We start from the raw sequence: 140798 nt of genomic DNA on the forward strand, positions 1-140798 counted from the left end.
TCTGGCTGTTTTGTTTCATTTTGTTGTTTATTTGTGTGTTTTGTGGGGATTTTTGTGTTTGGTTGTTGGGTTTTTTTGTTACTTCCCAGTCTTTGCTCAGCTCTACAAGCACACTACGATGTGTCAGGAGGAATAACATATAGCTTGCAGTCCATCATCTGCATTCCCTTTGCATTAGGTGTAACACTGGCATGAAAATCAGAGCCCCTGCTCCAATTTTTCCAGCTGTCTGTGTCTCCCTGTGATCTTTTTGTACAAATTTTCTGGCAAGTCTATGAATGTGCACGCTTATATCCCTTTCTTGGGCATACATACACATTTTGCTATCTCAAAACATGGATAAAACTGAATAGAATAAAGCCTTTTTTTTTCAGTCATTTGGGTGTGTTTACTGATGTAGGCAAACATCAGTAAACAAAACGTACATATGATATAAAAAAATTACAATATCTTCTTCCTTTGTCCTCTTGCTCTCAGATTTCTGTGTAAGTTTGTTTTGTTTTCATTCAAAATGTATGAATAAAGCAATATCAGGATCTTTTCACTGCCATCTTCAGGCCTTATTTATACTTTTACAGCTTCAGAAATTGTTAACTTTTAGGCAATAAATGTCATCTTACTTCTGAGGTTACATTTGTTTTATTTCCCTCAGTAATATTATTGCTTTAAAGCTGTAATATGTTTTCTATTTTGGTATTTTCCTGTTGCCCCAAGGGACTGGAGCTATAACTAGGATTTGCATTGGCCACAGTGTTGTTCTTATTCTGCACATGGTTATGGGTAGGCAGGCAAGAGTGCCAGGGCTGAACATGATATTTTATTGGAACAGCTCGTGCCAAGATTTTGGGCTTGAACAATTTGGAGGAGACATGATGTCACTGTCTCCATCAAGTGAATTTGAACAAGAAAGTTGTACTGTATTTTGGGCATGTGTTTCAAAAGGGACAATTAAAATAATTTCTTCTAGGTTTCCTTCATTTTTTTTTGTATTTGCTCTCTGGTTTCACAGCCTTTGCACCGCATTGCTTGTGTCCTGGTGGTATTTCTGTTTCATTATTTTTCAAGCAGAATTTGATGACACTGATTTAGCAGTTTCTCACAGTTCACTGCTCCAGTTTTCATCAAATTATACTTGTAGTTATACTAGACACTTTCATCATCAATTTCCATATGCCTCAAAGACATGCAGGGACCAGTTTGCCAACACTGAACTCAAATACCAGACAATAACTGGAATACAGGATTTCTTTTCCTAGCATGTCTGAAACAAAGCGTGTAGAATCCTCCAGCTCTTAGCAAGTGTTTTCAGCCTGGATGCATTCAAAATCTAGACAATAACTGTTAGAATATTGATTTTTAAATGTCAAATCAAGGGATAAAAATGAACATTGACCAGACATGATACCTTCAACCATTCACTTCCAGAAACCTATCTCACATTAGAGCACTGCCTGTGAATTTAAGGTATGCTCTTCCCCCACAGAATGGGAGGATTCAGCAACATGAGCTGTATTTTCTGTAAAGCAGAGTTTGATAATGATGATAATTAACACACAGTACAGATTTTGGCTTCAGGCTCTTAGGTTTATGTGTACCTTCAGATCAGCAGTGTTACCGGGGACATTTAAAGTGACAAGGCTCCTGACAAAGTCTTTTCCTTCATTTAGGGAGTCTTGGTTGCTCAGATTGGAAAGATGTATCCTATCACGTAGGAACACCTGATATCTTTAAAGGCTTTCTGTTTCACTCATCCTACAATTTCCTATAAGGGCATCACAGTTTTGACCCAAAGGGAATCTGGATTCCATAAGCCAGAACTAGATGCAGGTTTGCTGGAGACCACGGTTCTTTATGTCTGCCAAAAGCATAAAGTTAATTATGCAAGGCATGAAGGTAAGCTCTATTTGTTTAGATGTCAAGGGGTTAACTCTGAGTAGCTGTTGAAAATAGTCATCATCATCATCAGATAAATTTGCCAGTAAATCTGTAGTCTTAAAAAAAACCCAAAAACCTTCAAGAGAGCACAGGAGTAATACTGTCTCCTCTGCACTACCATGTGGAATGCTTTACTTCCACTGAGAAATAAGATCTATTTCAGTTTTGCTATTTTCTTTCCATGTAGAATTTTGACTGATTTTGAGAATTTCATACATAACTTTCCATGCAATAGAGACCTGCTCTCAGGAATAGCGAGAAGAATTCTTCTCTGTCTGCAGGAATTTCAGTTTGCGGAGCTTGACATTTGAAAAATGCACTCAATGTGATAGAAAACCACTCCACCGAATCTTCTGTCTGAAGTCAGAAGGACATGGGTAGAGTTAGAGTGTAGACAGGAGGCCATCTGGTATCCCTGTGACTCCTCAGACTCATGGGGACACAGTTCAGGTTACATCCAGGGACAGGATCTGTGTGTGACCAGGCTCTGCCACCGGACGAGATAATCCGTGTGATGAAGAGGGAAGGGAGTTAAATAAGTTAAAGGTCAAGGAGAGGAGAGGTTTGTGATACAAAACCTTCTTCTGTAGTACTCATGCCTGTTTTCTGACAGACCATCAGGTTTTGGAATTGTTTGCTATAATGGGCTTTGAGTGCCTGAACTGCAGGTGAATTAAGCTGAAGGTTTTCTCATGCACTGGCTTTGACTCAACGCATTATAAACTAATTAAATGATAAAACAATCACTTGGGGGGAAAAAAACCATCCACTTTCTAAACAGGTAAATTGTTAAGCAATAAAGAGGTTGTTAAAACACCTCCCACGGTTGTGTATTCCCTGCCACAGCTCATTGTGACCCCCCAAAACCTTTCCTTGTAGCGTGCCCTGAGTCTGCAGCACCTGGGAGTTCCTACAATTAAATAAATCACCCATGTATGCTTCTTAATTCTGAAAAAAGAATGTTCAGTGGAATGTTCAGGGGAGAAAAAAAAAAAAATTGCTTTTCCAGGTACCTTGACTATCAGTTACACTGGGAGTTTTTAGGACAAACAATTCACCTCCAGCTGTTTTTTGGTTTTTTTTTTGCATCAGTTTATTTCTACAGAGGAAAATTCAAATCAAAAATTTAACTTAATTTCATTCATTTTAATTTAAAGGGGCAAGGCAGCAGACAAGCATTATCCTGTGACAAAATTCTGGCCCATCAAATATAAAAAGACTGCCCAGAGGGCAGCTAGTGATATTTCCTGCAGTAATCTTACCTGATGCTCTATCAGCAGAATCATGAAGTGCTCTTCTGTGTCTGCAGATTCTGACAGAAGGCTCAAATTTCACTTCCTTTTGGAAGTCATTGGCATTTTCCTCCAAAAGCTGGTGTGTTTCTATGGAAAGACTGTGGGTTCTTCCTGAAGATGTTGTGTTTGCTGGAGTATGGAGCAGGTTAGTTTATGGGCCCCTGTTTGTGAGGGGAAAAAAAATAAAAATTCATAATGGGACAGATGATGAAAATCCAAAGCCATGGAGTTTGGGGTTTTTTCAGCTTCTAGGATCCAATTACCTGCTAGTTCCAGTCTGCAATTTTGTTAAGAAGCTCTACGAGCTAAAAATCCCAATTTGCAAAATTGGAATCCTGTTGGTTTGGAAATTTTTTTCTTCTGTTTGTTTGTTGTTTATAAGTAATAATCTGTTTTTCTGTTGTTTTCATGTCCTTGGCCAACATGCACACCAAATGCTCTGTGACTTATGGCCTACAAGTGAGAGAAGAGAGCAGTGGAGAACTTTACCCAACTATATTCAACAAATTTGGAATGTTGTGGGGCTCAGTGGGGCATGAAGCCTAAACCAATGCAGTTTTCTACTGATGTCTTCTGTTCCCCAGTCAGGGAAGAATTTCTGCTTTAATGAGGGGAATGAGCCTCAGTTTTTGGCAGAACTGCACTGGTCTGTGCTGACATATGGTGAATTCAGTGACTTTTCTGAAGATTGCTACCAGTGGCCATCCAATGGATCAAACTCTACTTTCTTAAAATGTGAGGAAATTAAAATATGCATTCTCTAGTACTGCACCCTCATGTCCCAGTCTCTGCAGGCCTGAACTGAAATGTCTGCAGTGCAAATGAGAACCCTTGGTACCCTGGTCTTAAAATGGCAAAAAAAATCCAGGAAATTTAAAGAAACAACCCAAACCCCTCTGGTACTGTGTCCAAAGGAAAAGGCAGTGTAAAACACTGTCCTGACTCTGTGCCAGCCTTGGTCCTGCACTGCAGGCTGGGACACTCCAGTGTGCCAGCACAAACACTAGTGGCTCTGCTGTGGGCTGCTCTGGGGAACTGGTCTGCCTCAAAACCCTTTCTGCCCTCCTGGAATGAGCCTTTTTGAAAGCCAAATTTGTTCTTCATGTGTGGTTCGCACGTGTTTGAAAGGGTTTTTTTATTTTGGTTTGGTTTGAATTCCTTTCTGTGTAAAAGAGCTCTCAAAAAATCTGATTATTTAAGAAATAAGTGCTCAAAGGTGGACTTTAAATTATGCTTTCTTCTACTGCTTTACAGATACTTAGGAAAAAAATAAATCCTGAAGTAAAGAGCAAAATTAAGTAGGTGTCTGTGGTTCAGGGTGTCTGAACTACCCTGTGTGTGTCTCAGAGCTGTTAGCTCTGTCCTGCTTGGCAGAAACTGGAGGAAGTGATATGTATGAAATATATTAAAGATGACATAATAGATTGTGAAGAATGTGTGTGCTTTTCTGGATACTATAGTGTTTTAGAATTTTTAACATGCATCTCCTGAATCTGTACATTTGATGGTACTCACTTCGGATTTGTACAAGTGAAAAAACAAAATCCAGTGCCAACTCTGAAAATGACTAAAGTTTCCTGTATAACATACCCTTTCAATATCATTAATAGGAAGTATTCAGGCAAAGAAATGCTGTTTGTTCACTGTTTTGAACTTCACCCAGCTAATAAAATCAGTCCTGTGACACTCAAAATAAACATGTAATTTACTTTTTAGGTTTCTGAATTTATCTCTTGAAATCCTCTTGTCAAGTGTGTGTTAAAAAATACACGTTCCAGCTATAATATAGATATTTCATTTTTGTGTATCTGCATTTCGATGCTGCTCTTGTGAATTGGAGAAAAAAGGCAACAGGATTCAACTCCTTTCCTCAGAAAACCCTTTAATCAGTTTAATTAAAATGTTTTTTCCTTCTTTTAGCAGCTCAGGGGCCAGCAGTTTTCTAAGGTGAGTTTCTGAGGTTGAGAAGCATGCTGAAAACAAGTAGTTTGTAAAAGGGAAAAGTTCTGCTGTGTGCCCTTAACAGAAAATGTTTCAGGGTTTGTCAAGTCATGTATTAACAAAAATGTTCCTGATGGCTGTATTACAGCTTGCTGCTGTTGCTGAGCACATAATATTGTGAAAAAGGTGTGACTTTAGAAGCAGGTCCCACTCTGGATTCAGAGAAGCAAAACCCAAGTACCACGAACCTTGAGGCCACAGGGCTTGCTGTGTAATAAGGACTAGTGAGGCAGGTAAATTCTCATTTACCAGGGCTCTGAGACACCAGGAGATGCCTGACCTCTCACAGGTACCAGAGAGAAGATCTGTGAGCTTTCTAATTCCCAATCCAGTCACCTCCCCAGTCTTCTGCCCTGTTCTAGGAGCTCCTTTTTGCAGTGCTCCAGAAGAATGAAGACACAGCTACAGGAAAAGTCCTGCTGTGACTGTGGAGAAGGGATGCAGCAGGTTCAGGGTCAAACCTGCTCCCCATCACCTCTCCCTGCATGTGCTGTACTGAAGCTGGCACCAGGGAAGTTAAGCTGTTCTCTTTCTGCCCTCAGAAAGACTCCCACTCCAGAATTTCCCACTCCCTGTCCAGCCCCAGCAGAATTTGTGCAGCTGTGGATTGGATGAGGAGACTGACCCACACCAAACCAGAAGGTTTTTCCCTGGTGCTGGCTAATTTCCCAGGTGGGCTTCCCTGTTCTCACAAGAGGGCGAGTGCAGGGGCACAAGTGGGGGAAGTGGGCTGGAGGCTGGATTGCTGCTTTTACAGCTGTGTCAGACTAAAGTCAGCTAAAAATGTTTGTGCAGACTCTGTTCCAGGAAAAGTTTCCCTGGAAAAGTTGCTTTGATTGGGTTAGGAGGACGATTCATATGTGGGCCATTTTATCTGAAACGGGAATTTTCCTTTGGTGGTTCACAGTGCTCACTTCTATCAAAAGTGGTAACGACAAGAGTAAAAAAATCAGACTGAAATGGTAAGTTTGGAAAAAAAAAGTCTTATGCCATTTAATCTTTTTCAGGTTGATTTGTCTTAGTTTGCTGTGTTTCTAAACAGGACAGTCCATCCCAGTGGATTTCTGCCTGGCAATACACAGGACCCTTCTCATGGCTTTCAGCAACAAAGAAAAACCTGCCTACTTGCCATGCATATCTGAAGGTTGGCTGGACTCAAAATCACTTATTTAAAATATATAGGTTATATTAGAGGCTTACTATTAGAGGCCTGCTATTTATTTTCTGTCTGCTCGACTATTCAAAAATATTTGGCTTTTCTATCGTTCTTTCTCCTCATTGTCATATATTTTTGGAGGTCTCCCCTTTCCATTTGCTGTCTTGAAAGTAAAAGAACAAACACGTCTAATCTTTTCTTCCTTACTCTTGTGGACTCAATTGCTGTGGTTTTGGCGGGGGTGGGAGGTGTAAGAAAAAAGGGAAAAAAAAAATAATAATAAAAAAGGCAACAGCCACATTCCTGATTCTATTTTTCCATAGAGAAGCCCCAGTAACCCTGAGACAATGTTCGGCTTCCAAGGCGAGCCTTGGTGTTTCTGGTCGCTGAGGTGAGCTCACCTACAAAGGAGCAGGGCACCGCATTAACACCCAGCGGCGAAAGGTGCGGCGGAAGATGCGAAAACCCGTTTCGATAATTTTGGGTGTTTTAATTGTTGCTGTTGTCACTTATTTATTTTGTCACAGCTGCGGGCAGCGATGCGCGGTGCGGGGCCGTGTCTGGGCGGGCGAGCCGGGCGCTGACCCTTGGCGAGGAGGGGATCCCGGGGAGCGCCCGCCGTGACCCCGGCTCCAGCCGCCTCGGCGTGGGGAGGCTGCGCTCGGGAAATGCAGCAGCGATCGCTCCCTCCCTCCCTCCCTGCCCGGGGGGGTGAAGTGCGAGGCAGCGGGAGGAGCCGTGCGTGTGTGTGTGTGCGTGTGTGTGTGTGTGTGTGTGTGTGTGCGAGCAGCGCCGTGGCTGCCGTGTTTCCTGGTGCCTGCTCCCTGACCCCAGTGGCAGCCCCGATCACTGCACCGCGCCCGCCCTCGCCGCCGCCCCGCTCCCGCTCCCGCAGCCGGACCGGGAGCCGGAGCCGGAGCCGGAGCCGGAGCCGGAGCCGGAGCAGGAGCCGGAGCCAGGGCCGCCGCCGCCGGGCCCCGCCGCGGGGTCGGGCGCAGGCCCTGCCCCGGCCGCGCCCCCGCAGCCCCATGGAGCGGCCCCGCTGCCCGCGCTGAAGGCATCCCCGACCCGCCCGCAGCGGCAGCCGGCGGAGGGAAGGTGAGCGGCCCCGGGCCGGTGTCGGGAGCAGGGGGGCACGGCGGGGGCAGCGCCGCACAAAGCGGCGGGTAAGAGGTGCCGTGTCATGGGCGAGAGGGGAGGGGGGGGGCGGGCAGGAGCTCCGGCGGCGGCGGCGGCGCCGGGTCCAGCCCCCCGCAAACAATAATGAAGATAAACCCGGCCGCCCGCCGCCCCCGGCGTGACCGCCCGAGCCGGGTCGGGTCGGGTCGTGCCGTGTCGCTGCGGCCGCAGCGCCGCTTCCCCGCAGCCGAGGCGGCGATGTCGGCGGCGCTGGGCGGGGCTGGCCTGCCCCGCTCCCCAGGCCGTGCCCCCGCTGCCCTCCGCCGCTGCCCGGCCGGGCGCAGGGGCGGCGGGGGCCGGCGGTGCCGGGGCCGGCCCGGGGGCGGGTGCGGGGTGCGGGGTCGGGGCGGGGGGCGCGGCGGCGGGGCCGGGAGGGTAGGCCGGGGAGCTTTGTGCTGGCTGGGGCCAGCGGGCGGGCGCAGAGCCGAGCAGCCCGGCGGGCGCGGGGACGGGGCTGCCGGCGCCGAGGGACCCGGGGATGGGGGCGAGGCGCGGGGGGGGACACGCCGCAAAAGTAAGGAGGGAAAGGCGGGTTGGTTCGGCGTTCCCCGGCGGAGTTGCCCTTTCTCCGGCGGAGAAGCCGCTCTGAAACCGTGCTCCCGGAGGCCTCAGACACTTGGAACCTTCGGAGGGCTTGGGGGCGCGGTGCAGGGGTCGGCACCGCCGGAATAAAAGCAGCGGGCATCATCCCCCCCCCCGTCCCCCGGCCGGCCCCGCCGCGCTCGCCCGCGGCTGTGTGGAGTTGATCGCATCCCTCCCCCGAGCATCCTCTCCCCCCCACGGCCATTCCGGTCCGTGGCAACCGCGGGCACGGGGGCGACGTGAACTTTGTGCGGCGCGGCACGTACGGCGCAGACAGGGCAGCGATGCCCCCCGGTGCGGCGGGGCGGGGGCAGGGCAGGGCAGGGGGCGCGGGGCGGGGGCTGCGGCACACGCCGGGACGGGGCCGCGCCGGAGCCATTGGCCACCCGGAGCCATCAATCAGCGCAGGGCGAGCCCGGCGCCCCGCGGGGCCGCGGCCGGGGCGGCCCGGGAGCCGGCGGCGGGCGGAGGTGGGGAGCGGCCGGGAGCCCAGGTACCGGGGGTCGGCGGCGGGGTAAACGGGGCGGGGGAGTGTCGGGGTCCGGCTCCCCCCTCTCCCCGCCGGCTCCGCCGGGCTCGGTGGGTAGCTGGAGCCCGGAGTTGTCCGCAAACTGCAGCGCAGCATCTCGGGGACCGCGGGGCCGCTGGCGAATCCCCGCGGGGCCGGGAGCGCCCCGTGAGTCCGGGGGGCTCCGGGGGCCGAGGCGCGGCCGTGTGGGAGCGACAGCGCCGGGATAGGGCATGGATCCACCGGAGGTGTTGACACCGGGTTAACCCTTCTCAGCTCCTGCCTTTCAGCGATTGCTGCTACAGCCCGAGCCCGGTTAGAGGCAAATTTTTGAAATTCAGATGAGGAAGGCGTAAATATTTTATTTGGGGAAATGGGTTTTTCGCGTGCCCGTGTGAGCGGCTCTCCGTGCAGTGTAAGGATGCATTGGAAATTACTTACCTGTGCGGATTTCATGGCAGTTTTTGACAGGACGGCAGTGTACAGGTTTACAATTAGCTGCAGCTAAGTTTGGGTCAGCCCTGTTCGGAAAAAGTGCCGGCTTGTACCTGTAACACTGAGCTGATGTGTGCAATGGCACATCTCCTGTCTCGCTGCCGCTACAGATACACGCTGGAAAAGGATAACAGCCTCTATCTGGGAAAATGCAACATGCTGAAAAAATAGCATTTAGGTTTTTAATATAGGCACTCTTACTTAAAACTGCCTCGAAAGGCATGGAAAATATTACACTTTATTTTACTTGATGGGAAAATAATCCAACTTTTTTTTTTTAGTACTCATCTTCTGTGTGTAACCTTCAAGTAGTGCTCATAGTTGGAGAAAGAAGAATGGTAATGATTCAAAGAAGTCTTTTTTAATTTTTTTTTTTTTAATCTTGGGCCTAAGATGCATTTGTTTTAAAGTTTTGAGGTGTTCAGCTTCTTTCTTCTATTTTCTTCAGAGACATTCACAGTAAAGAAGGTAATAATTAGATACTTTTGATAGTTGAGGTGTAGTACTCTATGCAGTATTAAATGGAAATTAAGAGAATTGACACAGAAGCCAGCTTCAAATTATATATATATATTTTTTTTTTTACCCCAGTCTGGCATTTGTTGTTGAATTTCATTTTAAAAGGATACTTTGCTCAGCTTTGTCTCAATTTAAGTAGAGATTTATTTTTAAGATTTAAGATTAGAACAATGGGTAGCAATTGCATCTTATACACTTGCAGTCTCAGTGAGTCAACTTAAAAGTATTTAATGCAGCTATTTAAGTGTCCTCTTGTCATTTGTTTTATGCCAGTTAGTTGTAATTTCTTTCTGTAACATGGACTGTTACAAACATTGTAAAAAATGCCTATTATCTTTATGTATAATTCATTCTCATGAACAAATTAGATTTTTCTTCCATGAGTGAACTATAATATGAAATTTAATGTTCTGACCTTTCTTATGCTGGGTTGCTGAAAACAGGGTCATTTAGCTTTTCTGAAAGCCCAAGCATATTTTTGTTGTTGGTTTAATGCATTGTTTTATATTGTTGCTTTTAATTGCGGGGGAAAAAAAAATAACATTACACATGTAATTTTCACACAACTTCTTAATATATGCAGGCTCTAAAGTTCTTGCAGTATAAAAGAAAAACTCTTTTTTTTCTCTTTTTTTTTTTTTTTTCCCTGTGAGCTCTGATGGCCAGCATTCTCGTTAATGACAGTCATTTCTCTGGCAGGAAGATGTTTTCATTTGTATTTACTTTTCAGTACAGGGCAATTATGCTGCTCTGCCTTGTTGTGCACTTCTTGGTAGTTACTATCTCAAAAGAACTGCAGTGCCTGGAACAGGACTGCAGTTTGAAGCAGGTGTTGTGTTTTACTGTTATGCAAAATAACACTAAAATATAATTGTAAAGGAAATTCAGGAAACAGCTGCAAACTTGGCGGGGGCAACCACTACATTATGTGAGCAGTTGTTGCAGCATCTTAACATCGCATCTAGCACAGCAAAGATTTGTTTCAGCAACGCTCACCGTTGCTTATTTTTGCTGCTGAAGCCTTGTTCTCATGAGAGAGGTTCCACTAGGTCTGGCAGGAGAAGACCAGACTGTAACCACAGTTACAGTGCTGCACCATCTCTAGTGACAGCTTTTAAATTGGTGCTTTAGTTTTGGTTTCATCTTCTTTTTTATTTATTTATTTTTTTTAGTATACTTTTTTCCTTCCAATGCTAAAGAAGGATAGAATCCAGTTACTGGAAGGAAGGTTGCACAATGTCTTCAACCCAACTAACATATGGAAGCCTACATAGGCCTGAGGTGGTAAAATAGTAAAATAAATGGCCTATAGCAGGCCATCTGCCATTTGCAGAGCGTTTCCATCGTGCTTCATGCCAAACTGGAAATTAGTCTTTGTATTAAAAATATATTTTGAATACAAATCAAAGATTTCAGATGCCTGATGTTACACATGGCAAACACATTTCTATCTGGGAGCTAGAGAAGGCCAGGAACATTGCACTGGAAAAATATTGCATAGTTTGATGCTCAGGGTTCAAGTCATTCTCTTCTCTTTCCCATCTCTTTGTCTTCCCAGTAAGCACTGATTTAATTGTGTAAAGTGCACTGCAGGTAGGAGAAGTCCCCTCTTGCCTGTGGCAGCTAAAGGGAGGAATATCAGTGGCTTCTGAGTGCTGTGATTTTGTGTAAGTCCTTGCAGTTACCACAGCTGAGGATCTGCCTCTCTTTGAAAGAGTTGCTCATCTTGAAAGTATCCTTTGAGCAGCAGCTGATCAATTCTCACAGAGTCCCTCTGAAAGGAAGGCAGCTGAGGTATCCTCAGTTTATTGGCTGAAGAAATCGAACCTCAGGTTTTGTACAGGAAATTCATCTTTGGGAGGTTTCTGGCTATTGGGTTGTGCTAATATTGCAGTACACATCTAATGCAAAATACGTTTAAGAGCACTCTGAAGAAGCAAAAGACAGGGATGCATAGAAAGGGAAGAACCCTTTTCTTTCATCTCATGAAGAAATATTTATGTGTAAAATCGCATTTAAGTCAGATAAATCATTACTGTCTGGTAACAGTGAATCCAAACCAGTTTCAGTGCTAGCGAGCTGTAATATGGATATTTTATTAACATTGCTCACCTTTCTCTGGACACATAAATACTTTGATTCAAAGGTATTTGAGTGTACCTTTTGCTATGCAGTTTTAACATATTCTTTACATCAGTTGCTTGTAAGGCTCTCACTTCTAAAGCTACAGCAGCACCTTGAAAACAAGTGTGCATGTTTGTGGAAAGTCATTTGTCCTTCAGGAAGCTGGGTCGACTTGTGAGTTTTTGTGGTTGCAATAAACACAAGATGTTATTCAAAATAAAGGATATGAAACGGGGAGTATTCAACTGGAGCTTTCAACACAGATATTTTATTCCCCCTTCCCCCACTCCCTGAAGATAAAACCTTACTTTAAGCATTCATCCTTTGGATGTGTCTAATGATGATGAAGTTGGATGATGAGGTAATTAAAAGAAAAAAAAAAAAAAGAAAAGCGAATAGTAATGCGTAGAGAGGGGCGATGGGTACATCAAGAGTATAGAGAAAGATCTCAAATCTGAATGGAAATCAGGAAGAGCAGCCAGTGACAGGTCTGTGTGTGTTTACATCTCATGGCTTACAGCAGCGTGCGCTGCCTTTCTCTCCTGGCAGAGGTCACGGAGTTGATGCGGAGCTGCTGGGAATCGGGAGCTGCCCGGAGCACGATGCCCTACCCTGCCCCTGGCCTTGGGAAGCTGTGAGCTGCTCATGTCCATAAGGAGGAAGGATGGCTCATGGAATTCCGTCACAAGGCAAAGTTACCATAACTGTGGATGAGTACAGCTCCAACCCAACGCAGGCGTTCACGCACTACAACATCAACCAGAGCCGCTTCCAGCCTCCACACGTGCACATGTGAGTATTCCCCACCTGTGCCCGGGACCTTGACAGGGCCTCGGCAGCTGGGAAATGTGCTTATAAAAGGCGGAATGGTGAGGTTTCTCAGCCCGGTGTGTCTGAGGGCTGAGCCTGGAGGTGGCCGTGCCCCGGGCTCCGCGCCACCACCTCGGTGCAACTCTGTTCTCAAGCTTGTCACTTCACTCATCTCGCTTTAACTCGCCTGAGGGACCCGTTGCTTTAAGATTTAAGCTCCCTTCCCCCAGCGCTTACACTCGGCTGCGAAATAGGCCTAATTGGGACTAATTGTCCCCCCTGATCAGTGAATCCTTTGTCCTCCTGGTTGCGAGTGGAATGTGGAATGCGGCACACGTTCCACCCGCAACCTGCCGCACAAAGGAGTCGGGGGCTGCCCCGGAGCTCCTCCGAGGAGCTGCAGACACTCTGGGAAACAACAGCCCTGGCCCGAACCAACAAAGCCCTGGGAAGTGGAAAAGAAACCTGGAGGTTCCTTCCCTCACCTTGTTATTCCTGGGTGTTGTGGCACCCTGGGCACAATGGGCTGCTCGGCTTTGGAAGAGCTGAGTACCAGCTTCAACTCTGAATTTCCTTCCCATTGTTTAGTGGGGTTTGATCTTTATCAGTTATTTGTGTGAAGGTTCTTTTTCTTTTAGCATTAATGGACTGAAAAGCACGTGAAACTAAAACAAAGCCGACATCTCTTGACATCCTGCGAGGCATTGTTAGGCAGGATTTTGAACCATGTCACACTATTGAATTTGATAAGGATTTTGCATAATAAGGGGGGAAAGTTGTATGGTACTTCATTGCATTTTTGTTATGTAGAAGCCTGCCGGAAGAGTCACAATGTAGGAGTTCAGCACCTTCTAATAGGATTTCACGTGGTTACAATGTTCCTAAAGGCAACTTTAGGAAGGATGCTGAAGAGTGTTTGTTGTGCATTCACTTTTCAAGGTGAAAAACTTTCCATTAATTGCATTTGATTTATTACTACCAGGATGATGTAACTTTGATTTTAGAAACATTCACTTGATTCACTTTTCAGACTTTTAGTTGGCAAATTTCTGTTGGGTGTTTTGCACTCCAGCCTGTGCTTCTGACATTAAGTACAAATCTTATTTAGAGAATGAATTCAAAGCAAACAAAAGAAAATCAGAAAGCAGTTTTAAAGAACCCCTTCCTATTGACATTGACTTCAGTGGGAGCTGAATTTAGGACTAAGTGTGGTGTTCAGCACTGCATAACTTGTTCATGCTTTGTATAAAAAATCTCACAGACATGCAGGCACTCCTCTAAAGGATAGCGTATCTGTTAAATTATACTAACTTGATCTTGAAAGATACTTGTTTGGAAAAACTGTGTAGTTGAAATAAAAACTGAAACTTCAAAGTACGGTACAGTGACAGGATTTGAAATAATTTTTAACTTAAATACTGCAACTTTCTTAAAATCAGAAATTTGGGTTCAGCAGAGGGTGTGGCACATGGAAAGGAGATCAGAATTTTGAAAAATTGGAAATGAATTAGTCTCAGATTCACAGTGGAAGCAGAGACAGCAATGTTCAAGTGTAGGAGGTGAGTCCAGGCATAGGTCTGGATAGCAAATGACAGATTTTAGAAAACCTGTTAGAAATAAAAGTGGGACTCCTGCCAGGTGGGTAAGAGGGAGAGCAAGGAAATGAAGATTTGAGTGTGTTGAGGGTTTGTGTGATGTAAGAACAGTAGAATTGTTTCTGGGGAGGGGGGACTGGATTATGTGGTAGCTTCATATGGAGTCTTAATTTGACTTCCTAATGTATTGTAATGGGAGTTTTGTGTGCTTATCTGAAAGAGGTTGTCATCAAGTGAGAAATCTGAACAGAAAATTGGTAAAAGCAGTATTAACAAAAAAAAAAATCATGATCTTTTTACCCTCTTACATCTCTGTTAGTGCCACATTGATTTGATTTGGTTTTACAGTCTGCTTTTCTTTGTTGCTGTCTTTTAAAGTAATGCATGTGTGTGGTTTTTTGGTTTCTTTTTGTTTGTTTGGCTTTTTTTTTTTTTTTCCTCCCTAAGAGGGAGTTTGAAGAGGCTTTATTCTCTAGTGAAAAATTTATTTTAAAAATCGTGGGATGAAGAGAAATGAGTGAAGCAACATGGGAGTTTTGTGACGTGGATGTGAACAGCAGGGCAATCTATTGCTGCATGCCATAAATCAGTAGCTGGATGCAGCTTTAGGACAGTGCTCTTTGCTAAAGGAAATATTGTTTTTAGAAGTAATTTCTCTACAGATATGCATCTTCATGTGCAAAGGTGAGAGCTGGTTTCTTTACCTGCATTGAGTCATTTACAAGGTCCTGTATCCTTTGGGCCTAACTCTGATTTCACACAGAGTAACGAAGAGTCTGTGGAATATCACCAGCATAAATCTGGTCAGTAAGGCACTGCTGGCAATACTTTGCCTGTTCACATGTCCTGGGCTTTTCCTCACACTTTTATTTTGTGCCTTTCGTGTAGTTCAATCAGCTGGGATAGAGTTCTCTTACCTTTATATGTATTTTTATACCAGCACTCCTTATTCAATTTGTTTAAGCATATTGTCAGGTAAACAACAGTGTGTTTATTACAGCTGCCTTTGCTTGGGCTGGTAGCAACAGCAGTTTTGTCAGTATAACTTTGGAATCCGTTAGTCCAGCCATTTTATTTTATTTTATTTCATTTTTCTACTAATTAATGTTTAAACAGGTATTCTAAAGGCAATTTTTGCTGCACAGTTGTTTTGCATAAAGGGAAGTAATTTTAAATATTATTTTGTCATCTTCAAGTGATGCTCCCACCCACAGGTTTCATTAACTTTCTGACTGTTATAAAGTGTTTGTACTTGGATGCTTTGTCCAATTAATGTTTACTTTCAGTTAGTTTTAATTAACTGCATCATCTTAGTTCCCTGCTTTCAAGAGCAGCTGCAAAATAATAAATTAACAACTATAATATGCTTCCCTGTGCTTCATGTTGATTATTTTTCTTCTTAAAGCTTTCATACTTCAATTTTTTTTTGTCAAGAAATTGTGACTTAAGGAGGGAAGTGCCTCTTGCTCCTTAGGTGATTGTGTTAGAAGGTTGTTTTATTTTTGAGTTTATTTTTTAAACCAAACCAGCTTTAAAACCTGTTTAGACTTTAGAAATATTCTGTATGAGGCTGCTAGCAGCGGTACCAACAATACCAGTGAGCAGCAGTAGGATGCAGCCTGGGGACAAATTCAAATGAAAAACTACTTCCTTAGGTTTTAACCAGACAGAAAAATCCTCCTGCTCAGGGACAATGCCCCATTTACTTGCAGGGGAAAAAAAAAAAAAGAGAAAAGAGTGAAATAAACCTTGTGTAACTGTTATGGAAGATGCCCCGTTGGACAGGCCTGTCTGGTGAGGATGAGGAAGTTTTGTGAAGATAAAATAAATAAAATATAAATAAATAAGATAAAATAGCTGTAGCTGCTGAAGGCTGAGCCTTTTAGAGGAGTTCTTTAGGTTTTCTCTGGTCTCACCAGCATGGCTTGGTGGCTTCTTTTTAGGGTACTTTGAATGCATGTTAACACTTTGTTATGGTTTAAATTCATTAGTAGGGGAGTAAGAAAGCTGAAGGTTTCTGTGCCAGAGCAAAAGTCCTCTGAGTTTATTCATACCTGGAGATACATTTTTCAATCTGTAACTATATAATTTTACTGCATTTTCTGTACTAGAGCAATCCCCCTTGTGAATAATCTTATTTTAAAGCAAAGAGCATGAGCAGAGTTTTATATTGGTAGAAATATGTCTGGTTGAATAAAGTACGTAAATGTCTGTGTGTAAATGTATATATATAATAAAAATAATAAAATAAAACCACGTTTGATCACAGAAAAAAACCCCACCAAAACCTTTCAGCTGTGATGAAACCTTATATTGTTAGAACCCAGAGATCTTTTTAGACTACTAACCTTGACAGAGGGGATCTTGGTTTGTTTGTTTGGTTTTTTTTGGGGGGAAACCATCCTGCATTTAATGGGCTTTATAAAGTCCCATTTGAGATTTGTGGGAAATCATGCATTTGATTTTCAGTATTCTCGATTTTTGTTCCATGTAAGGTGTGTGATATTTAGCAGCAGGGGAAAAGAGTTGGCATTAGCAAAATATGAACTCATTTGACATTTACAGAAAAGTGGAGCTGGTACGCGTAATGTTATTGGTTGAGAGAATAAGAGATTCAGTCTTACACACAGCTGTACCTTGTGACTGGGCAGGCTCTTTCAGCTGGTACTGATGTGGCAGAATTGTTGCAATTTTGCTGGAAATTGTTGCTCTGGCCATTAATAATAATAAAAATTAAAATAATATTTTTTTATATATATATATATATACAAAAGCATGCTCAACTTATGACCATACAGGGTTCTTTCCACTACTTATTTTAACAGATAAACAAATAAATAAACAAATCATTGCTCTCTGAAACAATTAAGTGGCGTTTAAGCTCAGGTTGTGAAAACAGGAGCACTTTGAATGAGGGCACTTAAAACTCGAGTGTTACTCCCCAACACAGGGGTTTTGTCCTGGGGTCCTGGGCTCACAATCAGCTTACCTTGGTGCAGGTTTGGTTTCTTTTCCTTGCCTGGTTCCTCACTGATGTGCAGCAGTTCCCAGCCAGTGTGTGAAGGAAAACAAAACCTGTTTTTTCTTTTAGCCAGGAGCCTTTCAGCAGCTGCCCCAGGCTGCTGATCCCTCCAGGGATTCCCTGGAGGACACAGTGGAGGTGAGAGCCCTTGAACTGTCCCAAAATAAAGTCCCCCACTGCAGAAGAGGGCTGGGAACTGGTTGTGTTTTGTGCTCCTTCTGCCACAGGACAATGGAAGCCGTGTGGCAAAGATGCCAATTTTAATTGTCATTAAGAAAACTTTCTTGTTACTGGTGCCTGTGCATGTCTGTCTGTGTCTGTGTGAGTGAAGTTCTCTACCATCTTACTGATTTTACATTGTTCAAAGTAACTTGTGCAAAAAATGTAGGCAACATGTAAGTTCTAAACTTAAATTTTATGTGCAAAATGAAAATAACTTCTTAAAGGAGCTACGCTTATTTGGGATGCTGGAGTGTGGAGCACACTAAAAGTGTTCATACAGCGGTGATGTAAGGCTCAGGAATTACAGTTTTGTAATTAAAATTCAAATTTAGGCCCCTTGTATTGTATTTATACAGTGCAGCCATCATATGCTAAGCACTCTTGAAAAAACGATGAAATTTCTCACTTTGCTTTTTTTCATTGAAAAAAGGAATAATACCAATTTACCTTTAAAAAAAAAAATGGCCTGACATCCCTGGAAGGCTAATACTGTAAAAGTGCCAATATTGTTATTATTATTATTATAAATGTAGGTTTAAAATATTTTTTTTGTCACCACTGCCCTATTATTGCTGTCTTTCCACATTGCCCTGAGACAGAAGCCAGGTCTGGTTTCAATTGGTGATAAACCCTTTCCCTCTTGTGCTAGTGGGACCAGGCTGCCAGAGCAGTCTCTGTGCCTATCAAAACCAATCCATCAGTCCCTCAGTGTGAAGCATCAGCCTTCTGCAGCTCCCACGTGCTGTCTGGATGAGGAAAGCTGTGCCTGGAGGTTACTCCAGGGCTGCAAGGGGGGAAGATCCCTGCTAGAAGGAGAAGCTGAACCTGCTGCTCCCCAGCTGCTCCTTCCTGCCCCTGTGCCAGGAGCACTGGCAGAGCCTTTTGGAGACTGCTGGATGGGCTGTGACAGCGAAATAGTCCAGGTTAGAAACGTCCAGGTAGTGGGGTGGGGTTTTTGGTTTGGTTGGATGGGGCTTTTTTTGGTGTTTTTGGTTTCAGTTTTGGTTTTTTTTTTCCCTAAGGAGCTGCTTCCAGTGATCCCTGTGTCGGTGTAGCCTCAGCAGCAGAGGGTCACAGGGAGCTGGCACTGTGCTTATGGACCCACCAGTGGGCAGGGATAGAAGGAAGGGGATATTTGTTCACCTTTTGTGCAGAAGGAAGACTGATGAAGATTTTCATTGGTGTTTCATTGTGCTGGTTCATTTTCATTCAAAAATGCGCTGTTAAAACACCTCGTGGAGTCAGTCTGGCTGCTGTTGGTAAACCCTGAGAGGGAGAAAAGGAATGGATTTTGTGTTCATGTGTGTTGGTGTTCTTCTCTGCTGTGTTAATCATGCAGAGCAGCCTCCAGGTAACAAGCACTTTATCTTGTAAGGCCCCATCTCAGTAGCTGAGGACTACAAAAGGCAATTTTCATTCCCTGATCTGACTCTATATGCTGTAGTGTTAACTGTAGGGTTCATTTAGTGGTCAGTCAGACACAGCTGACTTGCACTTCCACCTTTATGTACAGCACACAAATGTGTTCTTTTGGGAGATGTGTGATGGGATCTGGCTTTCTGCAGCAGTGGCTCCTGCCACTGTCCCTTGTGCTGGGGAAGCTCTTTGCTGTGGGGTGGTTTGACAAAATAGATGGATATACATGTTGCAGTCAGGATGTTGTACTGTCACTGGAAGCTTGTTAATATCTTCTTTTAAAATATCAGGGCAGTAAGGATATTGCTGTGGAAGAAGCAGATTCTTGTTTTTATTTAGTGCTTGGAGAGTGAGATACAATCTGTCCTGTGAAACAACTTCTGGAGCTTAGATTTCCAAACAGAGGGTTAATAACTACATTTGCAGGCCCCACACTGGAGAATTTTTGGCTCATGGTTTTCTCCTAGTGGCAGGATGAGGCTGGTCTTCCCTGGCAGCAATGAGCCTGTTCCCTTTGCCTGTGACACAAGGATATTCCAAGGGAAGTGCTGCTGCTACCTATCACGCATCTTCCTCTTTTCTTCTTTCTTGCTAGATTTTTTTTTTTTTTTCGATAAATAAGCAAAAGGAAAACCCTCTAAACAACGTGAGTTTAGATGTCTATGTTATGTTAAATTATTATATGCAGCTTGCTTATGTTTGATGCAAGACTATTTCAGAAGTGATCAAGTGTTGGTCATGGACGTTGATTTTTTTTTGTGCTCACTGTCGGCACGGTAATTTTTTGAGTTTAAATTTCTGATCTTGAGCTCTCAGAGGTGGCTTAATTTTGGAGCCAGTTGCCTAACATTGTTATCTATGGGAAAAATCCAGAAATGGAGGGCTAGTGTGTCTCCCTCTCAAAGGAACACTGGAACAGTTTGAATTCTGTAATATGCCACGATGTAACCTGAGAAAATAAATGCTTTTAGGCACAGCAGAAGTACAGGACAGGGGCAGGGACTTTGAAATGTGCATTTCTGAACAGTGAGCTTGGAAAGTTCCTGCTGGGAAGGCACAGCCCAGCTTTACCTGAATTCCCTCAAGTGACAGGGAGGAGGGGGAGTGCCAGTGCTGGGTAGCAAGTCCCCCCAGTCTTGCATGGGATAATCATTCCCTTCGTAATTCACACCAGCTTTTCCCAAGTCCCCAGAGGCGATTTTCCAGCAAGTTGTGAGTTTTGGTCCTTGGAGCAATGACTTCTTGTTTCCAGTGGTTTGAATCATACTTGGCACTGGCAGCTGTGGTTTTTATGGACTCCCATCGAGGTTGTTCCTGCTTGCAGAAATGGTGGCTCTCAGGTCTTTCCTGCAATGTTCCTGCAGAACAGGCTGCCTGCATATGTGCATGCACCCATTTCATAGCAGGTATTTCAGAAGATACAGCTTGTTTGATGGGATGTGGGAATTCAAGTCTTACCCGTTTTCTTTCAGTTTTGATGTGGGCCATTAGGGTTGCAGTTTTTAGATGGTGTATTGTAGAGGGCAAGTTTTGTGTTGCTGTGTGGTTGTTTTTAATTAGGAGGAAGCTGTGACTGAATTGTGGATTTGTTTGGGCTGGATTATAAACTCCAGCCATTAATCTAGCACTGCCAGGTCCACCACAATATAAACCAATATATTAACAGCTAAAGATACTTTAAAAAAATCCAGCAAATTAAGATCATATAAAATAAAACAACGAACACGTGTGCATTTAAAACACTGAAGTCAAACCAATTCTGTCCTGTGGTAAATGAGACTAATCTTCATTTAATGGCTTTTATTTTGCTGCTTTTTTCAAACAAAAAGTTAGGGTTGGGTAATCTTGCACTCAGCAGCGTTCCTGGAGCAATACCAAGTGCTTGGAGCAGAAAACGTCAAGTCTGGATTCCAAACAATAAAGTTTAGGTACCTGGAGTTGCAGTAATTTTATTTATCTCCTGAAGAGTTGGCCATAAAGCTTGGTCATAACCTCGATAAAGCTGAGATTTCTCCCAGCACAGGAGCTGTCTGTATCCTGCAGGATCTGCTGCTGAGGTTTCCAGAGTGGGGCAGAGAGGATGGCTGGAGAGCAGGTCAGCTCATCATCCCCAAATGCAGTCATCCTCTTCATAACTGGTGAATTTTATTTCTGCTGCCAGCAGAGTTCACCTGTGTACTCTCCACTGAGAGAGAGATGCTTGCCCTTATTTTTTTAATGCCCTATTTTATAATGGGCATATTTTCTAAATTTAAATCATTATGTTGAGGGGAGCGACAAATAAAATCCCAGTTGTCTCCTGTTTTTACTGAAAGATTGTTTAAATTACTGTGCTGGTAGTGTCTTTCAAGGTTTGTTTTTGTCACAGGTTGTGGATTTCATATTCCCAGACCCTCTCCTCCCATGCTGGCTGACATTTGGGCTACAGAGATTCTGCTGGATGTTGAGAGGGGGAAAAAAACCAGCACCAGAGGCTTCCTTGCAGCAGAGTCTCCACTTACTGTACTGGGCATTAACTTATATCCAGCACATTAGACTTAAAAGCACAGAGCCATTAAGTGTAGCGCTCCCTTCCCAGGAGGGCAGCAGATGGAGAGAGGATGGGGGAGGGAAGGAGGAAGGAGTGTGATAGAGGAGCTCGATCTGATGTATTTGTAAGCCAGGAAAAACTTGCTATTTACCACATTTACAATTTCTCTGGGATAAGGAATTGAGTGTAGTGAGTGTGAGCATGAAGGTCAGCACATTACTCCTAAATGTTTGGCTATTGCATCAGTTTATGGGAAGGAAAAGGTGCTAGGCCAGTGTATCTCCTGTTCCTTTTATATAGGGAGCACAAAGAAAAAAGTCATTACTTTTTAATTACTCTAGGCTTCTTTGTTTCTTAAAGCACATTCACTTTTGGCCAGCAGTGAGCATGAACAATGGGTTATTTGCTTTCCTGTGGATGGTGAAGGAGTAGTTTTAGGGAAAATAATGTTCAGGATTAAAATTTCACGTCATCCAGCATATTTAATAAATAGGAGCCTTGTCCTATACTTGTGAAATGCAGTGATTAGTGACATCATTATTGCTTCCAGTGGGACAGGACCTGCCACTTAAAAATACCAGATTAAGTGGCTCCTTCAGTTTTAAGCAACCATTCTTTCAAGGACTTGTTTTCCCTCGTTGTTAGCAATGTACATATAAGATTATGATAATTGACAGATATTAAGGAAGAGGGAAATTTTGTCTTTGTGGTGTGTTTATTTTGTAAATTTAAAGTCATCCAGGCATTCACTTTTCCTCTTGGGGAAAAGCAGTGAATAAATTAAAATTAAATAAAGACACAATTATATATGAAAAAAATTGGTATATAACCCGGGTGTAATCTTTGAATTACTTGAAAAGTTTTTATATATAATTGTTTCATTTTGATTGTATCTCTCTTGACATTGGTTTAATTTTCCATCATCTTGGCTGTTAAATAGGGTTGTTTGCAAGGAGAATTCATTTTGTTCTGCTCTCAATACTATTCTGTGCCTTGAAAGTTTCCACTTATGTACCCTCTTTGGCTTTTTGAGGGAGAGTTATGATTCAGATTGTTAGGTGTTTTGGAGGTGATTTTGATTGTTTGTAATAAAGTTCTGAAGACAGAAATGCATAATGAGACTGCACAGATCAAATGCTGTAGCGGGAGCTTCGAGCACCCTCTGAGAATTAAAATGCTGATGGTAATGCTAGGGGTGGTATACGATTTTTTTTTTCCCCCACCCTTTTTTTATCTCTGCTGTGACCTTTGGTGGTGTTCTGCTCAGCTACTCTGCATGGCTGCTTTCTGAGAGTGCTGCTGCCTTAATGGAAGGATCACACACGCTGCTCCTCTCAGAACCTGACACATCATCTTGGCAGCAAAACACAGACCTTTAACGCGTGGAGTTTTCATTTGTTGTTGGTTACCCATGAGTTCTGTGCCTTTGAGAAGACAGGTTGGGTTAAAAATGTATGTGTGCAGAATGGAGACTTCATTTTCTTTGGCTTAGGATAGGGAAGGAAATCCCTGGTCTCAAGGAGTTAAAATGGTCTGTATTTAGGGGGGGTTTTGTTCTGCCTTCTGGCTCATTCATTTTAGATATCATTGTCACAGAGCATATTTTCCTGAAAAGAATCCTTGCAGCCAGTCTAAAGAAATATTAATTGAAGCTGAAAATTAATTTTGGATCACCTGGCTTCCTTGATAGTCTGTTCATACCATCATTTCACACAGTCACTGTTTTCAGTCAGTGTTCCTCGGAAGATGTCATTCTCAAGAACGAGAAAGACCTCTTGTGAATCATCTCATTCAGTGAAGAGTTAAAAGGTATGAACTGAAACCTGGATAGGCAGGAAGTTGGTCGAGTTTTTTTTATTAAGTAGTTCATATTAAATGGGGTCCTGCAGCAGATTTGGAATAAGACATGGAAATTTTCTGTACATCTGTCCATAAAGAGACCATTTTCTTCGGGTCCAGATACTTATACAATAAAATGCAGGAGGAATGTAGTGGAGATGACCAATACAGAATAAATGGAAGCTGAGAAATGTATAAATGATCTCAAATACCCAGAAACAGACAGAGATAAGATGTGTTGAGGTGTAGTTCTTAGCACACCTTGCACCTGCAGCCATATTTACTTTGTTACAATTTTGCTGCCTGCACATATGTGTTTAAAGACTTTCCTGCCCCTGGAAAGACAGATTCCCAGTGTTGGAATCTATCTTTCATGTTTCATTATTTTCCTAACAAAAAGGTTTTTTAGATTTTGAACTTCCAGACTAAATGCCTTGTGGTGGTTTGCACAGAATCATGGCCATGCCGACCAAGAGGTTGTTTATAGGAATTAAAGCAGAATTCTTTCTTGTATTTTGTTGATTTTTTGTGTTTTTTTTGGTTGGTTTTTTTTTTTAAAGGCACCAAACAGCTGTCGGTGGGGTAGAATTTCTATTTGTTTAGTGTGTTATTAGATAATGAGCTCTAAATGAAAAATCAAGCATCCTGCTATCTGTCCTCTGAGTCATCTAATCCTAAACAACATGCTGTGCATTCATACTGCATAGACAGGTATGTTCAAAGAATTCATGGATTTATTTTTTTCCCCCTGTTTTCTAAACATAAAAAGAATTTAAGAGTTAAAATGTTGATTCTTTAACGGTGTAACTGAAGTAATATTATATTTTGGCTACATGGGGAGGTGCTGGAGTGGCCAGCTTTCTGATTTTAGCACCTTCCCAAAAGCTGCAGAAGGAACATTTGAATGGAGCACGAAAAAGTTTCTTGAACTGCCTTAGTTTGCACTCAGTTTACTTGAATACTTTGACCTGAAGCAGTGATAATCAAAAATCCAGGTACATGGGTGGCTCTGTCTGGGAAAAGTATGGAAGAGAGAGTAAAACCTGGGCTGTCACAGGTGAGTGTAGTCTTAAAGCAGTGACTACACAGGGCACAGCAAAAACTTTTTCCTCTTTGCCTTACTTATGCTGCTGCCTGCGTTTTTGAAATCCACTGCACAGCCACACTTGTATTTTCTCTGGGGAGCCTTGGGACTGTAGTTTGGATGTGTCTTCTGCAATGTGTGATACGGCTGCCAATTGACCTGGCAGCTCAAATCAAGTTAGGAGGTCAACTGCACCAAGGGAAAAGGAGCCATATTCATTAACCCCCATGTATCTTTTGGTACTTAGTAAAGGTGGTGTGGGTAATTACAGAAAAGACTTGAAGCTCAATTGAGATGTTTTAGCTTGTGTTTTCCCCACTGTGAGAATCTGACTCGGCGATGGCACGGGGGGAGCACACCAGTCCACATGTACAATTTAAATAGGTCTGGATTTTACATCATAAATATGCACCGGATGCAGGGGAGAAAAACCAGCACGTTCTCTCAGGATGCTGTTGGGGCCAAGCAGAATCTCATTAGGGACAACTTCAAAGATCAGTTCCTCATGTCCATAAAAACAAGTGTAAATTATCTTCTGTGAGCCTGCTGTTAGCAGTTGCACTGTTACATTATGCATGTAGCCTAGACTGCACATGGCATCAACAAACTGCACTAGGTTTCATTAGGGTTTCATTTTTATGCCAGGCATGGCAACTTTGCTCTTTATTGTTGTGGTTTTGGCTAATACGGTATTTGACTTGAAAACTTGAAACTTTTTGCTGTTTTAGGTGTTACTAGTGACACAGTGTGTGAAAAGGACTTTTAAGGTTCTGCACTGCACTGTGTTTTTATAGAGGAATGTCACACAGACAATTCCCTGTATTGACAGCTTTACTTGCTGCTTTCTCCTTCTTCTGCTTCCTGCACTTGGTGAGAAGGTGGCTGATCCCCACCCTCTTGGAATAAAACTTGAAGGAGCTTTCAGTGCTGCTGCTCTGCAGCACGGGACTTAAGTGTTTGTGAAAATGATGAGGAGGGTAGAACTTCAATACTGTGTGCTTTCACTGGGCCACGTGCCCCATCATATACATCTGAAAGGCCAGTTTGTAGCTGTTGCTGGGGAAATGTTTTGAAATTGTGAAATTCAGCCCCTGTGCATGGAAGTTTTGTGGCAAGCTTCTATGGGATCAACACTTTTGACATTGATTTCACTGACCTTGCAGAAACAGTAAGGTGCCATGAAATATTCTCCAGAAATTAACTATATTGCTAAAAAGGATAAAATAATTTAAATTTTTCTCGTCCTGCGATATTTTTGGCTTTTTTGTATGGCTTAATCACTGATGAAAGAAAGCTTTCATTATCACACCTAGTCAAGGCTTGCCACCACCTTCAGATGTGATATTAAACTGCTGACTGGGCCAGCAATCTGATTTTCACAGCGCTTTCACAAAGACCTGAAACTTGGGGCTGCTTTAGGCTGCTCAGACTGAGCTCTGTTATAACATCCAGCACAGCTTGTGGCTGGTCCAAGCCACAGATGTTGAATTCCCAATGCCAAGAGGAGTGTGAAGCAGTGGTTTTATGTTGTGCTGCTTGTCTGGGGGTGGTGCTGCTGCCAGCTGGGGTAGCCCTCGCTGCTTTGCCCCGCGTGGCTGTAGTGTACGCACAGCGTAAGTGGGGATTCGGAGTAATCCCTGGAGTTTGATGCCCAGTTCAGCTCTCCAGCCCCGTTCACCATCTGTCCCTGCACAGTTGTACTGGCACAACAGCCTGAAGCAGGAGCTGGGCACAGCAAGAGGGGCCTGGGAGCTGCGGAGGTTGGTTTAGAGGTGGTTCTGGTGTTGCCCAAAGGTGAGGTTATTGATCTGTACAGATTGGAAATGACCCTGTGTTTAATGTGTGGCCAAGAGCAGTTTGTTTGCAAAGGTGCTTCACGAGACACAGCTCTGAAAGGGCTCATTTATGTCCTTTTGTGGTGTCAGATGGTTTAGAGTTCATTGTGTAGGTGAAGTGCAAGGGTCGAATGAACCCATGTAAGACTTTTGTGTGATTTCCCGAAGAGGCATGAAGAATTCCCCAACGTTGTTCAAGGTTACAAGAATGAGACAATTTCTACATCATGAAGGGCCTCAGTGGCACCTGTGGGGGGATCAGTGAGAATTTGAGTTTGTGCAGGGCCAGAGCAGTGCTTTTGAAGCGTGAAGAGTGTTGAGCTGCCAGCTGTGCCCTGGTGATGATGCAAGGCACAGGTTGGTGCAGGAATGCAGAAGTACCACCCCATTCTGCACTGTGGGGCAGTGTCTGTAGAAGCCCAGAAGGACCAGTGTGATTGTCTTGAGCAGCCACAGTCAGATGGCTGTGGAGCCAACCAAGGGCTGTTGGAATTGACAGCCAAGGACTGCTGGCAATAATGCATTGTGAGAAGGAGCGGTGTGTGGCTGGAGAACGGGACTGTGTGCAGGTAGGCAGCACTTTTCTGGGACAAATATCCTTGTTCTAGTTCCTGGAGATAAGCACAACACAAATGAGATTCAGAATGGGCATGGACTGTAGGAACACAGCTTCCAGGAACAAGACCACTGAACACCCCCAAATTTCTCCAGCCCATTTCCAGAAAGGTTTGCAAGAACAGACTGTGCATGGTAACTAATTAGCCTGGAAAGTGAAAAACCTGTCTCCAGGATGAAGAAATCAATATAAATCTATAATCTATATAATCTAGAAGAAGATACTCCCCCCAAAGCCTGGGAGTGTCCCACAGGGACTCAGGAGTTTGTCTGTGCTGAGACCTTGGTGGAGCTGTGGGCACGGTCCCACTGTGGGTGGAATGAATGGGGCCTTGGACAGGATCTGATGTCTTCCACCCCTGAAAACCTTAAATCTCAGTTTAGAACTTCTACCTGAGGTTCCCTGGAAGAAGGGGCTGAGCAGAGGCCAAATGTGCACTTCAGTGTAGCTGGTGTCCTTCTAATGTTGATCATGTTAACAGATCTGCCTAAGAATGACACAGATTGTGATGGTAAAGCTTAAAGTCTTGTTAGGAAGTAGCCTGGTGGAGGAAATGGATGGAGGCAAAAGTCTTGCTGCTTCCTAGGTTTAGGTTTTTTGTTTTGTTTCGTGTTTATTGGATTTTAAACTCTTATTAAAACATTGAAAAACTTAATTTCTCTAAGAAGCATCAAATTCTAGTGCAGAGTTGTCTGAATTTTAATGGAATTAAAAAATACCAGGTCCTTTGCTTTGGAAATGTTGCATGTGTTTTAAATCCTAATGACCTAAAAAGCCTCCTTTAATTTTTTTTAAAAGTTTTTAATTTTTAATTTTATTTTTTTTTTAATGTTTGCATGCAGCGAGAGCTTTGTTGATTTTTGGAAGCCCGCCTCCTATTTTCATTCTCTCAACTTGGATCTTAAAAGCCTTTAAACCCCCAACAGGGTTTTTATCTTGCTGAGGAGCGATCAGTTCCATCAGAAGTTCAAGACTGTGTTGGGAGGAAGCCTTCATTTAACATCATTGTTTAGGTCTGGCTCCTTGTCTGCCCATGGCAGACAGTGTTTGAACAGGCGATAAGATAAGAAGTGGCAGTGATAGCCACGCTGCAGGGTTACTGGAAGGGCATGAAACAGCCTGGCCAGAGGACTTCAGGATTCTGATTCTTGGGTATAAAGGGTGATTGAAATGTTCTTCTCGTGGGGTTGGCAGTTAATGTGGCATTCATGTCAGCGTGTCCCTCAGGAAAAAATGAAGTGGTTGTAGGAAAACAAAGGAAAAGCAGAGGCTGTGAAACCGGGCAGTGAATAATTTGGTTTTTTTGTGTATAGCATAGTCACCTGGTGCTTTTACTGTTAAAGTAACTACGTGAGACCGTGTGAGGATACAGTTTTGTTCAAGGAAGATAAAAAAAAACAAAAACAAAATAACAAAATAGCATGGATGGTAAGATAAGATACTGTGACTGGAAGGTGTGAAGAAGGTTGTGAAATACAGCCCCTTAGCTCAATTAAGACACTGCAGCCAGGGCTCTTATTATGTCAATATATTAAAAATATTTGCTTTACCTTTTTTTCTTCCTTCATTCATTTTGTTTGCTTTTAATTTGCCTGTTTAGAAGGCTGTTTCCCATCCAAACCTAGTACCATCTCTAACAGAAGGAGTCATCTGGAAGTCAAACATGCAGTGCAAGATCAAACTGTGTCTGCAGATAGAGAAAACTCTCGTTAAACCAAGGAGGTTCTTATTTTTGCCTTAATAGGAGAAAAACTACCCCAGTTAACACTTGGGGAATGGCTGTGTTGATCCAGTCTGTGGCTTCTGCAGAAAGGAGGCGACCGTGCCCCGGTGCTCCTGTTGCTGCTTCACTTGTGCTCGGACTCAGCTGCCCATCTGATGAGCTGGATCCACTTGTGGAGGGCCCACACAGCTTCCAGGACCAGTCCAAGTCAGCCACAGCCTTGGAGGGAGCAGGTGAAATGCAGAACAGGGGTCTAGGCCCAGGACTGCATGGCTGTTGTGTGGATTCTCCTTTCTGGGCTGTGGTGCCTGAAGTCTTGACTCACAGTGCTGGCTCCTGGCAGTGGTTGGAGCAGCTGCTCTGTGAATGGGGCTGGGAGGAGGTTTGGCTGAGCACATGCCTGCAAATGGGTGGGTGGGAGGATGTGATCAGCCTCCTGTCTATAGGCTCCAGATGTAGGTTCTGGGTTAGTGGGAGAGGAAGAAGGAATAGTGGCCTTTACCAGATCTGTGAATGGAATGGATGGTAAAGGCAGCTGCCTTGATAGGCTTCCTGATACATTATCTCCCTTGAGTCAGAGCTTGGTGAGACTCTCATAAAAGAATCACATGCTGAGAATGATCAGGGAAAATCCAGGACACAACAGGTCTTTGTGGTTAACACTTTAGTCTGTTTGCTTAGCAGTGTGAAAAGTGACAGCATAGTTTATGAGTTCAGCAGCACTTCCCATACTTGCTTCAAACTGAAAAAGTGGCTGTACATTGTATTAGCCTCAGATGCAGTGCTGACATCTCTTAAACCGGTGGCAGGTTGTACATAACACCCCAGGGCTGAATTCCCTCTGTTCCACACTGCACTTGGCCCTCCACATGTTCCCATCACGCTTGGACTGGAATTCCATTTTTGCCATCAGGCTGGGAACTGAAAAAGTGAAAAAGCCACGAGTCAGAGACCTTGTTCAATTCCTGCGAGGTTAGATTCCCTTCAGATAGCTGGCTTGCCCGAGCTGAGCACAGCAAGGCAAACCCCTGCTCGCTGATGTCTTGGGGCTGGTGGTGCATACACCTGGCAGGTTGCCTCAAAATGAGACACAGTTCAAAGGCAGGTCTGTAATTCAGGCTGTTCTCTGGGCCTGGTTACTTAGCAGAGGTCAAGGGCAGAGCAATTTACTGGATCATGTTTGGTGGGGGGTGTGTGCAGAGCACGGCTTGCAAGGACAGGTATCGTGACACGGTCAGTGCCAGTGATCTAAGTGATTTTGCTGTTTTGCAAAAAAATCTGCAGCTGTGCTTGTGAAGCTGAGTTGTATTTGCTGCTCTTGTGGTGACACTCTAAAGGGTATGCAGCTCTCAAGTCATAGTAACAGCAAAGTATTACTTTGGTGAGAAATGGTCTTTGGGGAGATCGTGATGTTTCAGACAAGAAAATGTCATTTGTGTGGGCGAGATGAGCACAGCTTTTTGGAACTGCATGGAATTCTCTTCATCAGTTGAAGGTGATCATTATTTAAAAGATCTATCATGTTGCTTGACAAGGAGGGGAGTAGATTCTTTTTACTGTAGGTAATAGCAGTGGAAAAAAGCAAGTGGTAGAGATGGTTTCTGAGGCAAACGTAGTCACTGGTGGAAAGCCTCTGAGCATGTCACCATCCATTTTCTACAGCAACATGCAGGCAAAGCCCTTCTTGAGGAAAGATTTAGAGCAGTTGATTTTCCAGAAGGTAGATAGACCAGAGTGTTTTAATTCTAGAAAGACATGGTTTTGGCCTTTAAGGAGGGTAGTTAGTCTCAAGTGTTCACAATCTGAAGAAGATGAAGGAGGTCAAGATTTCATAGGCTGGAGTAAACCAGTAGAGTAGAACTGGATGGAATAATGAATTGCAGAAGGGATTTCTGGAACAGACTGGAGTATCTTGCTGGTTTCGCCCTTAAGGGCTGCATTCATTATGAAACAGTCTCTAAGTCTGTTCTTGATTGCCAAAACGTTTGGAGGGAGGAAGGAGGGGAAAGGTTGCAGGAAATTAGTCACTTCAGTCAAAGAACTGAGAATCTTGACTGCTAATTTTGTATAATATAGGTGACTGTAACAGTATTGATGTGAGCAGAGTAGTTTCACTTAGCTCACATTCCTGTCCTATTATGGTCACTGTGAACTTTGACTTTATTGACTGCAGTGAGCTCTAGCACAAGCAGCCCTGGTGCTGTGCAACTGGAAATTTCCCTGGCAATGCCAGAATGCAGAAATGTAAAGAAAAATAGCAGCCCAGTGGATCCAGATGTAAAGAAAGAAACAGTTAAGACAGCTGTTCCCAGGCTTTAGCAATTGCATGTTTTTTGAAGTGTTTCTTTTTTTCTTTTTTGTCTCTTTAAACAACTTAATGAATTAGCTTGTTTCCTTAAAAACTACCCTAATAGTTTCTATTAATTAAAATTTATTGAATTTTAAATTTAAATTTTAATTACTTTTTAAATTTTAAATTAAAATTATTTTATTAATAAAATGTTCAATAGTGATTGTTTGCTGCAAACTCATTGTAGCATTTCTTCTTTTTTCCTTTGAACTTCCCCATAGCCTTGCAGAGCTGTGGAATTCTGTTGTAGTCTGTCTCTGGAAGGTGTCTTTTCCTGCTCCTTAATGGATAAAAGCAAAAGAATTAGGATTTCATTTACATGCTGAGAAATATGACTGTGGATGGGTAGGTGGGTGCAATTTTACATGTATTCTTAGTCAAAGCAGAAGTGGTTTTGATTGTTAAACTAAAAGCAACACACCCAAATTAGTATAGCTGAGTGCCCTGATATTCCATCTATTTATGTATTTTGGTTTTTTCAGTTTTTGGTTTTATTGATAATTTTCAGGAAGCTGAAAACACTGAATTTTCGTATCCTTTCTTATCCTTTCTTATCCTTTTCAGTACTAAGAGGAGTATGAAGATGAAAATCAATGCTGTGTATCCATATAGGGGAACTGATTCAAGGTAGTTCCTACAGAAAAAGGCTGTTCTGCAGCTGTTACTCGAAAATTCCTCTTGGTGTGGACAGTCATATTCTCTAGGAAAAGTGCTTAAGCTAAATCAGAAAACAGGCCTGTGCCTAATAAATAGATTCCTTGGGGAGCCATACAGGGAGAGCAATGGTACTCTTCCTTCACACTGCCTGACTTACTTCAGACTAACCTGTTTTCAAGCTTTGAGAAACCAGAAGATAAATAAAAGCTGAAAAACACTCTTGTATAAAAAATAGGCATGCAGTTTTGGGGTGGTTTTTTTGGTGATGTTTTGTTTTGTTGGGGGTGGAAGGGAAGACACCGGTTTGGGGTTTTTTTGTTAGTTTTGTTGTTTGGGTTTTTTTTTACGTCATGTCATGTGAGTTCTGAGGTATCTTTTGCTGATTTATGACAGATTTGGTGGAGTTAGTCTCTGTGTGTGTCTGTGCACCGCAGGCTGTGTGAGCTTAAAGGCTGCACAATTCAGTTTATGCCTTCCCAGCACCCACCACAACCAATGCATTTCATCCACCTTGGTTATTCCCATCTAAATGTGAAATGATGGTTTCTATTTGTTCTGCTGCAGATAGGATGTTTTGTGATTTCTGCATGTCTAATTGCACTGGCTGAAGTAATGAAATTCCCTCTTTTGTTTTGGAGCATAATCAGTGAGATTGCATTTGCATTGCTTATAAAATGAATCACGTAAGTGAAATTACATTGCCCACATCTCATTTTGTATCGTAAAATGTTATGTGGTGCAGCTTGTTTTCCTCCTTCCCAGGGCTTCTCATTGTGATGTTCTCTCTCTAAATTTCAAACTGCAACTATTTGCCTTTTGTACTTGACACAGAAATTACTTTCTGCAGTGTGCTCCCACATCTGTCGTGCCAACTAAAATTTCAGTAGCGCGCAACATACGGCTTTGGAAGCAGCGAGTTTTCAGAGCTTTCAAGGGCAGTATTGAAAACGATATTCTGTTGAATTTTAAGCATTATTCAGCAGGTCTGTACAATTAGGAACAATCTCCAAGTCATAGGCAGCGGTGTCTTACTACCATTCACAGATATAAGCTGTATATTGAGATGTTTCAGATCATTTGGCTTTGGAATTGTCTTGTAGAAAACACTGAAAGCAAAATGATTCTGTTGTTCTTCCCTTCTCCCCTGCCTTTGTTGCTGGCACAGAGGCAAAAGTAAATGTGTTTTTAAATTGAGTTGTCTAAAAGTATCCCTGAGGTAAATTTCTATCTTGACTATAATTCATTTTTGGATTTATTTGATTTTTGGGGATACATCTTCGGAAATAAACGGTTTAATGCAATAAGAATAATTGCTTACTGCAGAGGCCAGTAACAGTTCTGATAAATATGAATGTCCTAGATACTCCCACTGAGGACTTTTAAATCATTAATTTTTATTATAGAAGTATAAGCAAAACACAAATGTTCTTAGATAACCTGTAACACTGTGGTTGCCCACAAACACTCTGCCTATTAACTCCATTATTGATAAAACCTCCTGATCTTATATGCAGCTCTGCTTCTCGTAATATTTTATAAACCTGATGTGTGACAAATAAATGCCACAGTCAAGTTAAAGTGATGGTGCAATTAAAATAGTCAGTGTTGGTTTTTATCTGTGAGATATTTTGTATTTCTTATAAGAAGACAGTGGTCCTGAGTTCAGCAGCCTCTGCCATAAGAAAGTACTCATGGAAAATGAATGAGAACACCAAATAATATGTGAGATTTGAGAAAAAACAAAAAGGGGAGAAAAGAAATAAGAATGAATTGTGCATTTCCAAGGAGTATCTCCAGCTGGAGTCACCTTCCTGCAGCTTTCTGCCAGTGAAGATAGATTTTTTTTCTGCCCCACCTGCTACAGCTTTATCTCCCAAGCTTTTTCTCACTTGAACTAATGTTTGTATCTTGGAATATTGTGGAATGTATACTATTTGACCTGAGGTTTTCTTGTCATAAGTTATTTAATACTGGAGAGAGAAAAGGCGGAGAGAGCTATCTGGTAGAATCTTTTTAGCTGGGAATTTATTTGGCACAGTGTTTTACAAATAAAAGAACTGCTTACAGTATCTATGGTCCAGCCTCCTGCAGCCCCCTCCAGCCCAGCCACCAAGGAATTGCAGGGTTTTGTTGATTGAATCCAGCTCTGTCTGGGACTGGATTTCATGTTAGATGTGTGTTAGCTGTAATGAAGACAATTGCACTGGGAAGATAAGGGATAGAAAGATTAAAGTGCTAAATTCTCTCCAGCAGAATTTTAAGCCCAAAGTTGTCTCTGTGTCTCCAGCAAAGTTTCTGTGAGAAGTTAAAAGCATATCTTAAGAGCAGAAATTTGTTTTTTGGAAGTTAGGTGGGGTGTTTTGTTTTGTTGGGTTTTTTTTGTTTCCCCCTCTGCAACAAAGAAAATGATATAAGTATATATTTTTCTGTACACCCTGGGACTGATTCATATCTCTCACTAGTCTAGATCTAAAGTTCAAGTTGAGCTTAAGACAACTGGTGTCAATTTTTTTTTTTCAATGGAATTTCTAGGAGTACACAATTATTAGGCCAGCTGTGTGACTACAGAGCGTGAAAGCGTACCTAATTCCAATTAACCATTTGAACGTGGTGTACTGAGCTTTTTGTTAACCTGGATGCTACAACACCTGTATTTTGATGTTGGTAGAAGGCAGTCAATAATCTCCTCTCTATTCCTATTATACACTAGGACTTCAGGTGGAGAGCTAAATGGTGTCTGAATATTATCATCTTCGCTGTAGAAAGCTTCTTAAACCTTAGGAGGTAGAAAAATGAAAAGAAACCTTTGACAAGAGCTGAAATAGTTCATATACATGAGGCTGAGTGGTAGAGGACCTTTTAAGACAGCAGGGTTATTCTGAAGGGTTTTGTTTTGTAGGAACACAGTGTTAGATGCTCGTGGTTTGATGGGAAGCATTTTATGACCGATACCTTGGAGAAGTTTGTTCGAGCTCAGATGCAGGAGACAATACACATCCTAACAGAGACAGATTTTTGTACTGGCTCACATACACAAATTCATATTGCAGATAACATATGATGCCTGCCAATTTACTTCTTTCAAGTAGTATGTCATGCTGCATGGCTGCTAGGAAATTTCTTTTTCAGTTATATGTTCCAGTCTGTTTGTTCGCCGAGCTCCCACTAACATCAGTGACAATTTCCCAGGCATGCTGATGGCATTCTGTGCCTTTACTGACTCAAAAATGGGAACTGGTGGTGTTTGCCCAGCATGGATTGCCTCTCCTTTGAACTGGCTTTTTTTGACTCAGTTCCATCAGCCCTGTGGAAGTGAAACCGTGAGGGAGAGCAGCAGAGAGGCTGGTGATTAGCAGTCTGTTTAGGAGAGGGCTAGCCCTTTGCTTGCATGGAGATTGAATTGCATCTCATCCCTTGGAGAGGGTGATACCTGCAGGTCAGGAGGCAAAATGACTGAGAAGGCTGAGGGCAGAGTTTCTGACTTGCACTGGATACTTAAAAAAGAGCATTTGTATTTCTTGGGCTGAAAGGCAGCAAAATTTCAGGTAGCTGCTGTACCTTGGACCAAATATGTATTGGGGGGAGAAGAATCAGAACCAGCCTCAAGCAGTTCTTTGCAAACACTCTGGGCTTGATCCTCTGGGTATCTTAACATTATTTGTTTCTGAAACATGAAGATAGATTTTAGATTTAATAGCAAATTCCAAAGAGAATGAGTTCTCAAACTTTTATGCAACTTCAGGTCCACTTTCCCAGTTTCCCTATTACATAAGAGGTACTGTCTATTTGCTGAATTTATCATCTCCAAGAAAATACAATGAATTATGCTTATGTATTCTGTACATTTTATGACATTCCAGATTTGATTCTTAATATAAATGGGCATCAGAAATTGAACATATGCTGCAGTACATGCTTGCAAAATTCTGTTTTGACAGAAGCTTGTGATCTTTGTCTCTCTGATCAGAATTGTCCTAATTTCTGAGGAAGATGGCATGTCAGGTTAGAGCAAAACCAATTAAATGTAATCTGTCCTGGAGTTCTGCTTCTGCTTGTTTTGGGGTGCATTTTTTTCTACTGCATTTTGGAAAAACTGTTTTGCTGTTGAAGCAAGGGCTAAAGCCTTCTCTGTGGTTCTGTCCTAGAAATAAATCCAGCCCATTTTAGGATTCCTGCATTTGAAATGATTGGAGGGATGCCACACATTAATTTAGCCTCACTCCTGCTAAATATTTCAAAATGTGTATTTTTCAAACCTCCTTAAATTAAAATTGTACCTAAACTTGGGATGCCAGATTGTATTTTCTGGGTGTATTTCATGAGTTGGTGTTTGGATAGCTTATAACAGGGAAATAAAAACCTTTCAGTGCAGAGAGCTTATTGACTTACCCTCCTAGTAGGTGCAGTTTTGCCAGCAGATAAGTTCTATCAGGGTGGGAGAAAGACATAATTTACAGGAGTAGAAGAATAGGGGAAAAGTGCTTCTTAATGCATTTTAATTGAAACCATACCAGCCTAAGAATGGTTTACTATTTTATTTAAAAGAAACTCATTTCTGGGCCTTAGAGTGACGCTGATACTGAAATTGGTATTGAAACTTTTTTTCATTTCTGTTTTTCTTCTCTAACCATTGGAAAGCCACTGATAGCTAAATTTTAGAAGGTATTTTGTTGACTTCAAAGAATTTTTTTCTGCAAAGGGATGATTAATAGGATTTTCAAAAATGCTCAAGCAATTCAGTTTCTGAATTTCCATTAGTATCAAAAGCAGAGGTTAGGTACTTCAGAAAAGGCCAGCTGACTATTTGCTCCTCAAAGAACACCATGGAAAATCTGGATTTTAGCTCTTTCTGGTTCTATTACTGACCAGAATCTGGGATTAACAGAGTTTGGACTCTTAATTAGTTAGGGTTTAAATCGAGCTGAGAAGATACATTATTATAAATTCCTTATAAAGGAGAGTTTTCTTAAATTTGCCCCAAATGATGACAGTGGATAATATGGGTCTTTTCTGTTTAATCTCGTAAAGCTCACTGGAAGTAAAACAGCTCCAGAACCTGTAATAAAAAGATCCATCATTTCCCTGCAGCTATAATTGTTGGAAGCGTTAGCAGTAAGCTGCTGAGTGGTGCATTGAATTCTCCTGTGGGTTTGTAAATGTAATTTATTTTTTTTTTTTCCACATTGCACCAAGACACAATTAATGCCATTTCTGTAATAAATATCAGACCTCTGTTTTACAGTCTGCAGAACCCTCTAAGGCTTTGGTGGGTGACACATGTGGATGGAGGTTTCCAGAAGAGGTGGGGATTTCTGTTTGGAGTAGTCTGTTCTTAGATATGTGTGCTTGTGCAAATAAAATCTACCAGTGAGAGTGTTGAAAGGTATTTGCATCCCTTTGTTTTTAGCCAGAGAAGAAACCAGATGTTGGCTTGGTGTTAGAGCACACTGGAAGGCAGACTCAAGTTAACAAAAGCATTAATATGTATGATTTAAACAATTAATAGCTGACAGTGGCCAACCAAAGAAATACTAGATTTTGGCATTAATTTTGTTTATTGAGAGAAAATTAGTATTTGGCTTTGTGTCTTCAGCATGTGCTGTATCACAAAATCAACTCTGTGTATGGGCACGTAAATGTTTTTCTGATGGGGAAACGTAAATGCCATTGCATTTGTGTTCATGTTTTGAAGATTTGTAAATTGGGATATTCAATATTCTGTTTCAAAATGTGGACACACTTGCAGTTTGATGTAGTCCTTCTCGTCTGTGGTCTTAAAAACTCGGTTGAGAATTAGGAAGTTGACCTAATAGTCTTGAGGTTTGGTTGGTTTGTTTGTTTTAAATATGAAAAATTACACATATTTTGCTTTCCTTCCATTTCTTGGATGCTGCCAAGCATGCAGGTGCATTTCATGCTTTTTTTTCTTCAGCTGAGAGACTTATTGATAAATGTTAAGAAAATAAATTAAGCCACAGGTTTCATATGATTGCCCTGTTCCAGGACTTGGGACTGTCTCTAAGAGCAGTAACAAATATCACAACGTAACAAAGCTGTGAGACTTGGATACAGAAGCAAATACATTAAGCACTGTAGCAAGCAGTTTTCACAGAAAAATACATTTTTTCCTCCTGAATTTTCCATGCCAGAGGGAGGATGTGTAGAGACAGAGGTATGAAGTCAAAGAAATAAAAACCTGAAGATAGAGAAAATACATTGCTTTTGTTTTCCCATTTCAAAAAAATTGTCTTCCATTGTCTTAGCTGAGGAGAGGGAGCTAACAGCATTAAGAAACAAGCTTTTATAAGTGTTTTTGCAGAAAACACTTGGATTTTAATCCTGAAATAAACATACCAAGCTAACTGGCTCTTTGAAGAAGCATTTTGTTTGCAAATTTTGAAAATAAGAGTAGCAAGAAGAGTATGAAATTTTACAAGAGGAAGCTAAACTGTGAATAAATACAATGATGACTGTTCACGGGAAGTAGGAGTAGGATGCTTTTTAAAAGCTAGTTGTATAGATATATTTTAAATGTGGAGTAGTTGCTAGATAGGATGTCTCCAAGTGGCTCCCAAAACACAGAGTGAGTGCAACACCACACATGGATTTTATGTGGCACGCAGACTTAAAGTCTGTGCTTAAATGGATGTATAATGAATACTTATTTAGATGTCATAAAAAATAAACCCACAAATTCAGTCACAGATATACCCAGTGGGGTAATTACTGAGATGAAAAGCCAGCAGATGAAGTGACACAGTCTAGGAAGGACATGGGCCTGTATGCCATGGGACTATTCGTGCATCTGGAGAGCCTGGGAAGAGTAAAATGACGTGGTTTTCTGAGCTGCCTGCTGACTTGCTCACCTGTAGCAGTGCCAGCAGAACCATCTTGCAGAGTGGTGGGTTGTAAGCAGGAATAATGCTGATTTGAGTTGTGGGGAGTGGGGCTGGAGGAGGGATTTTCAGCATCTGTTAATGTTTTGTCCGGCGTAGGTGCTGCATTCATCTGAGTGATTTACTCCATGTTGGGGACTGGAAATTTTTCCTGGCTTCACGTTTAAGATTTTTATTCCATCTTCAAGGATGAATTGGTTTCTTGGGAATCCCTCTGTAAGAAGGGATTTGGAGTCTGCATATCTCAAAACCTGAGAGAGCAGGGCAGTGCACAGTCCATGGGGTTTGGCTCTCCAACCACAGGCATTCCCAGGGACTGGCTAACCCAGCCCAAAACCTTTATTTTCAGCATTTGAACTCACCCATGCAGAATTATCCTTTACAATCAAAACTGACTCCTTTCAGGAAAATGGTGCTTGTGTATTTTCTGAGTTGTTTTGAGGCAGGGTCCCAGAGTGGCTGTGCCTGCAGCTGTGTCTGTAGGAGGGCTGCACTGCCCTGCTTGTCTCAGAGGAGCTTTCCAACGCTGCTGATTTATAAGACATCATTATGACTAACTGGTGTAGGCTTGGGCTGAAATACACAGTTAAAATGTCTGTTCGTAGCAAGACATCCTAAATCAAGTCCTTTGCCCCTGTGCACGTGGAAGGCCCAAGGTGCTCCTCCTTTTGTGAGCTGCTGAATTCAGCCCCCACTACCTCGCTCTTCAAACCCCCTCAATATCTTCTGTGTTGCTCATGCTTGCTTATCTAATCTCTCACTTTTACATTTTAAATTTAAATTAAATTTAAATCACAGTGAAATCTGCTGTATGATGGGTGAGGACAGGGTACCAACCCCAGGATGGAGCAGCACTGGGCTGCTGTGTGCACAGCTGGCAGGGCAAGGGGCAGCACTCCCCCCCTGGCTGACACCGATCCAGTGCTTTGGAAGGGCTGTGGTAGCTGTGGGTTTGGGGAAGGGGCTGCTGAGTGATAACCTGAGCAAGCCAAATCAGAGCCTGGATAATGCTGTCCTTTCATGAGGAACTGCAAATTGGAGGTTCGTACCTGTGGGACTCTAAATGAGAACCGCTGGTGGTAAGGGCAGTTTAGTACAGCCAAGTATTTATCTGATAAACAAGGTTCTTCTAGAAGTGTATGAAGGTTACATTGTCCCTTCTGATTCCTGAACCCTTGTCATAAATGCATTAAATGTGACAGATCTTACATTACTGTCATGATCTCACAAAGCAGTCATTGCTCAACTGCCTTACGGGATTTCATTCTGGGTCCTGCATAAACTTTTTTAAAAACAGCCAAGTGCCTGATTTTCTAAGGTGCAACATATGTTGTTTTCTATTTCCTGATTACTGCATTAATCCTAATATATGAACATTTAAATTATCTCTTACTGCATCTTTCCACGAGCATGCTGTTCCAAACGCAGTAATCAAAATAATCTGTGAAGTGTTTCAGTCTGCCATGTCAAGAAGGCAGAAAAAAATAAAGTGTTGGTGGTGATGGAGAGTGTCAGGTTTAGCTAGTTGCACTGTGTTTGGAGCAAAGGTAAAGAATAAGTTGAATTTCTTAGGTGTGTGCTCTGATTCAGCGGGGTGGTGGTGGACAGGGCTGAAATAATTATTTTATTTACTTTTATTTTGATTTATTAATTTTAATTTATTAAATTTATTTTAAAAATAATTTATTTATGTTTATATATTTATATTATAATATATATTATATATTTATATAATATTTTTAAATAAATATTTATTATTTTATTTATTTACTAATTATTTTATCTGCTGTTGAACTGCAGTAAGGGTCGGATGCATAGCTGCCACAGAGGTTTTAGCAATGGCAGTGTGCAGCCCTGCTGGTTTGTGAGTAGATCAGAGCCCAGGAAGAAGGGGTGATGCTCACAGCCCAGAACCTGCTGCTGTGTCACCAGGAGCTGTGAATTGCCTTCAGAGCCCAATCCTCCTGGGATGCAGCGGGGAAGGAGACTCTCATATTGCTGTTTGCCATGCTGTAGCTGTGGATGAAAGGAGAACTTGAGCCTTTAGGACTGGCAATAGCACCACTTTTATTAAGTTTCTATTGAAGGACTATTTTGTGTAAGATAAATTGATGGACTGAACACAATAACCTTCAGTATCTCACTTTCAAATACTTAGTAGGCAAGCACTACTGAATAAGAGAAGAAAGCCAAGATGTAGAAAAAAAGGTTACTTGGCAACATCGTAGTGTTTGTAAAGAAGAGGAAGAAGGGTCAGGGGCTTAATGAATTTTGATTATAGAATTTTCTGTAAGTAAGCCATTGCATGAATAGAAAAATCCTAAACCAGATTTCCGTGTCATACTCTAATAGGGGTTGCCTCAAGCAGAACAGGGTTTGTTTGGCTGCAAACTGCAGAGAATAGCAAAAGCATAGCTGCTGTGTACAAACAAAATGGGACTCCCTGGGGCAGGCAGTGCTGGTCATAGCTCAAGCAGAGATATTCTGATCAAGTTATGTGGTGATGATGAAAGCTGGTGTTCATTTTTTTGTGTTGTCTGGAGTAAACATGCTTGGAAGTAGGGAAATGTTGATTGGGGGACTCCCATATTTTGGAAGGAAGACACCATGGTGAAAAAGCACTGTGTCTTCTGATTGCAGTTCTGCCCAGCTTGCCAGTGCAAATTCAATGGGTAAATTAAGTTTTCTCTGGAAAAATAACATTATTAGCTTCAGACCCTTGCTGAGGTAAAAAAAAAAAAAAAATAAAATCCATTGATTGTTGGAGTTTTGTCATGGGTTTCTGCAGTGGTAACCAGTTGCACGGCTCAGGTAATTGTACCTGGTCCTTTGGGTGGAACAGGAGGTACAATACCAAACCCCAAAAAGAGTTATCTACCAAATACTCTTCTCTCCAGTCCAGCTGGCAGTAGAATCTGTTTTTAAAGTAAGCATCATCTTGCAGAGCCTGAATTTTGCAAATTAATTCAGTGGCCCATGTCAATGAGGTATGGTGCTTTTATGGTAAATACAGCTTGATTGGAAAGGCCTAATTATGGTACCTAGGAAAACGCAGTCTGACAAATATCTCCCCCCTACTGCATCCCCCACTAATAGTTTAGCTGTGAATAGTCTAACAAATAGAATAAATAATTTAAAAATTCTAACAAAATTAAATTCTGACTCAGAATCTTGTCAGTAAATGCATTCACAGAGACAGTTTCCCACTGGAGACCAGGATATATCCCATATGGAGTCTGATTTCTGGAACCACTCTAAAACTCCCCAGAGCAGAGAACTGATTTGCACCCTGGAGGATGTTTATGGTCTTTCTCACCTATTCAGGGAGCTGAAGGCACTGGTAGAAGTTTTCACACTGTTCAGTGTGCAGTAAAAAAATGCTAATTTAGCTTTACAGTTCAGTAAACAAAAGTAATACTTCAAAAGTCAGTATTTTCTTAAGGTTTGTGCTTTATTTTCTATTACTGATCATACATCTCATTATAAGTGTGGAGATTTAGGACAAACAAATTCACAGTGATGTCTACTGGTTTTTCTTTTCAGTGTGGAGAGCAAAACTAGTAAAACCTGTTTAATTTTATTTTTACTTTCAGACACTGATTTTTGAATGCCTGATGTGCCAGTTTGTCCAAATAAGTCTTAGGAACAGCATTATTTTGGATGCTTTAAAGTAGCTGGAGCTTGGTTTCACTAGCCTGATAATTTGAGATGTAAGTGAACTATTATTCTGACATAACTCCTAAATACCTCAAAATTTCTAGCTGAAGCTAAGCTCTAACCATGATCAAAGTGGCACATCAATGGAATGAGTTGAAGTTTTGTGGAATTGGGATGGGATTTTCTGTGGCACTAATCCAGATGCTGTGCTATTCAAGTGTTGAGCAAATCAAATTATGGTAACTCTGCAGAGAAATCATTTCTATTCCAAAGTAGGCAATGGCTTGCCTTTTGTATTTAAGTGACTCTGTTACAAATTAGAGCTTCTAACCACTAAGTATGCATAAAGCATTTATCTTACCTAATATTTTTCTCTATTCTGCTTAAAAAAAAAGTCACCAAAAACCAAATGACCAGACTCCCATGATGGGTCACATGTAGTTGTTAAGATCAAATTATCGAATATAGCTTGCAAATAACCAATTGGACTAAATTTTTAGCATTGTTAGCTATAGGGGGGAAAAAAACCCCGTTTTATATGTATAATATAAATATATGTATATAATGCTATATATTATATGCATATGTATGTGTATATATTATATAAATATATGTATATAATATGTATATATAAAACAAAAATATCTGTAAATTTAAGTATAATAAAAAATATATGTTTTATAGCTTAGTGTGATAGCACATCAGTTCCTGGCTTTATAGATTCTGGGAAGACGAGCTCAGGATTTTGGATGAGTTTAGGAAGTTGTCACTAGGCTTGGTTCTGTAGTTTCCAGCCTTCACCAAACCACTCCTGAATGTACCTTATTGTGTGTAAACAAATACTCTGTGCTGGAATCTGGAATCTTGAACAAAATCAGCTGCTAAGCTCAGGTGAGGGTCTGCTCCTGGCCCACCTGTCAGACATGTTATTTCATGTACCTGTTCGTGTATAAGGCACAGGATGTAAAACATTCAAAGCCTCCTAAATCCATTTTTTCCAATGTTTAAATACACTTCAGTACCCGAAAGTGGCTGTATCTAGTGTATATTTTAATCTTCCTTTCCTTACCAGGTAAGTTCTTGAGCAGCAGCGTGGTCCCTGCTGGGTTTTTGGCAGTTTTTGTTGCAGAGCGTGGTGTCTGTCAGTGGATGCGTGGATGCTTTCGTCAAGAGAGATGTGTGCTGATATATGTGAAATAATGGATGTGAGGGTTTTAACCTTGTGACTGTTACGAGATCTTTGTGTCTGCTTTAGGGTCGACCCTATCCCATATGACACTCCAAAACCAGCGGGCCACACGCGCTTTGTCTGCGTCTCAGACACGCACTCCAGAACAGATGGCATCCAGATGCCTTATGGGGACATCCTTCTTCACACGGGCGATTTCACCGAGCTGGGACTGCCCTCAGAGGTCAAGAAGTTTAATGACTGGTTAGGTAAGGAATTACTGCGTTTTGGTGACCCCAATTAACCTCTCCTGTCCAAGTGTCACTCACTGCCTCCTAATTGAATTAGGGCACTCGAAAATCTCCCCCCACCCTTACTTCGCTTGTCCTCATGTGATGTGCTGTTTCTAGCCTCAGTATAATTCTGTTAATTAAGACAAATTTAGAGACTTTGCTGTATTTCTGTGTTACCTTGGGGAAAAGGTTCTGTCATTGCACAGCAAGAGCTCTGTAGCTCTCTGGGAGTGCTGAGGAGGTGGTGGTGGCACCTCATACAAAGAGTGCAGTGTCCCAATTTGGAGCGGTTTTGTATCCACAGCCAAAACTGCTGCTCGCTGTATTTTGGGTTTGCTATAACTTAAAGCAGTGCTGGAAGCTACAAGATATTACAAGCTACTTGGAAATGATGAAAGTCCTTCTTCCCACGATACAGTATGACAGAATCAGTAATACTGTTTGGAAGAGGAGAATTTTTTGGGGGGTGATATCCACGTGCTTGCCCTTTTGAGTTGGAGTACTGGCATTTTGACTTTGATCACAGGCAGTCAGCACCACTTTGGTAGAATACCTTTCATATTCTGCTGTGTTTGACAGCAGTGCCCTGGCAGCACATTGCTAGAATTGAGGGCAATTAAATAGCAACAGCAGCAGAAAACCAAAACAAAGGAGGGGAACTTGTGCAGGAGGCTCCTGTGGTAAATGGCAGCCTGGTTGTGCACTGCCAGGTCACCTCTCGCACTGGAAATACCCAGAGCTGAAGGTGACTTGAACAGCTGATTTTCAAACAACATTAGAAGGAGTTTACAGAATTGTGTAAAAAATATTTCAAAGCATGGCTTTGTCATCAGGTTTTACTGCACTCTCTCTTGCTTGCTGTGTGATGGCAGCATCTCTACGTGCCTTTAATAGAATCATTTTATTGCATTGGAGTTCCTTGGCTGACCCTTCAGGAGATATGTAAGAAACATTTGGATTTACAAAAGGAATTTTTAAATAGAAGGGCTTCTACATTGTCTGTCTTGTCATCCTTCTTTGCATTTTGTTCATACTCTTCTTTTTACCTGACCTCTTCTGATTTCCAAAACCCTATTTTAGTGAATGTTCTCCCTTCTGTTTTATTGCTGTGCACGTGGGAGTGGGGCTTTCTGGTCATATCACTGTAACTTAGCTTTATTGTTCTTATTTCTAGAAAGTGATACTAGATTTGATAGGCTCAAAACTATCCTTTTCCTGGGCATGTAATTGCAGCTCCAGAAGAGGATATTTGCCTTTTGGGGAAGCACAGATCTCCCTGAGTGCATTGCTAAGAGCAGTGTCTGGCCACCTGAGTTCCTCTTTGGCCCTTGGGTAATTTAAGAAATGCTGTTTCGATATGGCCAGGCCAGTGCTTGGCATTTGAAAACACTCAGTGCTGCAGAAAGCCAACCCAAATAATCTGCCAGGGTGCTTTCACCCTCCTCTGGGGAATCTTGCAGCACTGGCAGCCACTTGGCATTCCTTGTATCTAACAGGGGGTTTCAGGATGATATTTTAGCACACAGATCCTTGGCTTAGCGTTTCCAACAGAAGAATTACAACCCTTTGAATAGGTTGTGTTCCAGCCTCAATAATTTACCAGGGGACTTTCTTTGCATGTATGCATAGCTCTTGTAGAAGACAGTATAGTATTTATGTGAGAAAGCAGATTTTGCAGTCAGATTCACTGAAGCTGGAAGCTTTAACTGTGTGAGGGCCTGCTGGCTTTGGCCTCAGGCTTTCATATTTCAGATACACAGAATTTTATTTTTATTTTTTTTTTTACATTCATAGAGTCCACTTGCATTTTCTCATTTATATATATATTATATGTAAATTATGACAATAGCAGTTACTAGGTTCCTGGCACAGGGCAAGACAGTAAATTGATTCCCCTGTGGGAATGTTGGTGAATGCTTGCTTCAGTGCATCCTCACCAGGAATCAGACTAAAGTCAGGCATGTCCTTTTGCCACTTTTTTCAGACTCCTATCTGCAAAATGTGTTAATTGTGTTCTACCTGTTACTGTGTTATTATTTACTGTGTGTATTGTGAAGATTTCATTCCTTCAAGGATGTGAGGTGATGATGTGCAGTAGATAAAAAAAAATGCATTCCAGTGGCAGGCAGGAGCAAGCAGGGTTCCTTTTGCTTCCTCAGTAGTATCCTTTTTCACCATAGTTGGTAGGAACCTTATTCCAAAGCTACACACTGAGAACTGCCATCAAATATATGGTGGTCCTTATAGAAAAATGTTTTCTTGTCTTTCATGGGTCTGGTTTTCTCCACTGGCAATGGTGTTGTGTTGCTGCAATGAAGACAAGGCATCTGTATCATTTATGTCATGAGGGAGAGAAGCCAGATCAAAGCTGGTTTTTATTTTGCAGCTTATCTTACCTATTCTGTGGTTAAAAACAGGGGCGTGCCTCCATTGGAATTATATAATGGGATAACTAAAACACAATAACTGCCTGTAATTTTTCCTGGCAGTAAAGCCAAAGGGAGAGTTAAAAGGTGATTATTCTGAGCTCCTGCCTTGCTTGTAGCTCACTGGGCATTACATATACCAGAGTTACACAGGGCTGAGAGCACTGCTTAAAGCTCTGCAGTTTTATATTTTATTTTTTTTTTTAATATTTTTTATATTTTTTTGAGCCTCGCATCCCTTTGCAACAATTTGGGTCTTTCACCTTGGCATCTTGTCTGTCCATTTCATTAACACTCATCCTCTTCCTTGTCTCCACAGCCAAGCCATGGAACTTGTCTCTTTCCCACTCCACCAAGTTGTCAGCCCTTCCAGCAACTTTTGCTAGTTAAATGCTTTTTCCCTTTGGCTGTTACATTTTCATTATTGGTTTTGCATGGGAGTCATCTGGGCTTATACATTGAATAACCTCTGTGGTCACTTAGTGATTACATACACTGGCTGAGGTAATTTATTCACTTTGTTTTGGTGTGAACATGTCCCTTGGGTCTTGTAACTGCTGTAATCACTTGACCTTAGGGACTGTTAAATGGTTTAAACACAGTTATTTTAAATTTATAATTGTTTTCATTAAAAATCTCTTATACTAACTTAACTAATTTTGCAGTAAACACTGCATTATGTGCTGAGGAAGAACTGAGATGTTATTCTGTGCCAAATATATATTTTTACTGAATGTTTCAACTTACTGTTATTATCTCTGTTCATATTTTTCCCATCCATTTTCATTCAGTCATATACGTGAAATGAAATAGAAGAATATCTAATTATAGCTCTGTCTTCACAGTGCAATATTTCTTTTTCTGGGTGATGGGAAATGATTGAATAACTCATAAGAACTGAAGAGAAAGCAAAGATAAATTCAGGCAGATAGATCTTTAATGAGTTGATATGTTTATTTTGCTCAGTAACTATGGGCCTGATTGTGCATATCCTTACTTGTGTGAATAATTTGAATTCAGTCAAGAAATTTTTCTCAAATAGCCCATTTTGTATGTTTTTGTTTAGTGATTATATCATCACTAAACAAAACCTGTGTTCATTTTTTTGGTTCTGTTTTGTTTTTCCCCCCATGCAAGGTTTCTATTATAAAGAGTAATAATTACTGCACAATCTTGCAGTAGTAGACTGGATAAATTCAGTAGGTGACCTTACTTGTGGTTATTATCTGTGGGCTGAAAGTTGAATTTAGCTAGGTTTTTCCTGACTTGTTCTAGGATTTAGCAACTTGACTGTTTCATGTTTTTTAAGTCTTGCTTTAGTTCTCAATATTTATTTCTTTTAATTTCTTTGGGATAATGACTGTAAAAACTTTGTGAATGGTGTAGTGGCCAAATATGGGTTTGTACTGGAGCAAACATTTCTTTACCTGTAATATGTGCTTGCCTCTAGTGTAAACTCTGTTGCTACAGCTAAAAAAAAAAAAAAAAAATCAGCTTTTTATTTCTGTGCTGTAGTTCCTTGATCATTTTAGTTGAAGTGAGAATGATTATATAATTTTAATGCAGAGGTTTTCTTATTATGCTCTGCATATGTGGATGTGGTCCTCAGCAAAGTATTGTCAATTATTTTAAAGTTGATTTTTGTGTGACTATTAGTAATTGAAAATAGGAGAATCTCCTTGGAATTGCTGGTTGTTACGTGGAATAGACGACAAAATGTAAATGTGGTGTCGCTCTCAGAACTATGGACAGACACTTAGTTCCAGTCTACACTTCAATTTATGCATTAGGGCTGTGGAAATTTGAAATTATATTCAAAACTGTTAAGCCAGACACCTGCCAGAATGTGTTTGATATTGAAGATAGCGTAATTCAATTTGAAAAAAAAAAAATAAAGATGAACTGTACCAGAATAGTATAACAGTAAGATCAAGCTCTTTCCTTATCACTGTTTAAAAATGCAGGGTCACATTCCACTTCTATCCTTTCTCAATCTCTCTGGTCTGGTTTAGTTAGCTGGCTTCATCTCCTCTCCAGGCAAGGCTCATTTAGGGTTTAGAGTAAGTGTGTTCCTTTTACAAATGTACACTGAGAACAGTTTCAGTGTGATGGAGTGTTTGTTCTTGAGGGCTTTTGCTCCGTAAAAGTATATTTCTGATGTGAATTATTTTGGCATCAGACATCACACTCTTTTAGAAAAAAACCAAAAACCAGTAAGTTCTAAATTTCTCCAGCTTCAGAAGGGTATTAGCTCAAAGTATACTGGGGTAATTTAGAACCAGAAGGAAGCTTGTGAATATTTTAAAGTTAAATTATGGCAATAAAAACAAATCTCTTCCTTTTTTATAAATTGATTTATTTCTGATTTGTGTTTTTACCATCTGGAGCATATTTTGAACTCTATATTGCTCTACTTGTATAGCTAGAATGAATAATTGACTAAACATAAAATACCATTTTTGATGAACAAAACTCTGAGCACTTGAAAAAAAAAAAATTGCATTTATTGCAAGTGAAAGAAAATGCTGAGGTAGCTTTAATCCTGTGAGTATGTGTGAGTTTTGCACAGCTGTTCTGGGAGAGAGGGAAAAAGCTCCCTGGAAAATGTATTAGTCCAGTTTTGGAAACAAGTCTGTCTTCTGTGATGGCCCTGGTGAGAAGTTTCCTCAGGCTTCAGACACTGGGGTGGGATGGAAATATTTTGTTTAGAGGTTGAGCTGGTGCTGAGGACTTGTGGGTTTTTTACTGATTTTGTAAATTGATTTTAGTAAATTGATTTAGTTCTCGGGGTTATGTATCTCACTCTTGTCTTTTCCATAAAGTTTAAAAAAAACTACTTCCTGGTTTATTTAGGGTTTATTGCCATATTACTATTTAAGAATATTTCCTTTGCTTTTGTTCTAACTCAAACTGTGTTTAATGTCATGGTTAAATTCCCATTTGTACTTTCCAATTCCCATACCGCTTGCCTGAATTAATAATCGGTGCTCTGCTTTTATTTGCATATACCTTTTTATTATATATTATTGCTAATTTTTATCTTTGTTTTTTCTTCTCAGAGGAATACAGGAATAGTTTGAATGTTTCATTTTATTATATTTATAAAGTAATGGGAAAATACAACCACATGGAGTTTTGGTAATGGCTCAATAATTTTTCTTGATGTAGCAGTCTATAGTGCAGTGTGAAAACAAAAGTAGGAAAAGGTACAAAATTCTCCTTTTGTGCCATGGATATTATTGCTGCTTCTTCGTATTTATCCTCTGCTCTGGGTCAGATATTAGATGCTTTGTGGGAAACAGAACCCCAGAAGTGTAACTTAGAAGGTAAAATAGAAGCAGTTGGATGAAATGAATGTTGAGGTAGTAAAATTTCCACTGACTAAAATGGAATTTATGCCTGAGGACCAGTTGTAAGATCATTCATATCTGATCAGTTCTTTTTTGTTCTGCTTTGGTTATTCCTGGCAATTCTTCATAGAGAGCTTTCACAAAAATCTATTTGTGCTATCTCCTAATGGTCTGTAGAGAGGAGGGTTTTTAAACTGTGTTTGCTACTAAAGTATAAAATTCTCTTTACGAATTGCCATGGTCAGTCAAACCAAATATAAAGGTGTTATTTGACAGCCATTAGAAAACTTGGCTCAGGTAAAATGTGCTTTCAAAGAGAATAATGTTCTGGAGTGAGTGGCTCTTTGTAAGTTTAAACTAATATATTCATTTGGTAATTTTCAGTGAAAGAAAGGAGCCAGTGAACACTGCAAGGTATTGCACAATTCTTGAATGGATTTTCAATCACAATAATTGCTTGGTCATTTCTTAGATCTGCTTCCCTGGGCTGCTAACGTTGCCTTAGGAGGGGGGAGGGGATGATCAGGTTTCTTATAACAAGCCATAACCAAACCAAATTTATAAAAAACCCAAAATAATTCTTCCTTTCAATTCCCCCTTTCTCACAAATCCGCTTTGAAACAGAAAAGAGATTTATGGTTGTTGTATTGACCAGGCCTAATGCCACTGAAACAGAAACTTTTATTGACATTTTCATCAGATTCTCCCTCCTCTGTACTGCTGCCACAGCCAGATATTGTAATGAGAATGATTTCAGTGGAGAGCAGCCGAAGGATGAATTCTTTGTACACCATCAGTTTACTTCTTCACTTGCAAATTTAATGGTACATCAAAAATACAAAGTGCAAAAATACTTCTCTCCTGCATTTTCACACCATGAACTCCGTATTAACAATAGCTAATTAAAATAAGTCTTTCTGTTAGTAGAGCATCACGTTCCAGGCTGGAGAGAACAATGGTTTTGGGGTGGAGGAAGTTGCTTTGAGCAGAGAGGGGTTGGGGCTGAGGAGAAAGCACTGCAGATTTTAGTATAATGTGTAGTGTTCAAAGAAATTTTATTTCATCATAAAGATTAGCAGGCTGTGTAATTCAATTTAAAGCTGGTTGGCAGTGTTCTGTCTATTACAAAGCCTTTTTTTTTTTTTTATTGCTACTATTTTTTTATGTTGTATGTGACTACAAAACCTAATAGACAGCAGGAACGATCTTTGGGTTTTGTACTTCCCACCCGCCTTTCTCTTTTCCGTTCTGCATGTTAGGAAATATGTGAGATTACCTTAAACTGGGCTACAAAACAGTCTGTCAGTGAAATACCATCCTGGCTTGTATAAAATAATAATAATTTTTTTTTTTTGTGGCCCAGCAGCCACTGAAAGTGAAAACCTGCTAAAAAAAATGTTTGATCAAGTGGGTTGAATCAAGCTTAGAACTCAAATGTTAGCATTTATTCACACTGGTTGTGGATATTACTGCGCCATAGAAAAGCAACATGCAGCAATTTATGGTAATGCAAGACTGGCAGACCTTTATCTTACGGTAATTGCCTGTACTAGGGGGTTAATAAATGTTCCAAGAATTACTGACTTATTTTTTTTCTTAAAGAAAAACAGAGAGCTGATTATTGCTGGCTATAACCAGCCTGCGTAGATTGTTAATTAACCCGCTTCTTGCAGGGGGCTGAGGCTGAGTGTTTGGGCAAATCCTGTGTCTGAACGGTGTCTTGGCACAAAAGGACTGTGAAAGAAAGACCTGTGCAACTCCATGTCTCCCATCCACCCCTGCCAGGAGACCTTCAAACCTTAATTGCCTGTATTTAGAGAGTAGATTGTTTTTGGAGGGTGGGTGTTTATATTTGTGGGGTACCACTGGTGGGGAGGAAAAGGAGAAAAGAACCCCTTTTCCCAGAGCTAAAGGAACTTTTGTTTTCTCTGTCCTGGGCATGGCAGTGAATGATGGCACCTGCTCTGCAGCACAGGCAGCATCCTCAGCCCTGCTGTGGGTGTGCTGCCTCACCCTGTGACACCAGGCTGGGCTCAGCCTTGGGCTGGCTTGTGGTGGCCCTTCCACAGCTTTGGGAAGGGAGTTTCTCAGGGTTTGTGGTGGCTTTGAGGCTTAGGTCACTTCAGTGCCTCTGAGCTGTTCCAGGCTCTTTTCTCATCCCCAGCTGAGAGGTGACAGCCACCAAACCCTCTCTGGCTGCTGGTGGTGCCTTTAGTGGAGAAGGAGCAGAGCAGCATACCAGGGGACAGCAGTGTATGGACAGAGGCTGTGAAAAGCCAGCACAGGGGAGAGCAAAAGAACATCAAACCGGGGGTGGGATGGAGACTACAAAGAGCACAGGGATATAAAGTACTGGACTTGCTCTTTCCTACCTGCTTTTTCCAGAGCTTCGTCTCTTCTCTAGTTAATAAAATTAAGAAATGAGGGCTCAGGAACACTCTGCACTTTGAATTTCCTGTAATTTTAGTAAGTGAACCATAAAGACCTCAGAATTACGTGCATCTTTCCTAATGAACCAGATGCTTTCACATTACTGGGTATCAGAGTGCAGTAGCTCCTTTTCTCCTGAATGTTGCCATTACATTTTTTTGGTGTAACCAGCCAACACAAAGGGTTCTTAGTTTAAAACAGAGCTGCAAATGATAAAAAATTACCCACATGTCCTTACTTTTCCCCGAGCTGCTCTTTCCCATATGTTACTCTGAAGGCTCCCTGCTCCCTCAGCAGCACTTGGCATTTGCCTTTGCTACTGAGAGATGAGCAGAAAAGCTGTAAGGCAGACACAAAGTTTGCTGCATCTTTGTGCAGGAGATGTCTCCTGAGCTTGGAATTTGCTGCTCCTTCTCTCCTCTGTCCCTGCTACAAGTTTCAGTGGTCGCTGGGAGCAAAATAATGCAGCTGTAGCCATACTTGTGGTCCTGAGAGTAAAGGTCCTGAACTGATGTCCCCTCATAACCCCATGTGCAGTAATCCACAGTGCACAGAAATCCACTCCCCATTTGCTGTCTCCTTGCTGTAAATTACAGTCCTGTGCCATTAGCTGGAGCAGGAAAGGCAGGAGGGGATGCCCTGCTCTGCTGGGCACCCAGGCTGCAGGGGGACAGGGGAAGGAAGAGCCTCTGTCCTGGTGTTGGAAGGGGTCTGGCACTGGGCTGAGTTAGCAGAGTGTGTAGGGTTAGAGTGGAAGCAATACAGCTATTCATAAACAACTGCTTCCCCAAGACCAGCTGTCAAAACAATGATGTTTGCCTGTGAGGTGAGAGGGCAAAACCTTAGCAGAAAGGAGAATAAATAAGGAATAAATTGTTACCTTTGTCTTAAGTGACTGAAATAGCTGCTCTCTGAATACATTGTCCTCATGAGCGGCTCTGATGAACTGTAGTTGTCGTGTTATTCAGCAAAACTTAGTCTGCATATCATGGCTTATTACAGCAGGTTCCTCATCCCATTTTTTGTTTTAAAGGCTAGAAAAAGTGGGTAAGTCAAGAGAGACCCTACTCTGCAGAAGGCACACTAGGTGAAAAATTGCATGCTCCCACAATTAACCATAGCTTTCAATTACAGAGAAATATTTATTCGTGGAGCAGAATTCTCAGTGTCCTTCTCTGCATTGAAGTATCGATGCTGCATCATACAGATTTTCAAGCTTTTCACATTCATTTCAGTTTTCAGATTTTCCTTGGAAAATGTTGCTGTAAATTCAAATGCACAGTGATAAGTACAGTAAATCTCACACACATTCATTTAACTTGATTTAAAACCATTTCACTCCTAGGTTAGTGGCTTAACAATTATCCTTATTGAAGAGCAGAGATGGCAGCAGCAGAGGCCCTGTCTCCTTGTAACAGGGGCAGTAAAGATCAAGGGTTTTACCTGAATTCTGTCACAAATAAAGGCATGCATAAACTCTCTATTGCAGAATGGAGTTTACATTACATATACACTGTTTTTAATTTTTCTGGTTTTTCCTCCGTTTGGAAGGACAATTAGGAGGTATTTCAGCACCTAACTTTCTGCAATGAAATTCAGAGATTTGGAATTTTTAAAAAAAAACTTCAGCATGAATTTGAACGGTCTGTTGTGAGGTCCTGGGATGCTCTAACATAAATTACAACCAATAAACTCTGGTAATTTAAATTCTGCAAATCCAGTAGAAAAGAGGAGGTGGCAAGGAACAGTAGCAGGAGTGAGACAGAGAACTCAGAAATCAATGGTGCCAGTGTCTGTAGTTAACACTCTAAACCCTTCTCAGCCTTCAAGCTTCCTTCTCTCTCTCCTTTTAGTGTTTAGTGTTTGTCCCTGTGCTTAAACTCACAAGGAAGGGATCTGTATCCTCCTGCTCAGGGAATTCTGTATGGCCAGGAAAAAAAACCTGCATAAGAGGAATTCAGTTCCTTGTAATAACATGATGCAGCTGGAGTGATTTGGTTGTGTCTCTTAGTAGCTAAGAAACCTCTCTGTGAGCTGGGTTATTAAAAGGAATTTCCTTACAGGGCTCAGGAGATTCCTGGTATCCAAGTTCATCTTGAAAGACTATAATGGAATGTTTAGCTTTGTTTAGAATAATGAATTTAAACACGGGGTTCAGAAAATAATGCTGGAGGTTCCTGAAGACCTGCCTGGATATTGCAGTTGACTGTAATTTCTGTTTGAATTCTCTGTGCACTTTCTCTTTGTGTTCTTACCTCCATAAACAGCTCAGAAAAGGATCATGGAGGTGGTTCTGGAGCACAGTACTATCCATGCTGTCACTTGGATATTTGACTCTGGAAGTGGAGTTTAGCTCTCAAGCTTTCGATTTCTGCCCTTGCTACTTAGAAAAGGAAGAAACAATTCCCAACAAGCATCAGCATTGCCATGTGAAAATATGTTTAAAGCTACCTTTGAATATGAAACTTGCTTCTTATACTTTAATGTTTACAAATAAAAGCACAGGCCTTGATCACAGGGTAAAATCTCAAAAGCAGCTAATTGCTTTAGCACACTGGAGAATGTTACATTCTCAGAGTTATTAAAAAGCTGTCGTCCTGCTTTTAGGCAGTAGTTCATGCTTTTAAAGCCTTTGGGATATTTAAAAAACATTTTATCTTATTTCTTCTCTTTATTTTCCTTGTGATTATTCTTGCTAGGCCTGCTTTTATCTTTCCTCTTATCATTATGGATATTTAACCACATAACACTGGTACTGATAGTTGGTTAATTATGAACTCCAGTATGTTTTGTAGTTTACCTACAATAGACTCAAAGATCATAATTTTAAAGGGGGGATTTCAGTTCCAGGTATAAAATCAAGAAGTTATATAGAGTATAATGTATCATAGAAAGAAAACAGTTTTTAGAAACTTGTTGTTTGTGTATTTTGAGATTTTTTTCTTCATAAGAAATGCTCTGAACATCTTCCTGGGATGCAGAAAAAAGGAGATATTTGAAAGGATTTTTTTTAGAAGTACTGGCTCAGCTCTACCAGGCCACAGGACAGAGGAAGGTGATTTCCTACTGCTTCGTGCATTTGTAAGTCTCAGAGACTTTCTTCTAAAGATGAGAAAACAAATAATGGGAACTAGCTCAAAGATGTGGGAAACAGGAAAATGTTTTGGCAATCCTGTGTTTCCCTGGCTGGTGTATTTATTTGTTCATATTAAGATAGGTGGGTAGATACTGGGAGGATCCTGACAGGTGGGTGTGTTGGTCAGTCCTGCAGGCAGAAAAGGAAGTTCTGCTGCTTGTTTAAAGGTCTCTGTCAATAAGGTGGAAGAATTTGGGGCAGAATCTAGATCTGGGTCCTGCACTCATAATTCTCATATCCTTCACTGAGTAGTGAAGAATTGATATCAAACCCTGTTTATCTTTTAAATAAAGATTTCACTTCTGGAAAATCTTGTCCTTAGCTTTCTCTGGCCTTTTGCAGTGTGAAAATCCATGTACATTAAAATACCAAGACATTGTCTGTGTAAATTATGATTAGCTTAATTACTTTCTGTATAATTGTTTCTCAAGATGACCTCCTTTTTGGTGGCATTTATTAATTTATTTTAGGGGGGGAAAAAAAAAGACTTAATTGGAATTGCAGATTACAGAGATAAAGGGTATGTTATGGGAAATAGATAAAGGGTATGTTATGGGAAATAGGTCCAGATCTGTTTCTGTCAGGCAGTGGAAGTTGGTTTTTTATATTCTTAAGATTCATGGAGTAAAAATAATTTAGATTGATGCAGTATGTGTATGCACAAGGTAATATCAACAACCAATATATTATTTCAAAATCTGGTGAATTTCTTTATGGAGGATTAGGTTATATAGTGTGGGGGGCTCCAAAAAGAAAATAGAATTGTGTATTGATGCCTTTAGAAATATTATTTGAAGGCAATAAAATGTTCTCTGAAATTCCCTCCTGAGTGGAGAAAATGGAGTTTGTTTGCAGTAATTGCATTTTCTAGCATTTGCTTTCGCGCTTTCCAATATGAGTTAAGCCAATTGGAACCTGTGATTTTGTTTTGCTTATTGACAAAAGTACCATGTAAATTGATCTGTGATGCATTTATAGAGAATGCTTTGAAAATTTTGAAAGAGAGATGCCTTTCTCTTATTAGATTTAGATAGTATTAGGGTTCATTTTTATGTTTTAGCCTAATGTAATAGTAACTAAAAATGTTTCTTTTGAATTAAGTCTAAATTAAGTCCACGAAGGACATTTCTACTTAGCCCTACTGGCACTGTGATGGCAGATCTTAAGTTCCTACTCTCAGCCTTAGTATTTGAGTTTAAGGTGGCAGCCATTTGAAACCACATTATGTGCTGAAATTGGTCTGAAATTTGTCAGCCCTGCTACATTAAGATCTTGATTGCAAGAGGAAAATCTAAAGTTCTGTTGGACAAAACAGAATGTGTTTCTCTGTGTGTACAGTACACGTGCACTGCAGACCCTGAACTGCAGGGCGTTGATGCGTCTGTGTTACTCTAAATATTGGGGAATTCTGTTTAGGAAGTCAGCTCTGCCAGACTTTCTCACCTGAAAATCCCTTTAAATTTTCGAAGTGGGCACTGTTTCCCTTAAAGGATCCCTGAGAGGGGGCACACAGCACCAGCACAGACCTGGGAGTCCTCTAGGTATTTTGCTATGGGAAAGGGGAGGAACAGGAACTCCTATTAATGCGAGAAGCACTTGTGAAAATGAAAAGGGACAGACAAGGCTATTGTGATTTCCAGGTAGGGTGTCTCAGAATTTGCTAAAATTAAGGAGAAATTTAACAGCTGCCAGCTCCTTTGATTTTAAGTTACGCGGTTTTGTAATTTTTTTTTTTCTCTTGAAAGCTCTATCTTTTAGGTTGCATAATTAAAAGCCTGAAAAGAAAGCCTTTCCAGGGACTAGCAAGCAATCTGTGCTACTTGCGTTTCAGATTTCATGATTTTAAAGTCAATTTGGGGAGACTTTTTACACCTAAAGTTGGCAGTGCTGTGAGCTGCAAATCTGGAGGCTTTTCCTTTTTTTTTTAATTTTTGCTTTTGAGGTTAGACTGAACAAAAACTTCGGATTCTGTTTCAAAACAAAGACATGTCACATATTGATTGTTAAAACTTAAGTGCAGATTTTCATGTTTCAAAAATAACACAGGTGTTTCAATAACAGTAGCCCAGTGAAGTTCAAAACAAGCTGGAGAACAAAACCCAGGACAAGTTCTGTCAGAATAATGCTAAGGAAGCCGTGGAACACTGAAGGGAAACAAAAGCTTGTCGCTTATGTAGTGCTGCATTTTTCATTTCAGCAGACAGGAGGAAGATATTAATCACAAACACTTACATTAGAATAATGTTATGGTTGAGACATAAAAACATAAAAGCAAGGAATCGTTACCAGCGCCGGAGCGTGGTTATTAAACCAGACCTGTAGTTGAGAAGGTTTTGCGGTGTGCCCGGCCCTGTTGCAGGCCTCATGCTGCACATGGGGATCTTTCGGCCTGGTGTTGTGCAAAATTCACTACATTTACTCGAGGAAGAGAGGAAATAGTTGGTATTAGGCAGCGCTAATGCTGCAGCATCGGGCACCTGTGTGGCGGAGCCATGGTCCCTGGAAAGGGCCGCGTGTCCCGGAGCGGCGCCGCTCGGCCGCGTTCCAGGTGCTGAGGCGAGATTCACTTGGTGCTTCCTTGCTTTCGTGGGTTTATCGCTCAACCTCGGCGTTATTGTAACGTAGTTTTTTGTGTTTAATGTTTCTTAGACTTGGTTTTCCATTGCCAGCATGGAAGAAATCCTAATGCATGAGTTTCAGAGGAGAAGGTAGCAGACTCTGAACCTGCTGTGTGGCTCGATCCGCAAGTGTGAGTATTAACGCTAGAGCTGTCAGGCCTTGTGAAAATTAATGAAGCCTGACGGTTACAGAGGGAAAGGTCAGAGGCAGAGCTTGCACTTACCTAACATTTCTGTTTTGTTGTGTCTAACAGTGTTTTCAACAAAGGGGAGCTTTAATGTACAAGCTTTGGATTTATCACAGGAATTCAAGGGTCTCAGCCTTTGCTTCTCCCTGTGCTGTGGTCTGATGGTCTGATGTTTTCTCTGCATAAAGGCAAAACAGTTACATTTTCATTCATCCTCTCCTTGCTGTGCTGGCCATGTGTGTTTTGCCTTTGTTTTTTTCTTCTCCAAAACTGAGGGGAAAGAAAAAAAAAAAAAAAAAGAGAGGCATCTGAACTGATGGTGGAATACTTTTCATTGGGAAGTTTCCGAGAGATCTTGTACTTCAGTTCTTTGTACTGTTTTAGTAGCATGCTCTGGTTTTGTGCATGTTCTGTTTCTTATTTGCTGCTCATTTTGTTTTGTTTTAATTGTTTCATTGTGTAGATTTCTGCAGACACAGGGGGCTAAACTGCACAGAAGTACATGGGCTATGTTTTCAGCCAGCATGTTGGTTGATACCAGTTTGAGCTGTTCCATTGAGCACATTTATGAAGGCTGACTTGGTTAAAACAGCCAAAATATTTTCAGAGTTAGTTGGTCAGTCTCATCTTAGAAAAGATGTTTTTCTTAGCCACTTTTGGATCTGGTACCTGAAGTGGGTTGTTGGTGGGATAGGTCCAGCTTATCCTATGGAAGCTCGAGTCTGTGTAACTACTTATGCAGTCTAACTTACTGCTGCTGAAGGAGAAACAGCAGCCTTTGAGATATTCTGTCTTTGTTTTTAAAAAGCAGAAAGGAGCCTCTGTGTGTTGTGACTGTGCTATAAATGCTGGGAAGGGAGAGTGACCATGCCTTGTGGTTCTGAGGGCTTTCCATGAGAAACATTTCTAGGGAGAGTTGCAGAGCTGCTGACCAGTGGTGGGCTGTGCTGGTTGCTCTCAATAGCTGCAGCTCTGGGGACTGGAAGTCTTTAGGAGCAAACCAAAATCTGCTCCTTCCATGTTGTATCCCTGGAATTGTATGGGGTTGGTTATAGGGGGATGCTCCATGACCAGTTTTGCACTTTTGGGGCATATACAATATACCATAAATTTGAGATGATTCACTTGCAGACACATCTCTTGTACAGTTTTCCCTCTTTTAGAGGGGACTAAGATTTATACTTCAAGGCTTCTCAATTTCTCAGCATATGGCCAGAGGGTTTATGAGGCTATGAAGCAGGCATGAAAAAAAGCTTCATGTTTCATGGAAGTGTTGTGTGATTAGTTAATGCATGCGTATGCATATTCAGAGCTTCGCATCAGAAGCACTTGCATATCATTTATGTGTAAATACAGGTTTCTTCCACTATATAGACAGCTAGTATCACATTATTTCTTACTCCCCTACTTCCCTGTGAGGTTTGCAGGTAACAGTAGTCAAAAAATAATGTGATTTTCTATTTTTATAGGGACTCAGCAGTTAACATTCACTGCCAGGCACACTCCTTTTCATGTCTGGCAGTTCTACAGAACTTGGGTTGTGTGACTAAACTGCACTCATGAAGCATGCTATTAAAATGGGAATGGTTGTTCCCCAGATGAAGGCTTCCTAGGAGCCAAGTGCTTAAGGTGAACTTAAAGAAAGCCACTGAAACAACTACTTATGTAGGTTAAAAAACACCCACAACCCCCTGGCTCCCAAGCTTCCCCCCTTGTCCCATGTGGGAGATATATTTAAAGTCAGTCTGTTGTTCAGCTGGCACTTGGAGTGGTTTAAGTGGTTGCAGCCAGCAATTGAAGTGCTGCCTTAGCAGCATTCACAGACCCCCCCACTCCTTTTTTGCTACATCAGTTTTCACCTGGATCAGTGCCCTGATCCACTCTGCTCCACCAAATCCTTGCATTGGCAGGAAGGTGGCACAGGGGTAAAGATGAAACACTGGGGGAAAAAGGTAATTGGAGCTTGAGGGTTGACTTGTTTGACCGAAAGTCACAGAAATTGTCTGAGACTCCCAGATTAATGCATTTACTGTAAACAATTCCATTTTTACAAGTCATTCAGCAATAACCATTGTTGCCTTTATCTGAGCAAAAGCGGTGTTGACCTTTTGGCTTCCAGAACAGACCAACTTGTCTAATTGCAGTATTTTCTTGATCAGTGATTACATTGTGCCTTTGCTTGTACTGTTGAAAGCAGACGTTGAAAAACGTGTTAACCAAAATAATAGATATATTTTAAAGATACACAATATGCACACCCTGTGTGTCTGTGTGTATATATACACATAAATATGGGTTTCAAATACTCCAGTATAAGTGACTCTGCTTCACAGACTTAATGCCCTGGTAGTTCTTGGTAGTTGTAATTTTAGCCTTTTGATCTCACCTGTTAAGCATTTAAGTATTTAAAATAAACTCAGTTATTATGCTGGAAGTTAATAATTGGGGTTTCTGAAGTGCTTGGCCCAGCAAACAGATCACACTTTTTCTAGTGTGGAAAAGGATTCTTCTAATTGTTTTCCAGAATGATGTTACTGATGCATAATGGAAGATTTGATAGCTAGGAAATCAGACTAATAAAGGCCAAATGTAGATAACAAAAATTTAGTGAAGGAAAATGAGGATAAGCCTTTCAACCTGTGTATTGCACTGATGCAGACACACATAGATTAATCTGGTCAAGATGAAACCAAATTACCATGGAGTAGGAGATTTTTGAAGATGACTGTTTATGTTTCCATATTAAACATAAGGTCTACAGATTATAGACAAGGGGCAGGTCTGCCAAAAGAAAACACACCAAAATATTTCAGAAATTGTATCAGAGAGAGTGGATGTTGTGCAATGCCACGGGGCCTTTCGAGAAGGAAAAACCAGAACGTGATGAATAAATAGCTGATCTGATTGCAGGTAATTATTACTGTGATTAGTGCTAGATAGTCGTTCCTCAGGGAAGAGAGAAGAATTGAATGAGACCTCCTCTTGCTGCTGCCCTGGCTTCTGATGTGTTTGCCTTTTGAGGTCTGGAGATGCTCATGGCAAGCTCCAGGGCCAGCACCAGAGAACAAGAACCAAAAGGTGATGACCAGGGGGCCCTGGGTGGGGAGCAAGGCCAGGTCTTGGTGCCCTTCCTGTGGCAGATATTGCAGTAGGCACAAACACAGAGTGCAGGATTTCTGGTCTGGCTGCTGGAGGAGGGGGAGCCTGGCTTGGTGGCTGTCACACCCATGGCCAGCGCTGGTTCCTCCCCAGCTCCCAGGCACTGGGGTGCAGAACCACTGAGCCAGAGCTCAAGGGTGCATGCTGATAAACTTGGATCCCTTGGGGGGGGCTCTTCTCCAGGGTCTGTCTTGCCTCATTCCTTGAGGCAATTCCTTAATTCCTATTTATTCATCACATCCTGGTGTTGGTCCTTAGTTTTTGTTGGCGGGGCCGTGTCCTGGGCTCCCTGGCAGCAGTGGAGAGAGGCTGTTCCCTGCCAGTGCCTCCTCTCAAGAAATGAACAAGTGGGGCATCTCCTTACTCCTGAAAATACAAACAGCTGTCTTCACACCAATTGCAAAAAATACTGTCTGGGTTTCCCCTAGAGATGTCTATGTCAGGTTCCTATATAACATGTATAATGTTACTTTTATATATTTTAACAGTTGCTGATGTCACCATTAGTTTGCCTTTACACGTCCTGTGTGTCTTCAAAGTAAACCCTGATTTTTAAAATGTCAAGGTAAAAAAAAAACTGAGCAAAAATGCTCCAGGCTTAATTGGGAATAATATCAGCAAAACGTGCTGGTTCTCAAGTCTATCAAAATAAATGGAAGTGTGAGCCTTGGACACGTATCAAGTAAGATGAAGAGTTTTCTGTGTTAAAACAGGCAAATGTTGATAACTTAGCAGAAACCTGAATTTAAATTCTCCATCCTACTTCTCTGAGAATATTATCACACCTAGCTTGTTTTGGGGGATTGATGGTTATGACAAGTGTATCAAATTTCATGCTGGTGGTATCTTTTATGTTTCCTGCAAGAAGAAAAAATTGCAATTTTATCTTGTGGCCAGGAGTCACAGAGAGCGGGAATTGTAGGTACACACAGAGTTTTTAAATAAAAATGAATTGCAGAGCAGCATGCAGCAGAGATGGTGAAGGGGAGGAAAGTGGGAAAGGAGTGAGTCAAAAACTGTAGAGGAGCATTTATTGCATCTCCCCAACTTTTATCTAATGTAGCACCACAGACTTATGCATATGTACAAGCTGTAGTTTTTTCAGATGTGAGGTGTCTATGAAAAACATCGTCTGCTTGGTTTTTTCAAGGGATTTGTAGCTTTTTGATTTTCTTTCCAGAATTAACTAACTTTGCAGAGATGATGTTTGCACACATACTTTGTGTAATTCCTGTTCCTGTGCTGCAAATATTGAGAAGCAGAAAGTTTTGACTCGTTCCCCTGTAAGTCTTACGTAGGGGAAAAGTTAAGCTTGTTATATATAGTTACAGCTTTACTGTGAAACTTTAAAAAAGTTTCTTTAAAAAAGAGCCCAAACCCAAACAGATTCAAAAGTTAAAAGACAAGTTTTAAACAAGCAAAGCTGCTTCTGTTTAGAACTGTACTCACAAGAAATGTGTGACTTCTGATTCTGTCTTCCCTGGGACAGATGTTGCAAGTTCCAGAACTAGAAGACGAACCCACAGATTTCTACATACATTTTGCTGCCTCTATGAAAAAAACAAACTGCACAAAAATCCCCATAACAAACTCAACCATTTCTAAATAATTATTAGTAATAAACACCAAAATGAAGGATAAGGTATGAGACTAAGAAATCAGGCTTATTGTGAAGGCAGTGGCAGTTAGCTTTGATGCAATCTTACGTGTGATTTTTGGCAAGTCACAGTGGGACAGATTTTGTAAAAGGGCCGAACTTCTGTGAAGACACCACAGTATGGGACTGTATTTTTAAGGGAGCTCAGCACCCAGTATGTTTATTTGGAAGATCTGGCACTGATTGCTGGTACCAAGTGCTTGAAAATCTGTTCTGAACTCCAAAAATCTGGCTCCCTGAGCATGATCCATGCCTCCTTCCCAACAATGGTATTAGTTCCCCTGAACTGAAAGGAGAAAACATGTAATTCTTTACTTCTGACTCTGATGGTAAATGAATTAACCAGATTTTCCTTTTCCCTAGTTTGTCTTATTTGGCTGAATTTCATGATTGCTTCTACTTGTGTGCTTTTTGCAAGAAACAAGATACTGCCATAAACATAATAACAAAAATAATAATAATATAGAAGTACATTGCATACGAATTGAAGCTTTGGGGAATAGACTAGGTCTTGAATAAATGCCACTGGAATACAAATTAATCCAAATAATGCCATAATTTAGAAACCAGCAGTCTGCTTTGGTGCTCTCAGGGCGTAGCTGGCAGGCATCCTGCAGGCTCTGGTCTGCTGGGAGCCTCAGGTTCCTCACTGCAGGTCACTCCTGGCTCTGGATCAAGACCTGACTGTCACATCCAGGTGTAAAAACCAGCAGTGGGTGGTTTCATGCCACCTTTGGGAGCTGGTTTGTTTCCTGCCAGCTGGTTATTTGAGCTCTTGGCTGTGGCATCGCTCTGGGTGCTGTTCCTGTGTGTTCTGACGCCGTTCCACCGAGGAGGAGCAGCATCAGCGTCTCGTGCCCAGCGCGGGGATGCACACAGGACAAGGGTGTTCCACTCTGTCGCTGCTTATCGTGCTGGCATCGCTGGTGTGGGAGGAAATGTGCTAATTGAGTCCTCTTTTTTGTTATTTCAGGAAACCTACCATATGAATATAAAATAGTGATTGCTGGGAATCATGAACTGACATTTGATAAGGAATTCATGGCAGACCTTGTTAAACAAGATTACTACCGCTTTCCCTCTGTGTCCAAATTGAAACCAGAGGACTTTGACAATGTTCAGTCACTCCTGACAAATAGTATTTACTTACAAGATTCAGAGGTAACAGTTAAAGGATTCCGAATATATGGTGCCCCGTGGTAAGTCTCAATTTTAAACTTTCTTTGCTGTTTATTTCTTGAACCAAAGCAGGACTCATTCCTGTTGAATGTGCATGAAGCTGCTTTGTTGCATTGCCCTGCAGAACAGTATCAAACTTAGCTGTAACCATTCTGAAAAGTTGTATTTCCTTCTTTTTTTTTTTTTTTATCTTTTCTTTTTGGGTAGATAATCTCTATTTAGCCACGTGTGTGAAATAAGACAAAAGGAACTGTAACTATTTCTGTTCTGCCTGGTGAATGCACTTAAACTGTGGAGTCAATAGCGACTCTGTGCTTGTGGATTAACTGTGGTGGCATTTTGGGATGTATTAGGGAAACTCCATTCCATTCTATACTGTTGAGCTATTTATATCTGCTGTGCTAATAGATTATTGTGGTGGCATTTAACACCCACACAGCATAAGGGCACAAGGCAGCAGGTGCTTTAAGCCTTATTTTTGATCAGTTCTAGGCATTGTTTTCTTTTGCTTGTAAAGTTGTGATAACAAAATTTCAAACCAGTTTTGGTGTCATTCCACCCAAGTGTCAAGCATGTCATGCAGGAAAGATTGCTGCCCAGTTTTGTGCTAAGGAGATTCTTCCTTATTTCTTCTACATGTCATTTAATTGTGATTCCTGACATCATTCTGTGGAGCCTTGGGTAGCACTTGTTCTAAATTCTCATGCTAAGAACAGCCACAGTCCTTTCAAACTGTACCAGAGATCTGAATTTGAGTGATGGTGATAATCATTCTGTTGCTTGGCATTCCCAATTGTCAGAAGTGCGGAGATGCTAATTTATGTGCACCTCTAAGAAGGGCTTATTATAAGTTTATAACTTATTTTTGATGTCAGGCTTGCTTTAAAGGTGAAAGTAGGAGAAGAAGGGAGGATGACAGGGGTTGAATCAGAAAATGGGACAAACCTATATATGCATTAGAAATTTTCCCCTTCATCTCATCTTTGTTGTCTTGGCCTGCATACCTTGGTGATAGTCCTGACAATGCTTTTTCCTGGTTATATTGTATGCATTAGCGCTGGCTAGAAAAGTCTGATCTAGCTCTGTATCTCACATTCTTGACTTGAGCTACTAATCTTTTAATTTAAGTCATAGCCTTTAGCTACTAGTTTAAATCAGCCTGACATTGCATAGCTAAAAAACAAGTAATGCTCTAAATCCTGCAATATCAGCAAATTGGGAAGGATGATCTTAATTCAGGTTAGGAATCATCTCCTCAAGACATCCCAAAGCAATTTTTTTGTAATAGCAGCTCAGGGGACAGGGCACATAATGCCTTGGATAGTTTTGGGTGGGTTTGCCTGTAGGGTGAGGAGCTGAGGAAGGTTTGCTGCTAAGGTTGAGATTGTGTTCAGCTGCTTTCGTAGGTATGCACCAGACTTGGAGGGCCTCTGAGGCACCCAGTGATTAGGAAGTGTAGGCCTATTTCCAAATTTCTTTGGATAAGATTTACCTGAGCTCAGCTTCCTCCAGCACTACTGGAGAGACCTGGAGAACACAGAATCCAAGTCTGGAGGACAGTGAGTTTGGTATTCTGAAAGGGAGAACTCTGAGTGTGATTTATGTCCCACCCTTGCACTTTATTCTTTTAGGGGCTGAGACTCTTCTTTTTCCCTTCCCAAATCTGTAATGGAAACCTGTCATCCTTTTGTCTCCAGCTGCATTTAGAAGTTCTTTCAATTTACAGGTGTACACATGGATTTAGAATGTTTGCTCTGGAATATTAAGGGACATCACAGCAAGGCCCTGAGTTGTCTTAGCTGTAAAAAGTGAATGGCATATGTATCCTGACCTAGTCATGGAAGGCAAACTTGAATTAATCTTTCATATAATCCATTGATAACTGGATTTTTCTGATTAGTGGTGCATGATAAATGAAGCTAGATTGTTAGAAACTGACACTGAGCTCGAGCCAAGTGCAGACTTCTCTCTCTTGACTGATACTTAATTTGTGTTCAGCTGCGAAAAAATTGTTGTCAAATCACGTTTTGAGCAGCTGTTGGTATGGAGTTGAGGCTACCATTTTCAATACAGCTTTTTAGATCAATCAGCCAGTCTGTGTTGAGAACAGAAATGTGGCATTGTCTGTGCATTTTCTCTTACCCCTGCCCTCCCTTTTTTTCTTTTTTTTTTTAAATAATGACAGTTTCTAGAAAAATGAAAATGTACTAATTTTTTCTGTTTTAGCCAGTCTTTCAGAGGAAGGAAAAGTCCCATCAGATATTAGAAAAATCTGCTTTATTTTTTTTTATGTGCCTGGAAACTGAGGCAAAATGATCAGACAAGCATTTTACCACTACTTAAATTTTTATACTCTCTCCCCTTGAATCACATCTTGCTCTATTTCCATAAATCTTCAAATTACCCCAAAGGAAGGGAATTTGTGGGGTTTTGTATGTATTTATGGCCTCCTTATCCCAATTAGTTCTGTCACAGAAATGGAACACTGGTCATTAGCCCAGGAGATGTGCCAACCCTAACATGAGATAAGTTGGCATGTTCAATTTATGTGCAGTTTTATAAGTATTTCCAGAGGGGGGATAAAAAAAATTCTCATTTGCTGATAAAGCTACTGGTTTTAATTTTAAAAAGAGGGATCAAACCAAGAATAACAGATGTGATTCTGGAGGTTTCAGCCTGTCAGGGGTTTCTAAGAAGTAATTGCCAGAGTACTGGGAAGGCTGGCTATAAGTCATCTATCTAGAAAATGTAAATTGCCACCTCAGTGTAAATACAGAAAAGAAATATCAGTTCATATTCATTACATGTTATTACTCATGGTACATCTAAAAGCTTTCTAAAGACCTAAGAGAATTCAAGTCGTGCCTCCTAACTTACAATTTAGCAGAATTTGTGAGGAAAAAAATAACTTACAATACATGGGAGCATTCATGTGTATTTGCAGTTGGAATGTGCGGTGGTGCATAACAACAGCCTCTAAGGAGCAGAAAATTTGAATTTAGCCTGATGGTTCTGAGAGTATTAAATGGCATTAGCTGGAGGGAAGTTGAAAAGAAGAGTCTCAGCCCCTAAAAGAGAAAAGTGCAAGGGTGGGACATAAATCACATTCAGAGCTTTGCTCATTTTCTGAGGTGAAGAATGTAAGTGACATTTTCACACCTTAAATAGGAGATTCTTTGATGTACCTTGAAGGAACAAAATGGCTGAAGATTTTCCATTTGGTCTATAGATAACAATCCACAAAAACATTCCCCTCCTTTCTCTTCCTTCTGACTTTGCCCTATGAACCTGGCTTGTTTGGTGGGAAAATAATTGATAGTTTATGCAGTAAAAAAATTCTGTAAGATTCCAGCGAAAACGTTTTCTCCTTGGGAAATTTGAGATGGAGGTCTCTTATTAAACAGGACAGAAAATAAAACCAGTGATGGATTTATGAATTTTTAAATCTTAAAGCTCCTTCTGTGAGGTAAACATAAGCATAACTCATACTGATGTATCTGTGAAAGGGTAAGGAGAGACAGTCTGTTTTTACTGCAGCTTTGGGTGCTGAATATGCATAAGTGAATTAGCGTAAGTTTTACTTAAATTCAAACGTTATTTTAAAATACGTGTTGTTTTTTTTAAATTATATTTGAAATTGTTCATCCGTGCTAAGGACTGAATTTACCATAGTATGCTGTAGACATTTGGATAAAAATATTCTCACAGTGTATGTTTTCTAATGAAGCTTTAAAAGCATTCAATCCACCAGAGAACTGCAGTTAACTGGAGCCAGAATTTGTTGAAACCACATTTTGACAGAAACAATTGTTCAGGGAGAATATTTTTTTGCTGTTTTATTTTGTTCTGCTGATCATCTCTATAGGTAACTTTTGTGGTTTTTTTGCTTATTTGAAAATGAAAAGTAGTTGAAAAGAAAAAGTGTTGTGATGTACTTTATTGTGTGTGCATTGAAATTCGTGATTCTTAATTTTATGAATAATGAGGCAATAGGCTTATTTATGGATTTTAAATTCTGTTCTGCATTAAAATTTCACCAAAAAATGTCAAAAGCTGTAAAATAATCTAACAAAGCAATCCTTTATGTCATTTTTAGCTATGAAAGTGTGTGAGCAAATTCTACTCATACCTAACAGAGAATGAGAAGTAAAGCTGGAGGTCTGGGACTTTCAGCCTATATATATGTTTAGATAACTGGACATACATGTATCTTTTTGAAGGAAGAAATGCATAGTGTAAAAGCTAATTCAGTATAAATGAATGCATGTTAATGGTTAACAGAATCAGCTTTATGGGGATAACTGAAAAGCACCACAAATGTAAAAGATGACAATCAATTATTTAAATAACGGCTGAAATCTGTGATTTGCATCATTGTGATGAAAATTAATTCATCCTGAATGGAGCTGGGAATAAAGCTCTTCCCCTCCTGACAGGAACAGCAGCATTGTTCAGCAATATCCTGCACGTTTGTCAAGTTGTAGCTTGTTCGGGTCTCAAGAGCAGAAGCACAAAGCTGGCCTCCCAGTTGCTTTTAATGAATACTAGTGGGTTTTTCCTATGTCCAAGAATTTGATCTGTAGGGTGATCCAGAGGTCAAGAACAAACGGCTCACTATCACTCACGTCTGCGGAGCCAAGGCTTTCATTTGCTTTTTTTAGTAACTCTAGAGGAAGTGCCTTAACTCTTTTTCAGAAGCAAAGTTTTAATTGGCATAGATAATGCAACCTTAAGAAAGCAGAGACAGGTTCAGACATCGCCTTTAAAAATAATGTTTTGTGCAATCTTTTTCTTTTTCTTTTTAGCCCAGTGTAAAATTTGGGGTTTCATCAAATGACTTTACATCAGTTTAAAATTATTTCTCTAACTCGGTTTCTTTCTCTGCTTGATTTGCTGTGATATTTTAGTACAAGCAGCTCTAAGTTAGTACTTCTGCCTTGTTCTGATCAGTGTTTTCAGACTCTCTGTTTATCCTGTCAGAAAAGTGTCAGAGGGGTTTTTTTCTTTCCAATTATAAGTTTTGTAATGCATCATGGATTTTGCTGACAGTCTTCAAGTTCTTGAAATAGCAAGCAAATTAACAGCAGATATTGAGCGTGAGGACTGGAAAACAAATTGGCAACTCACATGATGGGATTCAGATACACTGATGGGTTGGAATGGATCTCATTTCTTTTATTTTCATGGTCTTAGTTGGCAATTAGCTTGTGTCTAAACAAAGGAGGGGTAGAAATTGGAGTATTCAGCAATAAAGTTCTTTGCTATTTAGTGGTGAGGAAACCAGGGGAGACTGGACAAGCCTGTGTGTGTTGCACCAGTTTTTCAGGAATTCTGGTGTTTATGCAGTTGAAGTCAGCAACTGAGAAAATTATTGGCAAAGACTGAAGTCTCCTGTCTGTATGTTAAACAAACACATCAGCACTGCAGCGTGGTTGTGTTTAAAGGTGCAGGCTTCTGTTTCATTTTTCTTGGCATTTGTCCGCCAGGTCTCTCGGTTTAGAACTGAAGAATGAATTCCCCTGGTCTAGAATTGCAGCGGTTTGTTTACATTTTTTGCCTTCTTGGGAATGCAGCTGATTTTTCTTTGGTCTCCTTGATATCAGATTCACTTCCAAGTAAAAAAAAATTGTCCTGTTTACTTTTAAAAGCTTTCTTTCTTTTTTTTTTTATGTAAAGAGTTGGATGTTTGTCATTTTAAATACACTCGCTCATAAGTAATTTTTAATACTGTGGTGCAAGCCTGCCCTATTTAATTCTTTGGACAGCTCTGCATCCTGGCACTGGGGCAGATGATGAAGTCTTGATCTCTTCTTCAGGCTTGACTTCAGCAGGAATAAGAATTTTAGAGTATTCATTACTAGTGCCTATTTGTGAGTAGAATTCTAGCCAGTTAAACGAGCTATGATTGCTCTCCTAGCTCTTTTGAATCTTTCCTGGGGTGGAAAGAGGAATTTAAATTCTGCCACAGCAATACAAACAAATGATTCAAGAAATCTGCTCTGAGTCTCTAATTCTTGCTCCATTTTCCTGTAGTTCAGTTTTTTGCCATGCAAAGAAGCAGAGAGCCAGAATGAGAGTGAGCTGTGGTGTTGGGGCACTTATTTATGGTGGCCTCCTCATTTGTAGGTTGAAGTACGGTTTGCTCAGCAAGAAGGACATTTTAATAGACAAGCTGTGCTTATACTTGTAATTTTGCTTTGGTTGGTCTGTTTTTATTTGCCAGGAACAAGCAGTTTGCTTTCCTTTAGCTGAACACTGAAATAACACAGTGATCACAGTGATGTTCCTGTGCAAGGAGCAGGCTGAAGGCATTCACAGCCAGTGAGGAGTTACCAGGAGTAGGAAACAGAATACTGCAGAACTGCTGACATTTTTAACTCTGTAGCATCAGACTTGGGAGGCAGTTTGAGCCCCTTAAAGAGTGGGAGCTGAGAAAGAGGAGTTAAGGCAAGAGTTAGCCCAAATCTGGGGATAGGCTGTTCTGCACAGGGCTGGACTCCTTTGCAGTGTGTGGATGCTTGCTCAAATTCTCCTGTGCAGCTTCTGCACTTCAGGACTCCTGCTTTTCCATTTCCTTTCACCTGCACATGCACCATAGCTCTTTGTGGTGGTCTGGTGCAGAAGGGAAGAAAGAAAAAGCTGAAAATTCCATGCTGTTAAGGTTAACTGAAAAATTACCTTGCTCTAGGACAGCCACCTTCATGGTAGGAGAGGGGAGACGGAAGAGAGGGGCTTCAGCTTTGACGAGCTGACATCAGAATGGATTTTGCATTGTGTGGTGCTCTTCAAGCCTCATTACTTTCATTGCTTCATTTCTCCTGTGCCCTAAGCAAGAAGAATTAGGGAGCAGGTGGATGCTTTGAGTGACAGGCAGAGAAGCCTGTTGGAGGATGTGTGGGTGAGCAGTCAGGGCTTGGAGCAGAGGGCAGAGGAGCCAGCACTCCAGTGAGGAGCTGGGTGGGACACCAAGACTTTGCTGTAGGGTAGGGAGATCAGGCATGGGCTGTACCTGTGGAAGGGTGAGTTTGTGTTGGGTCTGGCTGAGCTGGAGCTCGTTTTCTCACAGCACCATCCCAGTGCTGCGCTCTGCAGTGGCAGCTGGAAAGGTGTTGATAACACCCCTGTGTTTTGGCTACAGCATCAGCACTGCTTTTTTCCAACATCTCTCCCCTCCATCAGCAGGCTGGGCAAGATTTTGGAAGGGGACACAGCTGGGAGAGCTGATCCACACTGACCAAAGGAGTGTGCCATACCATATGACATATCTATATAAAAGCTAAGGAAAGTGGGGGGATGACGTTTGATATTTACATATTTTGCCTTCTGGAGCAACCACTCCATGTGAGGAAGCCCAGCTTCCTGGGAAGTGAAATGAATGAAATTAGGATGGAGGAGGTGACAGGGAAGAAGGTGGTTTGGTATGTGAAACAGATGCAATCTACAGGTGGTTTGTTTCACAGTTCATCTATTCAGGACAAACAGGAAGAAATGTGGAAGAATTTACATGGCAGGTAGAGTTGAAAGCTCACATGATGTAATGGTGATAAAGTGCAATAGAAATGGAGAAGCAATTATTTTTTTATTTTATTTAAATCCAAAAGTTAACTCAAAAAGTAAGTGACTAAATTTTGTTAGCTCCCAGTGAAGGCTAAGATTTCTCATGACTGTCTACCAGATTATTTGGGTCATATCTATCTAATACTTATTGATCAGAATGCTAACTTTACCCTGACGTGTATAAAATACTTAAAGTACTTCACAGAAGCCATGAAATAAAGCAAAAATTGCACATGCACTTTAAATAAGAGACCACTGATTGTGAATCAGAGTATAGACATAAAGGTCAAGAGTGACAACTACATTCATCAGATTTTCATGAGAATCTGTTCAGCAGAACAGATCTGGCACCTTATTTCAGGAGTGGTCAACATTCATGGATTCAGTTGAAAATCAATGAGACCTGTGGGTATTTATAACCACCTCTAAACTGTTTAGGTGCTGGTCTATATTATGGTTTGTGTACATGTAAAATACGAGGATTGCTGACATTTCTAACATTACTAGCTGAAAAACTAAGCTGAATATCAAAATCTCTGTGTGGCTGAGAGCCACATTTGTGATGCACACACAGAGAAGGCTCAAAGCGGTGGTTTGCAAGCAGGAAGATGCCAGCAGCTTATCCTTGTTCCTTCACAGATGTGCCTGAGCTGCGCAGACCCACAGTGAGTTCAGGAATCTCAAAGCCACAGCACCTCTGCTGTCTCCTCAGTTAATATTGCACGGCCAAGGACATCATTTTCCAGTACCTGGGAGAAAGCCCTGGGAGCTCCTCTTCAGCATTTCAGATAAACACTAAACAGAATATTTCTTAACAGATGTGCTTGGCTGTTTGCCTTCCACACTGACCCTGTGCCCATGGCCACTTTGACAAAGGGAATAATGCTTCCCAGGAGCGATCTCATAATGATTTGAAATCATCTGACAACTCTGCCATCGTATTTATTTTGCAAGTAACGCGGCTACTTGAGTTTTGTGTCTGCAGATCTGCCAGCCTGTCTGTCCCTCTGCTTCTGGGGAACTCTCACAAGTTTTGCTGCTTCAGCAGCATTTGTAGCATGGGTAGAAGGAAGGTTGTGGGGTCTGGTTCTTCAGAAAGCTGGTTTATTTTTGCACATATATGGGTCAGTATTTCTCACTTGCAAAAGCTGATATTTGCAGCTGCTAACTGCATTAATCTCTTGAGTCAGATTTATTGGTTTGTACCTTGAGAATATACTTAGGGTTGTGTAATTTTATATAATTTTATATAAGTAATGTATAAAGTAAGCTTTATGTAAGAAGGAAGGCTGTCTTTCAGTCTCCTTTTCCTGGCACAGATTTTAATGCATCTTGTTTTCAAAACTGGGAATGTAATACATTTCAAGAAAGGTGTTCTCTTTAACACTTCTCTTGGTGTTCCATCTGGGCTGCTTGGGACACTTCCATGGCCTGCACTGCCAGAAAAAGGAGAAAGACAACCTAAGTTGCTAAGTCTGAAAGCTGGAGTCCTGAAGTGTTCCCATTTTTAAAATGGCATTCCCTAAAACACAGTAATCTCAAGCTATTGCTACCTGAATTTGGTTTTTCAGTTTTTAGTAAGTTTGGCTCCTTCTTCTGCTTATGAATATAACATAAGTTTCTTGCTTCTTTAAAAACTTGCAAAGTGCCATTTTAAGGAAGATTGTCTTCCACTGCCTATTAAAAAGATCCTTGTGGTTTCTTTTTTTTTTTTTTTTAATAAAAATTTATAGGGTTCAGGAGCTTATAATGCTGCGTGTATAGAGGTGGAACATTTGGGAAAGCTTAGAAAATGACAGAGTAAACCACGTACAGGTCACTCTGCACAGCTCCAGATGGGCTATGTGGCATCTCTGCTGGGCTGTAACATCTGGTCCCATATTGCAGAGTTCATGTAACAGTCAATTCCTTCCCTGCCAGTATTGTATTTCTGATCCACGTATGTATAGCTGAAAAGTATAGTTGCTACAACCTTTAGAATCACCTAATACCAACCTAGAAATTCAAGTGACCCTGGAAGAGTGAGATGAAGGTGTGATTTGTTTCAGAGAAGTGTTTTGTCGTTGTTTTGTGCATTTTGGAGATAGAATATTCGGAGATGCATGGACTGATGGTTCATCTGGAAATGAGCTGTTCAAGCACACAACAGTGAGTCCTCGCTGTAAGGATGTGCCTTTAGCTGATAATTACTAGCAATCAATCTGCCTAGAATGTACACCTTTTCTTATTTATATTCCAGTCCTGTAACCTTCCCTATTCTCTTGTGCCTTTGTTCTATTAATCTACAAAACAGGGCTTGACTTGTGATTAGTCCTCAGAGGTTGTTTCTATTAATCAGGCTGCAAAACAGGTCTACTTGGATGTTCTGTAGCAAGTGCTTAATGTGCTCTCCTTGTCAGCCCACAGCACAGAGCTGCTGGGGTTGTCTTAAATGGCAGTGAAATCAGTGAGGTGTCTGCTGCACTTTCTTTGTGTTTACATCTTGATTTTGTTGCTGCAGGAGGGGGAAAATAGAGGGAAATAATTGCAGCCCTATGGAAAATTGCATAAGTAAGTAACATTTGTGGCTATGTGCTGCAGGACGGCTCCTGTCACAGCAGAACCAGCAATTACCTGTGTTTAAAATGTGAAGAACATGCCTGGTTATAAGTGTGAGGATTAAAAGTCAAACTCTGCTCACAGGTGGGACTAAGTTTTAAACTCTTCGTAGAATTTGAGGGATAAGTCTATCCCCATAACATTCACAGGGTTGTTTAAGAGAGTGTGTGTTTCTCTGCAATAGGTAGAAAGCCAGAGAGATGTTTTTGGTGATATTTACATATATATATATATATATATATATATAAAAAGAATAGTCTTGAGAGCTGATTTACTGGGAAATAAAACAAACCAACAAACCCCAAACTGAACCGTTTGTAACACTTCAGTTATTAGACCTTACCATAAAATTTGAACAAAAAACAGCACGTGGTGAGAAACTAATCTAGTTTCATTGTAGAAGAAACTACAAACTATAAAAATGTAATGATTTATTCTTCTAATTAAATTCAGTATTTCTTGCCTGTTGGAGGAAGGTACATATATTAAAATGTATCAAAAGAAACAAACCAGATCGCTAGTTATTTTTTTCTATGTTGTTCCTTTGGCTTTTATTTTATTTTATTTTTTTAAAGTTTTGTTATGTTGATGACCTGTCCCTTAGCCAGCTCAATAAAGTCTGCACTGAACTAAAGAACTGCTGTCTGTCTGGAAAAAACACTGGCCCCAAGGCAGCAGGGTTAGTCTCAGCTGCTTTGCTGTTCTCTCACTGTGCCCATTTTTTCCTGTCTTCCCATGGCACATGCATCAATTTCTCCAGTGCAAAAGCTGAAATCACCAGCCTTTGCAAAACTGGCCCAGTCTTGATGTCCAGTGACATCTGTAGGTGAATTCTTGTTGGCTGTGCTGAGAACCGGTCCCTTAAGGCTTCACACCATCACTCAGCTGCTAATTTGGAAGGTTGTGTGCTGCCTGCCCCCAGCATTTCCCAGCAGGACCAGGAGAAGGGGCTCCCAAACCAGTTTTTTTTCCCAGCCAGGACCAGGAGAAGGGGCTCCCAAATGAGTTTTTGCCCAGCCAGGACCAGGAGAAGGGGCTCCCAAATGAGTTGTGCCTTGTGATCTCACCCTGCCCAGTCTTTACTGTGTGGATAGAGCTGGGACTTTGGGTTTTCCCTGCAGCAAACCCGAGGTGTTGAAGAGGGCTGACCACCGGAAGGGGACAGAGAGCAAAGGCATTTTTCAGAGGTTTTAGTCACCTAAATTAGTAACTTGGACAGTTTGTACCGTCCAAGGTGACTTATCCCAGTTCTAGCCATTGTTAGATAATGCTTTTTCAAAGCCACCACTGTGAAATTTTACATATACTGTACTTATTAGGAATAGAGAAGAAAGAGGTGCTCTAATGTGGTTTTCTCTAGTCAAATTCCTTTTGGTAATTTCATTTTCACCAGCCATTTCTACCCTTTTTTTTATTTTAGTTTTTTTTCCTCTCCTTCCTTCTTTTTCCTCCCTCCTTACCATTTCCCCAATTATCAGAGAAATCAGTCTTCCTGCATTGATTCATTTCGACCAGAGTCTGGAAGGCACAGGGAATCAAATTAACTAATATTTTACTTTTGCATGTGATTAATGCTAATGCTCACAGAGAAGAAAATACTTTGCTGTGATTTAATTTTCATTCTCCAGTTGAATCCCAGTGATTTAATTTTGCAGAGGGTTGTCTCTCTGCTTATTGTCTCTTAAGGAATCATAGAAGTTAGAGATGGAAAAGACCCATTAAATCATTCTGCTGTTGCAGGATTGTCTCCTACACTATATTTTTGTATATTATGCCCAATTTTAATGAATGAAGAAAAGCAGTTTCAGTTAATTCTTTTTGAGATTGTACCTCAGTGTAGTGAAGATTTTACTAATAGGAACCAATATTCTGCTTACATGTTTCCTATGTTTATTTTATTTAAAAAAAAAATAAAATAATCCAAATTGTGCCATGTTTGATGAGACGAGCCTAAAGATTTCTTGTACCCTTCATGATGTTACTTTTCTAGCCTTGTGCCATTTATTTTATACCCTCAGTCTTTGTAATCCTTTCAGATTTTTCACTTTTCCTCTTTGTTATTTCTGGGGAGGTGTCTGATATTCTGGGGTATTGGTTTTTGGTTGGTTCATTGTCTGGGCTGTGTTTTTTTTGTTGGTTTTGGTTTGTTTTTTTTTTAAATTTTCACCAGAAGCTTAGAACCAAACTGCAGAATTTTGTCACTGCTGTTGATGAGGAGGGATCCTTGGCTGCTTGGAACACTGGTGGAGGATGGTGACTGTGTTTCACAGCTTCTGCAAAAAGTCCAGGCTTGCCTCACACTATAAAGTCCTGGTACAGCCACGTGTGTAGCCCAGATCATTTTATTCTTTTCCCCATTCATGTTGCAAGCCCATGCATAATTTGCTGTCAACTGCTGCCCCTGGGTCTTTTATTTTAGCTTAACAGGTTTGGGTTTCTTCCTCTCACTGATTATTTGTGGTTTGCAATTCTCTTCAAATGTATTAGCCTGCATTTTTTTTTCAGAAGGAATCCCCTTTTCTTACTTATCTCAGTGTTTCTAACCTCCTTTGGCATAATTTCTTTCCCCACTGTCATGTTTATAACACTTCTCACTATATTGAAATCTGTGAATTTAATTAATTCACTGTTTACCCGTTCTTCCAGATCATTAATAAAGATGTTAAATAAAACTGATCTTAATACCAATCCCTGTGGCAATATGCTAGCACCTCCCTTGTGCTGCTGCAATCTATTTATTTATAGCCCTTTAGCCACTATTCAGCCGCGTGATAGTCCTCATAAGCAAGCCAATTTTAGGGTTTTGAAAAGGTATTGTGTCACATTTTGCCAAAGTCTGGGTTGATTCAATCTACTATATTATTTTAATCTACTGACTTGGCTGAATTTAATATATGTACAGAAATTAAACGTGATGAAGTAGAGCTGTGGTTTTTGGAGCACTTTGAGATCTTGGCAGCTGAGCAGCTATAATTCGCTTTTCTTAGAGCAATTACACCTCCTCCACCCCCACCCACCCCCCACCCCAGTTACACCATAATTTTATTTTGTGCTGCATTTAGACTTACTAGGAGAGGATTCTCAGTATTGGTCCGTAATTCACAGTGTACTGATCGGTGCCATGTTCCTCACTGCTTCTCCAGGATTTGATTTTAAATACAGAACTACTCTAGATGGAATTGTTCTGTCAGTATTTGAATTGTTGACAATTTGAATTGTCTATTGCTTGTTTGTCTGCAGTTGTCATTTTGTTATTTTGTCATTTATATACATATATTGATTTACATTTATATACATATATATATTATAAAGTATACACAAGTCTACTTGAAATTTTATTTACGTGCTTGCAAAAGCAATAGTAAGCTCTTGTCTTAATTTTAAGTGCACGCTTTCATCCTTGTGAAATTTGTAAGATTTATCTGTTTGCTTAAGTTGAACGTGGGTTAAGTGCTTTCTTGCTGTGCAGCTTGGGGGTATGGATCATTTGTTTAATAGCACACTGAGTTTGTATTTCATTTAAATTCAAAGGTTTAAAGTGGAGTAGGAAAAATTTTGCGCTTCACAACTTTGTGTGCGTCAGTATAAACTTGAATAAGGAGTTGTGCCATCCAGCAATTGAATAAAATTCAATTTTGGCTTGTGAGATTTAGCTTTCTCTTACTATGTTTGGCTTCATTTTACAAGCTCTGTGCAAAATCCCATTTTTACTCTACAAATTGTAGGGTGGAGAAGTTGTTTATCCCACCTTGGTTGGAATGGCATACTCTGCAAGTCACCACTGAGTCACCATATCTGGGATAAGAAAAGGTGTTAAAATCTGGGTCACAGGCCTGATTTAGGTCTGTGATAATCCAGAGCTCTACAGGAGCACAAAACCAGAGCACTTGTCACTGCCTCTTGCCTGCTTGGGGCTGGGCAGCTCTGCAGTCTGAACAAAGTCACCGTGGTGCTGTGCTCAGACATCACTGACCACTTGGAGCCAGGATTTCTTCCTTTTCCCTAAGCAGCAAGGTGCTGCATTTAATTTAACTTCAAACACAGTGATTTTGATGTCACCTTAAAGCATTTTAACATCACTGAAACTGGGGAGAGGAGGGTAGGTTGGAACACTGCTTAATCTCAGTTCCACAGTCACACTGAGTCTGAGCTCTGCCGTGTTACTCCTTAGCACAGCTTCCTCCACATCAGCTGGGTCTCTGTTTCATTCCCCAGAGGACAATTACAAGGTGTGTGCTCCAAATTTTGAACTGGCCAAGTTTATACCGGGTAAATACTTTGCATCTCGTTGCTGCAGTGCTCTGGTTTGGGGTGCAGGGGCTTGGTGGAGTTCTAATGTCAGGTACACCAAAATAGGATTTACTGTCTTGTTGAATGATGACTTCAGATCAGAATTAGTACTTCAGTGAGATCTGCTAATAATCAATAGCTAGTGATGGCCAGTGGAGTGTAGTGAAACATCACACAGGTTGCCCAGAGATGTGGCAGGTGCCTCATCTCTGGAAATACTCAAAGCCAGCTTGGATGGCTTTGGGTCATCTGTTGAAGATGTCCCTGCTCATTGCAAGGGGGTTGGACTGATTTTAGTGTGTGATGTACATTAATTGGTACAGACTGTAGTAAGGGGTGGAACTGAATTTTTAGAGTTTGTTTGCAGACTGCCAGGCAGCTGCTGTGCACACAGTGACTGTGCTTTCATTTAGGAAAAACATGTGGGTGCCACAAGGGTGGAGCACCCACATGTGTGGATGAGGGAACAAGGGAAGGAGAGTCCCAGCTCCAGCACTGCCTCACTGTACAAGGTGCAGGAAATAACTGGCTTCTTTCTTTAATTTCTCCATCTACAAAATAAAGCTAGTAACAGCTACATGATTGCCATTTAGGCAGGAGTGTCAGAACACAAAACACTTTGAAAGTGCCAAGTATTGTTAACTTATTTTTAGAGAGGTGATCCAGCAAGGTCCTGAGCAAATTTCCTCCTTGAATGATTTCAAAGGAGCCAGAGGGAGTGTTTGCCCCCTTGAAGTCTGTGTACTTGCTGGGCTACTTGGCTGGATCATTGCACTGGAAAGCTAAGTAGGTGTCTATTTTTTGCAGGATAAGAAGGGGCGTATTTGAGATACTGTTGAAGTGGAATAGATAGCTGTGTTACTTCAAGTGGGAGCTGATAACGTGTGATTTCAGGACACTTGAAGCCCTCTTCTCCAAAAGAGGAAGGTTAATAAAAACTGTGCTCTGAGTTTACTTCCTGAAATCTCTGGTTTGGGTGGTAAATGCATGGCTCATTAAGAATTAATGAAAGGATGCAGGCAGGCTTCAGTCTGTACTGCAGTGAATGGAGCCAGGGCAAGCCATCGGACACAGAAATTCTGCGCTCTCCTCTTGCTGTCCAACCCCAGCAATGCTGGACTCGTGTCTCTTCCTGCAGAAACTGTTCCCTGGATTGCTGAAAACTTATTCTCCCAAGGCAGAGATGAATTGACAAAGACGTGGGCAATCCCAGCCTTCCTCTCCCCACCCCAAACTCCAATTCCAGCCCATTTTTCTCCCTCACAGCTGTTCTGATGCTGTGTATTTTTAAAATACAAATCCACCTTGGCACTGATTATCTATGGGGAAGATACTGAGACTTCAAAGGAATTTAGGGTGGGCCACACGTGAGCAGCTGTGGGAAGAAATGCACCTTTGTACCTCACAAAGTAATACAAATATTCATTCCTACCTACTAATAACCACCTCCAGCTCTTTATTTAAAGTCAGACTAAGACTAGGAGATCCAATCTTCAATGAAATGCACTTATCAGGTATTTGAGCAAAGAGTCCTGCAGTCCAGGCAGTGAAAACCGACACTGCTTGCTCCTTACCTTCTATCAAAAGCCGTGTTGAAATGCAGGGCCTGTTATTGTATATTTATCCAGGCATCAATCACAATCAAGCCTCCTGCTAGTGCATCTGTAAGGGCATTGTAATCCTATTTTTATCAGTTCCTTCCTGTACAACAGACAGTTAAAATAGCATGAGTAGGGGTCACAAATATCTTAATGGCTTTGGTTCCCAGAGATATCTGTGACCAGAGGAAGAGTTTTGCTGAAATTTCTTCCTGAGCTGATAAGGTGGATAAACAGGGCCGAGGTGCAGAGCGAGGGCACGCCGTGGGAAGTGCAGCCTTGGATGGCACCACAGAGGAGCTGCACACAGATCAGGCAGCATTGCTTAGGGAAAAACCTCAAAAAAATAAAATCTGTCTTTTGGGGTAGGGTTTTGTCTTTTTAACAGGGTGGGCTGGGTCAAAGGGATTTTTATAATTATTTTTTTTTAATTTATAATTAATTTAATTCAAAGTTTAACTTTAAAATTTAATTTAAATTTTTAAAATTTAATTTTAAATTAAATTTATTTAATTTAAATTTATTCAAATTTAAACTTAAAATTATTAAATTTACTAAATTTTAATTTAAAAATTTTACTTAATTTTACTGGTTTTGCTATTTTACTTCTTAAAAACCTACAAGCAATTATTTATGTGGAGAAAATTGAGTGTCAGTAATCGGCAATGTGTCATTTTTTAAACTTGGGACAGTTTGCCACTGACTCTTATTTAAGCAGCAGCAGCATAAAAATATAATACATTAATATTTTTGCTTTTCTTTTTGTATATACACTTAAATATCTGCTTACTATAAAGTGATTATGCTTTTTAATATCTTTTTTTTTTCATGGATTCCAGCTGTCTTTTGATGCAAATTATTAGAATTAATTTATGAATGAACACAGAGAATGTTTTAAAATGCATTCTTTTACCAGAATGAAACTACCTTAGGACTTGTAAATGCATAAGGAAAAAGTTCACTACAGCAAATTTTATAAGACAAAATATTACCTTTATCTCAGCTTTTTAAGCTAATCTATTGTTCCTGGTCAAGCCAGTCTTTCAAGATTACTGAGATAATGGACGTAGTGTTTTATACTTTATTTTTCTTCATAAATTATGGGTGGTACTTTTCCTTTTTTGATTCCCAGGTTTTTGGGGATTTTTCCTTTTCATTTTAATCAAGCATTAGTATGTACTCCTTTTATGAACTAAAATAAAAAATGCGCTGTCTTCTAGAAAAGCAGAAATTAACCGTGTAAAAATTATTCCAGCAAACTGTAATTCTAAGAGTTTATTCAGAGACTTCTTTCAGTTAAGTGGCCTGACTTTTAACTTTGGGAACAAGTAAATATTACTTTTTTTTTTTTGGATAGTAATGATTTTATTATAATATTGTAAGTGTAGACTTCACGTGTGTAGTTACATCTTTAGGGTAAATGTTAAAAAAACAATTAGCTGTCCAAAAGAGTAGCAATATACTTCATACATTATACATATATAATACATTTACTTAATTTACATGTACTTATATACATATATAATACATTTACTTGCATTTACATGTACTTATATAAAGTACAAATGCTTTATACAAAACAGAATTTGTTACATAAAAACTCAAAACAAAAATCCACATGAATTAAATCAAAAATGTAAGTTTGTCTCACGCAGTTTGTCTCACCATTTGTTTTTTGAATCTTAATTTCTGCTGGAAGGCTGTGAAGAGAAACCACATATCAAGTTATTCTACTTTTTCCCCCCATTGTACCAGGGGTGGCAGCTGCTTGTGACACTTGGGTTTATGTTCAGCTACACAATGTCAGAAGCTTGCACCAACAACATGCTGGAGATTTTGAATGGGGCCTCACCTTGTATTTTAATTTTAGCTGTTAATTATTCTAATTGCACATTCCAAAATATCCTTTTCCATGGAAACTTATTTAAAATCATTTGTGCAAGAAATCAACCCATCAGTAAAGTCTGAAGTATTTTTGGAGACTGGATGACTTTTGCAAGCGATAAAAGAGTAGAGGCGTCAGCATTCTTCCACCATGAGTAGTGAAAACCAGCAACAAATAATAATGAGCCAGCCCACTCTCTGCAAACAAACCCTGCACACACAGGAAGCTAAAATTCAGTATTCCTCTGCTTCTGGAGCTCTGTGATGCTTTCTAGAACACAGCTGATGCCAATAGAGATTAACACCATGGACTTGCAGGGCTCTTGACAGTCACAGGGAGCTGCTGGTGCTGGTGAATTCAATCCATTGGGGCTGCAGTTCAGTCTTCCCCAGGGATTTCTCAGAGATTTTCTTGTTTGCCTCTTTTATTTCCCTAATGGGAGATCTCTGTGTTTTTCAGCCGACCTTAGGCTGCACCAGAGGAAGTTTAGGCTGGGTATTAAGGAGAATTTCGTCACAGAAAGTGTGATTGAGCACTGCCCAGGGAGAGTCAGCATCCCCGGAGCTGGAGAAAAGGCTGGATGTGGTACTCAGTGCCATGGTCTGGTTGATGAGGTGGTGTTTGGTCATAGCTTGGACTCAATGAGCTCAAAGGTCTTTTCCAGCCTGGTTAGTTCTGTGATTCTGTCATAGGCATTGGCCTTTTAAACAGAAGCATCATGCTGAATTGTGTGTTGAAAACCTTAGATAATCGGAATTTTGTAGCAGCTGACCTTACAACATGGACAATTAAATCTTTCTGTCTGAGGTTAGGTCAAGAAGAAATTCTACCCATTTACAGTAATCTAAGTTTTTCTTTTAGTGTTGTTCTTAACTGTCCTTTCAAGAGGCATTAATCATTTCTGGAGGTGTGGTATGAAAGTTAATTTAAAAGTTGGTCTGACTTTTTTTTCTCTTCAGGTGACAAGAAGGTGAATATCAGCGTGAGCAAAGATGTTATTCTAGTTGGAATAAATAGTGGGGGTGGAGGGGGTTGTGACTTTCATATCACAGCCTTCACTTTGGTCCTAATAATATTGCACTTTCTTCTCACCTCACTCTGGTGGTTATATTTCAGGTGAATGCATTTTTATTTCAGAAAAAGCTGATGAGAAAAGGCAGAGTTTGCAAGGGGCAGAAACTGCTCATTTTTACATGTTCTGTCCCAGCAACTGGATTTTTTTTTTTTTTTTCATTAGTGTGGTGATTCCTTAAAACAGCTGCCTTCAAGGGAGCACAAGATCTGTGTTGTGCTGCTGCTCCGTGGCTCCTGGCCAGGCACACTGCACCTGGGGAGCTGTGCAGGGGGGAAAGGCTGATGCTAAAACTCAAAGTCAAGTCTGCACACTGTGGTTTCTGTGCTTTGATCTCTCAAGTTTCATCATGCAGCGATGGGGCTGCTGAAAGCAGGCGGATGAGTCCGTCCTGCAAATTTTGGTGTGAAAAATTGCACTCGTTACAAGCAGCTCCCCTGAATGAGTGTCAGTGATTGTTTGTGGAGTCACGGTCTTGGGTCTCCTGCCATTCCCTTGCTGTGTTTTCTCTATTCATATCTACTCTTTTACATTCTTTTAATGGGGATTTTACATAAATAGCAGGTAACATGCCACTAATCCTTCATTTAAAATTTTACTAACTCTAAAGAAGGTGTTACTTTCTAAGCAAAGTGAGGTCCAGAGCTTATTTCCATTGACTTCTGTGAGCATTTTGCCTTTCTGATTCCACCTTTATGGATTTCCAATGTTTTAGTATCACTGTCATGAATGAAAAGTGTTTTGCAATAACTCTGCAGTAAATGTCTTGCCGATATTCACCTCAATTAAATCTTGATCCACTTTAAATGGTTGGGCAGACCTCTCCTCATTTCTTTGGGAGATGAAGTCTCAGCCTCTGTAAATGACTGTCAGACCTGGGATGAGGAGACAGAGGAACGTCGTGTCCCCCCCACCCAAGATAAACAGAGAGACTGTTTTGATATATTTTGCAGCCAAGCAGAAGTTAAAACCTTGTATAAACCTTGCCTTGTGTGCCTGGTGTTCTCCAGCTAAAGCAAGCCATTGTGCCTGTGGAGGTTTTGGTAAACACGTGCTTAAAGGTTAAATGGTAGATTATAAAACAGGGAGAATGGCAAAGTGTATTTACCCATGTGCACAGCACACTGACCCAGCACACAGAGCTCTTGTAAGACAGCACACTGACCCAGGAGGCTGTGGGCAAGGGGATTGACTGCAGTGGCTGTGCAATATTGATACTGCAAAGAGAAGTGTGTCTGGATCTCAGTGGGACTGCACTAACAGGCTGCAGGGACTTTCACTCTGGAAGTGCCAAAGGAGACCCTTCTGGCTATGAAGTAGTATCTGATTTTGGTGTCGTGCTATAAAACATGGCACTTGTTATAAATGAATGTACTGTTCATCATAATGAACTATCAAATAATTACCCTATGTGAACTGCTGTTCATAATTTAGTAACTTTAAGTATGCTAAAAAGTATATCTTCTCCCATGAATAGTGTGAGCAGAAGCCCCTGATAATTAAGTCATTTTCTCTTTGGGAAGAATAGAATTACCGTCTAAAATATTTATAGGAAATACTTTAGTGACTGTACCAAGTTCACTTTGAAATCACCTTTTCCTATAGGTTGAGTTCAACAGCAGTTAAAATATCTTTGGGTAACACTAGAAGAAGTTAAAAATGTTATTGGTCTCTATTTTATCATAAATTCTACTGTCAGTGATGAAATTCCCAAATGTACCAAATAGAGAAGAGAGGAGAAGGACAGCAGAAAAGAGACACCAGGTTTTTGAATAAAGAAAATGTCTAATTAATAAAATTTGAGATTGAAATGGGATTGAATTATAGAAATGAGAAATGTAGAAAAGAGATAAAAAAACTAAGATGACCAGAAGTTTTGGTGCTGAGCTACAAAATTGGCCTGGAACGCACTAGATGCATTTTTCAGCCCTAGATAACTTTCTGACTGTGGTCCTCTGAGTCTCATCCAAAGCTCATTGAAGCCAAAAGGATTTTCCCACTGATCTCAGTAGGCTTTAAATCATGTGTTTGATCCTGAAGTTCTTAGACAACAGATGAGAAAAATTTAAATACTGTGCTTGGAATTCTGCCTGAGTACTGCAGATTTACATTGTGAAATACAGCATTCAGGCTCAACCATATCTCCATCTTTCCACCAGCATGGGCATCCAAACAGCCCAGAAATATATATTGGAGTCTCCAGGCCTGTAAGAATTTGAAAAAGGCCTTTTCTTTGTGCCTACAAAGGGTCCTTCATTGCAGCTATAGTCTGAAAAGTCACGTGAATGCTGTGTTTTCCATGTTTTATTATGTGCATTATTTAAAGTACTTCCTTACACTGAGCAGGTTATCAGTTCATTATGCAGATAAAAAATAAAAGATTAAGGATGAAAGTCAGCTCCCTCTGAAATCAGTAGCATTTGCTCATCAGTTCTGTAAAGAAAGGATGTAATTTCAAAAGTTAGTTTGGAAGACAAATTCTTTCCAATAAAGGCATGGGCAATAAAGTTTCATACTAGAGGACTAGATTAATAGAGTACCCTTCTAATTCTGACTGCTTTTCAGCCATACAGTTACTTGTTGGAGATGTAAACACAGCTATTTCAAACAGTATGTGAAATTCCTCTGAATTGCTTAAAAACTATCAAAGCATTCAATAAATAATTTCAGTTCAAAAAGAAATTGTTTTTCAATTTCTGCTTGTGCTTGTGATGCAGCCCAATACAATCACGCTTTGGGAAGGGTAAGGGAAACATCTAATCCACACACCACCTTTATAATAAACCTATTTATAATGTGGGTTGAAGAAGAGAGCTTTTTAAGTTAAATTGTGTGGACTTGAAAGCATCAATGCTGAATATTTTATGTGAAGCTTGTCAAGGGCCCTTACTAAAATAGCTTAAAAGCAGTATCACAGTTGCCTTCTTACAAGCATTGCACACAAGAAACATGCTGAAGGGTTTTCAATATTGCCAGAAGTTGATATATATATATTTTTTAGGTGTCAGATTTTATGTACTGTATATATAGGTGCATGCTCATGTGAACAAACACCTATCTCACCACATTTTTGCAGGAGCTTTATTTTATATAATGTATGATGTCCCTTAAGGTACAGTAAATTTGGGCTTGGAGTCTTGATATTGTTTTTTTTTTATTTAAAAGTTCCAGGGTGAAACTAAGCAAGAATTCCTCAGCTCCCTGTTTTCATAAAAGGAGACTAAAAGCAGCACCTGCAATCCATCCCAACTGCTTTATACATTAGCCTGTGAATTAATTGTCCATAAGCAAAAAAGGTTTTGTCTCTCTCCATTGCCCCATAAGGGAGCCAAGGAAACTGCCTTGCACCAAACATTTGACTTCTGAGCAGCTGAATTTAGCTCCAGCATTAATAAACTTGCATGCACTGTAGCTAATGAAAACAGGTCATATTTGGTGCTGATGCACTGTGAGAAGTAAAGCTGCCTCTGTAAGGGTGTCACAAAAGTGGTTGAAGCATTGCAAAATGTGGAAAAATGACAGCCATTGCTTGTATTTTAAACACTTGGCCAGTTTATCTGGCCAAATACACATTGCCATTAAGCAGCTAAGCAGAGACACCCTGAATACTTTTCTCCCTTTTATAAATTCACATTTGCAGGCAGAAGTTGAGCTGCTCTGGCAATTTGATGAGCAAAGTTTGATAGAGCTTCAAACAAAGTGTGTCAAACTCCTTCAACATGCCAAATCATCACGCTTATTTCACTGCTTGATTGCACTTGCATAGCACATAATGCAGCTTCTTGTCTATATATGTTTATAGGTAGATATGAAAAAATATATGGATTGTTGCATATAAGTACATATCTGCATGCATGATTAGAGGTACTGGCCTTGTATGTAGATGTTGAGGCTGTTCCTAATTTTCTGTCTGATTTTTAAAGAGTACTTTGTTCATACCTCCTGAACGAGAACTTCCTGAGGAAGTTTTTTTTAATGTTTTCATTTATTTTTATTTTATTTAGTTTTTTATTGTATTGTATAAACTGAAGTCGCCATCCCAGCAGTCTTCCCTTTGCTCTTTTTTTTTTCTCAGATGTAGCAAGGGAATGGTAAGCTAAGGAAATGGCTCTGGCTATGGGTCTCCAGGGGGCAGGTGTAATCTCCTGCATCCCTGGAAGAGGAAGGTTTCAGATATATTCCCACTCTGCTCTGAAAATATATCCCCAAAATATGGCATAACTCATTTGTATCATCTCAGTCATGGAAAATTCTGCCCATCTGGGGGCCCTTGGGTTTGTACTTTTAAAGGAAAAAGTTGTATCGATTACCTTCTTCAGGGGAATGTAGCCAAAATATGGTGTAGAACTTGATTTTTACCTTGCCTTCTACTAAAAAGTTTGTTTCCTAATGCTTATAAAAAACATCATGGTGACCTCTGGGTTTTATTGTGCCAGTTAAAATGATTTCTTCTGATGAAAAAGGCAGGAGAAGGCTGAGTAACAGCTTGTATGAGAGAATGGGAGGCAGCAGGGTAATACATAAAGAGGGTAACACATGGAGTTTTGAAGTGGATGCTGCTAATAGAAATGCACCTTCTCATATCTTCTGTGCTCTCAGAAGCAAAGCAATATCAAAGAGCAGGACAGCAAGAGATAAATTACTGAAAAATAAATCATGGGTGAAATTTTGAGCCCTGACTTGGGTGAGAGCAGCATTTCACCAGCGCTGATCCCGGCATGGGATGTTCCTGGCTGGAGGTTGCTGTATGCCAATGCTCCCTGCTCCGTGTCAGCAGCACACAGAAGGAGGCACTGCAGGGAGTGGCAGAATGAGCAGTGACTCAAATGGGAGAGAGTAAGCAATATCCAGGTGGAAATATTGATAATTGATAATATAACCCTATCTATTTCTCTTCTACTGTTTTTCAGCTCTACGACATGAGCAAGCCAATGTGAAGGAGTTTCCTTTTAGAGGCAGGAGATTGTTATTTCACTGCAGTAGGAAAAGGGGATTTAGCAAAGAGAAACCCTAGTTCAGTTTGGTCTTGAAGCTGTCCTTAGAACAATTCACTGTAGTTGGTAGCATTATGTTAAGTTACAGCAGTGAGAAATGTTATTGTGGTCTCCTGCCTGCTGTCACTGAAGGGATGGATGTCTGTAGGTTCTGAAATCCCTGAGAGCATGAGACATCATCTCTTGCAAAAATGTTTTCTGAAGGATGTTTATTTTTTTACCACTACTGTCTAGGTCTCAATCTATTAATCCACATAAAATATATATTATGGCCACGTGATTTGATTTCCTGTATCCCAGGGTGTTTATTGCTGTCAGTATCTGATAGCCTGTGGTAATAAAGTAAAAAATATTTGCAAGGTTTGACCCTTAGTGGTGTTTTTTAATAATGTGAGTATGTATATACATAAGCACAAAGTTTTCTTAACTCATGCTCTACATTTCAACCTGTGTGAAGTCACATTACAGAGCTTCCCCCTGTTACCATAAGTACCTGGGAGTGAGCCAGGAGCCAGGGGCAAAAGTGGATTTTCACATTTGCCAGGCATGGTTCATTGGAGAAAGCAGCTCCGTTGCTTTCTTGTGCCTTTGCTCATCTGTCATTGTGGCAATGCATAGTGACATTTCAAGCTGCTAGCATGGAAATAAGATAAAAAGTGTTTGGGACAACTGGGAAATTTCATTTAGACAGAATGTCAGACCCCAGTCTCCGGTGAAAATACTGTAGGTTTTCCATGTCCAGCCTTGCAATATCATTTGATGTGAAATTAAATCAGAGGCCAGCCATGAACAGGAAAGCATTTGAGCCTGTTCAGTTTTGGTTTGTTGTACAATTCTGGTACTCCTGATCGCTGTGCCTTGCAGGAGTAAGTTACAGCAGATAACCATTTATAGAGGTGTTTTGAAAGCCTGATTCCCACAGAAATGTCTTTTAACTCCTTGCCTTGCCTTGAAGTTTGAAAAGTTTGTTAAATCTCCAAAATCCTTATTGTGGCCCTCATTGTTCCTGTGGATGGAGGCGATTCTGGCTTTGCACAGTAACCTAACACTGATATTTCAGGACAAATAGGCACCAGCGTGGCTCCTGAATGGGTGAGTTACATGTATTCATAAGCTGTTCCATTCATTTCTCTGACATGGAAAAAAAGGGTAGGGCTGCTTTCATCCGGCTGCCAACCCTTTTATCTCTAAAGAATCAAATTTCAGGAAACCTTTCTGCCTAGGTCAGAATTTCAAAGGTTCCTGTAATATTTTAAAAGTTTTAACATCTTAATTCTCATAATTTTAAGGAGAACGTTTCTTTTCCCACTGAGAAAACAAAGAAGCCCCCCAAAACAAAAGAGAAACCAATGGAAAGAACTAAAGCAAAACACAGATTTGGAGGCATGGGGCTCAGTAAAAATGTGTTTAGTGGTACTTCACTTCCTACTATTCAGGACAGCACATTGTTAGAGCTGATGCAGTGTTTATACACATTGTGGTTATGGCTGTAGTCAGGGCTATTGTTGAAGGATGTTATACAGACATTTATCATGGTATGTCAGTAAACCCATTGTAAAAATGTCCTAGTAGTTAAATGAGGCTTAGATTTAATGAGGCTGTAAGAAAGGGCCATTTTTTAATCATACTGTAAATAAGGTTCCTGTAGCAATGTCATTGGGATTAACGTGCAGGTTTTCTTTTGTTTCGAAATAAGAGCAATATCTCCATGAAGTTAGGCAGACATTTGTAGGAATACACTCTTGCAAAGCCTTTGGAGCAGGAGATTTGTGGTCATACTTTGACTACACAGTGTAAATGAAGGTGTGACATTACAAAAAATCCAGACCTCCCCTCCAATAAGCTAATAATACAATATAGGTAATAAAATCTAGCCCTAACAGAATGCTGTGGTGATGGCTAAGTAATACACTGGAAATGACAGAAACCTCTCTTCTGTGCTTTATACTCAACATTGTCCGAAATTTTTGTACTATTCCATTTGCTACTAGTGAACTGACTTTAATGTTTTTAACACCACTGCCACCGAGAAGTATAAAAATGTGGCTCATAACCATTAAGGTTTTACATATCAACATTTATTTTCCTTGTAGCTGTGAAAGCAGCCATCTAAAGCTTTAAAAGGTACTTATTTTAACTACATTTTAGCTTTCTGCAAATACTTTCAATCTAATGTGTTTTCTGTGACGTATAGGGGGTGTGCCTTATGTTTAAATTAGAAAGCATGAAAGTGTAAGGGAAAATATAATTTTAACTGTTCAAAAGGGCATTGTCAACAGCAGAAGATTAGGATGGGAAGAGTGTCTTTATTCTTCTTCATATATTTGTTTTACAGCAGGAGTGCATTTCTTTAAAGCTGTAGTTTGATGGTAAAGCTGGGTTTTGCTGTAAGTTGTTTTGCTAATAGAGAAAAACACCTTTCTGCCAGCATCTCTCTGTAGCCTCTGGGGATGGAATTGTGCCTTGTGGATGGAATTGTGCCTGTCCATGTGCAGGGGACCCCATTCCCAGCTGGGCCACCCCAGGCTCCTGCCTCTCTCACATCCTGCTCAGAGCTCTGGGATGGAGCACAGCAGCTGAGTCACCCCAGTCAGAGGCACAGAACTTGGTTCTGGATCATTTCATTCCAGTTCTAGTACTGCTGGCCTTAAGATGAAGACCCAGACAATGGAGAAAAGAAAAAGATAATTCATGATGAGGATATTTGGATCCATGGCAGCAGCCAAAACCACAGAGTTTTCCTTTTCCACCAAGAAAAATTTTGACTCAGCTGGGGACTTTCATGCCCTGCTAGTGTCCGAGGTTTTCCTTTGGCAACATATTTCCTTTCAGCTGCTTAAACCTCTTTGGGGGCATTGCTAGGGTAGTGATTCCAAGTGCTTTATCCTGCAAGAGTTGATTCCTGCAGCTCTCTATTTAGAAGGCTATTTAATGTTAGCTCTCTATTCATTTGGAAATAATGGTGTTGGAGGGAAAAAAATAATTAAAATGGCTTCAGAAAGTAGTTAATTATAAAGCCTACCATGGCCTGAAGTATAAAATACATTGCAGTCTGAGAAATCATGTAGGGGAACATTACTAAAATAATTAATTAAAAAATTTTACATATATCACCCACACAGCAAATGCCTTGGCTGCTGCTAAAATGAGTCCAGTGCCCTTCAAAAACTGAGCATCTCTTAGATCTCCCACTCACTCCCTTTTAGATATCCTTGTTTTCTTCTTTCCTCTGGGCATTTTGTGTTATGAACATCAGTTTTGGAGAAAGGCTTTGGGCAAGAAATGAAATCCTTGCTGTGTTTATTTTAGCATTATCACTGTGTTTTGTGGGGCCAGGGCTGAGCTCGTTGAGTGCCTGATCTGGCAGAGGCAAGAGGGGCACAGACCTGAGTCCTGCCAGTGCTGTGCTTCCTTCATCTGCTGTGTCCTGCTGGTCTGGGAGCTGACACAGCCCTGACAACTCTCAGAGGGTGTCAGAGATGTCTCTCCGAGGGTATCAGCTGGCCTTGCACCATCACAGCCTCCCATCAAGGCAATCCTTTAAGTTCAGCCCTCTTGCACCAAATTTAGGGTTTTTTTCTGTGCCCTGTAGGCAAGCCAGGTAGGTGTTAAATATTGCAAAGCCTCACCTCTAAATGCAGGAAAACAGCTGGTGGGTTTTGACATGCATTTGAGGGCGAGGGGTAGTTTGGTTTGAGTTTGGGCTTGGGTTTGATTTTTTTTTAAAAAAAATTTACTTTTGAAGAAAGGAGAATGTGTCCTGCACAGGTTCTGTGCTCACACCCAAGCCCTACCTGTGCTCAGCAGCTGTCATCAGGTGATTCCTTCCACTTGTCTAATTCCTGCTTGGTGCAGGTTCTTGACATCCAGTGCTTTATCAAACATAGGCTGCTTGCTACCTATTACTACTGATCTCAGCATTGCTAATAAACAGCAACATCAAGGCCATATTTTCTGGTTCCTGTCAGACCACTGCTTTCCTGGGTGAAATAAAAGTCCCATTAACATGCTCCTCCTCATCGGCTCTGACAGTTTGATTAATTAGGCCCCCTCTTTAGATGACCTCTGCACTGACACGACAAGGAGGTGAATATAAAATGAATAGTTTGCCCACATAATGGCCTACTGCAAGTTTCAGATTTTTATCAGATCAGACTGAAGTCTGGGGCCTGTATTAAAACCCCCAGTGTACAGCAATATATGGCTGTGGGTTATGAACTGCAGGCTTTACTGCATGCTTAAGGAATTAAAACCAAACCAATCCTAGCCATCCTGATATATTGACTTCTTCTCTAAGAATTAATCTTTCCTTTACTCTCTTGGCCATACAATACAAATCTAATTCATTTACATTATCAAATAAAATGACCTTTTGTTTTCAAAGGATTTTTTATTGCCAGAAAATACAGTATGTTAACTCTGTGGTTATTCAGCCTCCCATAAAATACTAATGTAAAGCCATTATTCTAGTGCCACTCTATTTAAATGTCAGTCTGCCTTTCTATTATAAACCACCACTCCATAGGCTGGTAACTCATCAGTAAAAAATTCACTTCAGCTGAGAACTTGTAATAGGAGCTCAAAACTTTTCTTTGAATGCATCTTTTTAAAAAAAATATGAATATATAATATCCCAAGGGGTGGCTATGTGATTGTGAAACTACAGCGTGGCTGGAGCACCTCTCCTGTGGAGATGGGCTGAGAGAGTTGAGGCTGTTCACCCTGGAGAAGAGAAGGTTCCTGGGTGACCTTTCCAGCTTTCCAGTGCCTGGAGGGGTTACAAGAGAGCTGGAGAGGGGCTTGTGCAAGGGCATGAAGCGACAGGGCAAGGGGGAGAGCCTTTAAACTGGCAGAGACCAGGGTTAGATTGCGTATCTTAAATTAGATATTAATTAGATAATCACTGAAGAAATTCTTCACTGTGAGGGTGCTGAGGCCCTGGCACGGTTGCCCAGAGAAGCTGTGGCTGCTCCATCCCTGGAAATGTTCAAGGCCAGGCTGGATGGAGCTCTGAGCAACCTGGTCCTGTGGAAGGTGTCCCTGGCCATGGCAGAGAGTTGGAATTAGGTAGGTTGGAAGGTCCTTCCAAACCCAAACCATCCTATGGATTGCAGCACCAGAAACACCCATTGTTGCCCACTGCATGGTGCCTCTGGCTGGAGCTGCTGCTTTGTGGCTTCAGGAGGAGCAGTTTCATCAGCCTTTGGAGCTACATCACAATCCTCTAGGAGGCAAGTCAGGCTTTTAATAAAATCTGGAATTTTGACTGGTGGTTGCTGAGAAAGACATCTTCTCTGCATCGTTGTTTTGCTGTTTGCTTCCACTTAATTATTTTCCATTAACACTCTTGAGAGGAATTAGGTGTGGCCTCAGAGAGATATCCTTTAGATACATACATATCTATCTATATAGATCTTTAGTGGGGGTCAAATCTTCTCTCCCTCAAGGTGAGAACTGGGACAAACATGAATAATATTTTGTTGATCAAGTAACTGACACAGATGCAGAAGTTCTGCTACGTTGGTTTCTAATCATTCTAATATTACAAATATTTTTCAATGTTTTCTCTTCAAATTAACTCTCCTTCAGTCTGAGGTAATCCTCATATCCCACAAACCTCGCTGAAAGGACAACACAAAGGTGGGGGAGCTTAAAATGAAATGTTGTGTAAATGACCCAGTTGTCATCAGAGTTCCTTGTTTAATCTTGAAGGCAACAAAAACGAGTCACCCATTGCTTAAACAGATCCTTTTCAATTAAAATAATGCTCTGTTTACCTCTGTGATGCCCAATGCTCTCTCCAGTCTTTTCAGCTGATTTTTCTTTTTTTCATGACCCTTATGTTTTTCCCTCAATCTCTTCTGTCACATTTTTTTCCTTTGTGTTCATGTGTTGATCAAGTAACTGCATTACTTTAATTGATTTGCTGAATTGGCTCGTCCATAAGACAGCTCCTCCAGGTAATAACCTGAAAATGTTTGCTCACATTACTGTGGCCATGCTTGAGTGCTGCAGAGTTCTCCTTGGTTTGGGAGTGCACTGCACCATTTCTGCAAGTTGTTTCTCATTTTCCCTGATACAAGCAGAACAGCAGGGAATGAATGTTTATTTATAATATACATACATACATATATATATATATAAATATATCCACACACAAGTGCATATTGTACAGATCAGGTATACACCAGGTATAGGATTTTCTGTTTGTGTGAACTTCTCTTGCAGTCAAGTCTCCTGAGGCTTTCTGAGCTGAGGAGGTGTGATATGCATTTTGAGATCCATGATCATCCATTTCCCTAGATGACTTCAGAGAAAAAGTTTACTGGTAGACAGAATTTGGCAAATAAGGTTGCAGTGGTTTTTTGATGAAGACTGGACAGGAGCTGGTAACTTTCCCTTCCTGCAGACTTCAAAGCTGGATCACAGTTTTCAGCAAAGGTGAAATTTCAGGTTAGCCAGATGTTAAATTTCTGCATGAAGCAAGGTCTACAATAAATGAAGAAAATAAACCAAATCTGCGTAACTTTCAAATAAATGACATTTCCTAAGTATAATTGAACGGTAACCCAGTAAATGATGGCCCAAGACCGAGCCATGATAATTTATACTGCACCTAGATGCCAACTAAGCATGCATTGTGACACTGGAAACTCAGATTTCTTCTGGTTAGCGAGGGTAAGAGACTTCACATCAAGCCTCAAGAATAAGCTGGAACGGAAGGTAGCACAGACTTCAGACAAAGAAGAAATGCTGGGAGTATCCTGTGACCTAATTATAACTAACTGTTTCCATTCTTTTCTGTAAATATTTAGAAGATTACGTTACTACGTAACTAGTAAGTTCCTACAATTAAATGTTGTGGGTTGTGCGTGTCTGGAAGTCTTAATAAATGTGAGCCTTGTTTGGTTTTCCTAGCAGGCATTCTGGAAATTTCAGCTTCTTATTGAGGAATGTTAGCCAGCATTTTGAGCAAAACATAAATAAAAATAGTGATGGTATTTATAAATAAACAGCACCATCTGGCAATAAGCAATCTCAGTGTCTTATTTTAAGTCATTGGAGCAGCTAAGAATAATTGATTTATTGGTAAAGACTAATGGTGAAAATCATGGGGGGCAGAATTCTGTTTCTACCATCTGATGGACTTTATTCTGGCAAATTTATTCTAGGGTTAGCCAACCTAGTTCTGCACAGTACTTCTATAAACAGTGCTCTGTCTAGACTGTTCTGAGCCTAAATTATTTATTACTTGTAAAGCACTTGAAAGAGTTTTTGAAAGCCCTCAAGTTCCTGTGATTGTGATGTAGGTTTGTTCTTAGTGTGTTCCTTCGGGTTGGTTTTGGTTTATTTGTTTTTCAGAAACATCAAACTGGTTTGATAACTCTGAAAATTAGAACAGGAAAAGCATGGGCAATTAAGGCATCCAGAATATAAAGGCACAAAGACCCAAACCTTTTTCTTTGTGATGTTATGTGGTAGAGCCCCTCAATATAAAAAGGACACACCTTTCCTGAAGGTGTCATTAAATGTTGTGTATGTGTTAGGAGCAGCACAGGCTGAAGATATTAACATATAAAAAGGTGCTGAAACACTACATAAAAATATAAAAATATGCGTCTGGAATTCCTCTGCTCTGTGGCATTAATTAATGAACAAGTTACCACATCTGCTGACCCTCACAGCCTTTTGGAGGAACTACTGAGACTTTATCAGTGCTAAAGATTCTGTTTTAAGGAGCATTCCAAATAATTAAATATCTAGAGGCTGTTTCTCAGGAGCAAGAACCAATTTCACTTATAGTGCAGGTTGACATAACTACTTTGGAGTGTTTCATTTGTCATACTAACTTATATCTGGCAACATTTCTTTCATAATTCACTGAAATGTAGCTTATTTTATTTTAAAGACTGACATGCTTCTGTTAATATTTCCCAAATGCTGCTTTTACAAATATATAAAATATTCAACAAAAACTACTGGATGTAATTAGACCAGTACAGATTTTGATTTTTTACATGTCAAACACACAGACTACCCCCGTGGATTGAAGATATGCACTAATAAGTGTGTGTTGGGAGAGAAGTCTTTACTTTTTTTATTATTTTTTTTTGCTCTACTTTAATGTGTGTTGTCATCACAGAAGCAGGACTGCTAGTAAAAGCCTCTCCCAGACTGACCTGGGGTGGAAGCATTGTCAATTTACATTTCCTGCAGAGATAATAAGAGATAATAAGATAAAATTAATCTAAGATGTGGTACAATAGCATATTATGATCACACTTACTGTAAGAAATCAAGCATTCAAGCATCATTCTTAAACATGCACAGTTGCTGAGCAAAATTAAATAAAAATTTTAGGCTGCTACTCTTCTTTTCTTTTGTTTCCTCTTTCCCCTGGCATGTCCCTGGGAACAGACATTGGGTTTATGTTGTGGTGAGCTTCAGGACCAGAGAGCTCCTTCCTTTAGACAGGTATTTTAAGCTTCCCTGTGTTTTTACAAAGACCACAAAATTTTACCATAAGAACTCAAGTCATTTAAGTTCTTTTCAGTACTGCAGCATCCTTTGATGCTTCAAGGAGCCATGTACCCTGCACTGGAGTGCAGGATGGGAATGAAGGAGTAAATGTGCTCACTCCAGAATGAGAAGTTCTGCAAGTCAGTCCAGGATGTACTCTGTAGGTCTGAGCTGCTGCCACAGTGCAACACCACTGCCATGTGGGGAAATAAAACATACTTAATGTGCATTTGAGTCTGGTCCTAACTTAAACCAGGTCCATCTTTCAAGCCAGCCCCAACGATGCAGAGCACAGGAATATGTAAGGACTGACACTTGCTTCTGTTCATAGGCCTTTGTAATTCTATTCCTTTTAAAAGTAGAATGAAATTAGCCCTTGAGTCAAGTTTAAATTATTTTCATTTTTTTGGGATATTAAAATATCTCCCAGATCTCATTAAGTCAAGCCCTAAATAAAATAATTGCTATACAGTTAGGGATTGGAAAGCCTCAGAAGGTTTGGAGGAAATTTCCTCTTCGATGAGCAATTCAGATACTTAAGCAAAGGATCCTAAGTTAAAGGATAACTGGATCATAAGCTTGAGAAATTCACCTACTCCCTTCCCCTCCTTTCCAGTATCCACTGGCTTCCTGGTGGTGTCCACTGCTCTGCTTTATTTTTTACTTCTATGCTCTGGGAGCTCAGTGTCTTGTGATCCTCTGTGACATTACTGGGGTTTCAAGCTCCTGTCTCTGCTCCTCTGCTCTCAAGTCTCTTAAACCTTGTTGAATGTTGTATGTGTTTCTTTACTCTTCTTTTTTTTTTATTAAAACTCATCTTCCCCACAGAGGAGTTTTCTTAAAAAGTATCTGTGGTGTTCTGATATTGTTAACACAAAACACGTGGAGTGAATGGACAATCCTCTGCCAAAAAGGATCACTTACCATTCCAGACGTAGGGTAGAAGATGTCAGTGGCTGCTGTGGACCATCAGAGAAGAGGAGTAAGTGCAAGGTACCCACGGAGGTAGCAGGCTGTAGGTTTAGGGATCAGAGCTCAGTTTGCTGTCAATAGCAGCTGGGGCAGCCTGGAGGCAGCAAGGGCAGAGATCTGCAGGCACTGAGAGAGGGAAGACGCAGGAGGGAATTCTTGTACCATTTTCCAGCTGTATGGATGGCTAAAGCTGCACTTGCGCCTGTCCTGTTCCTGTTTTATGTGATAATCTGGTCCAGATCAGCACATCCCTGGAACATGATGTATGGCAGCAGTAAAGGTCCTCAGTTTTTCTTTCCTTTCGTAGCTCTCACAGATCCAGGCGTGAATCTCTGTCTGACAGGAGTTTAAACTAAACCCTGCACCGACCAGTTTGTACAGTCTGAGGTAGAAACTGAGAATGACTTGGTGCAAGGAGTATCCCAGGTCTTGCTGGCTGGTGAGCTGATCCGGCAGCCTCTCAGTGGGAAGGATTATTCCCTAGGAAAAAGGCACTGCATGGGTTCTTTCCCTCCACTGTGGAAGATGGGGAGTTGTGCTTCTCAAATGCTTTGTCATTTAGATAACCAGCATTCAGAGGTTATAGACTACACATTAAAAGAGAGAGAAAAACCTGCAAAACAAAGCAAATGAAAACAAACCAGCAGGTTGTGGAGGTTTCAGATTTTTCTAACCTTGTGAAAACAACTGAACTATGTTAGAGACTTCCTGACTCAAGTGCAGGCTGGTAATAATAAGGAGGTACATCTAGTAACATGGCTAACGTAATTGCAGTACTAATAATTCACTTTTGTGAGAGCTTCAGCTGTTTAAAGATGCAGGGTAAGCAAAATCCCAAGGAGGCAGGCTCTGTGATGCTTCTTTCTGTTCTGTGTTATTATTGTCACTTTCTAAATGGGACACTGAGGCACAGCAGGTAAGTGCTAGTGGGAATGACATTCAGCTCGAGCCCCCGGGCTGTGCCTCTCACTGGTGTCACAACACTGCATGTAATGAGCACATTTAGGAAACAATTTAGCCTTTACCACTTCCTGGTGGTTGGTACATTATGAAAAAGCATTTGAATCTTCACTATAAAAAGGAGCTTAACCAAAAAAAAAAGAAAAAAAGAAAAAAAAAATAAAAGTACTTTTGCAGCACTGAAGGCCAGTTTACAGAAGCTGTTGTAAAATGTGCTTCCTCAATCCATTGTGCACTTGGTGGGCACTCTGTGCCTGGAGCTGTCCAGGACATCCTTGTCCTGTGCCACCACCTCTGTCCTGTCTCCCTCCTCGGTGAGCCAGGTCTGTGAGGTCAGTTTGAAGGCTGATAAAAATAGAGAGCGTTTTGTTGTTGTTGTTGGTCGTGTGGAAATGCTTCCCACTGGGATGACTTTTAGACTCTCCCTCAGCTGTTATCCTGTGCAAGGAGACAGACTGAGATTTTGCCTCCTGTGCACTTTACTCATTGGATTAAGGATAAAATTGACGCTTTCCTAAAAGACTGGGTAGCCTTAAAAATGAATGAATACTTGATATTAAAGACCTATGAGATAATTTATTTTTTCTAATCCTGTTTAGAAGTAACTGTTGAAATAAATGGATTTACTGGTGGAGTTAAGAGGAAAATGTGAATCTAGAAGGTCTCATTGTACATTTACCTTTTGAGTTGTTGAACTCTGAGGATCAGGTAATTAAATTCATGAGTCAGAGAAGAGATGAAAGGAGGTTGTAGGACTTACCATCCTTTACAAAGAAGGATCCTCCTGAAAAAGAAGGAGTCAACATTTCTGTGTTACCTGGGTGAACTTGGCCATGTCTTTGTGCCTCCTTTCCTTGTGTGATAGTGTTGCTTCTGAGGTGAATGCACTGAGGAGCAGTTGTGATTTTTGCTGTCAAGAAATGATGCTCCATCGCTGTGCTCTTATTGTGGCTTGGTTTGGGTTTGTTTTGGGGTTTTTTTTAAAATGTATTAGTGAAATAATAAAGCCATACAGTGCTTACTTGGGAGGAGGGAGATCTGATCACCTGCTGAAGCTGCAGCTCTCTGCTGTTAAAAGCAGATGGATTTGTGTGTCCTGTCCAGGGGTTCTCCCAATGCACCCGTAAAAGGAGGAAGAGTCTTGTTGGGAAGCTTAATATTCCCTCCTTCCTGGCATCATGTCAAGTAATGTCTGCATCTCTTGCAGCACAAGGTGTGAAGATAATTTTCAGCCTCCTGCATAAGCATTCTTTTAATTGCAGAAAACATAGCTTCCAAAAACGCCAGGTGGAGGGGGATCTGTGGGGATTCCTATGCAGAAATGAAGAACTGAGGAGAGCAAGGATGGGCCAGGTGTCTGCCTTTCATGAGGATATTCCCTGTGTCACATCTGCTGCCAGCATAGCTGCTCTCCCTAAACGATAAGGAAGCTTTGCAGTCAGGCTGGCAGGTGAGCTGGGGATCAGGAATTACCGTGATGGTTTGATGGCGTGCGAGGGATGCTGTGAAGTGTGGCGTGGTTCTGATGAGCACAGCCTCAGTTAGGTTCTTCTGCACGAGGCTGACACGCCAGGCTTCGGGTGTGAGGATGTGTTCTGGTCCATCAAACGTAAAATGACAAAATCATTTGTAATCTCTCATTAACAGTCCCTGTGGGCTTTCCATCTCTGCCTCCCCTGTGGCATTATTCAACAGCCAATAACTCTGCTATTGCCAGCTATACTTAAAAATGAAGTTTTAGGAATTAACTGAAATCTTTTACTTAGAGGTCCATAGGAAAAAGAATTAGGTCAGATCTGAAATATTACTACTAATGACTAAGTAGCCTTTCTAAATTACTTGTGCTTGATTGGAATTTACCACGAGTGGGTATATGTGCTTTTACCCCTCTGATTCTGTCTCCCACCCCATGGGAGGTAATGAGCAAAGGGCTCTGTGGTGCTTGGTTGCCAGCTGGGGTTAAACCATGACAGTGCAGCCAAGGTTCATTATCTACATTTCTTCCTAGACAGGAAGTAATTTCTCACAGTAAGTAATCAGCTTGAAAATACATTGCAGAAGGCACCTAACTCTGTGCACAGTTTTTTTCTTCTAAATTATTTAGATGTTGAGAGTCACTCTATTTAACTCTTATGTATGCAAAAAAAGGCACTAACAGGGGGTAAAATATCCCTCTCTGATATCCTTTGACAGGACTCTACCTGCCTAAAGGGCAGGCTTTGTCTTTCCTGCATGTATTTAAAGTTTGCTGGGATAACTAGCCGTTCACAGCACACCGACCCCATCTTCACTGCAACACAGCAAACATCAGGTCACCTTCCTTGTGATCCCTCCTAAACCTGCTCCCGTGCCAGACAGCTCTTTGGCTTTTTTGTGGTGTTCTGAACACATTTGGCTTTCTGGCAAGGTCTGAACCCCCTCTGAAAGGCAGGGATCCTCAGTTTGCCAGTGCTGTCAGGAATTATGCACTGTTTCGTGTTTTAAATGCCTGAATCCTAAATCTGTAATCCAGGTGTTCTTCCAGTCATGCCTGCTCTTCTCTTTGATTTACCCATTTTGTATGAAAATCTTTAGTATATTAAATAAGTACTTGACCATTTTTTTTGTGCACATGCTGCATAATGAGGAAGGTTTCTCAAAAGTTTTCTTGCAAGTGGATTCCCATGTGGTGCCTGTTAGTCACAGCTAATTACAGAGGTTGGTGAATGAGGAATATATGTGAGCTCAGGTTCCCCTCCTCCTCTTTCCACAGTGCTTCAGAAGAAAATAAAATAAAAATCCTGCAGACAAATCCAGTTTTTTCTGTGCTTGAAGTCTCCAAAGAGCTCCAGAGAAATCACAGATGTGGTTTCATGTTTCAGGTTTAACTATGTTGTAATAACTACAGTCTTATCTGCAGGAGAAATGCAAGTGGGGAAAGAATCATTAATTGACAGTGGAAAGTTTGACCCAAGCTCTGTGTGTTTGTTTGTTTTAAGCAGCTGAATGTTTAGCCAAACGATATTTTAACTTCTGACTGCAGCCTTGAAGGTTACAATAATCTTGATAGGTTAAAAGCTAGGAATGTTATAGGAAAGGAAACTCAGATATATATTTCAGGAAAGCCAATCCTAGGAAAGCAGAAATTCTTGTGATTTAGTTAAAGCCAGGACACAACCTTCAGTTTTAATTCAGCTGCACACAAACCTCCTGCCAGCTGCACCAACCTTTGCAGCACAGGAAGGTTTTTAGTTGCTTCAGTGGGTGCAGAGCAAGGCAGCTGTGAGAGGTGAAGCTTCGTGGCTGAGCACAGGAGGAACCCACAGCTCACATAAAATGTTTGACTAACGTCTAATTTTCCTATCTTTTGTTGGTGTTCATTCAGGAAGTCTGCTAGCTTGAATGAGTTCCTGTGTGTGTGTGTAGTATGAGTATTATCCAGCAGGACTACATGGGATATTGTCTATTATTTGTTACAAAGGCACCAGTGACCTTCCTGCCCCTATATTAGCAGCGCCTGCTGTTTTTCCATACTGCCGATTGTCAGGAATGCAGATCATCCATAAAGCTGGGCACAATCCTCATCGGTCAAATTATTGTCTCAGGAAAACAAAATGCTTTAATTATAAAAAAAATAAAAATTAGAGATGTAATCTCAGCAGGACATTCCCACTCAAAGGCATATTTGAGGCTGGGAAAATGAATAATTTAGCGGGTAGAGGAGGCAGATTACATAATGAAATTACATAGGACTCTGATGATTTCTGGTTTTAACAGGTATGGGTTTTTTCAAGGTTGGTTTGTGGCTGCTTTTTGCCCCCAGCTTTTGTTTTCTGTTTTCAGAACTGCAACACACAAAAGACTTCAGGAGTAGCTTGAACTTTCAGAAATGTGACTGGGGCTAGGACAGGAGTATCCTACCTGGAAAACAGAGTCTGAACCTGTTGCCTGACCTCTAGGAAACACACACATGGATGCAAACTCTTAAAATTAGTACAATACTAAGAGCTGCATAAGAGGTTATCAGTAACAAACATAAATATTCCTGTCTTTCATCAGAGCAATTGTTTTGTGTACTACTTCGATAGGGAAAGGCTTTATTATGATATAGCTGTATCAAAATTATATGTTATGTGTTGAAAAAGTTATATGTTAAAAAAAGTACTCCTAGAAAATGTATTTGTCATTGCTGCATGCTTGGGTTGGTGGATAAACCAGTGTTCAGAACAACTCTGTGCTATGCTGGAGAACATTTGAGGGTGTCAGTTTCCCTTGAGAAATACTACATGAATTTTAAATGGTAAGATCTCTTTAAAAAGTCACTGAGGCTAAATATTGTGTGGATGGAGATCTCTAGGAGGCTCAGGAGTTCCAAACCCAGTTGGGTGACTGTTCTGGTATTAAAAGTGCTAAAAGGAGCAAGTTTGGGTTTAGTGGAGTGCTGTGGCACATGTGGTGCTTATTGCTGCCACATCGAGCCTCTTGTTGAGCTGTTACTGCTGCCCTATGCTGGGAGAAATTCATTTTTGCCTCCAAAAAAATTTTGGGGTTGTTTTGGTAGTTAGCATAGGAAGGAGTTCTTATGTTTGAACATTCCCAAACTTCGATAAAAAGCTTGAGATTTAGACTTTGTTATTTTAGTGTTTTCTCCTTTCTCTCTCTCGTGAGTAAATGCCCCCAGGGCCGAATGCTTTTGAAGTACAAAAATAACATCAGACATTAATCTAAATTCAAATATATGTTTTAACGTATGTATGTATTTGAATCAGTATGTGTTAGAGGCATCCTCTTCAAAAAGGCTGTCTGCAGGTAATCTCTGAAGCACAGAAATTGTTTTAATTCAGAAAAATAATAATAATGGAGAAGGGAAGAGATTTTTATTTTACACTGATGCAGTTTGTCTTATTTTCCCCAAAGGACACCATGGTTTAATGGATGGGGCTTTAATCTACCCAGAGGTCAGTCTTTGCTAGACAAGTGGAACCTTATTCCTGAGGGAATTGATATCCTAATGACACATGGACCTCCCCTTGGTAAGTGAAATAAGTTTTGTGTGTTTTTTTTTTTTTGCATGAGAATTTTACTTTCAAAATAAGCGAAGTTGATAATGCTTTAAGATATACTGTAATTGCACCCAAACTCAAAACTATGGATTAAAAACCTTTCTGAAAGAAGTGGAAAATGATGATTAGGCTTAGCTGATCTGTTGAGTTTCTGTAAAATCTTGAATTTTTTTATTAAATTCAAGCTAGGGAAGATCAAATATCTGACTCCATAACCATTATAATTTGACATTTTATTTAAGAATAGTATTCATCTGACAACCCAGTTTCCAATCCCAAAAGACTTTTTAGAGATTGACTAAAACTTTTGAAACCTTTTCTCACTACAGTGTCATGTTATTTTAAGGTTTGAGAGTAACAGTCAAGAGTTTGGAACTATGTAGTCACATATTCTCCTTGATAATGTCCTTGTAAACTTAGGATATGTAAGAACAGTTTTAAAGGTATTAATTGGCTTATAAAAAATTTGTGAAGGAATAAAATCATGTTCTTAGAGAATTGTTCCTAACTTGATTTAATGACAGGTGAGCACCAGTCTATGAATAATTTGTTTCTTCGTTAGGCAGCTAAAGTTTCTCATTTAGTTGAATTTTGCTCATCTTGTCAATATGAGTCATTCACTGATCTCTGCTTTAACTCTTAAGATCCAAACTAAGTTCTGAGTATCTCAAGACACCAGGACACTGGTTCTGCAGAGGCAGGAGCACTCAATTTTGGCATATCTGAAGTCATTAAAGCCCACACTAAAGCCATTTGGAAAGTGCCCCTATCCTTTCCCCATCACATATTATTTACTGCTTTTCTTCCAGACACATGTGGCAAGCAGCCTGGGGCTGTATTTTAGGTATCTCATGGGTTTACAACAACTGACCCTTTTATAAATATGACTTTTCAGGATGAGGAATTGTGGCAGTCTCTTCATTGCCCTTACTGCCAGAAGAGTGGTTTTGTCAGGTTTTTAGTAAGCTCCTGCAATCCAAGGGGTCAGATCACACAGTCACAGGAGGTGACCTAATCACAGTCTCTTACTAAAATCACTGGACTGAATATGTAAAATCTTCTCAGAATTGCATGGTGCCATTATAAACCAGCATTTTAAGTGCTTCCAGGCTGCCTCAGTGTTCTTTTAGAGCTTCTTGGTGACCGTGGAGCCAGGAATTAATGCATGCTTATGTTTTTTACCACAATTATGTTAAGAGTCAGCAATCTAAGCCAAGCTAAGGAAAAAAAAAAAAAAAAAAGACCAGAAAGTTTTTGACCAATGTACTTACTGCTCCTTTTATATTCTGTTTAGTTTTTTAATACTACTTAGAGAATGTTGTAAGATGATCAGCAAATTCCCTTTAACCTTCCTGGAGCTCCCAGCGTGCTGCTGTGTTAAGGCAGTGACACAGCATCCCCTGACAGCGGAGCCACCGGATATTGCAAACCATGGCCTCAAACAGCACTCTCTTAATTGCTTCATTTTCCCAAAGAAGCAAAAAAAAAAACCCCAGAAAACCCCACAAGCGTGTTTATAACGTTTCATGGTTGCTGTTTTAAATGGGTTGTTCATCCATCTGCTCTGAATTGGGTTCATACAGAAATACTGTGATGCTGCAGACACTGTAATTGAATAAACGTGCTTAAATTTTGGGTTTGAAGGAGATAATGAAGTTCAGTTTCAAGAGGTTGACACTGTATCTTAACTACAGACACAGATTAGGTGTCAGTACTGTGCCTAAAATGAGGGGCTCTAGGTCTCAGCCTGCATGATAATATTGACAAAATACTGCTTTTTAAATAAGTTTTTACTTATTAAGTAAATATTAAGGGAGGTAGAGCTGTAACTGGACTCTTTGGTCACTCTAAAATTCAGCCAAGTTCTTGGCACAGATTGTAATGATGCTGAAGTCAGCAGAATGATGCTACAGCTGGCTCCTGATTTCCCTTTTTTTGCTCTCTCCTTGCCCTGCTGATTCTTTTCTGTGCTAGTCCAGGCAGCAGGCTCCTGCAGGGACTGATGTCCTGTTTTGTACATTTTTCTGTATTATCCATAAGACCAGGTGACAACACGGTCAGTTAGGAGTGGCTTGTTGGAAATTGTTTTGTAGGTTTTGCATTGCTTGAGGCTGGTGATGATGGCTCAGAAATAACCTGGTGCTTGCAGACCACGGTCCTCCAAAAATTGTGGGAGTCTGTATTTTAAATCTTTGGGCTGGCAGCTGAATTGAGTCGTAGCTCAGCTCATCTTCCTGAGCTGTTTCATTTCTGGAGTAACCACATAGCTGGCTTGGGAAGCTGGCTGCTGAAAGTGCCAGGGGAAAGGGAAGAAAAATCTGCAGCAGTGCCAGGAATAAATGTCCCAGGGTTTCAAGGTGGAAGATGAGTTTAAACCTGTAGTTTAAAAAAACAAATCACATCCAGAAAAATATTAATGCAGATGGAGGGAGGAAATCTTAAGGAAGACAAAGTGACAGTGAAACATTTCTTAAAAGCCATTGTGTGCTTTAATGGAGAGGTTATGACTAGAGATAATGTAATAAACCCTGTGTGAATTATGACTTCCTGAAAGACTACGTGAAACCTTACCTGAATAGGGAAAATGAATAGTATTGATTGCATTTTGCCTTCAGGTTTTCGAGACTGGGTTCCAAAGGAGCTGCAGAGAGTGGGCTGTGTGGAGCTGCTGAACACAGTGCAGAGGCGAGTAAGGCCCAAACTCCATGTCTTTGGTGGGATTCATGAAGGTAAGGAGCAGTGCAATTCCCTACTTCATCTCAGAGTTCAAGAAGCACATCTTGATGGTGTATTGCAGTGGATAATGGCATATTGGATTAAAGTAGGGAGGGAGTTCAGGGAAGTGATTGCATGCGTGGCACTTTGTAAATTTATTCCAGAATTAAAACAGACTGTTTCAGGAATGTGTGCTACATTTAGCCACCTACATCTTTCACTGTGCAAAGGTTGTTCTATACAGGTTATTTGAAAGCAATTCAAGTTTTGACAAACTTGGTTAGAGAAATAGATGAGATTCCCCACACATGCAAGCCAAAATGAAAATTATCCCCATTACTCCAAGTACAGGAGTTAAGAAAGATGCTAGAGAAAAAAAGAAAATGTGAAGACAGCTTGCTGCCTCTGCTCACCTCCCTCAAGGTATAAGGAGAAGCAAAAAGGAGGGCATCTCGAGTCAGGCATCAGGAGAAGCCACTGCCAGAACTCACTGTGCACACATTTCTAAAAGCACCCTGTAATGCACCCTGTGCTCTCTGTGATACCCTCCAGCAGTCTCATGTTTTAGAAGAGACATTCCCCCTCTGTCATTGCCAGGACAGGCAGAGTGTGAAGCTTCAGAAACAATGAGCTCAGTTTGTGGCAGTGGAAGAGACTGAGAGATTAAATACATTCTGGAGATACTTAAATATTTAATACGATTTTGTAGCTTTCATGTGGCTGAGAGACAAACACTAGGAGTTCTGCCTGAGAGAGAGTGTAAGTGTTCATGACCCTAGAACTCAAAATTACACATTAAATGTTTTATATTCTCCCCTCTGGAGGTTTTCCGTTGTCTCTAACTAGGTTCTCCATAGGCCTAAAGATTTTTGAGGATTTCATAAAAGAAAAATAAAAAAAGGACAGCTTTCTCTGCTAGTGGTGTTGGTTTTTCTGAAGCCCCTTTGACTTCATACAATGATTTCCATGGCTGGCATCTGTAAATAAAGTGTTTATCCTGGGAATACTGACGTGACCCTCTGCATAGAGGCATAAATAACAGTCCTTTAATGCAGCCAGGCAAAGATGGGGTATTTTGTACAAATATTAGTCCTTGCATATTAAAAATAAATGAATATAGCAAGACTTCTAGCTGAAATGTGTAAATTGTCTACAGCTTTTGTAGGCAGATTGGGTGGTGAAACTTGTGGTTGTGATAGGGCTGTGGGTGGGAGAGAGGAGGGTGAATGCACAGGACCATCATTATGAGAAAGCACCAAGGAATCATGTGCAGCACCCTACATTTAAATCCCCAAGGAAAGGTGGCAGCACACATTAAAAGCTAACATTCAAATAAATTCTTGTAAGAATACCAACAAAAAGTTAAAGTCATTTCTAGTACTTATACAGAAGATGTAAGAATGGCTTGCTTCAGTCCAGGAAGAAATAGCAAAGCGTTAAGAGCATTATCTTACAGTGCAATTAATTTTTATCCAGCTCCATCTGGAATGAACGTGTACCACATTCCCATGAACCAGTGGAGGCTATAAATACATATTGGTGATGCAGGTTTTTTCCCCTGGTTGATAAGCAAAACAACCACAAACATGGTTTTTCCCACCATGAGATGATCTAAATCAAAATTGCCAGTCTAAATAAGTAAAGTAATACGGGTAGACAGTACAGCAATTCTGAAGTGATTATTCTTTCTGATAGGCACTGTGGGTAGCTGTATTTATCTTAGCTTTCAGACAGCAGTGATCTGTACTGTATCATAATGGTTTGAAAGAAAAGCATTTTTCCTCTGAGGGTTTGCAGGGAAAAGTTCTCTTCCTCCTTGAAACTCTGGGGTTTTTTTTTCAATTTTTTTTTTAATAAGTACATTTGGGGCCAAATACTTCCTAGATGTTTTCAAGCTTCTTTACACACACTTTTCTAATTATATATATGTACTAAATAATGCAGTCACAGAATAGTTTGGATTGGAAGGGACTTTAAGGATCATCTCATTCCAAATCCTCTGCCACAGGCAGGGATGTTTTCCACTAGACCAGGTTGCTCTGAGTCCTGTCCAGCCTGGCTTTGAACACTTCAGGGATGGGGCAGCTTCCCTGGGCAGCCTGAGTCTGTGCATGTGTGTATTTTTAACCTGCTGATGAGTTCCTGAGGTCTCAGAAGCCGGGGTGAACACCAGCTCAGCGGTGTAGCATGAGGAGCTGGGTGATTAGGGCTAGCAAGGAGAGATGACAGAGTTCAGGTCATTTGTTGGAGAGGGGGTGTTTAGACTAAACCAAAATTACTTCTAAATCTTCTGCTTCTAAATGGTCTTTTTCTTCTGACAGGCATGCAAATTATAGCTCACTAATTAAGTAATTAGAAAAAGAGCATGTGTGGTTTGTATTTCTGCCACACCCAGTTGCAACAGAGGATTTTCCAGGGGTGAAAAAAAGTTTGTGCACAAACCAAAAATCACCTGCTCTTCCCTCAACCGCGGTACCCTGCATTTTTATTTTTTTTTTTTTCCCAGCCAAAATCTTTTTTCAGAGACACCAGAAGGGGATGGTGTCATTTAGAAGGGATTAATTTGGTTTTATCTCACAGCATGGATCCCCCATGGGGTGCTCTGTGTGTCCCTGGCAGTGAGTGTGTTGTCCCCGCAGGTTACGGTATCATGACAGACGGCTACACCACCTACATCAACGCCTCCACGTGTACAGTCAGCTTCCAGCCCACCAACCCTCCCATCATCTTCGACCTTCCAACCCCTCAAGGATCCTGAAGCACTACTGGGGAAGGTCTATAAACTGCCATTTTCTAATTAAGGAACATATATTCAGTTACATGTTTATTTCAAAACAGGGGGCTGGTGGGGGGGTGGATTTTGGGGGAGATGCAGGGGTTTTTTTTTGTTTCAGGGTGGGGTTTGGGGTTTTTTTGGGGTTTTTTTTTTTTAATTTGTAAATTGCTGGTGCAAAAGAAACAGGAGGAAAAGTTAGAGGTTGTGCTTTTTGGAAATGCAGCATTCATTTTAAATTGATAAAGCATTGTGAATTTGTAAAATGAATTTCATTTTTCAATAAACTTGCCATTGTAAATTGTTATAGTGTTCTCAAAAGGACAGCCAAGCTTTCTTTTAATAAGTGAGAGACCTTATTTTAATATTATAATATAAGCTAAAAAATAGGCAGCATTTAAATACACCCAAATTTGCACAACTTATGTTATTGTCGGGATTTTTTTAAGTGTCTTCTTTTTCCCTAGGTTTAAATGTTGGCTTTTTATCTCCATTTATATCAATTCTTTTAGTAGCACAAACAATGTTTTGGGGTCCATTTACCTCTTGATATGTGTGCATGTACTTAAACTTGTTTCTAGTCACGGTAGAATGCAGCAAGAGGAGAATAGACTTCTCAGTTGTTTGTCTCTACCTGCTTTATAAAGACTGATCTAGATAGCCACAGTCTGTATGTGATATCTACCTTCTGTTGTTTCTTTTTTAAATTATTTTAGCTTTAAAAGACTGGGGGTGAAAGCTGCAAAGAGCAGGTATTTCATGCAGTAAAAAAAAAAAATAAATTGTAAATGCGGACTCCTTTTAAATATGAATTTATATATATATGTATTTTTTGTGCATTATAACTAAGCTAGGATTTAATATTGCCAGTATAGCATCTGCAAAACTATGCTGTACAGCACATCTAAATTATGAAGGATGTGACACATTTTTCCAAGTGCTCAAGGCCTTCAAGAGCCCGAGTTAAATCTTTGTTGTAGTTCAGGCATGTATAGAGTCAAATGGATACAATCAAGCCTAAATAAAATAAGGCTTAGTTGTCCTTTATATTTAAATATTCTTCTTGTCTTTTTTATTTCCTTTTTCTTATTTTGCACTGTGTGTAAATGCAATCTCACTAGCACAAAATATTGTTGCAGATAGTTATTTCCGTTCCACCACTGTAAATGCTATTGAGCTTTGTTCTGTTTTATGTTACCTTGTTAATGGAATTTAGAAAAGCAGTTGTTTCTTTAAATTTATTGTGATATTATATCTAGCGGCCTTTATATGCAAATAAAATTGCAAGATTTTTAAATATGTGGTTCAAGGGAGTTTTGTGGGGTTTTTGTGGCATGACCAATTTTGGGAAGTGATGACAAGGGTAAGTAAGAAGTTCTTTATTTCTCAATAAATTTATATTGTGGACCATTCATCAGATGTCAGTTGGGTCAATAGAGCACTCAGAATTTCCCTTCTGTTTCTCTGCCATCCATTTCTCCATTCCTTTTGGACAGAGGGGATTTTGTCTTTAGCTTCAGTGGTTCAGTGTGACCAAGTTTGTGCTGTTAAGCCTTGTAGGACGCTATTCCAAATGACTCGAGGAAGAATTGATTAGGCAATAACCTTTTTTGCTTCCTCACTTGGTCATTAGCACTGAGCTTCAGGTCTCTTATGCTCATCCACCCTGGGTTAAAAAATGAATAGTCAGGAGGTGAAACACATCACTTTTTATGTGGGTTGGTTTTGTGGCTACAGCAGGATCCACCAGGGCAGGGGAGTGGAAGGGCAGTGTGGTTCTGTGTATGCCAGGGGAATGACAAACACTGCAGGACCTGCTGCTGCACACAGTTACACAGATAACAACACAGTCCTGTTCCAAAACAGGAATGATGGCTGCAAAAATCTGCTTTCAAACATGAGAAAATAAGGCACAGTTTTCATGAATCTTCATCTGCAGTAACATCAACAAGACCTGGAGAGAGACAGAGTATCCCCATTTATCTTAACAGGTTGTTAACTTTTGACATTATTTTGATACAAAGTTTATAAACAAAGAAATCCAGGGCTCTTACAGCAGAGTACAACTCAGTGGGCCTAATACTGTTTGTATTTTGATGCAATGTGTGTGACACATGTCTGTGGAGTTGGCTGAAATCTTCAGATTTATAAGGCTGCTGCACCAAAGGCTTTTTTGGGGAAGAAGCTGCTGTATCTCTTAAATCTAGTTCTTGTTCTGTATGTGGAATTTCTTGACAGGTTTTCTTATGAAATTGATAGGTACCTTCACTCCTTAATGATATCTGCCTCCCTTTGCTTGCAGTTCTGGTTATTTTATCAATTGAGCGAAAGGAAGAAAGGTCACCAAATATTAGTCCTCACTTTTGGATGTAGACGCAGGATCTGTCTTGTGGGCTTTTTTCAGCTTGCAGTGAGAAGACGAGGAAATTGGTTTTGACAACCACAGCTGTCTACTGGCAAAGAACTTCTGAGATGGCTGTCCTTGGAGAAAAGCAGTTCTTAGAGTGCACAGAAATCGTGTATGTGGAACACCTTGGATTATTCTAGCTCACTGATATCTTGCTTGTTTTCACTGCATAAGGAGGAAATACCCATAGCCTCAGGTGCTCTGTAGTGCCATGAACTTTCAGATGAGCAGGGGATAGCCACTGTATCTGTGTTGCCCTCCAGCCTTCTGGAGAACCTGGCTACAGCAGGTATAGTCCATGGTACCAGTCTGTCATCTCTCTGCCTCTTGATAAAAACTGGGTTATTCCAACAGCAAAAATTCCAAGCCAACAGCTTTGTTTCAGCATTCAAACAAGACTTGTGGCAGCAAAATGAGCAGATGGCAGTGCAAAAGTTCATCCAGGAGTCTGCCTTGGGTAAGACTGGTAGTGAGAATAGACCAGAAGCAATGCTTTGAAGGAGTAAATCTGTGCAACCTCTGCCATAAACTCTAAACTGGAACCTGTAGCCATAGATGTCCTAAATCTGTGAGAGTTGGTTTCAGCTCTTTGCCATGTGGATTTTTTGGCTGTGTGGTGCAGCAGGTGTGTTACTAAGAGGTTCTGCACTGGGGTACAACGGCCTGGATTTGTAACAACAGGTTAAGACTTCCTCCTTCCATTTGGGCACATCAAGGACAGTCACTGCTTTGTCATCAGTTGATGCTGGTGCTAAATGCAGCTGTTAATTTACAGAAGTCTTCAGGGGTACTTTCTAACCCTGGGTTTTCTCCTGGTATTTTTTTCTCTGTCAGTTTCATGTTGTTGTTGGTTCAGCACTGAGCTGGTTCTCCTCCTTGCCAGGGTCTTTTAAATTTTACTCCCTCAGTTTTCTTTTGTCCTTTCAGAAGTTGATCTAGTTTTCCTGTTCTGAGGAAGCTCTTATTTTGGCTAGCAGCAATTACAATTTTTGTAAAAAGTCCAGGAAAATATTAGCAATTTGGCTTTTTTTTTTTCTTTTTGTGCTCTTTAGAGATTTTGCAATGTATAGGTGTCTGTGCTGTCACAGGCAGGTAATTTTCCTTTGCTGGATGCCAGCTATATCTCACAATCAGGGTAACTGGGACACAGTATGGTTTGTAGAAGTTTGATTTCACAGGGAGGCAAAAGTGTGTGATGAATCTGCTTCTTTTCAAGGATCTTTCACCACTAAAAGTAGCTCGATACATGCATGCAGAATAAACCTTGGGTAATAAGTCTTTCTCTGGGGTCTGGTCCAAGCCCATTGAACTCACCCAGAGTCTTTCTATTGACTTCAGCTGGCTCTGGATCAGACACCTGGCATCTCTCTGGGTTGTGTTTCTGTCCATTACTCATCCTTCAAGCTGGAGGAGATGGTCCTTGGTTAAGATGCGAGAACCTCTTGGCAGGAAGAGAGACCTACCTATTTTAAGTGCTGAATCTTTCCAAGTGATTGATTAACAGCAGGGTAGTCGATTAACCTTTCTTCTTGTGAGAGCAGCTTCCATCTCGTCATCTCGATAAGGCTGAGAGCAGTCAAGGCCTTTAGCAGGGGAGGGCTGTGGAACAGGATGTTCCCCAGAGGTGATTGGTTCCCAATTCTCCCTGCATAGTGAATTTAGTGAATTCAGCAGACCTTGGGGTCAAGCATTTATTAGGCTAAGAGACTGTCAAATCAATCTGCTCTACTCCAGGCAAGTTCTACCAGGAGAATGGGTTTTGCCAAGACTCTGTCTGAGCAATAGATTGATGACTGACTCCTGGTTGAAGCTGCCTTTCTCTTTTCCATTTTCTGTGAATCAGAGTTTTCCCCCTCACAGACACCAATATTTTCTCCTTAGACAAATTTTATTAAGGAAACACTTGGAATCTATCTGTAATTTAAGTCACAGGGAGAGTTCCAAACTCTGTAGTCCTTCCATTCTATGTTATGTTGACCCTAGGGCTTTCTTTCAGACCTTGCTTTTTGACCACATGTGTCTGAATTATGTTTCTGGAATTTTCTTTTCACCTCTTCTCTCCCTCCCCCCCTTCCCCCCTTCTTTTTTTTAAACTTTATATTCTCTAGCAGTTGTAGGCAGGCACGGATTCTGATTTTTCTCTGCCTAGCATTATAGCTTCTTAATGGAAAGAGAAATGCATTGTGGAGGGATGTGTATTTTCTTTCCTTTATACTAATCCTAACTTCCCTGCAGATTCCTCATTGACAGTGCTGTTGAGCACTGTCATCAGCTAATTTACTTGAGCTACTGAAATAAAACCATGTTATGATCAGGCTTGGACAAGGATGTCAGCTGCCAGAGGACACCCTCTGCACCCCTGTGGGCAGGCTCCAGCTGCCAAGAGCTCTGCCTGACCTGGAGAAACACAAGGGACTTAACACAAGAGTGCAGCCTAAGTGCAGCATGGAAGACTAAAGCCAGGTTTTAGTATTTTCATCTTCACTTCCTGCCAGCCTAATCAAGAGAAAATGCAAGAGAAGTCTGAGTGAGCTTAGTGCTCTAAATCAGTTTTCAGTGATCCATATTGATTTGTTTCTTCCCCATCTAGTTATCACTTTCCATGCCTCCACCTCTGGCAGGAGCCAGCCAGTGCTGTAATGATTATGTTAGGATGTGGCCATACAGATACATCTCATTTTGTTTTACCTCTTGTTTTCCTCAGGCTCAATTTACTTTTTGTTGATTATAGAATAGAATCAGAGGAGTCCTTCATTTCTTCTGGGCAACATTTCTCAGTAATTCTTACTACACACTTCAGTCACTTATTTTGTGAAGGTTTACATTCATGAAGGGGGGTGTGACAAAAATCTGTACCTGAGTTTAGGATAACTGACTGAACAGCCCACATTGATCTCTTCCTCCAGCAGTGGGTGATACTTCTTTAGGTGCATATCAGTGGTACAATAGGATTTGTCAGGTTTATGAACTGAGGAGTTGGGACTGCATAAGTCCAAGGAGTTTAGATAAATGGCAACACATTCAAAAAATCAGCCTAGAAAGCATAGACTTAAAAGTATATATATTAAAAAAAAAAAAAGACTTTGTCTCCCCCAAATTGCATTAAGATGTATTTTTTTTACTGCCATTACTGCTGAAGTGGCTCTGAAGTGTCAGTCTGATGCCAGGGGCCCTCAGTTACCAAAGGAACAGCACCACAAATACAAGGGGTTTTACCTGCTGTGCTCAAGCAGTTTCAACATTCGCTGTTGTGTAAGGACTGCAGCAAAATATTTTCTTTTTGTGCAATTGGAGGAAGAATGTAAAGTTTTTTATGTGCACATTTATAGATTGTTTAAGAGGTCTGAAGCAGGTACAAAATCTGCATTATTGTGAGATGAAACTGCAGCTCTGTCAGTACCAGCACATCGTTATTGGATTTGTGTTAGGAGGTATCTAGAGAACTTTGGAGACAGCGTGTTTCAGCATCATATTGACATTACAAGGCTGAAGCCAGCTCTGGCTAGGAGAGGGGCAGTTCCTAAGAAGAGCTAAATTGTATTAATTAAGGTCTCCTAATCAACAGAACAACTTGCACAAAGTGCTATTGAACTTTTTGCAGACTTGAAACTACAAAATACATAGACATTCATAATCAATTATATTCAATGTAAAACTTTGAAATCAAAGAGCTGTATCAGTTTAAAATTAAATTCGAGTGATTTATTTTTATTTGTGATTTGTGTTTCTGTTATCAAATTGAGGCCAGATTTCCAGATATGTTTAGGTTGCCAGTAACATGTTACTCTTGAACACCCCCATCACTTGTTATATCTGGAAGTGGGTTAAAAAGATCCTGTTTTTTTGGCATGTCTTAAAAAAAAAATCTTACCTGTTGTTCTAGGTTTTTCTGGAGCTACTGTAGGTACCAGTCAGACTTAGTGGATAGTCAGAGATAAAATTTATTCTTCTTAGTATAATGCCCTGCAGCAAACTGTTGGCTATGTGAATAAAAGCTGGAGCTCTCAGCTGCACTCCAGGAGCACAAAGATTTTCCTGACTTGGTGTTCCTTGTCAGTCACGGTCAGAGAGTCCCTTTGCTGTGAAGTCAAACAAGAATCAGGGAAAGCAAAAAGCCAGTAACTGTGCTGTTTTTACTGTTAGAGCAGCTGTGGGAGGAAAATCAAGCTGATCAACCACAGTTACACCAGTGGCCTGTAGCCAAACTACGGATGGAATCCTTATTTTCTCATCTGCCTTTTTGCTGCTGTTCAGTTCCTCACAACTTTTTATTTAGAAAGATCATACAATGAGAATGAACCAGCTTTCTAATCCTAATTTGGAGAAACAAAATAATTTAAAAGCCCACAGAAGATTTCACATTAAAACTATCATTTGAACCAGTGATAACCAATAGATAACAGAAAGGGTTTATGAGTGACAAACTAGATTTTGAGGCTAAAATAGGCTATAGTATATAGTATATATAGTATATAAATATATATGTGTATATATTTATAGTATATATTATTTATAGTATATATTTATATATAAGTATATATATAAATAGGCTAACAGGCTATAGTTTTGGCAAGAGACAAGCAGTATTTTATGACTTGTTTACTGTAATCTTCCTTCTTAAGGGTGTGTGCCAAAATGCCAGGGCAAGAACAATTCCAAGGCCATCCCACCCCAGATTTTCCTTTTGTTTGGAGAGGGGAGGTGGAGTGTTGGAGGGGTTTTTTTGTGTGTGTGTGAAGTAGTTCCCAAGGCACTGTTCCTTAGTAGGAAGTGCTCTTTGTTGAAATCTTAATCCCAGTTTACTTTTGTTCAGAGCAGCCATTTGGACTCGTACATGTCACACAGTAAATTTTTTTTCTGAAACTGCATTTTGATAGATTTTGTTCCCAGCTTAAAGCCAAGCCTGAACAATGGGGGCAGGTACGTGGCATGGTTGCACTGATGATTTAGAGTTTGCTGGCTTTTATATGGAACAAGAGGAAAGCTGGTCTGGTGTCAGCAGTCATTACCTTCTGTCTGTGATGTGCTTTCCCGACACAGTGGCACTTGAGAGGCTGCTTTGTAACCACGTTACTATGAAAACAGACTTTTCCAAGGAACAAATTATCCATCCAGAGTGCAGTAACCATATGCAGACAACCCCAGCTGTAGCCCTGGCATCCACTAGTATCATTTACAGACCTGAATATTTGTATAAATGCCAATTAAGCTGTGGTAGCACTCTTTTGTCACAGAAAGCTTGGTCATATAATAAAAATACCTCAGTTTCTGTTGCCAGACAATTTGAAGAGGGCTGCTGCTGCAGTAAATCAGCCTTGCATGGTTACAGAAATGTAGGATGAAGTTTCAGCATTTCTGGGGATCTGATTTTGTGAAGTTGGTGATGCTGCTCATGTGTGTTAGGGAGGCAGGGCTGGCTGCTGTGAAACCACACATGAAACAGTGAGACCTGAGAAGCTGTAGCAAGAGCACTTCTATTGGACAGAACAATCCAAAAGCCCAAGAATAGGGCAATGGAAGGAATACTGGAAGTGTGTCTAGATAACACAAAGTTTACTCCCTCCTCCAAGCATACATTCAAACATGAACATCTTGCCTGAAGTAAGTTTGACCCTCAGCACTGATTTTAGAAATTACTGTGAGACACAATGCATGTGCCTATGAATCATCTGAATCATCCTGCACATTGACTTGTGTGTTTAGTCACTGAAATAGCTGGGTAAACTTCCCTGGCCTCTAAAAACCAGTTTGGATCTATGCTCTGGAGTATTTGTTACTCTGTAATTTGATCCACATCTGCAGTACCCGACCTGCCATCCAGGTCAGCTGGCTCTTCATGGCAAATGAAGCCTCTCTAATCTTCAACCATTGCCCATTTACACATGAGTAAACAGGTTAAACTGTTCATAAAATGATAGAATCATATGAGGACTAATACAAAGTGGCAGCAGCAAAACTGAAAAGCAGTCCATTATATTTTGCTGTGGGTTGTAGCTGCCGATGTACTGAAGACTGAGCAGAGTTTTTGATAACAATCAGGTTAATGGCTAAGGGGAAATCTGGTTGTTCAGAGAAGTTTACTCTTTTTCCTCCTGCCAGGGGACACAAGTGCTCTCAGGATGGCTCTCCTGAGCTCAGTGCAGCCATTCACTGCTTTCCTGTAAGGACTCTGCCCCAGTGACAGTGGCCAAAAGGAGGTAAAATGTGCCCAACACACGAGAATTGTCTCTGCATATGAGGGCAGTGAGTTTCATTATGTCAGTTTTCATTTTCCTGCCTACTGCTTTGTGCTCTGGCTAGCCCAGTATCCCTCCTATCACCCAGCACATTTCCTCCTCTGCAGGATTGCTGCTGCTGGGGAACTCCACAGGTTCCCCCTTTCAGCACCCATCACCCCAAGGGATTTCCCTCCAGCAGTGGGAATGGGTCTCTGAAATGGGCAGGAAAGAGAACAATCAGTAGAAATCTGTTTTACAGTGTGTTCCCATGCACAGCAGCACAGCTCTCCTCTGGGATACAAATAAACACAGAAGAATATCAGAATTGCAGGAATGATTACCTGAGCTAGGCAGTCCTTCACCATCCCTCACCCTCTAGAAAGTTGCTATGATCCTATAATGATCACTGGATATTATTTTTTTTTTTCATTTGCATAGTTTGTCCAATATAATTCAGCCCCTCATGGACTTACAGCTCATCCCTATTGTAATAGGTCACCATATGCTTCACATCTGGTCCTACAAAAGAAGCCATATTACACATATGATGACAACAGTTTTAGGGCACAGACTCCAGAGACTGATAAGTGTGACTAGCAGTCCTGACAATTTAGCAGTTTCATTAATCAGCATTAAAATCTCGTTTTACTATTACAGGCATAATTACTGCTAATCCAAATGATGACTAAAAGAAGCAATTTCACAAGTTTTGTTTTTTAGCAAGCTGATATAGACAATTTTTTTCTAAAATGTAGGCATTTAATAAAAAGCCAACAGCAAGTCCGCTGCTGTGTCTCATCAAAAATTGTTGGACCAAACTGACCTCATCAGTGATGATAGAGCAGAAGTGTATTTAATCAGAAAACAAGCAAAGGATGTAGAAATATATGTTTTTCAGAATTCAGATCTTTCATTTGTCACGGGAGAAAGTGCTGCTTTAAAATTGCCTGGAATATCTGAATATTTGCTGTCAAGTGAGTATTTCAGTTTACATTTGGGATCTCACTGGCTTTTATTGGTGAGGGAAAAGAAAAGCCAGTTTCCAGACATGCATGCAAGGAAATTATGCCCCCTGTTACCTCACACAACACATCCTGGAACCCACTGGTATTTAAAGCTTGAAACATTTATTTTCTATATGTTTGCTATAGGGGATTGAAACTTGATGCAAATTCTTTTCTAGAAATATTTGAAGTCTTCATAAGAGGATAAAACACAGGAGCCTGTGTCACTCACTGACTGCTGTGTGCAATTCCATGTTTGTGGTTCTTCCCCAATGTCCTGACAGCCCGTTCCTAGCACACCATCCACTAAAACATGAGCAAGGGGAGGCTATGCCAGGTGGACAGGCACATTCTAACTTTCAGTAGTTCATATTGTGAGACAGCTGCCTGCAGAAGGCCTGGGAAACTGAGAAAAATGTCTTTAAAAAGAGACAGGGAAAAATAATTTGGTTCTCTTCTTCATTACTCATCAAACCAAAATCATCCTGTTTATGCCACCGCTGTGTGGGCTAGAAAAAGGAAATTGCTTTCCCTTCAAACAAAACACTTCTTTCCTATTGAAGGAAGGGTTACTTTCTACTGAATTTACTGAAAATTTGCATCCCTGATTCATTAGCAGCAGGGTACATACGTACATCTCCTTAAACTTCTGCAGGAGCAGGGCTAATTTGCAGGTGGTTTGTTGTAACAGGAAATGCTCTAAAAGTGCTCTGGAACTGCAGACATGCCTCTGCTCTGTGGATATCCTGGGGGCACTTCTTCAAACAATTCCTACAGCACTTGCAGCAGAAAATTCCCCTTTTCCTACTGAGGGGCAGAGAATTGTTTCATTCTCCCACCTCAAAGGTGACTAAATGCATTTTTGATGAATGGCTTTTAGGTACTATTTATTGCCAGGTATGATGAACTCCTTTTAAATTAACTATGTTACAGCTGCAAAGCAAGGAAAGACATTTATCCCAGGTTTATTTGGTTTTCTATGAATCCCACCTTTAAATAAGGTAGCTGTTGGGGTAAATGAGCAGGGATGCTGGCCTGGAGCTATCCCATGAGGTTCCCTTGAAGGCCACCTGTTGTCTTTCCTGGCTGACTCCCTGCCAGGTTAGACACTGGAGCAGGAGGCGCTGGAAATCCCTTGAAAACTCTCATTTTTTCCAGCTGCCAAGAACTGTGGCACTCATCAAGGAAAATACACGTGATGTACTGGACTCCTCACATGAGCAGGTCCCCAGAGTTGAAATTTATTTTAAGCTTTGCTTATTTTTAGAGAGGTTCTTGCTGTTGTTGTCAAACCTATGCTAAAGCAATTACTGTCTGCAAGGGTCACCTGGAGTTCATTATCACTGAGAAACTTGGAGCAGGGCAGTGAATGGCATGAAGTGCTCAGCAGAGGGGCTGACACAGACTCTGTCCCTTAAAGAAATGGAGCAGCTCCCTTCTTGCCTCTCTGCCTCCTTGCTTTATTTTTTTTCCAAATGAGAAGCAGGTTCAAGCCCTTTTCTTTCATCTCGTGAAGCCACGCTGCTGAAAAACCCCTCCCTTGCTCCAAGTAGCCAACTCCCCCCCAAAATGCAAACCCTGACATGTATTGGGGGCAGCTCCAGCCTCCTTTTGCCTGGCCCCTCAGGGGTATTGAACAAGCCAAGGCATCATTAGGTTTCAGAGCAATCCACCGAGACGAGATCTGTTTTGACACACAGTCTAAAAGGGATGAACCGAGATGTGACAAAGAGCAAATGAAAGCCAAAGCAAGAAATAAACACAGCCATCTAGGGGAACTCCTCAAATGTGCTTTTCCCCCTTGATCAGCTGCTCCTCCCCTGTCCAGCTGAAGGGATGGGCAGGGAATTCTGCTGCTGCTGCTGCTGCCTGAGCAAGCGCTGCCATGGGGACCCTCTGCTGCCTCCCTTCAGCTTCATTTCCATTTTCATGCTTTCTAACTTTCCTTCAGTAACTTAACTTTGGCATTTAGATGACTTAAGAGACTGATTTTTCTACTCAGTCCCTTGGCTGGAGAATCACCATGTAATGCAAGGCAGCTGTTCCTACATCTGAAAGCTCAAATAGCAAGAAGTTGCATGGAGAGAGAAACCTGCACTGGGGAGGAGTGGGATGGACACAACAGGGATGCTGGGCTGGATGCTCAAAAGAACCACAAGGATCATTTTATGAGTCTGTGTCAGAGCCCTATCCACGTCCTCTCCACCACAGGAGGACTCCCCAACCTGGGTAAGTGCTACATTCCTGGTGGGAAATGCACATTCATTGCTTTTCTCCCTGCCATAGAAAACCACCATTCATGTGGGGCTGTCCCAAAATGTTTTCTATTTTGACTGTTATGTTCCAGAGAAAAGTAGGATGGATGTAGATGTTGTTTGAGGGAGGGGGAGAGGAAAGTTAAGGAAAAAAAAAATCAGAAAATTGCCTTCTCTTTTTTTGCCTGTTCCCTTTTTTGAGGGCTGAGGAGTTACACTGCCCCATTTATAGCAGCTGCAAGTGGAGGGCTGCTTCAGTCCTGTGTATTTCTGTATGTGTGTATAAATACAACACATCTTGTTTTCATTTTTATGTGTGTGTATACACAGCACAAATGAAAACCTGCTGATGTTTTGTGCATTGACAAACATTCTCAGGTGTTAGGACAGCTAGTTTTGTGGGATATCCACAAAAACACACACAGACTTTGAGGACTGTTTTCATCATACCCAGCCATGAGGGTTTTTAATAACAGAACTCAAGAAGTTGCAAGAGATTTGTTTTCAGCCTCTCTGTCACTCATGAAAATACCTGTTCACAGATAAACCTGTTCATTAACTCAGAGTGGAGATTATAGGCAGGACAGAGCTCTTAGGCATTATAAAAATGCTGCAATTTTCATCACAAATGGACTTTATAAGTCCTGTGCAACTGCAAGTGAGTGGGGAGAGCCCTGATCCTCTGCCCATGAGAGCCAAAAGTTCTGCTGTTAACCTCCAAACTGCAGGTGAGCCACTGGTACTGGTCAGGAATGTGGGTTTTATTTGGTGAGAACAGAACCAAAATAAGAGTTTTGATACCACTTTTGGTGGGAATATAATACATTTTGTTCTCTGATCATTATTCTCATATTTTAATAATGAGAATTAAGTGTATCAGGTAAGCACAGCAGGATTAAAATAATTCCCTGATGAAGAGACAGAGGCCTTCAGGCTTCATTGTCTGTGAGGGTGCCGTCAGCATAAATAATTATCATGAACTTCAGCTTCAAGCAATCAAACTTCATCATATTGAGGGAGCCCCATTAAATGCTCAGATTGTTCTTAATTTGATCTAGTGCAGTCAATTCCTGAGGGAAGGAGAGACTGCAGAAATCAATGTGGCAGGGCTGAGGAAGCTGGGGTGTCTGGGTCATGTCTGCCAGGGGAAGTAGAGCCCCCTGAAGAGGGAGCGTGTCTCATCCTGCTGGGACACCAGGGCCACTGATTTGGTGAAAGGCTCAGGAGCCCTCAAATCTCTTGAAGCAGACAAGGACAACCGGGCTGAGGAAAATCAGACTGTTCCTTCTAAAGCTTGGCTGTGTCGCACCGGGCCGGAGCTGATCTGGCCCTACCACTTGGGCCTGCTCCAGGAGTGGGTCACACCCCAGTGCAGGATGGCCCCACTAAAGAACTTCTCTACAGCTTTTTGGCTGCACTCTGAGGAGGGAAGGATGAGAGGGAGGTGTTTTGCATGGGATAATAGAGGATTTATTGCTCTGGGGAATCTTGGGGACAAAAGACAGAAAATGTGAGCGTGCAACAGCTGAAATGCGGAGGTGGTTCAAAGGGAGGGTACAAAGCATCAGCTAATCAGAGATATCCTGGGGAGGGTAAAAGGCAGGGTTCACAAAATCATCATCCAGTGAGGGAGGTGGGGGGAAACTTGGGTCACATGGACTAATCAAAGTTCAGGGGATTTCTGAAGTGGAATTGCAAGCATGTGGTGGGCCTAAAACAGATTGACAGGAGACTCAGGGTACAACGTGGGGTGGGAGGGTCTCGTTTGGGCCAAACCATCAACTTAGGCAATAACAGAACATAGCAGTAACAAGAAGCACACTGCGGCGTGGCTGAGCTGCTGCTCAGCTCCTCTCCTAGGTTTCCTTGTTTCCCAGCCAGGCTGATGATGGCATCTGCTGTGCCGTGAGGATGCTTTTCCAGCTCAGTGCAGCTGGCAGGCTGCTGGGGTGCTCACTGCTGCCTCAGCTCTGCCTTCTTCTGTCTTCAGAAACACAGAAAGAGGTGCAGGTTTCACTGCACCCTCTGTTCCCTCTCTGTTTTTGGTTGTTCAAGTCAAAATACACCGCTGGTTTCAATTTACTGGTTTTTATGTCTCCACTCAAATTTTCTTCAGAGGAGAGAATGAAATGCTGGGCATCAAACGGGAAAGATCCTGGATTTGTGGGCAAAGCTAAGGACAGAAATCTAACCCTCTAGGCTGATCTTTAATATTCATAGCATTTAGACTTGGTTAACTACACTGCCTGGACCTGTCGTGTCATGGTTTAACCCCAGCCAGCAGCTGAGCCCACACAGCCTCCACATCAGAATGGGGGAGAGAATGAGGAGGATGAAGGTGAGGAAACTCCTGGGCTGGGATAAAGACAGTTGAACAGGGAAAGCAAAAGCCATGTATGCATGCAAGTGAAGCAAAACAAAGTGTTCATCCCCTACCTCCCTGGGGACAGACCAGTGCTCAGCCATCCCCAGGACACCTCCATCATATGTAAGGGTTACTTGGGAAGACAAACACCATCTCCCCCCCCTCCCTCTTTCTTCCCCCAGCTCTCAATGTATGATGTGGCAAGGTCTGGAATATCCCTGGGGTCAGTTGTCCTGGCTGTGTCCTCTCCCAGCTCCTTGTGCGCCCCAGTCTAATCTGAGAGACAGAAAGGGCCTTGACACTCAGCAGGAAGGAAAACATCCCAGTATTACCAACATTGTTTCCAAAACACAGCCCCATACCAGCTACTGTGGAGAAAATTAACTCTACACACCAGCACATGTATAAACACCCCCTCCCTAAATCAGCCCCTTTCACCCTGAGCTTTTGTTGCACTTCTTGTAGCAACAGAGAGCCCAGAAAAGTTGAAACGATTGGCACAAATTTTTGTTAGAACTACTTTTATGTCTCATGATTTAAAAATCACCCTGTCACTAAGCAGTTATTCTATTAATCAATGTATTCATATTGAAATATTTCTAAATAAAAAAGGTTTGTGGTGAGCAGATAATTTTTTTCCCTCATATTTTGATCAGAGAACCATGGTAAAAATTTTAAAAGCACACTGAAAAATAAATAAGGGCAAGGCCATTTATAAAGTAAAATGCCTTTTCATTTGAAATCTTTCTGTTCCTCCCCATTTACAAGTGTGGGCCTTGCACATGTGCATTGAGCTTTCTGGATCCAATTGTTTCACCAAAATGAGAATATGAGATACTTCTTCTGAGTTCTGTCTCAGAAAACTAGATGTGCTTTATGTCAGAAATGCTGCAAAGGACACTGATGAAGGTTTTACATACAGATTTCATGGGTTTTCCCTTTCTGATTGTTGGTTGAATATTGGGAAACTCAACCTAATTCAGAGTAGAAATAACATGCCCTATTCTTTCAAGTGGGCTTCAGTGGACAAAGAAGCCTTGCTCCAATCCTTGGAGGTAAAGAAAGCAGGCTTTCATATCGTGTTAGCCTTTCCCCCCCGGCAGGTTCAGAGTGCACGCTTAAATCTGCAAAGAGAGTGTGCCCAGCTTTCCCTGGCCTTTTCAAAATAAACCAACAACACTTTCCACTTGCTGGTCCCACACAGCCACCTTTTTGTGCGGCAGGAGGTGGCTCGTGACTGACTGACGTGGCAGGTGCTGCAGGAGCCAAGACAATTCTGCATTTCAACCGATTGTTGCCACTACCAAAGCCTATTATCTAGGGTAATAAAGTTTAAGATTAGGGGATTCTGCATGTTTGTGCTATTCTCCACAAAGCTTATCTTCTAATAGACCAGCTGCTTTATTACGCCTCGCCCACCCCTTCCCATTGTGTGGGGAAGGCACCGAGGCAGGCCGTGGCCACCAGCTGGGAATATCATCTCCTGGCCCTCCAGCCCCAGCTGGGAGCATCGAGTTACCAGCAGTTGCCAGCTGGGAACGCCACATCCTCCACCTTGCCCAGCAAAGCACATGGCATTCCTGCCAGGATTCTGCCGTGCCCAGAGCCCAGTTGTGTTCCCACTCCACCTCCTCCTGACTTGGGTGCTCCATGTGCAGCTGCTCCGCCTTTGCTGGCCCTGGTGTCCATGGGATGCAAGTGTTCAGCTGAAGCCACCTCCTCCTCCTGCTCACTGGCCCTGGTGTGCTGGTTTTGGCTGGGGTTGACTTTCTCCCTTTGCTGCTCAGGACTGGTGCTGGAAGTGGTGTCAATAATCCAGGGAAGTTTAACTCGTGCTGAGCAGGGCTTACATGGAACCAAGGCCTTTTCTCCTCTCACCCCACCAGCAAGGGGCTTGGGGGGCACAAGATGCTGGGAGGGGACAGAGCCAGGACAGCTGACCCCAACTCATCCAGGGAAAATTTCATGCTCAACATATAAAGCTGGGGAAGAAGAAGGAGAGGGGAGATTCAGTGATGGCATTTGTCTTCCCAAGATACCATTATGGGAGCTGGAGCCCGGTTTTCCTGGGGATGGCTGAGCCACATGTGTGGCTTTTGCTTTCCCTATTAAACTGTCTTTACCCCAACCTAGGATTTTCCTCACTTTCACCCTTCCCATTCTCACCCCCATCCCTCCAGGAATAGTAAGTGAGTGGCTGCGTGGGGCTTAGTTGCCAGCTGGGGTTAAACCTCAACACCTTGGAAAAAATGTTAAACATCTGTAGGAGAAAGTACTCAAATGAAACTGCCAAGCGTTCATCACAGAGAATTTATGAATGTCTTCCCCTCACATCTTAAACCTTGCATTCACTCAAGGCCACAACACTCAGATATTATTGCCACATATCTTGTACAAACAGGGACTCAACTAACCTGAGGTCAGGGGAGTGGGGGAGCATGGAGACACTGTCACCATGTCCTCCTCCCATTTTTTTTTTTCCCTCTGGATGTATCCTAGATGCATTTTAATAAGTAGGAGCTGTCAGTGTAACATCTTGCCTTCCTCACATCATGTGTGGGAATATTAAAATAACATTAGCATTTCACTTCTGATCCAAAGATCTCGGAGTGTTTCGAGGGACAGGGGCAGACTGGAGGAACAGGCCAAGGGGAACCTGACAAAATTCAGCAAGAACAAACACAGGGAGGGACTGTGTCGGAGTGAGCACAGCTCCTAGAGGAGGTTGTTAGACCTCTGCCCTCAGTGTTTGTCAGGCACATCACAACCGATATTGTGAGATCTAGGGTCCCTCATGTAAGGAGAGAGAAGAAACTATAAACTGCAGAAACTATTTTATCTGACTTCTGCATTACCACCCAATTCTGCTATAGGAGTGTCCTTAATGGGAGGAGTACAACAGCATGTCAACCCCAAAATCCCTGTCCTTCATGTGAGGCCCTTGGGATCAGATCTTGCCATATTTTATAGCTTCAAAATGAAGACTGGAGTCAGCAGTTTTCATCTTTGGGCATGTCATTACCTTTAATTAGCAGATAACACTACCCCTAACTGAGAAACCGAGTAGTCTTTGTGACTCACATAGCAAAGCCAGAATAAACTCTGTTAAGGTTTGAGAACAGCTTCAAATATCACTTATTTCCATCCCTGATTCAGACACTTTGTCTTCAAATTGGCTCAAGAAAGCAAGCACATCAAAGATCAATATACTTCAGGGAATGTGTGGGAGGAAGGGAAGAAGAGTAATGGTGAGATGATTCCCATATTACTTTGAGGCCCATTAATATTTCTTTGGTCACAAAACGCAGATCACAGGTGAGCTAAACACCAAAATAAGGTAGGTTTTGCTGCAAGATGCATAATACTTGTATAAGCTAGGAGCCCTGCAGGTATCTTTAATGGGCACCAAACATTTATTGAGAAAACAGGAAAAATGGCAATTTAGGACCAAAGCAGTTGGCAAAGGCTCAGTACATAACACAGCAATGCACTGTAACAAATGTGGGCAATAACGTTCATCACTCTGCACAGTCAGAGCCATAGACTGTAAAGACCAGGTAAAAATTAATCAAATATCAGGGGGAAAAAAAAAATACCAAAGAGGATATTATCCTCCAGTAATTCATTTTTTGGGAAAGGTCTGACTGCTGGGACTAGGGCTTGAGACCAGGGCACAGAGTGTACGCTCATTGTGGTGGCAGTGCCACAGTTCACACATCTGTAAGCGGCTTTATTGTAAGGCAACAGCATTTAATTTTGCTCTTAATAAAAAACGTCAGGAGATTAAGACCAAGCTGAAGATTTCTACTGCCATCCTGGGATTTAGAGGTTATGCTGAAATCATTAATACAACCACTATTTGAACTCTTTTGATCACCAAGTATTAAATTCATCCGTAAGTACATAAATCCTAGGAAGCAGGAAAGCAGAGCTACCAGCATTGCTGGTCCCTTTTCATCTGCTTTTCTCATCGTTTTGCCAGTGGTTGTAATGTCCCTCAGCCATCTCCTGGACTGCACAAAGAACTAATACAGCAGTCCCTCCCCATAAAAAGCTCTCCTAAATTATCTTAGAAGATCTGTTCTTTTATTTCAGACTCCCAGAGCATCCATTAAAATCCCAGGTGGCTTTGTTCCCTCCCTGGGGCTCCTGTTCATGATTTGTGCTACCCTAGAGGAGCAGGCTTGGCCCTGCCCCCTGCTCTTTCTAGCAAGCAGGTATTTCTCAAAGCAAAGACCCTCGATGTATTTGCAGCACCCCCACTTGTGACAGCCCAGCAGAGGCAGTGCAGAGTGCTGGGAGAGGGTGAGACACATTTTGTGGGTCACAAAGGAATGTATATATTCCCTGGAGCTCAGGGGTGTCACACATTCCTGCACAGAAAAGGTTTTGGTTTGGTGGATTTTTGGTTTTTGGTTTTGAGGGGTTTTTTTCAGGTAAAATGAGTGCTTAATATAAAACCTGCACTCTAAAGCCAGAAGACCTCAAGCCATTTATTAAACCAAAAATTTGCATTGCAAGTATATGAGTCAGCACAGTAGTCAGGGAACTCTAATAGCAATTTCTTGTTGTTTTAGAAGTTCTTAACAAATATTTCTAAGTCAGACAAAGGATTATGCTAATGAGCCTGCTGAGCTGACACTGCCTTTCCACTACTTTTTAAGACAATGGCCACATTTTCTTCTAAAAGCAAGTCTCTCATTAACAGGAAGGCTCCAGAACACATGGGTTCTCACACAGAAATAATTCCTCTAATTGTATTTTCTATTTGACTTCAGGCAGTATCTGAATAAAACTGTCACTCCAAAATATTATGGCATTGTTCCATAGCCTTTCTTTTCACATCATTCTCTACCTTTAAAACAAAGACTCATATGAAACCTCTACTTGCTCATGCAGCAAACTGTTGCTTTGTTTGTTGGATTTTTTTTTAAGTGCCCCTCACCACGACACTGACAGCTCAGGTGAGATTACAGGATCTCTTAGGAGATGAAATGGTCTTAGCAAGGCTTTAGACTTTCATTACTCAGCCAGAATGTGGAGTCTATCAATTACACCTACATTGACGTGCTGGTGAATTAATTGGCGCGTTTGACAAGGACAGCTATTACCCCATGTTGTTCTGACAGCTGGGTTTGATATCAGGAATTTGTCAACCTTCCCCTTCATGTGAGCTGCTGGAGGAACAGTTGAATAGATCAGGTGAGGACATTGCAAGATTTCTCCCCCGCCCCATACAAATCTCAACATCTGGTGATAACCTAAACCCTAAATAAAATTATGGACATTCATAACATCAATAAGCAAGCAGCAATGCCAGACCTGTGCTATAAACAATCTCCTGACTGGGCTGACAAAGCATTCAAGGAGTCAGAAAACTAATTCATTATCATCAGAAAAGTTAGCACCTTTCAGTAGTGACTTTCTATGTGTCCTTCAAGTGCCAATGATACTTATTGGGTGGGAATATTTCAAGTTTGCCTGAGTTTGGGGACTGGCATTTACAAAAGTGTTGATCACTTAAACTCCACCTCATTTAAGATCAGGAGCAAGTTTGAGTTACAGTTTACAGCATGTGAATAGTTCTGGGTGTGGAACACTGTGCTGGGAACCTGTGCTGCTCTCTGGCTACCACTATCCCTTTTTGAGACAGTTTCTAAAGTCTTGTTCTTTATTTTCCATGGTTGCTCTCAAGAGCTTTTTCTGGCCTTTTAACACCAGATTAGAAAGTGATGTAGTGTTTCATAGAAAGCAACACGTAGGCATGCTTCTCCCCAGAGCTGGCAGGGATTCACTGGCTTTACAGTCTTATAGTCCCCTTCCAGTGAGAGATTGTCCCTTTCTCCGTGAAGAGTAAAAGCCAAGCTGTGGTTCTGCCCCCTCTTCTCCCCTTGATGCCTTAGGGTTTTAGCTTTTCTACTTTTCAAATCCTGTACTGCATTAGTGCATAGCTCTAAACTCTATATGGAGTGTTAGTTAACTGTCTTCACATTTTGGTCAGACAAAGCAATCCCTCTGGGCTCGTGATCCAAAGATATCCTACAGCCTCAGGCCTGGAAAAGTATAATCAAAAGTGAATTATGGGGGGAAACTAGGGGAATATGACTTCATTAGCTGAAGCTGTAATTGGAGGATTTACCCCTGATATGCAAACAGACCAAACTTATATCCTGAAAAACTTGTGGCCATCGTCCATATTGGGGGTAGCCTCAGAGGCTTCTTACTGCCCAAGGAGTACCTGTTTGTTTAATAAATACTCACTTTATTCTCTTAATCTTGTCTAGCCTCTGTTACAGGTCACCACTCCAAGGCATCGCTCTCTGCTGGGCACAGAGAGGGAGAAATGCCCTCGCAGCCAGGAGATCCCCTCCGAGCCTGACAGGAGGGCAAGGAAAACAAACTCATCCTCACAGCCTGAAGTGGCTCAGAAGCAAATCCTGAGATACAAAACTCCATCAGGTCTAGAACTTAGCACCAGTAACACCAGAAAGTTAATTTGTAAACAATTAGGATATGCTAAAGCTGTTAGAAAGTAAAGATTTACAATTCTGTAAAAAGAAAAAAGAAAGACTTCCCAAACTTCCTAATTTCCCAGCTCAGCAAACAAGCACCAGCTTGTAAAAGAGCACAAAGTAAATTGCACATGTTTTGGGGAGAGATATGTTTTGGGGCAGCCCTTTAGCCAGAAAAACAACAACAACAAAAAAATCTGTTATCTTAATAAAATGAGATTATTTTTTTAAATCTGGAGGACCAGTTGTCAGTATCCGTGGACAAACCATCAGGTGGGCTCTGAAAGGGATTGAATCCACAGGGAGATGGGTCTGGCTGGCTGGTGGCTGTGTGAAAGCCGAGTCCAAGCCTGACATCTGGCTCCTCTGGGCAAGCAAAGCTTTGGTCTCCATGTAGGTGACTGCTGGAAGTCCTTTATCCTACAGCTGTGGATCCCTGAGAAAACACAGCAAAGAGGAACTGCTGCCTTCACCCATCAACCCTGGCTTAACTGTGGGCCTTGAGACCATACTATTATTATTTCTGGAAATTACTGGTCTTTTAAAGACATAATAATGCAGCCAGGTTTTCATTTATACCTTACTGGTTTTGCTAGGAAGTGGTGAAAAGACACAGAGGAAACAGTATTATGGTGCTTATGACTGTTGAGGGGAAATAGCTGTGACCAGCTCATTTATTTTCCTTGACCAGGTCATATGCTTGTGGCCAGCAAAACCATTTTATCCAGTACATGGACATATGGTTACCACCAAACTCCTCCAGCAGGTAGTCCAAGAAAGATGTAAAAAAAAGGTCTTTTACAACACATTCAAAAAACTATCAGAGAGCAATCTGGTAAGCTCAGAAAATTACTAGAAAATTTGGTAAGCTCAGTCCCACCAATTCTTGTAGGAAAAATTTGCCCTGTGGTAATCAGTTGTTCTCCTTTCACAGCCAGGGGCTGCTCACCTGGACAAGGGTTTCCAGGGCTGGAAAAAACACTATGAAGCCTGCCTGCCTCAGACCACAAAAAAATGGATCCCTGGACCCTTGTTCTGCCTTTCACCTGAAATATAATTCCCTAAGCTGGGGGAAGAATGCAAGGGGAGCAGCTTTCTTATTGCTTTTGCATCTGGCTGCAAAGCTGGTAAGGGATAAATTGCAAAAAGCTGGAAATGTGCAATGGACAAAATGTATCCCACTTTTTGCAGATCTGGTGATATCACCTCCAATTTAAAGGGGTATTTTAAACAGATGATTTCAATCAGCAAGCAGAAAAAGTTGCAAAAATTAAATGCAGTTTAATGGTGAAACATTTCCATTTTTTGAGACACTACCTAGAATTATGCAGCAGTGCATCAAGCTAACTTTCAAGTCAAAGTGACCTTTGGTCAAAGTCTATTGAAATAATCTTACTTTATAAAATATTGGTGAGGGGAAAACCCCCCAGCACCTGGCACACATAAATTTTGCCATTTTAGAAACCTGTCATACCAAATGAAAAAATACAGCCTTGTAGGTGTTCATTAGCAGCAGAAGTAGCATGGGGATCCATACATACAGTTAGTGTGATCAAACTGAAGTGTTAAATTACCTAAGCAAGAACTGCACTGGTAGATTTCTCTTAGGAAAAAAAAAAAGGATGGTCAAGTAGATATAGGCAGTAAGATTACCTTTAAAATGTTTTAGTGTAGACCTAAAATAGCTACCTAGCTTTGGGAAAAAAATAAAAAAAATAAGAGAGAGAGAGAGAGAGAGAGAGAGAAGGGGAGGGGAAAAAGAGAGAGAACATAATTTCCAAACCCTTAGCTTATTTTTAATTTATAGTTCTTGGAAAAAAAATAAGTGGATAGCCCAATCATTTATATGCCTGGGCAAAAGCAATACATCTATATAAAAGTACAGTGATATATTTCTGTTGCTAGTTTAATGTGCTGCTCTGTGCCCTGTGTGTTCTGATTCATTGGAGAGCAGCAATCATGTCGACAGGAGCTGTTCTTCAGTTCCCATCAGCGACAACTAAAGGCCAATTCAAGGTTGTGGTGGGGTCATGAATCTAACACAGTCACTGATAGAACAATTTTCCTTCTGCATGACACTGCCAGTGGGACACAGAGGGAATACACAGCAAGGCCTGCTGCAGGTATGTCTTGTTTCCTCATCCTTCCTCCCTCCTCCCCGCCCCCTTCCTCTGGTTTTGTTTTTAATTTTTGGCAATGCTGTTAACAAGCAGCCTCTGGGGAATACAGAACCAGCACTGTGGAAAATAAGAGGAGAGGAAACTTCCAAGCCTTTGGGAGCTCAGCATCCTCCTGGCCTTTGTGCAGGGCAACTCAGCAGCATCAGCTCGGTGTGAAAGCTGGATCCACCCCGACACAACACGGGCTGCGCATCTGAAAACACGTTCATAAAGAAGAGAGGTGCTGCACCAAACTCCAGTGTTCTCACCTCTGGTCCACCACCCTTTCAGTTAAATCAAGAGGCATTTTTATCCAGCTGTAACTGCACCTGAGTAGCTGTCCCCTTGTGCTACGAAAATAAGACTTGAAATTTGCCTGACAATGCTTTTTTCCTACATTGTAGGTGATCCTTCCAGTGAACTTGGCACAAGCTTTGCCCAAGTTGAAAACAAAAAGCCAACTCCTGCTACTATTTCTTCTATGTATATCCTGAGAGAGCTGATCTTGAAGCTGGTGAGGGTTGTTTTATTCTCATACCTGTCACCACAGGGCTGCTCTGGGCTAAGGTGCTGGTCTAAAATAACCATCCAGGGCAGGGTGTGTGGTTATACTCCATGCTCTGGATTTCCCATGTCTTGAAAGCCAAAATCCCAGCTTATACCTGCAGTGGATAGAGATAGGTCCAAGCCTTTCTTACCATCAAATTTGTCTCCCCTGTGCACTACACACCAGGAGCAAAGCCATGAGCCAAGAGCACAGGTCTCTGAAAAGGCCATAAGTGAATCTGAGCTCAGTGTGGATCAAGTTCCTCCTGGAGTGGGCTGAACACAGAACAGCTGGAAGAATGATGGAACAACCTTTTCCTGTTCACATGGATCCTGCTCCACAGGGGCATGGGTGGCTGGGCCTTCCCTTTGTGATGCAAATGCACCAGGCAGGACTGAGCAGAGAAGGGAGAGGGGAACTGGGATGTACAAGGATGCAGGGGAGCCCTGAGAGGAGATCAGCTCTCTTGAGAGATCTCCCCAGCCTTCTAGGGGATTTCCTTCAAAATTTAAGGGGTTCCCTAATTTTTAATTTTAATTCTTATTTTAAGAAGCTTTGAAGCCAGGTGAGATCCAGTCTGCCATTTCCCTTTGATGTCCAAGAAAAATTCCATGAAAATTTACATGGACCCTAAACAGCAGGAGAGAACCTAAACAGGAGGAGAGGACCTAAACAGGAGGAGAGGACCTCAACAGGAGGAGAGGACCTCAACAGGAGGAGAAGACCTAAGTGTTTTTCTACTCCTGTGGCCTTTCAGACTTACCAGACCATTGGCATTTCCTGACTCGGCATTAGGGAACTCAAACCCACCTTGGCTTGCACGTTGGTGTTTTTGATGTGATGCAGGGCCTGGCTCTGAGCACTCTTAAATCCATAGACAGAGGTGTGTGAGGAGGTCACCTGCTCCTCTGTTGTGGCTGAGCTCATGGACATCTCCAGCACACCTGCTCACACACACACACTGATACTGAAACTGGCTGGGAAAGGGATAAATGGAAAAAATGGCACATTTTTCACTGTCAATGATTTTTCAACAACACACAGAGCAAATTTGGCTGGGTTTAGCTTGACTTTGTGCAGCCCCAGAGAACCTTCTCAGTTCCAGACATGGTCCTTCTCAAGCAGAGGTCTGATGGCAAAGCCAAGCCTGGAAAGTGGCAGTGGATCTCTGTTTGCTGGGGGAAAACATAAAGCTTCATGGCCCAGCATTGTCCCCCAGTTGCCAATTGCAAATACTAAAATCACATTGAAACCAAGCTAATGAAACACTCAGATCTAAAATTAACAAGCCACTCAAATATAAAAATGTACAGAATTTATAATTCTATTAAATTAAATTTTATTCCTGCACTTGTAATTGAAGGTATTTATATATAGTGGGAAAAAAAAAAAAAAGGATTAAGTATTGGTATTTAAGGGTAGTAAGGAAGGGCTGGAAATGGAAAGAAGAGGGTTTGTGCAGCATTCCTGCTGACATGAAGCTTGTGTCATCATCCTCTTCCATGTGTGCATGTGCCTGTCCCACCTCAGGTGGAGAAAATGGAGAGTATAAAACCTTCCAAACCCCAGTCTTCAGCTCTTCTTTGGGCAGAATGTTTTACTATATTGATTTCATTTGCATTAAAAGTGCTTCTCTGGAAATGAAAGGCTTGCATCTGTCTCATTATTTTAGATCTGATCTGGCAACTGAGTTAATATTAAAATGACATATACACACAAATCACATTTCCTATGTTACAAATAGCAGGAGCAAAGAGAATATACCAACATTAATAATTTACCTTTTGAGCTTAGCCCTTCTTTATTTTTCTGAAACTTCCACAAGCAGATTGCCATTTCCTCCAATTTATTCATTATTCAAATTCAGTCAACAGTTTAAAAGAACATGTTTACCTAACAGATAGCTTGCATTTTGCTTCCATTTTCACTGCTCAGTATTTGTAACAAAGTGTGAGTCACAATCATGTAATTAAATCACATAATATAATTCCTTTTCCTCAGCTAAATCAAAATGTAATACTTCTGGGGAAAAAGTACTGCCAATGTGTCTATAAAAATCAGATTTCTACAAATAGCTTTGTCTATGTCTGAATTTCATCTACATTCATTCTCAGCCACTTGGATGTTTAGCAAATAATCATTAAAACAGACTGAGCTGCTTTATTTCCTCCCTTCTCTGCAAAGAATGAAGGAAAATTCATTTGCTTTCCTTTAGCCATCTTTAGCTTCTTCTGCCACCCAGTCACTCCTTTCCCCTTGGTCCTGCAGGTGCCATTAACCACAACAAAAAAGGCCCCTGACAGCAGCTGCCTTTTACTTGCCTTTTATTCACTTTTGAGCACAGTCTTTGGGGTTTTGCAGATCCATGGTGAAAGTGAAAACCAATAGTAAACTAAAGAAACATCAGGAGCAGAACAGTAAATCTTTCACACTTCCTCTCAATTCTTGTTTAGCTTGGGTCATTTTTCTGACCCAAGAAAAATAAGTAGTTTCCTCCTGTTTTTTGTTATTTTTTGTTAATTTCAAATCACATCCCTCATTTATTTGAGACGTGAAACCTGCACATAGAGGCTTAAAAATGCACCAAGCAGGCCTTTTCCATTTCTCCCCATTTGATTTTTAGCTCAGCATTCAGGTGCTGTCTGCAGTCAGAAATCTCTGCTATCATGGCAGGATGCAATTGCTTTCCATGACCACTGGAAAGGCAGCATCCCACCGACCCTGAGTGCCCACCCCAGGCTGCCCAGAACACTTCCAGCCCCACAGTAAAAGAAATCATGATGGTTCTGCAGGACTCAAACACTGGAGAGGCCTTAATTCCATGGAGGATTTCTGCCAACCCACGCTGAGACCCTGCTGAATGGATGGAAAATTTTAACACCAGCTTGTATTTTAACACAGCTCTGAAAAAGGAGCAAAGGCTTTTCCAAAGAAAAACAGAGTTTCAGGGTCTCTTCCTCTAAATCCACTCTGACTTCCAAATGGCAGCACTCTCTCTGCGTTTTTGGAGACAGAATAGATTTAGAAAGTGGCTGCTTATCGATTTATTGTCTTTATGCTGGACATAGGTTTTTATTAAAGAAAGCAGATACTCAATAGTGTTAACTAGTAATGGGAATTGACTTTTCACTAATTGCACAGAACCTGGCATTAATACACTTTAATAGAAAATAGGCTTGTGCACTCCAGATCAATCTAAAAGTTTTTTCTGAGTACACTGCAGACAAAGGACTCCAACAACAACACAGCTAAATAAGATATTGTATTTATTTACTTATTATTCCTCCAGTTATTGAGATAGGGAAATACCTCCAGGGAATGAGGGAAATGCTTTACCTCAGCTGCTTTTCCACTTTCTGTTTGCTCCATAGGGCTCAGTATTTCCTGGTCTGCTATTCTGCCCCATTTGCCTAGTTTGTAAACAGAGGAGCATTTTTGTCTGCCTCAGGCACTGTGGGATACAGGCAAAAAAAATGTTTGGAAGTAAGTATGACATGAGAAATAAATCAATTTATCACTTAAACAACATAAATGTGTTATGATTACTATAATTATTATCATTACTATTATTATTTGTGTTATTATTGTTATTAATATCATTATATTTGCTTAAAATGTTAATGTTATTAAACAAATTCTCTATATGTTTAGCTTCACCATCTGGCTTCTCATTAGAAGAGCACAAGGGGATTAACAGCACCAGGGGCTAAACCCCTTCCATATTATCTCGGGTGTGTAGCTCCGTGGGGCTCAGCTGCCTCCCAAGACAACATCATGAAAACCCCTTTTCTGGGGCCTGGCAGGGGAAAACCAGTGGGCACAGTGAAAAAACACTGCATTTTCACCCAAGTGGCTTGGAACATTTACTGAAATAAGGCTTGCTCCCATGGTGCAGTTAACAGGTACTTTGAGTTGCCTGTCAGCCACCTCCAGAAAAAAGATGAAGACAAACGAAATAAGATCAAGACTCAGTCCCTGTCCCACTGAAACCCTTGTAGGAAATGAGACTATGTGCTCTCACAGCAAATAGTGGTTCCAAGTGGAGCAAATTGGAGTCCCAACCCTTTTTTAGGCGCTATTACCAGTCCAATAAAGCAGCTAATAATAAAGGATTGCTGCTTTATTTCCTGCACTTAAATAAAACAGGTTGGCAAAACCTTACTAATCATTTCTGACACTGAAGCATTATAGCAGCAGACAGGGCTTCTGAAGAAAGGCAGGATTTCTCAGCAGTTTTGGACTTTTTGAAGGGTGGGAGTCCATGACTTTATCTGAATAAAGTTTGAAGCACCTTCACCTTTATAACCGCACCTCCTGTGGTTATCAGATATTTTAGATCCTCTTTAGGCCTCTCTGAGCCAGCTGAAGGAAAAAGCCCCATTGCCCAGGGTACAGGCTGTGACACAGGGGCTGATGAAGGGCAATACTTTGTGCTGGTTAGTAACATTTACTCCCATCACAGGAAAATAATTTTTAGTTCTGTGTTCCGTGCGGGTCGCACAACTCGACTTCTCCCGTGCCTGGGTTCCCAATGAACGGCCCCCGAGGTACAGCAGGGCTGTGCTGCTCCCCAGGAGGTGAAATCAGCTCTGGAAAAGGAACCCTGAGCTCTTGAAAACTTCTGGCTCACCTCAACACTCCTAATAGGAGACAAACTGCAGAGGGAAAGCCCCTCCATGGGATACCCCAATTCCCTTCCTAGGCTGGTCCCGATGGCGCTATCGCTGCCATGGTTGGGTCCACGAGGATGCAGGAAGGGGGAAGGTCCCTCTGGAAGTGCTTCAGGCTGAGATCCTTCACCATTTGGATGGCCAGGGAATGTGTTCCTGCAGGCAGCTGGATGAAGTACACATGTATTTGTTTCACTCAGCTTTGGTCTGGGACACGGGGATGAAAACCCAGAGCCACGTCAGCAGCACCAGCTTGGCTGGGACCTGCCTGTGGCAACAGGAGGTCACCACACGTGCTGTGGGCTGAGCCCCCACCCAGGGACTGAGGGCTTCTCTCTGCAGCTCATCCACCACACCTGATCCCTTCAGTGGGGAACAGCATCCCTGGGCCCTGGGCACGGCTCCCCCACGGCGCTGGGATAAACTGCTCGGTGAGCAAAGCCTGGAGAACGCTGGAATCACCTTCTTGCTTCTTTATCTTGTTCTTTATCAAAGCAATGAGAAATCAAACTAAGCTCACTGCTAAGGAAGTATTACCAGTTTACCATAATTACTATTTAGAAGTGTGTCACAATGCTGCTTATTAAAAACTACTAATATATTATTAATTAATATCCTATCTAGAAGTGAATTTATACCACTATCAATCAGTGATAAAGCCACTTATATTTGTCCCCTTTCTTAAAATGGTAGTTTATACTGGACTTACAGTGCCAGACATGCTGCTTCTGGATACCTGCAGAAATGCAGAGTAACTTGCCCCACAGGAACATTTTATTTAGTCAGACAGCCCTTTGAAGTGAAAGGGTAACCATTTCTGATCATAACCTTGGCTTTGCTCTTCTAGTAATTATCCTTTAATTGCATTACCCTATTTGAAATAGAGTTGTAATTGGAAAAAAACAACTTGATGTTCCCTGATGCATCCTTTGACATGCATTATTTGCTTTTTATTTAAATATAAATATTCTCTGTAATTCTATCAAAGAAAAGAGAAAAATAAAACAAAATTGAAATGTCAGTAGCAATTTTGGACATGTGAGAAGCATCAGTAACTAGTGCTGTGTGGGAAAAATAATATTGTGAAATTAGTGGTGTCAGTGGAAATAAGAGATGTGAAAAGGGGAAAGGGCTCCAGCTCTGCCCCTCCAGAAACTGTCTCTGTTGCACATCTAAATCTAAATTCTGAGCTGGATATCAGCTGTACCTGAGTGATGGATGGGCCTTTAAAATTACGTTGAAGCAGAAGATGCAGAAGCACAGTTTCCAGCCTTCCAGCTAACTATTGAATAATTACTAAGGCAAATACAAGTCAATGGAGTGCAGGTCCTATTCCCTCATACCCTACTGGACAGAACACACACTTAGGCAGAAAAGTGATTTTACTTCTTCCTTCTTGGGCAGATTCAAAGAAATCCAGATCAGTGGCAATTTATACCCATGCCACTTGCAGCTGGTATTTCTGCACGCACACACACGTGTTACTGAGACCTGAATCAGCCTTGGACCATTTGGAGCACTGTGCAGATAAAAATTAAATAAGTTACAGATACAATGTTAGTGAGTTAGGTTCTGCCACTCTGGAGCAAAAATACCTTCAAACTAAAGAGTCAGGATGTGCCAGAGGGTAGAAAAGGAAAACCATGTTAGCCCAGCTTGGGTTGGAGGTGCCTGGTTGGGATGGAGTGTGCACATAGAGCTGGGTGTTGCAGCCCATTCCCACCACTGAAGAAATTGCAGGCATTTTCTGCAGCATCTCCTGTGACAGATGTCCTCTGACAGCAGCCCTGCATCCTCATCTGCTCCAAACCTCAGACAGCCCAATCTTGACTTCAAAAAGTCAGCAGTTCACAGATAAGAAATTAACACAGGGGAGTCCAAAAGCAGGGGCAGTTGGCACACACTAGGCTGGATAAATTTGGTCTTTCTGGGGTTTTTGATAAAAGCAAAACCACACCCTCAAACCCAAAAGGAAGAAAACCCCTTTTAAAAATAAAATTCTGGTTTTGTCTGGAGATATAACCAACTTCCATTAGTATAATGGAAGGAATGTGGTTTCTACCCAGTTTATACTGACCACATCCAACAGAAAGCATGAGAAAAGTCATCTGTTCTGCTTCTGCCCTGTCCCCATCTCCAAGCCTCATTCTGAACTCCAAAGGGAAACGTAAGTATTGAAGATCAGATCCAGGCATTTGGCACATAACACATCATAGGCACTTCAGGCTTCTCTGGATCTTTAGGGAACAATCCTGTAAAGGTTACCCAGCATTTTATTTTGGGAATCCCACAACAGAAGGCGATTTTATTTTAGGTGTACACTGTACACTTTGTAGCTGCTTTCAACAGTGGCTTCTTAGGATCATAAGATCTTGGGCACCACCTCTCCTCCTGTTCCACACATAACCAGCGAGGGTGAATGGTGTCTTTGTCCAAACAGTTCTCTCAGTCTCAGCATTTTATCCTGACACATTTCACCTGGGCAGAACTCACCTCTTTGCTTGGCCTCCTCAGTGCTCTAAGCAATTTCACTCAAGTCACCAGGACTGTTAGTAGGAGCTCACTGCTGAGACATGGAACAGTGCAGCTGAGATTTGGGGCTCCCTCCGTGCAGATATGAGGAGCCTGTACAATTTAAGGAGCCTGCTGGAGGTTTGGCATCCTGCACAAGTGTATATAACAGAGAAATATCTCTGATTTTCCTCTTTTCTTCGAGATTGAACTGAAACTCCCAGGAAGCAGCACAAAGATAACAAATGAAAACCAAGCCAAAATATAATCACTCTAATTATAATGACTACTAAAAAGAGATGGTTGTCAAGAGAGAAGTTCCAGGAGCATTGAAGTCAACTGTCAAGATCCAGCCCATCTGATTGAAAACTGACAATCAAGCCAGCTGAGAGAGCATTACCATGTTATAAAACAGAAGGAAAGGAGCAGCTTGGAGGCTTGATGGTGGAGTTTTTGGTTGTTTGTGGGGTTTTTTTTGTGTGCTACAAACTTACAATAGAAAATACAGGAAGTGAGAAGAAAACTCATTCTCGACTGGATTATAAGGTAATCTAATGCAGGATTAACTAGAAAAAGAAATAGTCAATTAAGAAAACTTACATTACTGAAATTTGGTAAAATCTAATTTTCTTGCCTTTAAGCAGTTATGTTAAAAGGTTTCTCAGATGACCTGTGAGCCCTTAAAAGCTGTGAATGAAGTAGGATCTTTGAATTCCCAGTGATTTCTCTTTGAGAATTTAAGTTTTGAGTGTCCTGGTAACCAGCTTGCCCAGGTTGCACAGCTGGTGCATGCTGGTGTATACATGTTTATATATATATAAATTCTTTTTAATATGTTAATGTTGTCTACTTCATGGTACTAATTCAGCAGCTAAAACAATCAATTTAAAAACAGGTAGAGCTATCAGTTAAAATGCAGAAAAAAATGGAAGAACAACAAGCAGAAAATTCAGAGGATGATAGAAGAGAATTGCTTTTACTTCTGGTTGCAGGCTGGAGCTCGGCATGGACCCACTCTCGGGAGGTTGTAGTAGGTACTGCTGACATCTGTGGGTGAGATGGAGAACTGAGCTTATGACACAAGTTAATACTGTCCTAACTAGAGTTTAGGAAGGCAAGTCAGTGTGTGATCCAGATTTAATCTGCTGCCGAGTACATGCGAAGGGCTACCGAAGGAAGCTGATGGAAGAAGATAATCAGGCCAAATTTTTCACAATTTATGTTATGGTAGGAGAACCAGGGAAACTGCCTGTCTCTCTTGACTTTTCCCCAGCCCAGCACCTTAGGCTAGGCTGCTTCTGGCTCCTGCTGTAGCTACTCTGGTCAAATGCTGTTCGAATATTTCCCAGTTTGTCTGCAAAGGAGGACACGTGTGGCTCTGTGCCACTGGCAGAAGCTCCACTGTGCACGTCTGAAAGTTTTCCATTTGGCAATGAGTGCAGGGCCCTGCTGAGCACCTTCTTGGCTACCCAAAACTGCATTTCTAAGGCAATGTTCAGGCAGGAGACCTAAACCACAGTGAAA

General features: G+C 41.1%; 1 protein-coding gene across 7 annotated transcripts; it reads left to right on the forward strand.

Annotated features, from left to right (window-relative positions):
* The first annotated feature begins 6810 nt into the window (after positions 1-6810).
* Positions 6811-108686, forward strand: MPPED2 (metallophosphoesterase domain containing 2). 7 transcript variants are annotated; one of them, XM_088057777.1, is made up of 7 exons: positions 6811-6831; positions 12344-12586; positions 43302-43483; positions 63445-63670; positions 102993-103108; positions 105754-105867; positions 108493-108686. In XM_088057777.1, exons 2-7 carry the CDS (start codon positions 12459-12461, stop codon positions 108609-108611), a joined length of 885 nt encoding a protein of 294 aa, XP_087913903.1. In that variant the 5' UTR covers positions 6811-6831; positions 12344-12458; the 3' UTR covers positions 108612-108686. The 7 variants fall into 7 exon arrangements, with proteins under 7 accessions (XP_087913903.1, XP_005530333.1, XP_087913904.1 ...); XM_005530276.3 differs by lacking the exon at positions 6811-6831 and adding an exon at positions 7372-7485; XM_088057778.1 differs by lacking the exon at positions 6811-6831 and adding an exon at positions 8382-8442.
* Positions 108687-140798: the final 32112 nt, after the last annotated feature.

Source organism: Pseudopodoces humilis, chromosome 7 (genome assembly GCF_049639895.1).
Source record: "Pseudopodoces humilis isolate 2021_Gansu_Grassland_sample_001 chromosome 7, ASM4963989v1, whole genome shotgun sequence".
In the NCBI taxonomy this organism is placed as follows: Eukaryota; Metazoa; Chordata; class Aves; order Passeriformes; family Paridae; genus Pseudopodoces; species Pseudopodoces humilis.

Excerpts from the sequence above, each read along its gene's own strand:
- MPPED2 (XM_088057777.1), top strand. The coding sequence starts at position 12,459 with ATGGCTCATGGAATTCCGTCACAAGGCAAAGTTACCATAACTGTGGAT. Across the intron at positions 12,587-43,301 it reads CAGCCTCCACACGTGCACAT|GGTCGACCCTATCCCATATG; the intron begins GTGAGTATTCCC and ends TGTCTGCTTTAG. Across the intron at positions 63,671-102,992 it reads CGAATATATGGTGCCCCGTG|GACACCATGGTTTAATGGAT; the intron begins GTAAGTCTCAAT and ends TTTTCCCCAAAG.